The sequence below is a fragment of the Dendrobates tinctorius genome, unplaced genomic scaffold (genome assembly GCF_039654945.1).
Source record: "Dendrobates tinctorius isolate UK_male_01 unplaced genomic scaffold, ASM3965494v1 ptg000021l, whole genome shotgun sequence".
NCBI classification, from domain to species: Eukaryota; Metazoa; Chordata; class Amphibia; order Anura; family Dendrobatidae; genus Dendrobates; species Dendrobates tinctorius.
In genome coordinates this window covers 26,819,370-26,963,548 of record NW_027361689.1, presented here as the reverse complement: position 1 = coordinate 26,963,548, position 144,179 = coordinate 26,819,370, and the positions used below count along the sequence as shown (strand labels likewise).

Below are 144,179 nucleotides of genomic sequence, written 5' to 3'. Positions count from 1 at the left end.
AGGGTTCCATTCAGTGGGACGAAGCTTCCTGCTGGTGTAGGAGATCACTCTTTCTTTGCCATTCTGTACCTGTGACAGAACTACTCCCAGTCCCACGTTGCTGGCATCAGTATACAACACAAATGGTTGGTCATAATCTGGGTAGGCCAGAACTTCATCTCCTGTGAGAGCCATCTTCAGTCGAGTGAAGGACCTCTCCAGTTCCTCATTCCATTCAAATGCAGGACTCTTCTTTCTGGCTTTCTTGGGCTGACCCACCAGAAGATTTTGCATAGGGGTGTGTTATGAATGAGTCACCGTAGGAGGCACAAACAGAAATACTAGCTAAGTCCAGAAAACCAGAGAAGTTGGCAGCTATCGGATTGCAGACCCCTGAACCTAACAACAACAACTAGCAGTAGCCGTGGGGGGTTCCTACGGTGCCCTAGACCCCTCGATCACAGCCGGAGAACTACATAGCCTAAAGACAGAAAGGGAAATCTAAACTGCCCCAGAGCAGACCCCAAAGCAATAGGCAGCCCCCAACATATAATGACGGTGAAGCAAGATGAAAAAACACTCACACAGATAGAAAGATAGGCTGAGCAAATGATGGGGCCCAAGCTAACTAAATAGGACAGGACAGGAAAGCTGCTGTCTGCAATCCGCCAAAACCCTCTCAAAAACAAGAGCCAACAGACTGATAGGGAAAAAAGCCCTGAAGACGCTAGGCTTCAAAAAGACTATATCAGTACTCAGGTATTTTCTGAAGACAGAGAAAAAAGGAATTCAGCTCACACAGCAGGGAAAGGCAGAAATCCAGAAAAACAAGGCAAAACAAAACCAAAACACAAATGCATAAAGAAGAGCAGAAAACTTAGCTTTTGAGAAGCAGGAATCAGACTGGTCTCCAAGAATCCCTCAGAGAAATCACCCGCAAGGCAGAAAGGCGTCGGCTGCCTTATATCCAGTCAGCAATTTCAGTCACCCAGTCATCATCATTCTGTTCAGGTGCTTTGAAATCAGCCTCACTACCTTCCTTCACCAGAAGAGGGAGTTCATCAGACCTCAATGGTGAAGGGGAAAATGAACTCACAACAGTACCTCCCCCTTGAGGAGGGGTCACCGAACCCTCATCCATGCCACCAGGGCGATCAGGGTGAGCCCGATGAAAGGCACGCACCAATCTTTTGGCATGAATATCAGAGGCAGAGACCCAAGAATTATCCTCCTGACCATAACCCTTCCACTTAACCAAATACTGGAGTCTCCGTCTAGCCAGACGGGAATCCAGTATCTTCTCTACCTCATATTCCATGTTACCTTCAATTAATACAGGGTCCGGAGGTGCCACCCCAGGAACAACTGGTTCAACAAACCTCTTCAACAAGGACTTATGAAACACATTATGAATTTTAAATGTGACAGGAAGAGCCAAACGAAAAGAGACCGGATTAATAATCTCCAAAATCTTGTAAGGTCCAATAAATCTAGGCTTAAACTTAGGAGAAGCCACCTTCATAGCGATAGTTTTTGATGATAACTAAACCATATCACCAACCTTAAACTGGGGACCAATGGTCCTATGTCGGTTGGAAAACCGCTGGGCCTTTTCCTGGGGGAGAGATAACTTATCCACCACTTGGTCCCAGATCTGGTGCATTCTCTCCACCACAGTGTCAACACCTGGGCAGGCAGAAGGCTCCACCAGCCCTGAAGAAAATCGAGGATGAAACCCAAAGTTACAAAAAAAATGTGACATCAAAGTGGCAGAACTAGCTCTATTATTTAAAGCAAATTCGGCCAAGGGCAAAAATGAAACCCAATCATCCTGATCAGCAGAAATAAAACATCTCAAATACGACTCCAAGGTCTGGTTTGTTCTCTCCGTCTGCCCATTGGTCTGAGGGTGAAAAGCAGAGGAGAAGGACAACTGAATTCCCAGCTTGGAACAGAAAGTCCTCCAAAATCTAGACACAAACTGAACTCCTCTGTCAGATGCAATGTTCTCAGGAATCCCGTGCAAGCGAACCACCTGTTGCAAAAACAGGGGCACCAACTCAGAGGAAGATGGCAACTTAGGGAGTGGTACAAGATGAACCATCGTAGAGAACCTATCACAAATAACCCAAATAACAGTCATTCTCTGAGAGACAGGCATATCAGAGATGAAATCCATTGAAATATGGGTCCATGGCCTCCTGGGGACCGGCAAAGGCATCAACAACGCACTAGAGTGAGAACAAGGTTTAGACCGGGAGCAAGTCCCACAGGACTGCACAAAATTCCTGACATCACAAGACAAGGCGGGCCACCAAAAAGACCGACTCACCAGATCTCTAGTACCAAAAATACCTGGATGACCAGCCAAAGCAGAGCAATGAACTTCAGATATCACTCTCTTCTTCCACTGGTCAGGAACATACAACTTTCCACTGGGACAACGCTCAGGTTTGTCCTCCTGGAACTCTTCCAGAGCACGTCTCAAATCGGGCGAGATGGCAGAAAGAACTACCCCTTTGCCTAAGATGGTAGCAGGCTTGGTCACCATAGGAGAATCAGCAAAGAAGCTCCTAGAGAGGGCGTCTGCCTTGACATTCTTAGTGCCAGGAAGAAAAGAGACCACAAAATCAAAACGTGTAAAAAACAAGGCCCACCTAGCCTGTCTAGGGTTCAAGCGTTTGGCCGACTCCAGGTAAATCAAATTCTTGTGGTCAGTGAGGACCACGACTTGGTGTTTAGCTCCCTCCAACCAATGTCTCCACTCCTCAAATGCCCATTTCATGGCTAACAGTTCCCGATTCCCCACATCATAGTTACGTTCAGATGGAGAGAACTTTCGGGAAAAGAAAGCACAGGGATTCATTTTAGATGTTACAGGATCCTTTTGAGACAAAACAGCTCCTGCACCAATCTCAGAAGCGTCCACCTCTACCTGGAACGGGAGTGAGACATCAGGTTGCCGCAAAACCGGGGCAGAAGTGAATCTTCGCTTCAGCTCCTGAAAGGAAGAAACAGCCTCCTGAGACCAATTCAACACATCAGCATCCTTCTTAGTCAGATCAGTCAATGGCTTGGCAATACTAGAAAATTTTGCTATAAATTTCCGATAAAAATTAGCAAAACCCAAAAACTTCTGGAGGGCCTTCAAAGAAGTGGGCTGAACCCAATCATAAATGGCCTGTACCTTGGCCGGGTCCATTTCAATAGTTGACGGAGACAAAATAAATCCCAAAAATGAAATCCTGTGTACCCCAAAAAGGCATTTCGATCCTTTGACGTACAGGGAATTCTCCCTCAAGATCTGGAACACAGTCCGAACATGTTCCACATGAGAATCCCAATCCTTGGAGAAGATCAAAATATCATCCAGATAGATAATCAAAAACGTATCCACAAAGTCTAGGAAAATGTCGTTCATGAAGCAATGGAAGACAGAAGGGGCATTAGTGAGCCCAAAAGGCATCACCAGGTACTCAAAATGTCCCTCCGGAGTATTAAACGCCGTCTTCCATTCATCCCCATGCTTAATGCGAATAAGATTATACGCCCCCCTGAGGTCAAGCTTGGTAAACCAGCAAGCACCTTTAACTCTGGAGAATAGATCCGAAATCAGGGGTAACGGATACTGATATTTAATAGTAATTTTGTTGAGGGCACGATAATCAATACAAGGCCTTAATGAACCATCCTTTTTGGCCACGAAAAAAAACCCGGCACCTAAGGGTGAAGAGGATGGTCTAATATGACCCTTCTTAATATAGGATCGCATAGCCTCGTGCTCGGGTACAGATAAATTGAAGAGCCGAACCTTGGGAAATTTACACCCCGGGCTCAGTTCAATTGCACAGTCATAACTCCTATGAGGAGGCAAAGACGCAGACTCATTCTCACTAAATACATCATAAAAGTCCGCCAAATAGTCAGGAACATCATGTGACTGAGGAGAGGTGGAAAAAACCGGAGCCTCACTAAGGGCACACCGACAACCCCAACTCACCACAGACACAGATTTCCAATCCAAAACTGGATTATGAATTTGCAACCAGGGAAAACCCAGAACAATGGTATCATGCAAATTATGCAACACCAAAAATCTGCAATTTTCTTGATGGTCTGGGGCGACTCGCATTACCACCTGGGTCCAAAACTGAGGTTTATTTTTCGCCAAAGGAGTAGCATCAATCCCCCTCAAAGGGATAGGCGTCCGCAGAGGTGTCATCAGAAATCCACAACGTTTAGCAAAATCCAAGTCCATTAGGTTCAGGGCTGCTCCCGAATCCACAAAAGCCTTGGCGGAAAATGTGGACAGGGAGCAGATCAGAGTAATTGCCAGAAAAAACTTAGGTTGAACACCACCCACAGAAAACGTGTGTGCAAAACGTTTCTCTCGTTTAGGACAGACAGAAATAATATGCGAGGCATCTCCACAAAATAAACACAGCTTATTACGCCTTCTGAACTCCTGACGTTGCTCCCTGGACAAAACTCTATCACATTGCATAGGTTCAGACACTTGTTCAACAGGTGGCAACACCTCTTGTGCAGTCCTGCGTTCACGTAAACGCCCATCAATCTGAATGGCTAATGACATAGAATCGTCAAGACCAGAGGGAACAGGAAATCCCACCATAGTATATTTTACGGCTTCTGACAAACCCTTCCGAAAGAGAGCTGCCAAGGCATTATCATTCCAGGTAGTAAGGACCGCCCACTTTCGGAATTTTTGACAGTACAATTCTGCAGAATCTCGACCCTGGCTCAATGCCAACAGGGTCTTTTCAGCCTGATCAATAGCATTAGGTTCATCATACAACAACCCCAAGGCTTGAAAAAATGCATTCACATTAGTCAGAATAGAATCATCTGGTTTCAAAGAAAACGCCCAATCCTGGGGCTCGCCACGCAGCAAAGAGATGACAATTTTAACCTGCTGCCCGGAGCTCCCTGACGAGTTAGGCTTCAAGGCAAAAAATAATTTACAATTATATTTGAAATTCAAAAATTTAGACCGATCCCCAAAACACATCAGGAGTATGGAGCTTTGGTTCAGCAGCATGTGAATGAGCAAGGTAGGTGGAAATTCCCAGCACTTCCGCAGCAAGCTGCTCCACACGATCAGACAATTGCTTTATCTCCAATGAGAGAAAAAAAAATTCCCCCTACGGCCTCAGAGATATAGAGGAAAAAATATGCACACTTTTTTTTTTTTTTACAATTCTTTCCTGCTATAGAGTACCCTAGGATCTGCGGTATGGCAGGTGATTGTGTTATGAATGAGTCACCGTAGGAGGCAAAAACAGAAATACTAGCTAAGTCCAGAAAACCAGAGAAGTTGGCAGCTATCGGATTGCAGACCCCTGAACCTAACAACAACAACTAGCAGTAGCCGTGGGGGGTTCCTACGGTGCCCTAGACCCCTCGATCACAGCCGGAGAACTACATAGCCTAAAGACAGAAAGGGAAATCTAAACTGCCCCAGAGCAGACCCCAAAGCAATAGGCAGCCCCCAACATATAATGACGGTGAAGCAAGATGAAAAAACACTCACACAGATAGAAAGATAGGCTGAGCAAATGATGGGGCCCAAGCTAACTAAGTAGGACAGGACAGGAAAGCTGCTGTCTGCAATCCGCCAAAACCCTCTCAAAAACAAGAGCCAACAGACTGATAGGGAAAAAAGCCCTGAAGACGCTAGGCTTCAAAAAGACTATATCAGTACTCAAGTATTTTCTGAAGACAGAGAAAAAAGGAATTCAGCTCACCCAGCAGGGAAAGGCAGAAATCCAGAAAAACAAGGCAAAACAAAACCAAAACACAAATGCAAAAAGAAGAGCAGAAAACTTAGCTTTTGAGGAGCAGGAATCAGACTGGTCTCCAAGAATCCCTCAGAGAAATCACCCGCAAGGCAGAAGGGCGTCGGCTGCCTTATATCCAGTCAGCAATTTCAGTCACCCAGTCATCATCATTCTGCTCAGGTGCTTTGAAATCAGCCTCACTACCTTCCTTCACCAGAAGAGGGAGTTCATCAGACCTCAATGGTGAAGGGGAAAATGAACTCACAACAGTACCTCCCCCTTGAGGAGGGGTCACCGAACCCTCATCCACGCCACCAGGGCGATCAGGGTAAGCCCGATGAAAGGCACGCACCAATCTTTTGGCATCAGACCTCAATGGTGAAGGGGAAAATAAACTCACAACAGGGGTGGCTATCTCAGTGAAGCCTTTGATGAACCTTCGGTAGTAGCCTACCAACCCGAGGAATTGACGTACCTCATGCAGGTTGCTGGGCTTCTGCCAGTCCCGGATGACAGTGACTTTGTCAGGATCCGGTGCCACACCTTCTGCACTCACTACATGACTGAGGTACTGTACCTTGGGCTTCAGGAGGTGGCATTTGGATGGCTTCACTTTCAGGCCAAAGTTGGACAAGGCTTCAAATACCTCAGCCAGGTGCTTCAGATGGTCTTCATAAGTCTTGGAGAAAACAATGACATCGTCAAGGTATAACATGACTATCTCGAAGTTCTTGTGTCCAAGACAGCACTCCATTAACCGTTGAAATGTCTCAGGGGCAGTGCAGAGCCCGAATGGCATGTAGTTGAACTTGCAGAGACCCATTGGGGTGGTAAATGCTGTTTTCTCCTTGTCTGCCTCTGCCACGGGAACCTGCCTATACCCACTAGTGAGACCTAAGGTGGAAAAATAGTTAGCAGTTTTAAGTGCGGCTAATGACTCCTCAATTCAGGGTAATGGGTAGGCATCCTTATGTGTAATGCTGTTAATTTTTCTGTAATCAACACACATTCTCATGGTACCATCTTTCTTTTTCACAAAGATTATTGGGGCTGCCCAGGGGCTACAACTGTCTCTGATCACCCCAGCTTCCCTCATTTCCCGCAACATACTTTTAGTACATTGGTACTGTGTTGGGAGTATAGGCCGGTACCTTTCTTTAATGGGTGGATGATCTCCAGTGGGGATATGGTGCTGAACCCCTTTTGCCTTCCCAAAGTATAGAGGGTGTTTACTGAATACCCGCTCATGCTCCTGAGTCACTCGGTAAACCCCACTTGGTATGAAGGGGTGGAGTCAGTTCCCACCTGCATCTGCTGACACCACTCCTCCAGCTGCTTTACAGAGCCATTGTCCTCCACCTGGTCGGATGAGACCAAGGGCTCTGCTACCCGTATTGCATTGTTACTGACAGTAAGCAGCTTAGCAATTATGGCATACCGAGGTATTGTGGCCTCTTCTTCCCCACAATTCAAGAGACGTACAGGTACTCTCCCTTTGCGAACATCAACTACCCCTCTGGCTGTCAGGACAGTGGGCCGGCTATCAGAGTACACTGGCTCTACCAAAGCTTGGTAATCTTTTCCTCTGAGACCTATGGCTGCCCGACACCAAATCAACATTTCACATCTGGTGGGTATCGCAATGGGGAAAGAATCACTCACTCTGACACTGCCAATTTCTCCGCCAGACAGTTCTACCTGCAGTCTTTGCATTAGGGCCTTGATCTCCTTCTGCAGGACTCATTGTTCACTGGAACCAGCAGTCTCGGCTACCTGTTGCAACAAAACAATAACCTCGGCAAGACAATTTTCAATCACATTAGTACCTAGGGTCATCATTGGGTTACATTCTCATCGATCAATGTCTACAACTATCAGACCTTATGACTTTAACTCTACTCGCCCCACTTTAATAGTAATCTCTTTACATCCTACTTGCGGCAAGGACTGACCATTGCTGGCAACTACTGTCAGTTTAGAGTCAGCCCGATACCGCTTGTAAAGGATATATGGCATAGTTGTCACCTGAGAGCCAGTGTCCAGCAAAGCGTTCATGGGGATGCCGTCAATCACCACTGGGAGCACCGGTCGCCCTCCAACATACTTGGCTCGCCAGATCTTTGAGCCTTGTGGTCCTACTCCTGGGGGTTGGCCCTTTGCCCCAGGGGTTGCTCGTTTAAATAACAGAATCTTGCAATGTGGCCTGCCTTGCAGCAGCGACGACAGATGGGACGTCCGTCCAGGTCATAGCGATCGTTGTCTCTCCCTCGGCGTGACGGGATCCTCTTCTTCCATAGCCATGAGACATCCTCTGGACTGGAGGCCAGCTGGATCTTCTCCTTTGAGGACACCTGCAAGGACTGCATGGTTTTGGCAAGTGCAGCCATATTTTTGGTCAACTCCTAGAACTGAAGATGCAGTTTGGCAAATGGGTCTTTGTCCAGAGTCTGTGCATCAGCCTCCACAGGGCTGAGAGAGGAAGATGCTGCTTCTTGATGGTATGTGATCGCTGGGTGCCTAGGGGGCACTGTGCGGCTGACAGTTGGTTCATGCAGCACCAGAATAGCCCTGTCCTTGAAGTCTGCAAAGTCTAGGTCAGGGTTTTGTAGGGCTATGATGCGCAGCTGTGCTCTGTGGGTACTGGATAGGAGTCCCTCAATAAATTGCTCCTTTAGCAGTCTGTCTCCATCTTTCACACTGTCTGGGTCAATCTGCTTTATGGCTCACAGCGCCTCCTGCAGGTTAAGAGCATAGTCCCGTATACTGTCCTGCACTCTGTGCTTACACCCAAAGAATCTCATCTTTTTTTCAGCTGCAGGGCGGGTGTCAAAGGTGCTTTTTAGCTTGGCAAGAATCTTTTTAACAGTCTCTTTATCACTGTCCTGCCAGGCTTTTACTTCCCTCTGTGCTGCACCAGTTAGCTGCCCAATAAGGATGTTCAATTTTTGGTTTTCAGACAGAGGATAAACCTCAAACAAACTGCACAGTCTCTCTTTGAATTCACTCAGGGTATGTGACTCACCTGAGTACTGCGGTAGCCAGGCCGCTCCCAGTATATAGGGCATGGACAGCGGCATTATGGGGACTGCTGCGTTGGGCGCTGATTCTTGTGGTGCTGTGGAGGCAGCGCTGGCTGCTGGATGCAGCGGCGCTATGGGAGCCGCAGCTGCGCTGGGCCCTGCAGCTTATGGCGCTGTGGGGTCTGCAGTGGCAACCGCCGCTGCGTCTGCTCTTGCTTCAGACATTCTCTTCCCCCCTAGTTAACGTTGGCCAGGCCCTGGGTTGCGCTGACTTACCGGTTACTGCTCCACCAGCTGGACGATCGGGGGACGCCGGGGTTGCAGGCCTCGGCTTCTCACTTCTCGCTCGCTGGCCTCTTCCCGCGCTGCGCTTCACTTTCTCGCGCTCTTCGGCTGGCTCCACCCACGACGGCCTGCCCCTTTGGTTTCCCGTGTGCGCCAAGCAGCAGGGTAATGGTGGCGATGGCGCGAACAGTCTGTGGCACACAACACAGTCTCTGGCACACAGGACCCGGGGACACCGGACTCCATTTATCCTGTTTGTGACGCCAAAATGGGTCGCCCTCCCAGGGCTGTGGGGTACTTGGTACCAGGCCGGTCTCTCACAGGGGAATGTCACAGCAGCGGTGACCCGGTCCGTGGCCCTGGGCGCCCATGTAAAAGGGGTTAAGTGATGGAATAAAGTTTATGAGTGAATGATTCGTGACGCCACCTGTGGTGTTCGGCAATGAAAATGTTAAGCCAACGCTGCAGACAGATCCTCTGGAAAAGATGGTGTGGTGCAGCAATGATGTTGTAGCCCTCCACAGGTAAGGCAGTAGTCCCAGGGCAGTGCAGATGAAGAGATAGGTGTTGAGGAAGAGGGTGCAGTGTCTGGCACAGGGATGAAACAGTGCTGACGGGGTTGCAGGAAGAAGGCAAGGACACCACAGGGTGCAGTTTCTTTACCTTTACTTTGCTTGGCAAATGCAGTCCAGGGTCCAGATTACAAATGGCACAGGAGCTGGCTAGCCTGGAAGTAACTTAGGAATCTCTCTATGCAGATGGGTTGTGTAGTCTCCATCCTAGCGCTTATTTTTAGGTACTTGCAGTACTGTGTTACACTGAAGTTCCACTGGCTTATTCTATTTAGAACTCCCTCGTATGGCAGACAGCTGTAGCCTTCCTCTTCTGGCTCACTCGTCGCTATTGTGCTTCCAAGTCTTATGTGGGAATAGAGCATTTACAGCTTCCTATTCCTCCGGTTTCTGTTGCAGGACCATCAGTGTCCGTACAGCCTTGGAGACCGGGCTCCAGATCATGCGCTATAGCTGGGAATGAGCCTGAACTCCCTGCTCAATCTCCCAGCTCTTCTCCTCCACGTCCACACACGAACTCCTAATTCCCTCTTCCTGGCCCCCAGAGAGTAGCTCTTCCCCCAGCTTTGGTTCAGAGCTCCCTCTGCTGACCTGGAATGGAAACTGTGTTGTGTGTTGTGGTTAACTGCTAGAGAGATCCTTTATTGCTTCCAAGCATGACATCACACTCCCTAGGAGAAAGGAAATGCCACTGTGGCGACCATACTCCTGGGGGCGCCACACTCATGCTTATGATGGTTTCATCTGTGCTTACCAGCCGTGTGCATTCCTCAAAACACTGATGGACTTTACAGAGGTCTTTCAGCTTTGACCATTGCACACCCGACAATTCCATATCTTCCCTCAAACTGCCTGCCCGTGTATCCTCCCACAAATGCATTACAGCCTGCCTCTGCTCGCACAGCCTCTCAACCATGTGCAGGGTGGAGTTCCACCTTGTGGCAATGTCTATGATTAGGCGATGCTTGGGGAGGTGGAGCAATCGCTGCAGCTTCTGCATACGAGTGGAGTGGACGTTTGAGCGACGGATGTGCGAGCACAGTCTTCGCACCTTATCGAGCAGGGATGTTGACTCCGGATAATTATTAAGGAAGCACTGCACCAACAGGTTCAATGTGTGTGCCAGGCAAGGTATGTGTGTGAGTTTTGCACGGGCTATGGCTGCCACAAAATTACGGCCGTTATCACTGACTACCTTTCCTGGCTCAAGATGTAGACTGCCCAACCATGACTCAGTTTGTCGCTGCAAGTAGTCGGCCAGTACCTCCGCGGTGTGTCTGTTGTCGCCCAAAGACATAATCTTTAACACAGCCTGCTGACGCTTACCACTAGCTGTTCGATAGTGGGACACCTCATGTGCAAGCCTGCCAGCTGCGGATGGAGTGCTCGTGCGACTGCGCTCTGTGGACGAGCTTTCGCTTATGGAGGAGGAGGGTCGAAAGCCTACAGCCAACTGTTTCCTATACTGTGGGCTAGGCAGCACTGTTCCACCGCCACTGTCCCCTGTGGAGCCTGCATCCACCACATTAACCCAGTGCGCAGTGATGGACACGTAATGGCCCTGGCCATGCCTACTAGACCGTGCATCTGTTGTGAGGTGCACCTTTCCACTCACTGATTGCTTGAGTGCATGGACAATGTGGTCTTTCACATGCAGGTGGAGGGCTGGGATGGCTTTTCAAGAAAAGAAGTGCCGACTGGGTAGGTCACAGCGTGGGACTGCGTAGGCCATGAGCTCGCGGAAAGCTTCACTTTCAACCAAACGGTAGGGCATCATCTCTAATGAGATTAGTTTGGCAATGTAGGCATTCAAACACAGTGTACGTGGATGAGAGGATGAGTACTTTCTTGTCCTACTCAGAGTTTCTGGTAGGGTGAGCTTACAGGCCTTCTTGGACAAGAGGATGACGCAGACTCAACACTTCCTGCCTTAGCAGCTATTGTGATTTTGCCAGAACTAGCCGATGCACCACCACCATCAGTGCCAGCTGCGCCCCCCTGCCCACGTCCGCGGCCTCTTCCACCATACTTAATCAAGCTTGGGAAAATGTACCAAAAATACCAGCAGAGAGATGGTACTGTATGAGGAACGTCCAGCTGTGTAATGTGCATTAAAAAAATTAAATCTACGAATATATTTTGCTAGTCATAGATGCTCTCCCAGTATGTATTTGACCGTAATCCAACAAGCAGATATCCGGAACTGTATCAGAAGTGTACAGCTGTATATGTTTTTTGCGTAACTAGCAATCTCCGTATATGTATTTACGGAGTGTCACACACACACGCTGACTCTGTATAGATGTGACTGTAATGCGAATGGCAGACATACAATACTGTTTGAGAATCGGACAGCTCTATACGGTGTCTGTATGGAAAATTGTCAATCTCCGTCTATTTTTATACGGAGTGACACACGCTGTCTCTGTCTAGTTTTGACCGTAATCAAACAGCAGATATATGAAAGTGTTTGAAAAGCGGTCAGCTCTATAAGGTGTTGGTCTGAAAAAATGGAAAATCTCCTCGGTTTGTTTTTCCAGAGTCCCACACAGATAGCTTGTACTTGTCCGTGATACCAGCCGGTACATGGTAGTGTGTGAGGAGCGTACACCGCTATACGGTGTCTGTATGGAAAATTGTCAATCTCCATCTATTTTTATACGGAGTGACACACGCTGTCTCTGTATAGTTTTGACCGTGATCAAACAGCAGATATACGAAACTGTTTGAAAAGGGGACAGCTCTATAAGGTGTAGGTCTGGAAAAATGGAATATCTCCTCGGTTTGTTTTTCCAGAGTCCCACACAGATAGCTTGGATTTGTCCATGATACCAGCCGGTACACGGTAGTGTGTGAGGAGCGTACACCGCTATACGGTGTGTGTGAAAAACGAACGCTCAGTAACTCACCAGAACAAAATAATAAAAGTTGGAGTGCTTTGAAAAAGCAGTTTGAACAGCAGTGTGCACACAGCAATGCAGCTATCAGGTAGCCTTAAAAGGCAGCCTAATCACCACCAGCGCTGCTGCACACAACAAAAATCCTCCCCTTTCACTGCACACTAACTGTACAGTGAAAAGCGCTATCAGCAGAAGCAATTTTTTTTTCTTCTTCCCTGCTTAATGCTCTCCCTTATTCAGAATCAGCAGCAGCACCTCTCCCTATTCTAAGATCGGCAGAAGTAAGATGGCGGTTGGCGGTCACGGCCTTTTATAGCCACTGTGATGCCACACATAGCCAGCCAATCACTTCAATGCCCTTCTTTAAGATGGTGGTGGCCGCTGCGCATGTCATCGCGTTGCCCACAGTATGCGTCCTCCATCATTGGCTGATAAAAGGCGCCGGAAGCATTATTTGAAACGCGACTTTGGCGCTCGGCGACCTCATGGCCGACCTCACGCTATGGTCGGGTTTTGATCGGCGAAACCTGACTTTAGCTAAAGTCGACGACTTTTGAATTTGACCGACCAGTTTCGCTCAACTCTAGTTGTGACATCATGACTTCATTTCTAGCGAAGACTGTCAGAGCGGCAGTGCTGGTGTGGCAGGAGAAGATTCCAAGGGTGGGCATGTCTTCTTTATCTCCTTCTCCAGTACGGTTTCCCCCTGTCACTGGAGAACCTCTTTAACCAAAAATTTAGATTTTACTATGTCACCACTTCTTCACATTTTAAATGTGTTTTCAGGATTTTAAAAGAAAAGTGAGTTACCAAAAAAACAAACAAAACAATATAATACTCTCCCATTCAATTTCCAGGGTCAACACTCAGGTGGTGCTTACCAGTCCCTTTATAATTCAGCATGTGTAATGTGCATAGTAGCTCCTGACTCTCCCCTTAGAGTTGATATTGGGGGAGGTAAGAATCCGGTATGTCTAATTTTGCACTGCTAATCCTTTTGCTCTCCACAAGATAAGCCACCGCCAAATATGTCTGACAGCAGCTCTGTAAGGAGATGGACATACTGCCCACGTTCCCCATTGTGTATTGGTGCAGTTTTTAAATGTGTATTCTATATAGTGACGGGTGTAGTAATAGTGTTGTGCAGTAGGGAGGGTTACAGTTAATGTTTGGGACTAGCCCAGAGTGGGAGGGGATAATGTGAAGGGACAGAGACAATTTCCTATCAGGATGTTAGATAGGGCCGGAAGAATTGGACAATAAGCAGTGCCACATGACGAGGGTGTCACGAAGAGAGGAGACTGATACAGGGTAAAGAGGAAGGAAAACTGACAGAAAGACAGAGTGATCAAACAGAGATGGGTCCTGAGAGAGGAGGCAGCTGCAGACCTGGAAGGGGGAGACCGAGCAGGACGGGGACCACGGCGATGAGTACGCTGGCGTCTATGCAGGGGGAGAGGGACCGTACGCAGAGACGCCAGCACTACAACCTGCAGGGGCACACGCCCAGCCAGGACCCACACCTTCCTTTAATTTTTTCAGGGTGGAACAAACAAGTGCCTCACCCATGGATACTGCCCCACACCACATTATAGCTTTCTCCTAGGAGTGGTCCTGTGTATGGGAGAGTCAGAAGAGACCTTTTCCAGCTGAACGATTGACTGGCTTTTCCTGAAAAGCATATTGAGGCTTAAAGCCGGCCATAAACATACGATAGCTGATAGTCAAGCACTCATTATCCCGTCAGCTATCTCTCCGATCTTCCACATACACATGAACATTCAGCTCTCCTGTTTTCAAAGGGAATAGAGGAGAAAGCTGCTGCCAAATTGTTCTGGCAACAGCTCATCTTTTGAATAACTAAAGAGTCAGGTGCTAAAATACAAACATCCTGACCCTTATCTCCCCCTGGGGATAGTCAGGAGGCCCACATACACGTTGGCTGTTGGCCAACCCTCTCAATATCAGTGGCTTTGGCCACTTTTCTCTAATGTGTACTGGCCTCTATGAGACTGGTAAGGACCACGGAAGTGATGTTGTTAGGTTTGTTGAGGATTGAGCAAGTGAGTATTGGTTATTTTTTTATTTTGTCATTATAACTTTTATGTTACGCAATTTATTTTTTTAAACCCTGCACAATTACTTTAAGGCCTCGTGCAGACCACCGTATCGGTCTGAGTGCAATCCAACAAAACATCTAATTGGACTAGGGCCAATGTAATTCCATGGGGCCATGTGTATATCCGATTTGTTTCCTCGGACAGACTGTCAGAGGAAAGAATCTCAGCATGCACAATTAGCTTCCGATATTCAGATTGTGCTCGGCCATGCAAATCCATGGAAAACGTCAGACTGGATGACATCTGAGTGTGGTCACATTTTCACTAATTGACACAATAGAGAAGATTGAGATTTTTGTTTCCATCTTATCCTCCGAGAAAGTCAGATAACACTCTGATCAAACTCTGATTAAACTCTGATCAGGGTGTGAATAGCATAATTGGCCCGATTCTCTCGGATGAGTGACTACACCATTGGTTTGACCCTAGCTTAAGGAGGATCTGTCACCAGATCTTGCAATATGCCAAAAGACCAGAAGTCCAATATGCAAGTTTTCAATAATAGCTCACTAGGGGGTCCATGGCCTACTTAGTGGTCTCCACGTGGGAATGTATTTTCATAGGTAAATGGTGTACAAGTGATTTAAACCATATATCCTTCCAAGAAAATTCTTCAGAGATATTTACTGTGTGGGGCACTCGAGCACCTCCGAGGTTAAATGGGACCGCACACCTAGCTACATGACTACTTTAACCTTAGTGGATATAATCAGGGAGATCTTTACTTTAAGAGCACATAGGGAGGCACAATGAATGACCCTGACCTGCTACTTCTGAGTGCCTCGTTAGTGAAAAATAAACTGGAATTATAAAAGACACACGGTGAGGAATGACTTCCTGTTCGGAAGGTTGACTCAAACGCATGCTGTCAAACACTTATGCCAAGTGGTAATAAATTAGATCAATTTATTTCACTGACTTTACTGCTTATTCCTTCATCTGCCTTAAAGCAAAAATGCAGCACAGGCCCTGATTTAATGACAGCAAACTTCCAGTTTTATAAAACATCAAAGCATATTTTACAAGGGTAAAAAAAAAAAGTATAACCTTAGTTTGGTCCATCTCTACTCACAGACTTCCTCCTCTCACATACATTTCAAATTAATTCATAGTTTGGAGACTTTGATGGATTTATTTTAAAAAAAGAAGAAAAAAAAATGGTTATTGCTGTTAGCATTAAGGTCTACCGGGCCGTTTAGACTTTTGTTTTCTTGTGATATGTGCAGCGCTAATTAAACCTCTGAAACAGATGTTATAGATATAGGTTAAGGTTAATGTCAGAGCTGCAATTAAAACACCAAGCTTAATGACTTATATACCAACACAAGGGATTAAAGAGAATCTGTCAGCAGGACTTCATCCCCCCAAACTCTTTTTATGTGCTTGTAGTTCTTTCACAGACAACTCCAGCAATACCTTGGCCGACCCATTCCTCTGTTACTGAGAAATCAGTGTTTGAATTGATATAGAAATGAGGCTGAAGAGCTATTTGTAGATCTGAAGCTTCGGTCACTCCAGCTCTATTCCTCACCCAGGACCGCCTCCTTCTATTTGGCTGACAGCCTCAGTGCTACGTGACTTCAAACAAAGGAGCTGTCAGGCAGTAGAAAAGGAAATTGTCCATTTCCATCCGTAGGTAATATAAAAAAAGCTATTTTATTGAAAAAATGGTAAAACAGATGGAGATATAAAACACTCATGCATTTCTCTTAATCATAGCAGCTCTAGTCCCTGCCTTGCACTGCCTCCTCCTGCTTGGCTGACAGCCTCAGTGCTGCGTGACTTCAAACAAAGGAGCTGTCAGACAAGAAGCAGGAGGCAGTACTGGGCGAGGAATAGAGCTGGAGTGACAGAGGCTTCAGATCTCCGTGTCATTTCTACATCAATTCAAATGCTGATTTCTCAGCAATGGAGGAATAGACTGGCCATGTAAAGGTATTGCTTGACTTGTCTTTGAAAACTCTACATGCACATATAAATAGTATTGGATGTGAAATTATGTTGAAAGATTCCCTTTAAACAAGATTTCAGTATTAGTATTTACAGAGCGCCCCCTTGGTAGATGTGGGACTTAATTTCTATATGGATTGAAAAGGTATTGGGACTAATTCACATTACTGGTGTCCACCAGCTGGATCTAGTACTGGTGGTGAAAGCTGGAGGTGCCCACATGTTCTCTGGTATTGCAGTGCAACCTCATTTGCCTCAATAAAATTTGCAGTCCACATAATGTATGTGGCTATGTTTCCGGAATAATGAAGCCATGTTGATTTATTTGTGTAACCCCTTATAAAACCTTCAAAATCGAAATTTGCCACACAGTTTAGTATACATTAAGGGAGTCCAATGCATTTTGTATACACAGACAATAATGGCTTGTCATAAAAACATTTAATTAATTTTTCACCAGTTTCCCCTCTGCAGTTTCTTTCTCTAATTGTTGTCTCAGAGGAGATAAGCTGCTCGTATATGATATCTCTTATACACACTACACATAGACACGAAGGGTTCCTGACAAAGGTGTAGCTAGGGGTTTGGTTCAGGGGGGCAAAACTATTTAGTAGGTCCCTAACCAGATAACTCTGATTACTACTATGGTGGCGCACCCTAATAGTGGATGTAGGAGAACCTAAGTAGATTCCAAAGACCAACACTGATATTACCGCCATATGGTGACCATATGGTAGTCCTGCAGAGCATGTAAGAGATTACAGTACAGTTACAGATAGTTACTTACAGTTGACCTTCTTTGTGATGGAGTCATTCATTTTTCCTATTTTTTTTCCATCTGGCCCAAATTGACATGACAACTTCTCCAGCCACAACTCTTCTACAGAGATTACAACAAAGACACATTTGACTTCTCACATTTGAACCACCTTCCCCATCTATCTCCATCCTGCACAAACTCGTTATCCTGCTGATACCCCAATGCTGAGCCGCTGTATCCCTACTACTGCACCTGATGTGTGGTACTGGGACGCCCTCACACCCAGGGCTGTGGGGTACTCGGTACCGGGCCCAATGAGCTTCAATGGGAGATGTCACGGCAGCTGTAACCCGGCCCGTGGCCCTGGTTGCCCATTGTAAAAGGGGTTGTTTCAGTGTGCTTATAGTGATGAAAGTTTATAAGTGATTCGTGACGCCACCTGTGGTGTTCGGCAATGAAGATGTAAGCCGACGCTGCAGACAGATCCTCTGGGACAGATGCTGTGGTGCAGCAGTGATGTTATAGCCCTCCACAGGCAGGGCTGGAGTCCCAGGGCAGTGTAGGTGAAGTGACACGTAGATGGTGTAGTGTCAGGCGCAGAGGTGGCAGCTGTGCTACGGAGGATGGCGCAGGGAATAAGTGGAGGACACCAGGTATGTAGTTCCAAAGCTTTACTCACATTCTGCCTCCGTGCCGTGTCCTCCGGGTCAGGGACTCAGTCAACTTCCAGGCCAGATGGAATACTCCTTTCCAACACTCCGCTAACATGTGCCTTTCTGAACGTCTCCTCTTATAGCACCTTTAAATGAAGTACTCCTAGTACTGAGTTACACTGGAGTTCCTCCTGTCCGATGTTCCTATGAACTCTACTTGTACGGCAAACAGCTGTAGCCTGCTTCGGGGACTCCTTGCTACTAAGTCCCGGCTCCCTATCCAGTTGCTGTTGTGCCCCCAAGTCTTGTGTGGGAATAAAGTGGTCACTACTTCTATTCCTCCGGTGTCTGCTGCAGGACCATTAGTATCCATACAACCTCGGGGACCGGGCCCCGGCCTTGCGCTTGGAACTTCTAGGAAGGGTTCTCTTCTAACCCACGTCCTCTGTTCCCTTTTTCTCCTCACGTTCCATACTAATCTTTCTTTCTATGGAAAATCAGGCTTTCAGTCTATGTTGCTCTCTCTCTCTTCCTTTCCCGTGCCAGCAGACCCAGGTCACTGGGATCTGCTGCAGCACTTCCATCCATCTATCCCTCTCTCCGGGGATCTTCTTCTCTCTCCAACTCCCTAACGAACTGACCTCTAATCCTAAACTCTTCCCGCTTCTTGTAATGTAAACTAATTCCACCCACCTTCCAGCACGTTTCGTGTTCCAAGCAGGGAGCACCAATTGGTGCTTTGCTACACTACTTTGTGGTGTGGGGTGCAGGTGTTGGAGTGTGGTCAGGTGTCTCCACCTTACCTGGATGGTGGGGCACCACACCTCAGGAGGAGGTGCAGTACCTCTGTGGCGACTGAGCCTCAGGGGCGCCACAGTACAAAAACAATGCTCTACTTACTGCTCTACATAATAATGCCCATCACTGTTCCCCTTACATAGTAATAATGCCTCCTTTCTGCCCGCTAGATGGTAAAACAAACCTCTAGAATATATTAAAGGGAATCTGTCACCCCATTTTTGGCCTATAAGCTGCAGCCACCGCCATCAGGGGATTATCTACAGCATTCTGTAATGCTGTAGATAAGCCCCCGATGTAACCTGAAAGATAAGAAAAACAAGTTAGATTATACTCACAGGAGGGCGGGTGCGGTGGGTGTCGCGGTCCAGTCCGGCGCCTCCCATCTTCTAGAGAGGACTTCGTCCTTCTTAGTCCTGCGCAGGCGTACTTATCTACCCTGTTGAGGGCAGAGTAAAGTACTGCAGTGTGCAGGTGCCAGGAAAGATCAGAGAGGTTCAGGGCCTGCGCCCTGCAGTACTCTGCTCTTCCCTCAACAGGGCAGAGCAGTGCACCTACGCCGGAGCCGCGACGGGAAGCAAAGAAGAGGACGTTATCTCTAGAAGATGGGAGGCGCCGGACCAGACCACGACACCCATTGGACCGGACCTGGGACCGCCCCCGGGTGAGCATAATCTAACTCGTTTTTCTTATCTTTCAGGTAACAGCGAGGGCTTATCTACAGCATTGCAAAATGCTGTAGATAAGCCCCTGATGGCGGTGGCCACATCTTATAGGTCAAAAATGGGGTGACAGATTCCCTTTAATGCTCTGTGCAAGTGCTCTAGAAAAACTCTAGGAAACAGTGCTCACATTTTACCCTTAGAATGTAATAATGTTCTTTGTGTGCCCCTTTGACAGTCACAATACCCTGATTGCCCCTATAACAATAAGTGCCCACTTAACATTTAATAATATCCTGAGTCTCCCCCCTGTACAGCTCCCCTATACACAGTATGATGCTCCCCTGTACACAATATAATGCCTACCACAGTGAATAATGTCCCCTTAGTAGCAACCACCCAGTATACTGGCCCCTAAGTAGCACCCAAACTGTTTGATGGTCCTATATGATGGCCCCCAAACTGAATAATGACTCCACTGTATGATTGTCCCCACACTGTATCATGCCCTTATACAGTACATTTGCCCCCCATTAGCTCCCACACTGTATGATGGCCCTCACAGTAGTCCTCACAGTGTACGATGACTTCCATAGTAGTTACCACACTGTATTACGGCCCCCTACATTGCCCCCACTCTGTATCGTGGCCTCCTTAGTTGCCCCCACACTCTATGATGGCTCCTTTAGCAGCCCCCACACTCTATGATGGTACGCTCTGTAGCCCCGACCAGACATGATGGCCTCCCATTAATAGCCCTGACTATTTATGATGGCCTCCTCCTAGTGATCTCACTATTTATGTGGCCTCCTTAGTAGCCACCATGATGTATGGGCGCCCCCTTAGTAGCCACCACTATTTTTTGCAGGGTTCCTTAGTAGTCCCCACTATAGTAGCAGACAGCAGCAGGTTTTGGGCAGAGAGAGGCAGTGACGTCATTACGCAGGGACTCACGTACTCTGCGTGTTGCAGTGCGATTACATCATTGCGTCACTCTGCTCTGGACCTTCCGTTCAGTCCTAAAGCGACCTGTGGCCTAAAAAATAGAGATCGGCATTGCAGGGTGTTCCGGTAGGCCCCTGCACCCTTTACCTTCCCCAAGTAGATATGCTACTGTTTCCTGCTCCCCGTCTCTATCTACCACCTGCTCATGAACAGCAGCAGATAGTATACAGTGTCATTGAGCAGTGTAGATGTGCATCCAACTTTGATGTGAGATATACAATAACTAGAAAGCAGTAGCTTAGGTCTGTACATGTCTGTGCCTCTTTCTGAAAAGTTGTTCCATTAGAGGAGAATGCATCCGTAAAGCACAAATAAATACTTAGCAATCCAGTACTCAGGAAAAACTCATATATTAAAATATATTTGTATCATTTGAAGTGAATGGTAAGCCATGTAAAAAATTGCAATGGCTTTGTTTGATACCCTATAAAAAAAGTTTAAATAATTAAGACTCAAATGTACCATACAATCAGGCCTAAAATTCAGCATCTTATCCTACAATAAACAAGTTCTCAAATAGATGTAAAAAAGCATTAAAAATATGGCTGCTGTAATGCAAAAAGGAGGGAAAAGCGCAAAAAAAATGTAGCTGTCGAACAAATGTTGTGGTCATTAATCAGCTGCTCGGCTGCAAATTTGGGTCAAGAAATCTTCTTCCTATGCCAGGACTGAATGATTATTCATTCTCAAAATTAACAATTTACTGGTAAAATTAGTCTTCTGTGAAGACTTTCTCATTACTGAGATAGGCAATGGTAATTGGTTCTCATAAAGTTCTATGGAAAATTGTAACTGTTAGGAAAATATGTGCATCTGCCTCTAGCTCCTCCTCCCTCCATAGAATCTTGAAGGCACCAGCTGCCATGTCTTAGTAATGTGAAAATCTGTCTTCATTGATTTTACCTATGAATTGAGAGTGAGAGTGTCACAATGGTGTAGGGACTATGGGCGCTAACCAGGTTCCTAGAACTAGGGGCACCCTAGTCTTTCTCTGTCTCCCGGATTACTCCTAAAATGAAGACACCGGGTTCATGTGCCTTGCTACGCTCCTATATCAATCGTTATCCGTCCCCTACCCCACCCAGGGTAGTGGGAAGCAGCAGTGTAAAGGAACACACTAACCAAACAAACAAGGAAAGACAGACAGGGATAAAGAAAATACCAACCATACAAATTACACTCACCAAACAACAGATTGGGACACCGGAGAGGTAAAGAAAGGAGAAACTAAATAGGAGAAGATATGGATGTGCACACAGACAAACTCAAAGCAACAATCTCTTGAACAGCTCTCCAAACGCCTACTCCAGCCACGAACTACACTTCCAACTCCAGTCTCAACTGAACAGTTTAACCCTTGCACCATTGGCAAGAAAAAAGCCTGCACTGTTTAATAAGATGGTGAAGTACTTCTAACCAGTGCAGGAGGGCATGAAACCAGATACCACAGTCTTCTGGCCCCTCTCTGTTGAGGTATCCCCGTGACAGAAAGATCAGTTCAGGAGGTAAAAGAAGCAGATCTCTCTGATAAGATAAATTACAAAGTGTCTTATATTTATGTGGTTGGTTAATTTATGAAATAAATATTAAAATTACAGTTACACTTTACAGGTTACATAATATATCTCTCTGCATTATAAGTGACTGCAGTTGTTTTATGTAAGCTGTTTTATCTGGCTTCTTGACATGCTTGTTACGAAATACATAACATTACACTGAGTCTCCTGCTCAGACTAGTCAGAGCCGTCCTGTGTCACTGATCAATGAACCCTTACCTGTCCTTTATACCATTTTAGTAATAGCATGAAAACCTCTCCACCGGTGTATGTAATCAGATTGCAATCTACCCGACCCTAAAAAAAATCAAGCAGCCCCCTATGTGAGACAGCTATAATCTGCCTATTATGTTAAGTCCGTCTTCTGGCTAAAATTCAGCTCAGTGCCCTAGGGCACCAAGAAAACAATAAACTCACACAAGATACTTTCTAAGGGATTAAAGTTCTTCCAAGTCACTAAAACTTCAAAACAGATAAGACTTGCAAAATCACCAAAAGTTTAGCGCTTTTCCGAGGATCTGTCAAATTGACAAGACTCCTTAAAGGTTTCCATACTGCTTAGATAGTAGTCAGTTCAAAGGTGTCTTTCCCTTACTGGCTATTTTACGTGTCCAAGTGTTAGGACGAGTGTAGACCACCACTGTATATTCTCTCATCCGAGACAATATGGTCAATTATGATAATCACACTGTAGGTAAGAGCAGGTTTGCAGGATGCAGTGACGAGACACGAGACTAAGTGTTGTTTTGGAAAATAATGTTTATGAACTGGAGCCGCAAGGGCTATACTGAGCAACCAAAAAGGGGTAAAACTAATGGTCCTCGCAGGGACTTAACAACAATAATAACACCTTTCTTTAACGAGAATGTGACTGACCCAGCAAGGCCAGCTATTATGGGGCCACAAAACGGCCCACTACAGGTCCTTATTTCCTAAAGTCAACTTATCCTTCCTGACGTCCCTCAGTGTCGCTGGTGTGGCTGCTTTGATGTCGCTGATGTGGCTGCTTTGACGTCGCAGCCGCTGGGCACAGCTGTTGAGGAACTGTCGTAGTCTTCAGGTGTCCAGCACCCTGGAGAAGTTGGGGCACAACAGGCCATAAGGGAGTCTTTCGTTGCGGTAACCCCCTGTAGCCACAGCAGGGTCCCATTCATTAGTGAGTCCACGGGAACTCCAGTCCCCCCAAGCAGGGTAGTGACGTAGTCTGGAAGAGTGGCAGCTGGTGGGCCACACACACGGACTGGGCCTGTGCAAAGAGTCTCTCCGTAGGCGAGGAGCAGGCCCCAACTGACAACTGTACCGGGGTAATGGCAGACCTGGGCGGTGATGCACAGGCCGCAACTGCGGACTGTAGTGGGGCGGCAGCGGGCAGGCCGCCACTGCGGACAGGATTGAAGTGGCCAAGCCGCAATGGGCTGGAGCACAGCGGTAGCGGCTGCGGACGACCGTGGGCAGGTCGTGTCCCCGACTTGGCGGGGGGTGACAGTCTCTGGTCGGTAAGTTCGGTACATCCTCTCTGACGGGCACTGAGAATCTCCTCTCTGCTGCCATTCTCCCCTCTGGTCACCGTCGGCCGCTCTAGCTTTCTCACAGTCCCACAGCCTCCTGTTCAGTGTCTGACATGCCACCAACTGTCTCCCCTGCGCGCCCCCTGCTCCTTTTATACTCACCCCTCCCCTTGCTGCCCAGTCACGCTCAGTCATCTGCTCTCCTCCTTTGTTCCCCGGGTACTGTTTCCCTAGGAACCCAAATGGTGGTTCCCTTGGTTCTGGTCCAGACAACCTATGGGGGTCCTCCTCCCTACAACACTCTGATCAAACTCTGATCACAGTTGGATCAGAGTGTGATCATAGTTTAATCCAATTGTCTTGGATGAGGAGAAAAAAATGTCTCCATCTTCTCTTGTCTGTCAGATGGTGAAAATCAGACTGAACTCAGATGACTTCATGTTTCCCATACATTCACTGACTTACACGGTTGACTGTGATCCGAATATTGAATCCAACTTGGGAATATGGAATTTTGTTTCATCTGACAGGTTCGGTCGGAAGAAAAAATCTGACATGTGTACAGCCCCATAACATTGGTCAAGTATAATCCGATGTTCTGTCTGAAGGCACTTGGACCGAAAATTTTCTCTTCTTCACCTGCCCTTAATGTGTTTGGTAATGGTGTCCATGAGTAAAGAAATATGTTATACACTGGAAGGGGGACCAAATGTTATACGCCTGAGGCCACGGACCATATCTCATAAGTCAGGGGCAATCAACCGGAGGTTATACATGTGGGCCAGAGGGCCAGAGGTTATACATCGGGAACAATGGGTCTGAATGAAAACCCTAAATTCAATGATTAAGATGTGTGCCCCAATCCTTTTGTCTGTGTAGTCTATATATCAAACCTGCTCTATGACATGCTATCTGCAGATCATATCGCATGCTTAATGCGGTAGGATCTCTTTATGGATGTGAAAGACATAATAAAGGATATGACATAATTTTAATTTCCTTTCAAGCAGCCAAATTCAAGAAATGATTTAACAGTAAGGTGTTTACTGAAGCGTCGTGTTATCCTTTTATTTCATATGAAGAATGCCTTGATATCCCTAAGTCAAGAATCCTCCTTATTTTACCTTTATCTCATATAATCCATGATATTAAATCCATGAATGTTTGGCTCCGCAGCCGACCTCATACTATAGTTCTTTAATATAATGTTACGAGTTCCCATCTGATCCACCCATCTGAAGTTCTTCAAAGCTTCTTCCAGACTATATAAATGTATACAGCTTATTTTATGAACCTCCAGTAGACCACACACTGCCGATGAGTCCTGGAAATAAACCTGCTTTTATGACCGGATTATCTGAGGACTCTTCTCCCTGCTTCAACCTGTAAGAACTCGAGGAAAGAATTTGCATTAATCATTCAGAAACCCGTAAAAATTACACTTAATGATGTGCTGCAAGGTCTAGTGATGTTACCCATCTCCGAAAGCCTTGATAGAGAGAAGACAACTGTTTGCATTATCCACACCAGTCGCCTTGATTCTCCAAGCCAAAGTCATAAATCATGCCTTATACATTACCCACTCCTTGTATAATTTAGGATTTTGCAGCCCTGTAAGAATTCTGGCTCCAAGGGGATGTGTTGACTTTTACACAATCCCAACTTTTACAAATGGACTGGACAACTAGTATAAACATGGAGGCGCTCATAATGACACTTGTCTGGAAGCTGCCGCAGACCGGTCTTGCCCGTGATAACAGATGGCCATCAAGTATACAAATTTGCCTTCATGTTACATTTTTTTTTTTTATTTCAAACATTTAGCTGCCATTAATTACCGAATGAAGTCCCTCCAAGCCCCGGTAAAGATCTAATATTTGATTTGACAAAAGCCGCTACTGCTGTACGGTCATTTTCTCTGCTATTAAAAGATGTTTCCATCTTTTCTGTAAAGAAAATTGAATTTAAAGCAAAGGTGAGGTGGTGATAGTCCGGCATGGCCTCAGAGCAATAATTAGACTCTCAGGGGACTTTTGTACAATTGCCATCACAGATTATTTCTTTGTAAAACACCTAATATTTTCCCAGGACCGGTCCAACAGAATATAGAGCATTGTTTAGTAAACTGGGGCTTTCTCGGGTTCTTCTGATTTTGTAATTTGGGTTTTCTTCCTTCAGACACCTTGAATTCTTTGTCTCTTTATTAAATACTTTCCTCATTGTTTTATTCCTTCACGTTTCTCTAAGTTTGTACTTATTTGTCCACCCTTCCCTCTCCGCTAAATTTGCGAATGACTTAGGTTTCTCATGATTTCGCAAGGTCTCATAGCATAGACAACGCCCAACAGAGTAATGGCGTTTTTCTTTTTGTTTAAGTTGATCATCATGGAATAACATGATAACATGAATCCTAAGAAAGGTAAAGAAGGACAAAGAGCAAGCTTATTTTGATGCCTTAGAAAATTAATAAAAAAAAAATAAAACAGTAGTACAATTATATATCAAAAAGGGAAGCACAAATCACAAATTTAATTATCACCCTTTTTGGTCTTAGAGATAAGCAGAAAAGGAAAAATTCAAATTCACCTGTTCACGCAAATTTTCCCAGAAATGTAATTGTCACGCAACGTGTATAGGAAAGGCTAAGTGCAACATGAAGGGATAGTGGAAAGGGAATCAATCACTAGGGAAGGAGGGAGTGGAGAACCCTAGACAGATCTAACTTTACCCTGTTATGAATGAGTCACCGAGGAGGAAAAACAAAAACAAGCTAAGCCCCAGAAAACCAGGGAGGTTGGTAACTAAGCGGATTGCAGACCCCTGATCCTATCCACACAACTAGCAGTAGCCATGGAGCGTACCTACAATGATCCTAGACGCCTCGTCACAGCCGGAGAACTAAATAAGCCTAAAGCAAGAAAAGGGGAAATCTAAACTGCCCCAGACCAGACCCCAAAGCAATAGACAGCCCCCAAACATGTATTGTCGGTGAGACAAGATGAAAACACAAACACAGATAGAAAGATAAGCTGAGCAAACGATGGGGCCCACACTAACTAGAAAGGACAGGAATGGAAAGATGCTGTCTGCAATCACGCACAAAACCCTGCCAAAAAATGTCCAACACTTTCTGATAACAAAAACCCTGAAGTCGCTAGACTTCAATTCCTTATATCAGCACTCTGGTATATTCTGAAGACAGAGCAAAAAGAGACCAATCTGATCAGGGACAAAAAGCAAACTGGCATAAACAGAGACATAAGAATGGAAATTCTGCACAGCCCCAGCAGGGGCTGGCTGACCACAAAAACTGAGTAAACCAAACCAAATCTCATGTGAAAAAATAGCAGAGCACACTTAGCTTGAGAAGGCAGGAACAGAACTGGAAACCAGAACCTCAGGGCAGGAAAAAATCACCAGCCCAAAATTAGGGAGTCGGCTGTCTTAAATCAAGTCTGAGACTCCTGATGTCCAATCACAGTCCTCCTCCTCAGGTGGCAGGTCTCTGCCATTTAGATCAGCTTCATTACCTGCTGTCACCACCAGAGGGAGCCCGGATGGAGAACTCACGACTCCTCTGTCAACACAGCCAGCTCCACCACCCTCACCAGAAGCCAGAGGTAAACCAGAAAATGAGTTCACAACATTACCCTGTCTGTCCTATCATCCCTATATAGGTTCCTTACCTATCGCTGAGCAGGATCCTAATTCCTGCCTGACCCTGGCGATAAGCCCTGCACCTGGAAGGACAGGACAAGCACGAGTAAATCCCCGCTACTACTAAAGACAGATGGGATACACAAACAAAGGGGAACACAGCTTAAGTAGACTGAGAGAGAAACACGGACATCCTCCAGCAACACCAAAAAGGAAGATAGCCAACTGCTATAGCTCCAAGCTGCAACACGGAACTGGAAATAGAAATATCAACCGCCTTCCAGCAGCAAGCTAGGAGTTATACAGTTGTGCTCAAAAGTTTACAAACCCCGGCAGAATTTTTGCTTTCTTCGTCTTTTTTCAGAGAATGTGAATCAAACACCAAACCTTTTTCTCCGCTCATGGTTAGTGGTTGGGTGAAGCCATTTATTGTCAAGCTACTGTGTTTTCTCTTTTTAAATCAAAATGACAGCCAAAAACATCCAAATGACCCTGATCAGAAGGTCACATACCCTAGTGATTTTGGCCTGAGAACATGCACAGAAGTTGACACAAATGGGTGTGAATGGCTACTAAAGGTAACATCCTCACCTGTGACCTATTTGCTTGTAATCAGTGTGTGCATAAAAGCTGAGTGAGATTCTGGAATACACACAGACTCTTGCATCTTTCATTCACCAACTGATGTTTCTGAATTGTGAGTCATGGGTAAAGCAAAAGAATTGTCAATGGATCTAAGGGAAAAGTAGTTGAACTGTATAAAACAGGAAAGGGATACAAAAAGATATCCAAGGAAATGATAATGCCAGTCTGCAGCATTCAAACTGTGATTAACAAATGGAAAATCAGGGGCTCTGTAAAAACAAAACCACGGTCAGGTAGACCAACAAAAATTTCATCCACAACTGCCAGGAAAATTGTTTGTGAATGAAAAAAAATACCCCCACAAATAACATCAGCTGAAATACAGGACTCTTTGAGAACTAGCAGTGTGGCTGTTTTAAGATGCACAAAAAGAGGCACTTGAAGAAAAATGGGCTGCATTGTCGAGCCGCCAGAAAAAAGCCATTACTGCACAAATGCCACAAAGTATCTCACCTACAATATGCAAAACAGCACAGAGACAAACCTCAAAATTTCTGGAACAAGGTAATTTGGAGTGATGTGACCAAAATTGAACCTTTTGGCCCAACCATAAACGTTACATTTGGAGAGTGGTCAACATGGCCTATGATGAAAGGAACACCAATCTTACTGTAAAGCACGGTGGTGGATTGCTGATGTTTTGGGGATGCGTGAGCTACAAAAGCACAGGAAACTTGGTCAAGGTTGAAGGAAACATTAATGCAGCATGCTATCAGCAAATACTGGAGGCAAATTTGCAATCATCAGCCCGGAAGCTGTGCATGGGACGTACTTGGACATTCTAACATGACAAAAATCCATAACACAAGTCCAAGTCAACCTGTCATTGGCTACAGCAAAGCAAAGTGAAGGTTTTGGAGTGGCCATCTCAGTCTCCTGACCTCAATATCATTGAGCCACTCTGGGGAGATCTCAAGCCCGCAGATCATGCTAGACAGCCCAGGAATTTACAGGAACTGGAGGCTTTTTACCAAGAAGAGTGGACAGTTTTACCATCTGAGAACCTAATCCACAACAACCACAAAAGACTTCAAGCTGTCATTGATGTTAGAGGGGGCAATACATGGTATCAAGAAATGATTCTGATTGTTTGCCAGTACCCTTTTTCTATCATGTGTGCTATTGTCAGTTCTTTTATTATTAACATTGTTTTTAATTATCACTTTCTCATTTTACCCTATTTTAGGAGTGCTAGTTTTTCTATATGGTCATCCCTGCTTTGCCCATCTTGAAGTATGTTGACCATCTGCTCAACGAGGACTCATCATTTTTGCTGTTGTCTTAAATATTATTATGTTCTGACATTTTATAATATTTCACTATATAATATTTGTATGATGTATACTTTGATATAGGATGAGATTTTCTATCCACTTTTTTGAACAAGAGTATTTATTATTATTGTGGAGTTCCAGCATTATTCGAATAGTATATATCAATATTGCTACAGTTAGTTGGTAATGACATAGTAATTATTACTGTGGATTATCTTAAGTCCTTTGGTGTGTTTGATCACGACCACACATTCGATGATGTTGATACTTATGTTTGGTATTGTTTTCTACCAATTATTCCAGCTATTTTGGATAAGTACCCACTTCTTTGGCTACATTTCACTACCATCTATGTCCTGCGCACATGCGTGCCATGTAATCCCTTTGTCGGCTATCTGCGTCTCCTGGGTGACTGACATCAGGTCACATGTCATGTGCTCTGGCGCCACCCCCCTCTTTGACGCGGATGCCAACTGACAGGAGGATTGTCATGACTGCGCATGCGTCGTCTCAGGTTTAGATGATGATGTTCCTCTTACAGCTATTGAGCCCCCATCATGCTGGCTGGCTCCTGCACTCCCAGTGAGTAAGAGCAGTGTGAAGTTTACTCCCAGCACGGCCCGGGATGTTGCGGTGATGTCGGCTGGCGCTGGTGTTACTCTGGCAATGGATGGACACTTCTGGGTCATCACTGATTGGCTCTGGCCCCTTTTTAAACACAGCATCACTGTTTGTGGCATGCCCCCTGATGAAGGCTTTGCCGAAACGCACGTTGTGGAGATGCGTGTTTTGCTGGGTACCCCCCTGCCTCCTTACATGGTGACTATCTAAGGTATGCCTACTTGATATTACCGTACACATATGTGTTGATTCATTTGTTGTGATATTGCTATTTATCAATCAGTCTGCATATGTCTTAAGATAGACTATAATTCTATATTGTGCATGATTGACTAATAGACTATTATCCAGCTGTCTATCTAAAGTATGCTAATCTGAAAATTATTGGGTGCATGTGTGTCTATTAATCTATTGTGATCTTACTATGTTGCATACTTTTTAAGATATACTATAACCATGTATCGTGCACGATAGACTATTATATTACCGAAGGTTTTATTTTTGGGGGGGGGCATCATGGCCTAAATAATATTAAAGTTGTTTATGGCAACTATGAATTTATATAATATTTGAAGGACTGTCATTGCAGCACAGTCGCGTCCCATGTTTGTAACTGCACATAAGCACTGTGGCCTTTCCATTTTTGTTAACCTGTTCTATGAAATTTATAATAAAGCATTTCTAAATTTTCATATAACTTTGGGTTGAGTGATTGTTTTTTTCTTGTGCTTTCATCCCTACAATATTAACGATCGACCCAGGATTTTGTTCGCGATAAGTGTACCACAATGAATGATAGGATTTAGCAATATTAATGAGATAATGGTACCACTATCTTTGTTGAGTTGTTTTTTCAGGTTTTTTGCCAAGGTGAGTGGACAGCTTTACCTTCTGAGAAAATAAAGAACCTCATCCACAACTATCACAAAAGACTTCAAGCTGTCATTGATATTAGAGGGGGCAAAACAAAGTATCAAAAAATTAGGTATGTGTCCTTTTGATCAGGGTCATTTGGATGTTTTGGGTTGTCATTTTGATTTAAAAAGAGAAAACACAGTAGTTTGACAATAAATGGCTTCACCCAACCACTAACAATGGGTGGAGAAAAAGGTTTCTCATATTCTCATATTCTCATATTCTCTGAAAAAAGGCCAAGAAATCAAAAATTCTGCCAGTGTAAACTTTTTAGCACAACTGTGTATGTATATATATATATATATATATATATATATATATCTACACACACACATGTATATAAATATATATATACTAGATGTGGGCCCGATGCTATCGCATCGGGAGGGAAGTAACATCACGATGGGGGCAGTTTTGTAGCGCTGAGGGTGGTGGCCCACCCACTTTCGCTCAGTCACATCCGGTGGCCCACCCACTTTCGTGCAGTCACATCCGGCAGGAAAGATGGTGTTTTGCGGCCTGTGCTGGAGATGGTGTGCGGCGCCACCAGAGGATGGCCACACCCAATCTCCAGCACAGGCCTTAAGCCGTGGTCTTTCCTGCCGGCTGTGACTGCACGGAGGTGGGTGGGTGGGTAGCGGCAGGATCTGGGGCGTGTAGTCTGGCGGTGGGTCGTGGCGGGGTCCGGCGGCGGCATCCCTGTCATTACTCCCCCCTCATTACACACTCTCGTTACACCCCTCTCACAGCCGGCAGGAAAGACGGTGTTTTGCGGCCTGTGCTGGAGATGGTGTGCGGCGCCACCAGAGGGTGGCCGCACCCAATCTCCAGCACAGGCCTCAAGCCGCGGTCTTTCTTGCCGGCTGTGACTGCACGGTGACTGCACGGTGGCATCCCTCTCATTACACCCCCTCATTACACCTTCTCATTATACCCCCTTCATTCCACCCTTCTTGTTATACCCCCTCTTTACACCCCTTTCACAGCCTCATGATCGCAGCGGCGGCCTGGATCCGAGCGGCGGCTGGGATCCAAGCAGCAGCCGGGATCCCAGCGGTGGTCAGGATCGCAGCAGCGTTCGGGATTGCAGCGGCAGCCTGGATCCGAGTGGCAGCTGGGATCCCAGCGGCGGTTGGGATCGCAGCAGTGGCCTGGATCCGAGCGGCAGCTGGGATCCCAGCGGCGGTCAGGATCGCAGCAGCGTCCTGGATCTGAGTGGCAGCACTAGGGTGTTCCAAAATGGTGGTCGGTGTACTTCTGGTTCGGCGCGGTGGATTGTGGGATACAGGGACATCCAGATGGAAGTGGATGAAAGACAATTTAAGGCAATCTAATATATAAAGCTCAAAGTGTGTATGTATGTATGTATGTATGTATGTATGTGTGTATGTATGTATGTATGTATGTGTGTATGTCCGGGATAGGCATCCGCACCGTCTCAGCTACAGCCACAAAATTTAGCACAGTCACACGTCTGGACCCCGAGAGCGTCCTAAGCTATGTTGTGAGGCAAAATTTTAGCCCCGCACGTTCCAATTCACCAAACAATTTTGCCCCTATCTACATACTGGGGAAAAAGTGTGTGCGCGTCAAGCCCCGCCCCTCACTATGATGTCATAATGCCCCTATCTACATACTGGGGAAACAGTGTGTGCGTATCAAGCCCCGCCCCTCATTATGATGTCACAATGGCTGCCATGACGACGCTGATGTCATCATAGGTTGCAAGCCCCGCCGCTCATTAAGATGTCATAATGGTTGACTATGGGATGGAGGATGTGTGATGGGTATATGGGCACTGGACTATGGGATGGAGGATATGTATGATGGGTATATGGGCACGGGCCTATGGGATAGTGGATATGTATGACGGGTATATGGGCACGGGACTATGGGATGGAGGATGTGTGATGGGTATCTGGCCACGGGACTATGGGATGGAGGATATGTATGATGGCTATATGGGCATTGAACTATGAGATGAAGGATGTGTGATGGGTATATGGGCACTCGACTATGGGATGGCGAATATGTATGATGGGTATATGGGCATGGGACTATGGGATGGAGAATATGTATGATGGGTATATGGGCATGGGACAATGGGATGGAGGATGTGTGATGGGTATATGGGCACTCGACTATGGGATGGCGAATATGTATGATGGGTATATGGGCATGGGACTATGGGATGGAGAATATGTATGATGGGTATATGGGCATGGGACAATGGGATGGAGGATGTGTGATGGGTATATGGGCATGGGACTATGAGATGGAGGATATGTATGATGGGTATATGGGCATGGGACTATGGGATGGAGGATGTGTGATGGGTATATGGGCATGGGACTATGGGATGGAGGATATGTATGATGGGTATATGGGCACGGGCCTATGGGATGGTGGATATGTATGATGGGTATATGGGCATGGGACTATGGGATGGAGGATATGTATGATGGGTATATGGGCACGGGCCTATGGGATGGTGGATATGTATGATGGGTATATGGGCACGGGACTATGGGATGGAGGATAATTATAATTTGTTATAACTATCAAGTATCAAGCCCCGCCCCTCATTATGATGTCACAATGGTTGCCATGGCGACTCTGATGTCATCATAGGTTGCAAGCCCCGCCGCTCATCATGTTGTCATAATGGTTGACTATGGGATGGAGGATGTGTGATAGGTATATGGGCACTGGACTGTGGGATGGAGGATATGTATGACGGGTATATGGGCACGGGCCTATGGGATGGTGGATATGTGATGGGAATATGGGCACTGGACTATGGGATGGAGGATATGTATGATGGGTATATGGGCACGGGATTATGGGATGGAGGATGTGTGATGGGTATATGGGCACTGGACTATGGGATGGAGGATATGTATGATGGTATATGGGCATGGGACTATGAGATGAAGGATGTGTGATGGGTATATGGGCACTGGACTATGGGATGGATGATGTGTGATGGGTATATGGGCACTCGACTATGGGATGGAGGATATGTATGATGGGTATATGGGCATGGGCCTATGGGATCGTGGATATGTATGATGGGTATATGGGCACGGGACTATGGGATGGAGGATAATTATAATTTGCTATAACTAACCACAGTTAGTTACTATGCCCGGGCAGCGCCGGGCTCTTCAGCTAGTTATATATATAGATGTGTGAGTACGTATATATGTGTATAGATATACAGTCATATGTAAAAGTTTGGGCACCCCTATTAATGTTAACCTTTTTTCTTTATAACAATTTTGGTTTTTGCAACAGGTATTTCAGTTTCATATATCTAATAACTGATGGACTCAGTTATATTTCTGGATTCAAATGAGGTTTATTGTACTAACAGAAAATGTGCAATCTGCATTTAAACAAAATTTGACGGGTGCAAAAGTATGGGCACCCTTATCATTTTCTTGATTTGAACACTCCTAACTACTTTTTACTGACTTCCTGAAGCACTAAATCGGTTTTGTAACCTCATTGAGCTTTGAACTTCATAGCCAGGTGTATCAAATCATGAGAAAAGGTATTTAAAGTGGCCACTTGCAAGTAGTTCTCCTATTTGATTCTCCTATGAAGAGTGGCATCATGGGCTCCTCAAAACAACTCTCAAATGATCTGAAAACAAAGATTATTCAACATAGCTTTTCAGGGGAAGGATACAAAAAGTTGTCTCAGAGATTTAACCAGTCAGTTTCCACTGTGAGGAACATAGTAAGGAAATGGAAGAACACAGGTACAGTTCTTGTTAGGCCCAGAAGTGGCAGGCCAAGAAAAATATCAGAAAGGCAGAGAAGAAGAATGGTGAGAACAGTCAAGGACAATCCACAGACCACCTCCAAAGACCTGCAGCATCATCTTGCTGCAGATGGTGTCACTGTGCATCGGTCAACAATACAGCGCATGCATAACGCCTTTTTGTATGACCAAACAACTCAATCTTTGTTTCATCAGTTCACAGGACCTTCTTCCAAAATGTAACTGGCTTGTCCAAATGTGCTTTTGCATACCTCAGGCGACTGTTTGTGGCGTGCTTGCAGAAACGGCTTCTTTCGCATCACTCTCCCATACAGCTTCTCCTTGTGCAAAGTGCGCTGTATTGTTGACCGATGCACAGTGACACCATCTGCAGCAAGATGATGCTGCAGGTCTTTGGAGGTGGTCTGTGGATTGTCCTTGACTGTTCTCACCATTCTTCTTCTCTGCCTTTCTGATATTTTTCTTGGCCTGCCACTTCTGGGCTTAACAAGAACTGTACCTGTGTTCTTCCATTTCCTTACTATGTTCCTCACAGTGGAAACTGACAGGTTAAATCTCTGAGACAACTTTTTGTATCCTTCCCCTGAAAAGCTATGTTGAATAATCTTTGTTTTCAGATCATTTGAGAGTTGTTTTGAGGATCCCATGATGCCACTCTTCATAGGAGAATCAAATAGGAGAACTACTTGCAAGTGGCCACTTTAAATACCTTTTCTCATGATTTGATACACCTGGCTATGAAGTTCAAAGCTCAATGAGGTTACAAAACCAATTTAGTGCTTCAGGAAGTCAGTAAAAAGTAGTTAGGAGTGTTCAAATCAAGAAAATGATAAGGGTGCCCATACTTTTGCACCCGTCAAATTTTGTTTAAATGCAGATTGCACATTTTCTGTTAGTACAATAAACCTCATTTGAATCCAGAAATATAACTGAGTCCATCAGTTATTAGATATATGAAACTGAAATACCTGTTGCAAAAACCAAAATTGTTATAAAGAAAAAAGGTTAACATTAATAGGGGTGCCCAAACTTTTACATATGACTGTATATATGTGTGTGTATATACTATGTACTGTATATATACATATATGTCTTTATAGAAACCTATAAGCGATGTATTATAATTCATCTGTAATAAGTTGTATTATACATATCTATTATCCCAGAACATGGCATAAAATGTTGTGGTGTAGTAACCACTGTGTCCACTAGGGGGCGCTGTGTGGAGGTCCCAGGAGAAGGGATGAATGGCAGAGTGTTGAGTGGCCGTTATGTATCTCAAAGTGGGTGGCTTTGAGATGGAGACTTGTGTATGTGTGATCAGCAAGGACATTGCTGAGGTGCTGTGTTAATATGTGAGGGAGAAGTCTCCAGGTAACTAGAGAGTTGAGGGAGCCTGGTTACCTACAAACCCACCCAGGGGGTGTGTTTAAAGCACGGTTGTAAAGAGTGTGAAAATGCCTGAAGGACCTGTGATGAGGTCAGAGTCATGTGACCCAGTGGGCGTGGCTATGAACGATACAATGTGGCCAGGGTGAGTCACATGTGGTAAATGCAGGGACCTGGTTGGTCCAGAGCGGAAGGTCCCGTGAGGAGGATTGTCTCCTGGCTAACAGCCGGTGTGTGGCTGTGTGTAATGGCTGCCAGAGCCTGAAAGTTCCCTGGAGGGATATGGTCGTCTGCAGCATGAGTGACGGAACCATGTGGAGACCCTGACGTGGGTGAGATAAATGAGGCTAAGAGCCTGTATGCTGGACATTGAGCAACCTGTGTGAACACTGGGTTTACAGTGTGAAGCTATAATGGACGCTCTGCTGTTTATGTGAAGTTTTGTTGATTGCTTCTATCGGTTTATGCTGCATAATAAACTGCATGGATTGCTATGTTTGATGGAAAACCCGGGCCGGATGTGTTTTGTTTGCTGCCAAGCGAGAATTCCCCAAGTAAATGACAGCGCTACCTCACAATGTCTACATGCATTACGTATGGAAGCTTTGTGCTGTTTTGCTAAACCAATTTATGACGTTACAGCGCTGAGCTGACAATTAATTTTGCTACTTGATCTTGACAATGATGATGGAATGAATATCCATGAATGGGAAATGTATAGCATTATGTATCAATGGGATGCAAAGGCCATTCGGAATTCATATATTGGTACTGTCTGCTTTTATTACGTTTGATAGTCAATTTTTTTTAATGGATTTCTAGCATGATTCAACACCTGTCAACATCAGTGCACAGAAGAGGGAGAAGCTTCCGGATTGTTTTATTTCATATACAGTATGTGAGATGTAACCACAGATTTCCAGATGCAATCAAAATTATTCATAAATCCACCATTGCAAATTAGGTTTATTAGGAAACTATACAAACTATGCAAACTTTCTGCTGTTTGCAATAAACCACTCGTACAAGAACCATGTAAATAGCTCAGCACAACCAAAAGAACAAGTGGTTTCTCCAAAGTCTACACAATATGTCACTTTTACTAACGCCTGCAGTCTCTGAATTATTCACCCCTTTCAGGACACACATCTTTTAGTACTCAGTAATGCATGTCTGGATGTTATGACCTGCTTCAATTCTGATACATAGCCAGACACTGGCTTCCAGCTGCATTATTGAGGAATATTAGCCAATGAACTCCAGTTCACTAATATACCTGGTTTTGCGCGCTGCAGCTGCCACTTTCAAATTTTTCATCAAATAAGGTATTGGATTCAAGTCAAGCAACTACAGAATCTTCCTGAACTTCTACTGAAAACGTGGTATTATTGTCCTGTTGGAAAGTTCAGTGATGATGAAAGTGTGATGTTTGCTCCTTAGAATTGTTTGATACTTGATTTAGCTGCTTGCATCTTACATACTGCAGGTTTCAAGTGCTAGAGAAAGCAGAGCAGCTCCAGAGACTACACGCCGCCACCATGCTTCACTGTAAGCATCAGTGAGGCACCGCCATGCTTCACTGTAGGCATCGCTGAGGCATCATCATACTTCACTGTAGACATTGCTGAAGCACCGCCATGCTTTACTGAAGGTAACACCAAGCCACTGCCATGCTTCACTGTATGTATACAAGACAATGATCTCTTCTCTTAAGTTTTTGGACCATTCTCTATACAACACAAGAATATTAATGACCTAGAGACCACTACCTGTTAGGGTCGGCGGAACGCACCAATTATAAATAATAGTAGGTGCGTTCGCCGCCCGGGGTCCACCGTGCGGTAGGTGACAAGACCGCTGCTGAACAATGGCAGATGCACCTAGTAGGTGCGGTGTTGTGAGTTCATTTTCCCCTTCACCACTGAGGCCCGATGAACTCCTTTTCTGGTAAAGAAAGGTAGTGAGCCTGATTATCAAGCACCTGAGCCTAATGATGATGACTGGCTGAGTGGAGTTACTGACTGGATATAAGGCCGCCGACGCCCTTCTGCCCTGCGGGTGATTTCTCTGAGGGATTCTTGGAGACCAGTCTGAATTCCTGCTCTTCTAAAGCTAAGTTTTCTGCTCTACTTTTTGCATTTGTGCTTTTACTTTGTTTTGCTTTGTTTTTCTGGATTTCTGCCATTCCCTGCTGGGGTGAGCTGAATTCCTTTAGCTCTGTCTTCAGAAAATACCTGAGTGCTGATATAGTTTTTTGAAGCCTAGCTGCTTCAGGGTCTTTTTCCATATCAGCCTGTTGGCTTATGTCTTTGATAGGGTTTTGGCAGATTGCAGACAGCAACCTTCCTTTCCTGTCCTGTTTAGTTAGCTTGGGCCCCATCGTTTGCTCAGTCTATCTTTCTATCTGTGTGAGTGTTTTTTCATCTTGCTTCACCGTCATTATATGTTGGGGGTTGTCTTTTACTTTGGGGTCTGCTCTGGGGCAGTTTAGATTTCCTTTTCTGTCTTTAGGCTATTTAGCTCTCCGGCTGTGATCAAGGGGTCTAGGGCACCGTAGGAAACCCCCACGGCTACTGCTAGTTGTGTTGATAGGTTCAGGGGTCTGCAATCTGATAGTTGCCAACTTCTCTGGTTTTCTGGACGTAGCTTCTATTTTTGTGTCTGCCTCCTACGGTGACTCTTTCATAACAGTGCGGTACTGCGCTCGGGTTAACGTCACCCGAACGCTAAGGGCGGCTCCGTACAAACACAGAGTCGCTTGGCGAACACTAAAGCAAAGGCGCGGGCCCTGTTAGCGTCACAGAGGCCTGCGTGTGGTGTCGCAGCCGCGAACACCAATAGCTGCTGTTACTACAGCGCAGCGGCAGAGAAAGCCGCAAGCGTTGGCGCCGAGGACCGGGCGCCGACGGACGCTAGTGTAGGCGTGGAGCAAGTGGCGTGTAGCTTGCCACAACCCTGGAGCTGACTATACACACTCGGTCACCACTCGTAATATCAGAGGGTAGGGGTTTCATAATGAGTCAGACACCAGTCCATGCATCCATCACCATACACACACAGAATAATATGCTACACTAGCGCATGGCCGAGCCGCCATGCGGGGCTTTTATAGCCATGCGCTTCCGGGACCTTCCAATACTTTGGGAAGGACCAATCAGATCCGACACAGGACCTGCACATGTGACCCCTGCTCTCCACTGAGAGGGCACGTTGCAGGCATGCCCAGTAGCACGGCACGAGGACTTAGCCTCTTTAGCGGTTCCCTGCAAAGCAGATTGCGCTACCATTGCTGCACCGGAGGTGGCAGCAACATCCAGGCTCACAGAACGAGTCTGAGGAGAATGCCTGGCTCGCTGTGATTGCTGAGCAGGAATCCGAACGGTCGGAGGAGAAAGGGAGACCGCAGGATGTCTGGCTCTGGATTCCCGCTGTGCAGTGCCAGGAATCCGACACATAACATTACCCACCCTCCTAGGGCCCCCCTCTGAGCCTCATTGCACTCAAAGGCCGCGATCAGGAGCGGTGCATGAATGTTTTCCACCGGCTCCCAGGTCCGATCCTCGGGACCATGACCCTTTCAGTCCACCAAATAAAATTTTTTGCCACGGACAAACCTGCGCCCCACGATGGCGTTAACCTCAAACTCGTCAGACGATAAGTCTGATGACCCGGCAGATGACTCAGAAAACTGGATCATGTGAACTGGTTTGAGGAGGGACACATGGAACACGTCCGAAATGGCCAAATGTGGAGGAAGAGCCAGGCGGTAGACCACCGAGCTAAGTCGCTCGAGGACCTTGAATGGTCCAATGTATGGCGGTGCGAACTTGGGAGACTCGACCCGCAGTTTAATATTTCTGGTACAGAGCCATACCATGTCGCCAGGGGAGAAGCTTGGCGCGGGCCGCCGATGCGTGTCGGCGGACGCCCTCATCCTTTCTTTAGATGCCCGGATAGCATCCTGAGTGCGATCCCAAATGTCCCGGGCCTCCACTGCCCAGTCTGCCACCCTGGAGTCAGTGGAGGACACTGGCATCGGGACAGGGACGCGTGGATGTTGACCATAGTTTAGGAGAAAGGGCGTCTGACCAGTGGAATCAGCCACCGCATTGTTTAGGGCAAATTCAGCCCAAGGTAGCAAGGATGCCCAGTCATCCTGCCTGGCAGAGACAAAATGCTGTAAATAGGTGACCAAGGTCTGATTGGCTCTCTCGACCAAGCCATTCGTCTCGGGATGATAGGCGGAGGATAGATTTAGCTCGATGCTAAGTAAACTGCAGAGCTCCCTCCAAAACCGAGACGCAAACTGAGGACCTCGGTCACTCACGATTTTATCTGGCATGCCATGTAAACGGAATACGTGCTTAATGAACAAGGTGGCCAGACCTCGAGCGGAAGGCAGGCGTGCGAGTGGCACCAGATGCACCATTTTGGAAAAATGGTCGGTGACCACCCAGATGACCGTACTGCCACCAGACTTGGGCAGGCCAACTATGAAATCCATGCCAACCATCTCCCATGGTCTATCCGCCACTGGCAGGGGAAACAACAACCCCACCGGCCTCTGTCTAGAGGGTCTGTTCCGAGCACACGAGAAGCATGCTTGCACGTATTCCTTGACATCTCGAGCCATATGTGGCCACCAATATGACCTTGCCAGGAGTTCGGTGGTCCGTTTATTGCCAAAATGGCCACCCACCCTGGAGGCATGTGCCCAGGCGAGGACCTCCGGCCATAGCTGAGGAGGCACCAAGGTCTTGCCCGGTGGTTCTGACTCGAGAGCGACTGGAGCCACAGTCGTAAAACTCTCCGGCGGGAGAATTAACCGAGGCTCAGCTTCTCCTTCTTCCGCTGAGACCACCGAGCGTGAGAGAGCATCCGTACGGACGTTCTTCTCTCTAGAGAGGTTGTGCAGGGTGAAGCGGAATCGGGAAAAGAAGAGCGACCACCTGGCCTGACGGGAATTCAGGCGTTGGGCTGCCTGTAGGTAGACCAGGTTTTTATGGTCTGTATATACCTGAAAGGGGAACCGGGCTCCTTCCAGGAGATGTCTCCACTCGGAAAAAGCCAACTTCATGGCTAGCAGCTCCCTGTCGCCGATGGAGTAATTTTTCTCCGCCGGTGAGAAGGTCTTGGAATAGAAGAAGCAGGGATGCTTTCGACCTTGAGCATCCTTTTGATAAAGGACTGCTCCTGCACCGACGGAAGAAGCGTCTACCTCAAGGATAAACGGCTCATCCACATCGGGATGATGTAATATGGGGGCGCCAGTAAAATGCGATTTTATAGCCGAGAAGGCTTTGGAGACCTGTTCCGACCAAGCATTGGGGTTAGCTCCTTTCTTGGTGAGAGCAACCAAAGGAGCCACCAGTGTGGAAAAGTGTGGTATGAACTGGCGGTAGTAATTCACGAACCCCAAAAAGCGCTGCACCGCTTTGAGGGAATGGGGTTCTTGCCAGTCCATTACCGCTTGTAGTTTGGCAGGATCCATGGTCAGCCCCTGGGCCAAGATGATATAGCCCAGGAACGGCAAGGACTCCTGCTCAAACTGGCACTTCTCCAGCTTGGCGAATAGCGAGTTCGCCCGCAGACGGTCGAAGACCCTGCAGACGTCTCTCCGGTGGGTGGTCAAATCTGGCGAAAAGATGAGTATGTCATCCAGATAGACCACCACCGAGGTAGAGAGCCAGTCGCGGAAGACGTCGTTGACAAAATCTTGGAAGACAGCTGGCGCATTACAAAGGCCAAAGGGCATAACCAGGTATTCGTAATGGTCATCCCTGGTATTAAAAGTTGTCTTCCATTCGTCTCCTTCGCGAATGCGGATCAGGTTGTATGCCCCCCGCAGATCTAATTTAGTAAAGATCCGGGCCCCCCGCAACCTGTCAAATAACTCCGCGATCAACGGTAGGGGGTATTTGTTTTTAACCGTGATAGCATTGAGACCTCTGTAGTCAATGCAGGGACATAACTCTCCATTCTTCTTCTGTACGAAGAAGAACCCTGCACCAGCCGGTGACACAGATTTCCTGATAAAACCCCTAGCCAGGTTCTCCCAGATATATTGAGACATAGCCTCCGTCTCAGGGAATGATAATGGATAAACACAGCCTCGGGGAGGCTCTGTACCTGGCAGGAGATCGATCGGGCAATCATAGGAATGGTGTGGCGGGAGCGTCTCCGCAGACTTCTTAGAGAAGACATCCGCGTACTGGTGGTAGGACCTGGGGAGCGCGGAGAGATCCGCAGGCACTTCAGTGGAAGCCACCTGAACACTGCCCCTCAGACACCTTCCCTCACAGTCCTTGCCCCAGCCCAGTATCCTCCCCGAAACCCAGTCAACATGTGGGGAGTGGCAACGAAGCCAGGGAACTCCGAGGAGCACCTGATCGATGCCATTGGGCATGATAAGCAGGGACAGAGTCTCCTGATGTGAGGGTGAAATGGAGAGTCCGAGTGGGACTGTCTGATGGGTCACCTGTGACGATAACGGTGCCCCATTTACCACCCTAATGGACAGAGGTTGCAAGAGTAACACCAGAGGGATAGCGTGACTCTGGGCAAAAGTTGAGGACATAAAGTTCCCCTCGGCCCCGGAATCCAGGGTGACCTCTGCCTCCCAGGTGGAGGACCCACTATCTAAAGTACCCCGAAACACCGGTTTGGGTGAAAAGGGTCCCATTTTGGATTGACCACCACCTACGACCACTGGACGTGGTCGTCTTTTCGGTCGCTGAGGACATGTGCCAGCCGAATGGCCAAACTGTCAGCACTGATAACAGCGCACAGAGCTTCACATCGGACGCGGCTTAGTGCCAGTGCGAGACACCTCCATAGGCTCAGAGGAAGAGAGCTCTTGTGCGGGGTCCTCCAGCGGCACGGTAAAGGTGGGGGCCAAATTAACCCTACATCTGGATTACGCTCGTTCCAACCCACGCTCCGTGTAACGGAGATCAATGCGGGTGGAAACGGCGATCAATTCCTCCAGAATTGTGGGAATCTCCCTAGTGGCTAGAACATCCTTGACGTGCTCAGCCAGGCCTCTCCAAAACACCGGGACTAAGACTTTGTCCGGCCACTCTAATTCGGAAGCCAGTGTCCGAAACCGGACAGCATAATGGCTAACCGAGAGTGAGCCTTGTGTTAGGGATAACAATTGGAGAGCCGTATCATGTGTGACCCGTGGTCCCAAGAAGACTTGCTTCAGAGCCGCGAGGAACTGAGCAGGTCCCTGAACCACGGGATCATCACGTTCCCACAATGGCGTGACCCACTGTAATGCCCGGCCAGACAACAAGGAGACAATAAACCCCACCTTAGCCCGCTCTGTAGGAAACCGTGCAGCCAGCAACTCCAGCTGAATGGAGCACTGGCTAACGAATCCCCTACAGGTGGCGCTGTCACCCAAAAACTTATCGGGGAGCGGCGAGGGCAAAAGTGTGGGCGCACGTGAGACAGCCACAGCTGAGTTGGTGCTCTCAATAGCCGCCAACCTGCTCTCCAGCTGCCGAATGTAGCGCTGCAGCTGCTGCACGTCTGCCATTGCCAGCCAGACCCTGGCGCTAGTGTAATGTTAGGGTCGGCGGAACGCACCAAATACAAATAATAGTAGGTGCGTTCGCCGCCCGGGGTCCACCGTGCGGTAGGTGACAAGACCGCTGCTGAACAATGGCAGATGCACCTAGTAGGTGCGGTACTGCGCTCGGGTTAACGTCACCCGAACGCTAAGGGCGGCTCCGTACAAACACAGAGTCGCTTGGCGAGCACTAAAGCAAAGGCGCGGGCCCTGTTAGCGTCACAGAGGCCTGCGTGTGGCGTCGCAGCCGCGAACACCAATAGCTGCTGTTACTACAGCGCAGCGGCAGAGAAAGCCGCAAGCGTCGGCGCCGAGGACCGGGCGCCGATGGACGCTAGTGTAGGCGTGGATCAAGTGGCGTGTAGCTTGCCACAACCCTGGAGCTTCCTATACACACTCGGTCACCTCTCGTAATATCAGAGGGTAGGGGTTTCATAATGAGTCAGACACCAGTCCATGCATCCATCACCATACACACACAGAATAATATGCTACACTAGCGCATGGCCGAGCCGCCATGCGGGGCTTTTATAGCCATGCGCTTCCGGGACCTTCCAATTGGGAAGGACCAATCAGATCCGACACAGGACCTGCACATGTGACCCCTGCTCTCCACTGAGAGGGAACGTTGCGGGCATGCCCAGTAGCACGGCACGAGGACTTAGCCTCTTTAGCGGTTCCCTGCAAAGCAGATTGCGCTACCATTGCTGCACCGGAGGTGGCAGCAACATCCAGGCTCACAGAACGAGTCTGAGGAGAATGCCTGGTTCGCCGTGATTGCTGAGCAGGAGTCCGAGCGGTCGGAGAGAAAGGGAGACCGCAGGATGTCTGGCTCTGGATTCCCGCTGTGCAGTGCCAGGAAGCCGACGCCTAACACTACCAATGAGGAATGGGCTTATATTTATCAGGAACGCTACCAGAAGCTGGGGTCTATCTATGCATAATGTTTGCAATAGGTCATAACAGCCAGAGGAGCTCTAATAAGTACTAAAGACACTTGTCATGAAGGAGATGAAAAATTCTGTAAAAGTGGCATCTTCTGATGAATTTGGATAAACCACTTGGGATAATAGCGGTGTTTAGATTGTTCTTATTTTAATTGTACATTTTACTAATAAACCTAATTTCCATTGGGGATGGAGCAAATTGAGACAGATATTTTTCTTACCTGCCACTTTTTAAAGAAAATATTAGAAACGCCTATTGCAATCCCATTAGATATCCTAGGAACACAATTCATCTATAGTATTTTCTTTTCCAATCTGCATAAAAATATAGCACTAAATTAGTACATAACTTGCAGATTGGTGGGCATTCCCACTAATCCCTAAAATGTAGCTGTCAATGCCCCATCAGGATGGAGAGATGGGCAAGAATGTTCACCAGTGCTCCATTCAATGTGCATTTCCCACTTGACTATCTCCAGCAATCCCATAAATCAGTGGTGCCCATGTGTGGCCATATCTCCATTCAGATGAAGCATTTCTCCTTCCTGGGATCAGTGGTCCGACCCCCACCAATCCTAAACATTTAACCTATCCTGTGGATAGGTTATAACTTCTAAAGTTTGGAATAAGACTGTGTATTTAAAGGCACAGTACATAGACAGAGTCCACTGAGCAAACGGTCAGTGATCACCCCCAGGCCCTTGTACATAGATAGACGGGACCAACACAGCTTTTCTCTTCCTCTGGTCACAGCAGTCCAGGCAACTAATAGTCGTGGAATGCAGCTGTTCTCCAACACGGAAAAATAACTTTATTTAAACAATGAAGAAGGAAGGACAAAAAGACAATTTCAACACTGGCTTCCTGCTCTCTCCCTGACACTTGCTGCGGCCGTACCCACAACGACCGTAGCAGCCGAAGTTCGCAGTAATCCAATTTCTGGCATCTGGGCGCCTGAGACCCCTTCAGTGAAGGCCCTTCCAAAGTCTCGGAGCCTGTGTTGTAATCATTCTGTCAGTATGAGTCTTTGATCCGAGGCAGCATATCTCTCCCATCCGGGAGTCTGGCAGTGCCCCTTCAGTAGCACACATCTGTTCTGGCCAGCGTACCCAGGCTTTCTGACCGGGAAGTAGCAGCTTCCTCTCCCTCGATGCTGCAAGTCCAGCCCCCTTAATTAACTAATTCTGTCCCTAACTATATACAGGCAATAAAGGGGAACATAACAATAACATGTAGAGCTCATACTACAGTTTTACACAAACAGTGCAATTAATACAAAAACACATACATTACATCACGGTACATAAAGTGCACAGGGGGTCACACAAAAGGAGAGGAGGGCACAACTGAGGGGACCTGCCACCCCCTTACAACTGCACAATTAATCAGTGGCTAAGTTCCTTCCAGACTAGGAAACTGCCAAGAGTATCTATTGTCTTTTCACCAATCTTCTATGGAGTAGATGGAGAATTTAGAGTATCACACAGCTCAGTTCATCCCCCATGAAATTTGTGGTTTGCACGCTACCATTAGGCAAAATAATCCATAGACATGGCACACTACGGTTATGCTGATGATACCCAACTATATCTCACTTTTAAGGAGGAACTGTCACTTGCCACTAGTATGCAATATTTTTCTTGATGTAAATGCAGCAGTTCTCCTGAAACCAGCGTAATTATTCTTTATTTCCTACTCCTTTCCATCTCTTAGATACAGCCCACAGAGAAGAAATGAAGACCACACCTAGTTAGCTAGAAAGACTTGATTAATATACAAGAATGGGGGCCATATTCCAGGAGTGTAGAGAGGCAGGAACAAATGCAAAAATGCCCAGGATTCTGAAAAACTGTGGCATGTATCCCATTTAAAAAAATTACATATTTTTGGCAAGTGTCAGATTTTCTTTAAGTCAAAGCCAATGACCGGTCTCCCGCTATGGAGGAAGTTCTCTTGGTCAGCATGTGTAGAAATCGCAGGAACGTAGGATGTCGCCATGGACAGGAGACAGATCAAGAGTTAACAGGATTTTATTAACTCCAAATACACTCCACGCAGGGAGTAACAGGGAACAGAAGGGTATGATAGGACAAAGGACAGGAAAGGGAGTTTGGAACGAGGTAGGAAAGGGACAAATGATAGTTCAGAAAGAAAAGGGGAAAACTTATCAAACTGTAGTCTACTGGTGTGCAGTGTATCAGGGTTCCAACAGTGGCACCAGCAACAGCGGCACCTGAGGTTCAGATGAAGTATGTAGCAGTCGGGGGTCCAACGATGGCACCGACAACAGCGAGACAGATGACGTCCCAACGAAGTCTCTGGGACGTGGTTAGATTTCCTGATCCTAACGGTGACTGACACGGTACTGAGTCTAACGTGAGGTACTGTCGGAACAAGCTCTTGCTCCGCTGTGTGTGCAAGTCCTTGTACAATAGGTCCTGGCCTAGCCAGAAGTTCCTCGCGGCGTTCTACCAATGGCACGGTTTGTGGCATGGGCCCTGAGTCACCTCCAGGTTAGGAGAGACGGGAACCTGTCACTTGGTCGCCTATCGGCGATCAATTTTTCTGCAGGGGGTCTTTAGGGACAGCCTGTGCAAATGAGAAGCACTGCCTTTTCATTGGTCACAGCGCCTGTCCTGCCAATCAGCTTTCCCGCACAAGCTCTGCCCTTTTAGCGCGCAGCTCTGTATAGTCCCGCCTCGTCTTCCCCAGTCACCTGACCCGATTCCTCCAGCACTCTCGATCTTCCCCCATGCAACATGGGTGACAGCCCTGGCAGTTCCGGAACCGGCGTGTAAAAGGTAACCCTGCTCTGGTACTCTTCCTTACACATGCACACTGTCAGGGTGCTCCTCTATTTCCAGCTCCAGCCGGTAGTCACATGAGAAGATAGTCAGCATTTGATCTTAAGTATATGGAGCACCCCCAGGGCTGTGGGACTACTCGGTACAGGGCCGGTGTCTTAAAGGGATGTGTCGCGGTGGCAGCGACCCGGTCTGTGGCCCTGGGTGTCCATGTAAAATAGGTGGAATGAAGCTGAATAAAGTTTATAGGTAGATAGTTCGTGACGCCACCTGTGGTATCTGGTCAGAAGGGGGACCAGTGCTGCAGTGTAGATCCTCTGGGACAGATGGTATGATGCAGCAGAGTTAGTAAAGCTCTCCACAGGCAGAGCTGTAGTCCCAAGGCAGTAGTAGTAGATGTTAAGGTAGATGATGTAGTGTTTAGACACAGAGCTGTAGCAGTGATGAAGGGGTTGCAGGGAGAATTCAAAGAACACGACAGAGTGCAGTTTCTTTTACCTTTTACTGTGCTTTGTAGGTACAGTCCAGGATTCAGATCACAGATGGTACAGGAGTTGGTCGGCCTGGAAGCAACTTGGGAATCTCTCTATGCAGATGGGTTGTGTAGTCTCCTTTCTAGCATTAATCTGAAGTACTTGTAGTTATAAATTACAAACAAGTTCCTCTTGTTTGCTTTTACTTAGAACTCCACTCGCATGGCAGGCAGCAGTAGCACTCTCTATCTGGCTCACACACGTTGCTGCTGTATCGCCGAGTCTCAGTTGGGAACAGAGCATTTACAGCCTCTTGTTCCTCCGGTTTCTGCTGTGGGACCTTTAGTATCCACACAGCCTTGGATGCCAGGTCCGGTCAATGCGCTTCAGCTTAGCGGTAAGCTTGACTCCAGCTCTGGTTCCTAGCTCGTCTCCACACGTCCACACTCTTCCCTCTCTCTGCACCAACTAACTAACTTCCTTCCTCCTGACCACAGAGAGCAGCTCCTCAGCAGTTAGGTTCAGAGCTCCCCCTGCTGGCCTTGAGTAGGAACTGTGCTGTGTGCTGGAATTACCTGATAGAGAGACCCTTTCATTGCTTCCAAGCATGACATCACACTCCCTAGGAGGGAGGTAATGCCACTGTGGTGACTGTACTCCTGGAGGTGCCACATATACAAATCGCCCACTTGCGCTTATGTGACTACCTGCTCGAACTGGAAATAGAGGGGAATCCTGACAGTATTTGCCTATCTGCAGACATATAGTCACAGGGAGAGACCTGTCACTCAAGGGGTGGGGGCGGGAAGAAGCAGCTTTTAAAGTATGTTTTTCTCTGAAATGCTGCAGTATTAACGAATAAAACATACATAATGAAATCATAAAGCCAGCGCCAGATACTTGCTGCCCGTTGATAGTACCGAATATATCAGATGTCAGGTTCCCTTTAAGGGATTGATTTTACTTGTAAAAAATCTGATTTTTCTTGTTTATTGCAAGACATGACACATTAGGAACTTTCAGGGATCAGGGGACTAGATATGATATTTTGATATCTAAAGGTGATTTTTTTATTATTCTATGGGTACAATGTCTTCAGCTGTATCATGTATTAATCTGCTATTTTTAACCATCTCCACCACATGCAATAATGAGGGAGGCAGCAGAGGCTAACAGGTCACAGTGAAGTTTACTGTCAATGGGCTTTTTCTGAATTGAAAGGAACATCTTGCAAAAGACTTGAGTGCACCTCGGATGCTGCTGCTTTCTTCTGACACTTCATAATTTAGGGCATGGGGTTTCCTGTTCCTTGCAAACTACATATGTTGGATCAAGTGTTCTGCTTTGATGCCGACTTCACAGCGATTATGTTCAGTGTCACAAAGCGGATCGCTGATTGGAAATTATTGGTAAACCAGTGTGGATACCTATATGTAATATATACAGTGGGTACGAAAAGTATTCAGACCTCTTTACATTTTTCACTCTTTGTTTCATTGCAGCCATTTGGTATATTCAAAAAAGTTCATTTTTTCTCATTAATGTACACTCTCCATCCCCATCTTGACTGAAAAAAAAAACAGAAATGTAGAAATTTTTGCATATTTATTAAAATAGAAAGACTGAAAGGTCACATGGCCATAAGTATTCAGACCCTTTGCTCAGTATTGAGTAGAAGCACCTTTTGAGCTAGTACAGCCATGAGTCTTCTTGGGAATGATGCAACAAGTTTTTCACATCTGAATTTGGGGATCCTCTGCCATTCTTCCTTGCAAATCCTCTCCAGTTCCGTCAGGTTGGATGATGAACATTGGTGGACAGCCATTTTCAGGTCTCTCCTGAGATGCTCAATTGGGTTTAGGTCAGGGCACTGGCTGGGCCAGTCAGGAATGGTCACAGAGTTGTCCTGAAGCCACTCCTTTGTTATTTTAGCTGTGTGCTTAGGGTCATTGTCTTGTTGGAAGGTGAACCTGCTACCAAGTCTGAGGTCCAGAGCACTCTGGAAGAGGTTTTCATCCAGGATATCTCTGTATTTGGTTGCATTCATGTTTCCTTCAATGGCAACCAGTCATCCTGTCCCTGGAGCTGAAAAACACCCCCAATAGCATGATGCTGCCACCAGCATGTTTCACTGTTGGGATTGTATTAGGCAGGTGATGAGCAGTGCTTGGTTTTCTCCACACATACCACTTAGAATTATCACTAAAAAGGTCTATCTTTGTCTCGTCAGACCAGAGAATCTTATTTCTCATAGTCTGGGAGTCCTTCATGTGTTCTTAGCAAACTCTATGCGGGCTTTGATATGTCTGACACTGAGGAGAGGCTTCCGTTGGGTCACTCTGCCATAAAAGCCCGACTGATGGAGGGCTGCAGTGATAGTTGACTTTGTGGAACTTTCTCCCTACTGCATCTGTGGAGCTCAGCCACAGTGATCTTAGGGTTCTTCTTTACCTCTCTCACCACGGCCCTTCTCCCATGATTGCTGTTTGGCTAGACAACTAGGTCTAGGAAGACTTCTGGTTGTCCCAAACTTCTTCTATTTAAGGATTATGGAGGCCACTGTGCTCTTAGGAACCTTGAGTACTGCAGATATTCTTTTGTAACCTTGGCCAGTTCTATGCCTTGCCACTATTCTGTCTCTGAGCTCCTTGACCAGTTCCTTTGACCTCATGATTCTCATTTGATCTGACATGCACTGTGAGGTCTTATATAGACAGTTGCATGCCTTTACAAATCAAGTCCTATCAGTTTAATTAAACACAGCTGGACTCCAATGAAGGAGTAGATCCAACGAGGATCACAAGGAAATGGACAGCATGTGACTTAAATATGAGTGTCTGAGCAAAGGGTCTAAAATGTACTTATGACAGTGATATTTCAGTTTTTCTTTCTTAATAAATTAGCAAAAAATTCTACATTTCTGTTTTTTTTTCAGTCAAGATGGGGTGCGGAGTGTACATTAATGAGAAAAAAATGAACTATTTTGAATTTACCAAATGGCTGCAATAAAACAGAGAGTGAAAAATTTAAAGGGGTCTGAATACTTTCCGTACCAGTAATATATATATTATTAATTTTGGACATGCTCTGATAAATACCATTTTTCTACACCCGATCTTCTAAAATATGCAGTATATAAGGGGCTGCATCTAGGTTATAGCAGGGTAATTTAGGGCTTCTGAGTATTGTCGCCATAATTGCAACTGTTAGGGTGCTAGCCTCCGCAACTAGGCAGTGTCAGACTTTTCCGGTACAGATTTGGGGTTAAACAGCACCTTTTCTAATCCATTCAGCATTATCGTAGTACTGTATCAATCCTATAGCCACAGTAATATACACCAGCTGTGTGGAGTTTTATGTAGTGTGTTTTTTCATGTCTTGTGAGTCCATGGTTTAATGCATATCTCATAAAATTGTTAATTTTTATAGGGGGTTTCAAATGTTAGCTTAGCATTTTTGGACCCCTGAGTCTCTATTCTATGTTTTTTCAAAAAACAACCATCAACAGGACCCTACGAGTTGTGTAATGCAAACCTAAACATCTAGGCTATGTTCCCACAATGAGGTCCGGGGAAGTGAGTTTTTGATGTTGCAGGTAAACTGGGTTACTTGCAGTTTTTCATTGTGTGTTTGTGTTTTTTTTTATCATGTTTCGAAGCTGTGTTTTTTGTCTCTTTTTGGTATGTCATGCTTTAAATAAAGCTGCTTTTCTTCTGTACTTCCTGGAATTTGACTTTGACAACTTTTTCGTACAGTAATGTGCAGCTAACAAGCGTTTTTATTGTGTTTCCGCTGCAGAAATGCAGTAAAATCACAGTGCGTGACATGCTGCAGATATCAAACACGCACCGCAGGTCAATTTATGCAAGAAAAAAGCACAGTGGACATGAGATTTCTATAAATACCATCCACTTTGCTGGAACTGTAAGATGCTGCATTTTTGACAGAGCAAAAATGCACAGCATCAAAAACTCACCAAAAACTCATCATGGCAACGTAGCTTAAAGAGTAGTGTATTTATTGTAGAGGAAAATTAAAATACATAAAGACATCTCCAGAGAGGGTACATATCATCCTTACATTGAACCTATTTGATTAATTGATTAGTTATAGCTGGGGAAGTGAGAAACTAATTATACCTGAGAAAAAAGTGAGAGAGTTGACACTTGAAGTTACATTGAAGTAGCGACATACTGCCATGAACATGTAATTACAGTAGAGATCTACTCTGGGAACCAGCCACCAAGACTAAGATTTATTTACGCAGAGGCAGAGAGGTACATTTCTGAGACTAGAGCTTCCTATGTTAAAAGCACTCGTTCCCAGACTGTTTGGAGCCAATGGTCAGTGATTTATATTGGGGCTTGCATCCATCCAGTATTTATGGGAGATATTCTCTCAGATCACCGTAGTGCCATTCTAATCCCTCCAACTTAATTCCAATGGATGATGCTATCCATGCCATGTTTAATCTCTATAGGAAAGTAAAATCGCGATAGGAAACCTGACAATATCTACTGCCTGAGACCTCCAGGGGTGAAGATATCCTGAAAGTTAGGGATCTGATAAAATTTTAACAGACCTAGCATATCCCAAAACGAGCCTCTATATGAGCTCACAAAAAGGGAGGTACTGTATGTGGTTGCAATCCTCATCTAATATAAAGCAGAATTTAGTTTTTTTTGTATTCTGACAGTCCTGGAAGCTACAGCTTGCTGTGGGTTATGTCCATTTTCCTAAGGAGTACCTCTTTTGCCAAGTTATTAGCCAATTCCATGACACAGATTTAGTCATTTTCTCCTTTTATCCCTTGTATACCATGCAATTATATATACCGTATTGTTTTGTTAGGAGTTACCAAATATGTATAGCTTTTTTTTCACAGTGTTTCACAGTTCAATGAAGGTCACCACCATTCAAAATTAACTTTTTTCTAAATGGGAAAATGGTAGGGCCATGTACAAGGGATAGCGGGTACACAGTCTTATGAACGTTTCCTTTACAACTCAAAGCATTTTACACACTTTCCTTCTTTTCTCTATATTCAGCTTTCCTTTTTTACTTTCTCTACTTGTCAAGTTGGGACTATAGGGTAGCAAGGATTATGGGCTCTAGTTTAGTCCCTCAAGCTCAAGGGACCCTAGCTGTCCCCAATATTACCCCTGATGGTGGGGTTGCCTGGGTCTCTTACCAAACTATTCTCCTGCACTGAACAAATATGATCCCCTCCCCCACCCAGGGAAAAAGGAGAAGTGAAAGGGTTGACACAAAAAAGACAGAAAGAGAAGAACAGAAGCTCAGTCACACAGAACTCACACAGGGATAAACACTAGTGAACAAGAGTAAGAAGCTTTGAGGATCTGGCCTTGGACGAAAGGCTATCGGACCAATAAGGTCTTTATAAGGTCTATTCTATGAAATAAAAAAAACTTCAAAAATGTCTACAACTGACTGGGGTTTTCCAATATCCGTGTGAATTTGGCAGAGACAGCTTTATTTATTTTTTTTTTTACTGCCAGGACACTCATGCATTACAGTATATGGGGTTTTTTATGTCAGTACTTTTTTGCTGATTACTGATTGAAAAAATTTTTTAAAAAAAGTAAACTTTTTCTTCTTTGGTCTAATTTGCATAGCAAACTTTCCCATTAAAGTGAATGGGTCAGTGAAGCAAAAGACAGTACATGGAATCCCATTCTAGTGATATAACTTTCTCATGGAGAAGCTCGAGAAACCGGTTTTTTTTTATGTATACAAGAAAAACGTATGATACATGGATGACAACAATAAACAGCATTTTTTAAAAAGCACTGCTGCAGTTTTTGACACAGGTTTTAAGCAAAAAAAAAGGAATTGGAACTTCAAGAAAAGGACTTAAGTTTCTTCTTTCTGCTCTATCCACTTCTGTGTTTAGCTGAAATTGTCTTTATAGAAAAAGTGAAACGAGGTTAAGACTGTGCGCATGGCGTCTTTTTCAAGTGGATTCCGGCTGGAACCTGCCTGAAAAAATGCTAAGAAAATGCTACAAATGGTATGTGCACACTGAGTCCTTTTTCTGAGTTTTTGAAGTCGAAACCGGCTATGAGCATTCAGAGTTTTTTGAGAAAATTGTAGAGCTAAAACTAAATGCAAACTCTCCAAATTTCAAGACTCCTTAAAAAGTTTGAGTTTCCTCTGACTGGCTATGTGCACCTCATGTATTTTTCTGGCGTATTCTACTCTGATTTAGCCTGTAAAAGCACTACAAAACTATAGTGAAAAATGGACATAACATACAGCAAAATAAAAATGACATTACTGCGCACATGTTCCGGCTTCTGACGCTTCCTTTAACCACTTTAGGGTTCAGAAATCCTTGAGCTATTGTAGAAATCACAGGTATGCGGGATGCAGTGACTAGCAGGAGGCAGAGCATGAGTTAAAGGGTTTATTACAGGGGTTACTCCATGCAGGGAGAGAAAGAGTTATGAGGTAGAGTGTGATGAAGAACGCAGGACTTAGTGCTCCAATGTTGAATAGCAAGGCCTTTTGGTATGATAATGAGATAAGGCCAAAACAAAACTTCAAAGCTTGAACAACACTGCCCTTCACCTCTCCAAACAAACCTATTTCAACACCCTCATCACCTCACTGTCCAATAACCCGAAACGTCTCTTTGACACTTTTCATTCTCTACTCAATCCAAGAGTACAGGCCCCAACCACGGAGCTCCGAGCTGACGATCTGGCCAATTACTTCAAAGAAAAAATTGACCAGATTCGACAGGAAATTATCTCCCAATCACCTCATACCATGCACTGTCCTCCCTCCCCCACTGCATCTAGCTCACTCTCTGATTTTGAACCAGTCACAGAAGAAGAAGTAAGCAGGCTCCTTGCATCTTCTCGCCCAACCACTTGCACCAGTGACCCATTTCCGTCACATCTCCAGTCCCTTTCCCCTGCTGTCACCCCTCACCTAACTAAAATATTTAACCTCTCTCTCTCTTCTGGTATCTTTCCCTCCTCATTTAAGCATGCCATCATACATCCACTACTTAAAAAACCATCCCTCGACCAAAACTGTGCCGCTAACTATAGACCTGTCTCTAATCTTCCCTTCATCTCTAAACTCCTGGAACGCCTGGTCCACTCCCGTCTTATCCGCTATCTCTCAGAAAACTCTGTTCTCGACCCTCTCCAATCCGGTTTCCGCTCTTTACACTCCACTGAAACTGCCCTCACTAAAGTCTCTTATGATCTGCTAACAGCTAAATCAAATTGTCATTACTCCATGCTAATTCTCTTGGATCTCTCTGCAGCATTCGACACTGTGGATCATCAGCTCCTCCTCACTATGCTCCGTTCCATTGGCCTCAAGGACACCGTTCTCTCCTGGTTCTCCTCCTATCTCTCTGACCGCTCCTTTACTGTATCTTTTGCCGGTTCCTCCTCCTCTCACCTTCCCCTTACTGTTGGGGTCCCCCAAGGATCGGTTCTAGGCCCCCTCCTCTTCTCCTTGTACACTGCCCCTATTGGTCAAACAATCAGTAGATTTGGTTTCCAGTACCATCTCTATGCTGATGACACCCAATTATACGCTTCTTCTCCTGACATCACGCCAGCCTTTCTAGAAAACACCGGCGATTGTCTAAACGCTGTGTCTAATATCATGTCCTCACTATATCTGAAACTGTACCTGTCAAAGACTGAACTCCTGGTGTTTCCTCCCTCTACTAATGTACCTATACCCGACATTGCTATTTCTGTGGGTGGTTCCACTATTACTCCCCAGCAACAGGCCCGCTGTCTTGGGGTTATACTTGATTCCGAGCTTTCCTTTGCCCCCCACATTCGATCACTGGCTCGCTCTTGTCATCTGCACCTCAAAAACATTTCTAGAATTTGACCTTTTCTTACTTTTGAGTCTGCAAAAACTCTTACTATTTCTATTATTCATTCTCGTCTCGACTATTGTAACTCTCTTCTAATCGGTCTCCCTCTTACCAAACTCTCCCCTCTCCAATCTGTCTTGAATGCTGCAGCCAGGATCATATTCCTCACCAATCGTTACACCGATGCCTCTACCTTGTGCCAGTCATTACACTGGCTACCCATCCACTCCAGAATTCAGTATAAACTTATTACCCTCACCCACAAAGCCCTCCATGGCTCAGCACCACCCTACATCTCCTCCCTTGTTTCAGTATACCACCCTACCCGCACCCTCCGTTCTGCTGATGACCTGAGATTAGCATCCTCAATAGTCAGAACCTCCCACTCCCGTCTCCAAGACTTTACACGTGCCGCGCCAATTCTTTGGAATGCTCTTCCCAGGTCAATACGTTTAGTCCCCAATCCCCACAATTTTAAGCGTGCCCTGAAAACGCATTTATTCAGACTGGCCTATCGCCTCAACACATTAACCTAATCTATCCCTGTGTGGCACAGCCAAAAGTTTTACCATAACCAGATTTCCCGCATCATGTTCCCACATGCTTTATGCATCCATTTGTGTCTGTACTGTTACACACTTAACATTATGGCTGGTCCATACAATCAGGGCAACGGTTACCACCCACCTTTCGTGTCTACCTCTTTCCTCATAGACTGTAAGCTTGCGAGCAGGGCCCTCTTTCCTCTTGGTATTTGTTATAATCTACTGTATGTGATTATTGTTATGCTGTAATGTCTATTGTCTGTACAAATCCCCTCTGAAATGTAAAATGCTGCGGAATATGTCGGCGCTATAAAAATAAAATTTATTATTATTATTATTGAGTAGGAGCCACGCCAGGATGGGGCAGGAAGGTGCCTGGGGGCTTCAATTAGAATATACCTGTCAGCTGGACACAGAAATACACATCCATTGTCTTTCCCAGCCGCTCCGACTCCATTCTAGGATCATGGATGATGAGCACACCTTTCGAGTTATAAAAATATCCGCGTGACCCTGAGGAAATCACGCATCTCGCAGTGCGACTCCTGAGTCGGTGAGGGCTCTGGGACCTGAGTAATAGAGATTGGCCCTCCACAGCGACCCAATGGGGCCATGTTTGCTCTCCACACGACAGGCAAAACAAACCGCGTTCACTGGTACCTCTCGTGTCCTGATCCGATCATCCTGGAGGAAGTTACCCCCTTTCTTAGATATTGGGAATAAGTTCTGCAGGGAGCTAAAGGGTGGAGATTATTAGCCCACCCTCTGACACAGGGGGGAGGAACCCAGCATACTTAAGAACTGGGAGCACATGGCAGACAGTCACACTGTTATATTTTACTCTGACTGCAAGTCCACTGTAATTCCATTGTATAGCTTACTGTATATTTCTGTAATTATCTAGTGCGCCCTTAAGGCAATTAAACCATAAAATTAATCTTGGGCTGATGCTTTTACTCTGATTACGAATCTTAGAATACCCAGCGGGTAACAGGACATCCTCTCCTGCAGCCATTTGCTCTAGGTGCAGTTCCCTTACTGACCTGAGAGACAAAGGGGGCGCCGGTGAGCTGTGCCTGTGTAGTTACGTCACATTGGTAACGTGGGAGGAACCGGTCTTTCCTCCACAGAGAGTAAACTGAGTAATGTTTAAAGGTAAACTTATCAGTTTGATGGTTTCCGGGCAGGGGAAGCTTGAAATCCCACGGTGGCGCCACAAGTGACGCTTGAAGTCTCTGGCCTGATCCTGAAGAAAGTCAAGGCACTGTCTCTTGACGGCGTATCCTGGCTCTCCTAGGCATTCCCAGAGCAACGAACGTGGTGTGACGTAGTCTGTGGCACCGCTGGAGTGTCACTCAGTTCAGTGGCGGAGGCGGGGGTGAAGCAACCTGGCTCTGTATGATTTACTGGGTCAGTATTAGGCCGCGTGCCCACGGCAGTCAGCGGAGCGGTGCGGGATGGATTCTCAGTCACCGGAGTCAACGGACACGCAGGAACAAGTTGCTCACAGTCAGTGTATGTATGGGCTGGGAGTTGCAGTGCGGGCCTGAATTATCACATAGCTCTACGGAGAAGGAATCAACCTTCTCCTGCTGGGTGCTCTGTCTTCCCTCCAAGTGTACTGCTTTCCCGCGTACTGTCTCTTTTATCTCTGTCACGCCCCCTACAGTTGGGTGCAAAGGTCTGTCCGGGTCAGAAAGCTTTCCCACCGGCAACAATGGGGACAGCCCCAATAGTTCCGGTACCGACGCAAGAGAGGTACCATCGGCCCGGTCCATCTTCCTACACTATCAAAGAAGTAACAATTTCAGTTTTCTAGCTGGGAAGCGGCCCTGGTCTATACTTACAGTATGGAGCAAATGATGTCCATGGCAAGCTTTGAGAGCCACAAGAGCCTCAGGAAAGTAATAGCCAGGGATTTGCTAAAGTGCATCTGCCTGGGAAAACTCGGTGCCTAAAAGACATTTTGTGCACATAGTTTCAGCTCTGAAAAATCAGCAAAAAGTCTTCATGTGCACATAGACTCTCCGAAGTTTTGGAGAAGTTTTGCATTTTTGAGGAGGATTTGGAGAGTTTCTGATCAGTTTCTACTAAGGCTAGGTGCACACATCATCTTTAATCTGACAGCAAAGTCACCAGAGTTTTTTGCCTATATCTTTTACAGCAAGCCCTAATAGAAAATGAGCCGGAAGTTGGTAGAAAAGAGGGATTATCATCAGAAGCTGGGTAACATCTACGAAGTCACGAACTTTCGTGTACTTGGACATAATAAGCAGCTACATATTTGTTCTGCGGTTCCTCGACATCTTGGAAGTTAATTGTCCATTCATGAATTGTTGGAATGCAATGATAACTGCAATGTGTGCATGTCTCAGTAATTACCATCACGTGGAAAGTGCTATTTATATGATCCCCCCTGTAATAAGATTGATTTACATAATTGGTTTAATGAGGGTTGAACCTTTTGGGGAAAAGGTTGTGACCCCAGTTAGTGGGGACATTGACAAGTCCTGACCTTTGGAGACCTGCGGTGAATATTTAAACATGTTGTGGATGTTTTATGTTCCAGGGGACTTTGTGATGATGAAGCAAGAAATATTTAAGGAAAAAAAAAAACAATCACGGAAGATCGAAATAGGAGGCAAAAGAGGCCAAAGTCAAATCTCACATGGAATAGACTCCAAACCAGTCTTGGAGGAAGAGGCTAGAACCGAGATAAAGCTGCAATGTGGAAAGTTATCTAAGGCTATATTCCCATCAAGAGTTTTTGACGATTTTTTTTTTTACGCTGCGTATTTTTGAAAAAATGTAAGTAACCTATTTTACTTAATGGGTGCAGAAAATCGGCAACATCAAAAGCTCACCAAACGCTCATCGTGGGAATGTAGCCTTAGGCCACGTTCACACATTCAATATTTGGTCAGTATTTTACATCATTCTTTGTAAGACAAAGCCAGGAGTGCAACAGTCAGAGGAAAAGTAAATAGAAACATGTCACCAATTCTATATTTTTCACCCACTCCTACTTAATGTGTGAATGTGACCTTAAAGTGAATGTGTCATCAGAAAGTAACCTACTGTTTAAATCAGGTCTTTGCGTCAAAGTTATTTTTTAAAATATTTTTTTTTTTTTTTTATTTCATATCACAATCTATTACAAAATAAAAAATCTTGCAATTTTCACACTGGCCAATGGGGCAGATTCATACTTCCTGTTACATCGGAATAAATTTTCAGAAGTCTCATTATCAGCAGTGGCATGATTACAATGACAAGTAACTCTTCTACATAAAGCTGATTGGACACGATCCAGCAATCACAGTAGGAGATTTCACAGCTGACCGTGTTCCACATGTCTTCACAAGACCCTATTCACACACATTAGATGCTTCAATACACAAGATATCATCAGAGTCAGTTTATTGCTGCTGATGTAAATTTGAATTTTTTAAAACCGCAGGAAGTAAAGAGTGCAGAATAGCCCTAGGGACCAGTATGAAAATTGCAATAATTTTATTTTTAATGCAGATTATGATATGGGAAAAGAAAACAATAACAAACAAAAATCCGATCAAAAACTTGATTTAAGCAATATATCATTTTCTGATGACACCTTTAATTTAAAGGGGTTGTTATAATACAGATTATGAAAATGTGTTATCCTTAAAGCTATTAACCCCTTAACGACCGCCGATAACGGCAGTAGTTAAGGGTACTTAAACCACAGCGCCGCTGTGGAAAAAGTGTAAAGCGCCCTCCAGAGTCGGATTTTCAGCCAAGACCCCAGAGAACATGATTCGGGTTGGATTTTACTGACTCCGCCTTTGTGATCGCCGTTATTAACCGTATAACGGCGACCGCAAAAAAAGCCGCAATTTTGCATTTACTTTCTCTCTACCCTATCCGCTCCAGTAACTCCCGGTAGTCCTCGGGCCCTCCTGCATTCTCCAGTGGGCGCCGCCATCTTTGTCCGGGAAGAAAATGGTGGGCGCATGCGTAGTGCGCCCGCCGAATCTGCCGGCCGGCAGATTCCATTCATTCAATCCACATTTTGATCACTGTGAATAACCCAATCACGGTGATCAAAATAAAAAAAAGTAAATAACCCCCCCCTTTATCACCCCCTTAGTTAGGGAAATATAATGAAATAAAGAAAATTTTTCCGTTAGGGTTAGAGTTACAAATAGGGTTAGGGTTAGAATTAGGTTTGGAATTAGGGTTAGTATTGGAATTAGGGTTAGCGTTAGAATTAGGGTTAGGGTTGGAATTAGGGTTAGGATTAGGGTTAGGGTTGGGATTAGTATTAGGATTAGGGTTAGGGATTAGAATTAGGGTTAGGGTTGGGATTAGGCTAGGGTTGGGATTAGGGTTAGAGGTGTGTTGGGGTTAGGGTTGGAGCTAGAATTGAGGGATTTCCACTATTTAGTCACATCAGGGGGTCTCCAAACATGACATGGCGCCACCATTGATTTTAGCCAATTTTGCGTTCAAAAGGTCAAATGGTGCTCCCTCCCTTCCGAGCCCAAACGTGTGTCCAAACAGTGGCTTACCCCAACTTATGGGGCATCAGCATACTCAGGACAAATTGCACACCAACTTTGAGGGTCTAATTTCTCCTTTTACCCTTGGAAAAATAAAAAAATTGGGGGCTAAAAAATCACTTTTGTGGAAAAAAAATATTTTTTTATTTTTATGGCTCTGCATTATAAACTTCTGTGAAGCACTTGGGGGTTCAAAGTGCCCACCACACATCTAGATATGCTCCTTCGGGTGTCTAGTTTCCAAAATGGATTCACTTGTGGGGGGTTTCTACTGTTTAGGCACATCAGGGGCTCTGCAAATGCAACATGACGCCCGCAGAACATTCCATCAAAGTCTGCATTCCAAAATGGCGCTCCTTCCCTTCCGAGTTCTCTCATGCGCCCAAACAGTGGTCCCCCCACATATGGGGTATCAGCATACTCAGGACAAATTTCACAACAACTTTTGTGTCCAATTTTCTTCTTTTACCCTTGGGAAAATAAAAAATAGTGGGCTAAAAAAATCATTTTTGAGGAAAAAAAATCATTTTTTATTTTCACGGCTCTGCGTTATTAACTTCTGTGAAGCACTTGGGGGTTCAAAGTGCTCACCACACATCTAGATAAGCTACTTGGGGGGTTTAGTTTCCAAAATGGGGTCACTTGTGGTGGATTTCTTCTGTTTAGGCACATCAGGGGCTCTCCAAACGCAACATGGAGTCCGATCTCAATTCCAGACAATTCTGCATTGAAAAACTCAAATGGCACTCCTTCCCTTCTGAGCCCTGCCGTGCGCCCAAACAGTGGTTTACCCCCACATATGGGGTATCTGCGTATTCAGAAGAAATTGCACAACAAATTTTGCTGTTCATTTTACATTTGTGAAAATAAAAAAATTGTTTCTGAATTAAAATGTTTGTAAAAATAAGTTAAATGTTAATTTTTTCCATCCACATTGCTTCAGTTCCTGTGAAGCACATAAATGGTTAATAAACTTCTTGAATATGGTTTTGAGCACCTTGAGGGGTGAAGTTTTTAGAATGGTGTCACTTTGGGGTATTTTCTGTCATACTGACCTCTCAAAGTGACTTCAAATGTGAATGGTCCCTAAAAAAAATGGTTTTGTAAATTTTGTTGTAAAAATGAGAAATCGGTGGTCAACTTTTAACCCTTAGAACTTCCTGACAAAAAAGAATTTTGGTTCAAAAATTGTGCTGATGTAAAGTTGACATGTGGAAAATGTTATTTATTAAGTATTTTTTGTGACATACAGTATCTCTCTGACTTAAGGGCATAAAAATTAAAAGTTTGAAAATTGCAAAATTTTAAAAATTTTCGCCATATTTCCATTTCTTTCATAAGTAAGCGCAAGTTATATCGAAGAAATGTTACCACTAACATGAATTAAAATATGTCACGAAAAAACATTCTCAGAATCAGCTGGATCCGTTAAAGCGTTCCAGAGTTATAACCTCATAAAGTGACAGTGGTCAGAATTGTAAAAATTGGCCTGGTCATTAATCTGCAAATTGGCTCTGTCACTAAGGGGTTAAAGTGGATTTTATCGAATGGAGAGAGGCTTTCCTTACCCATTGATATCAATGGGTCCAATATAATTATTTTCAGCCATTGGGGAAATTGTGAAGTTTGTAACTGCTTCTCCTGATCAACATTAACAGTTAGTTTTCAGGGGACTGGTCAGCACGTGAGTGTGGATCCAAAATTAAAGATTCATTGAAATCCACGGGTTCATAATCAACATAATACCAACATTCTGCACTGATTAATTGACACACTGTGTAGAAAAAAAACCCCATTGGATCTCTTTTCAACCAAAATGGTTATGATCAACTGGGTGTGGGTAAATCTGATAAGTACTAATCACACTATGTTAAGTCTGAGTTGAGATTCCAATAAATATTAAATGAAAGAACCTGCCAATTTCCCAATAGTCCCTCAGATATATGGCATCACTTGCGGAGGTGGCACTGGTCTCCGCTCACTCATTCTTTACTTACACTTTGCAATGACAGTGCGCTCTGTTGCTGGCTCATCACTTCTGGTCAGAGTGAGCAAGAGAGTGCATTGTCACTATGCACTGAGAAGAATAGTGCATGGTGATAAAATCCTTATGAGGATACGTCAGAATTATCTACCAACACATGTTCAGTAGAGCAGATACTAGCCCAGCCCCTGAATGAACGTCACTGTTGATACTTCATTTCAGGGATGGGACAGAGGGTTTGTCAGTGACCGCAGCCTCTGTCCCCAATGACGCAACATTTGTGTATATGTAAGGCGACCTGGGTGGTAGTCGTGGCCACTGTCTTTTCTGTTCCCACACCCTGACACCTCACGGATAAAACAACAAGTCCTTTCTCCTGTGTGTGTGATGTGTGCAGCATTGTGCTCACTTTAGTTGCTGGAGACCCCTCGGTCTCTGTCACTCCAGCTTCAGGTTTCCAGGTTCCATTAAACACTGCAGAGTCACAGTCCTTTTCTAACAGTTCAACTTTACTAATAACATGAGCACACAACATTTTTGCAGCACAATTCACATAAAGCCTAATTTCCTGAACTTTCCCTGCCCTCCAGGCAGATTCCATTTCCTCTGTATACTCTCCTTCTATTCTACTGGCAATCCCTGCCGTCTCCGTGGACAATCTGTGTCCCATCCATTCTTCTCTTTTACCTGCCATCCGGGCAGCCTCTTTGGAAAATCCGTGTACCATCTGTACCTTCCTTGTCACCAGCTCCCTGTCAGCTCCTCGTCCGGTTCCATTAGGGAAAGGTTCCAGGAACGCCATCTCAGCTGTTCCCGCCCTGGTCTTAGACCATGGATCCTTCCTGGGGATAATTCCGTTGAGCTGTTGCCCATTTACACTATTCTCTAGCCTGGGGCCCCTTACTGCCATTAACAGACTTATCCCCATGGATTGCAACTGTTTACTGCATGTGTCCTACCTTTGGGCAGCCTGCCCAGTCTTCTGCCTCTAATCAGGAAGTGCCTTTTCCTATATCTTCCTGCTCTGTGCTCCTCCCATCTACTTAACCCCTATGCTGCCTATACAGTACTAACTCTTACATCTATTCTATCTCTATGGTTCCCCCTTGTAATCTAATCCCCTATACTATATCCTAATCTATCCCTAAGATAAAAACACAATACTTTACATTATAATACATGACAACAACACGAGGTGCTACATGTAACAGTGTCCAGGAGAGAAAAGGCACAAGAGGGTCTCCGCCACCTCCTTACATATACAGCATGAGCTGGGGATTCTCAAGTGAAGAGTCACCAAAAAGGAGGTAGTACAAAAAGTAAATAAATAAAACAGTTAGATAGTATAATTAGGGAATAATAGAGAATTTTTACAGGTTCTGAGTGGATCCTCTTCAACATCCATTTCAAAAACTGCTTCAAAAATTTTTGGAAAACTGTAATCTAATTCTAATTAATTTCTATGGGAAATCCACTTTACTGTCCTAGGGCTTGCACGCACATTTTTTTTTCAGGCAGATTTCGATGTGGAAAATCAGAAAACGCTCAAAAGAATGAACACATGCATTTCTATGTAAAAAAACAAGTTAGATTATACTCACCCGGGGGTCCGATCCGTTCCGATGGGGGTCGCGGTCCGGTGCCTCCCATCTTCTAGTGATGACGTCCTCCTTCTTACTTCTGCCGCGGCTCCTGTGCAGGCGTACTTTATCTGCCCTGTTGAGGGCAGAGTAAAGTACTGCAGTGCGCAGGCGTCGGGAGAGGTCAGAGAGGTCCAGTACCTGCGCACTGCAGTACTCTGCTCTGCCCTCAACAGGGCAGATAAAGTACGCCTGCGCAGGAGTCGCGGCAGAAGTAAGAAGGAGGACATCATCACTAGAAGATGGGAGGCACCGGACCGCGACCCCCATCGGACCGGATCGGACCCCCGGGTGAGTATAACCTGACTTGTTTTTCTTCTCTTTCAGGTTACATCGGGGGCTTATCTACAGCATTACAGAATGCTGTAGATTAGTCCCTGATGGCGGTGGCCGCATGTCATAGGCCAAAAATGAGGTGACAGATTCCCTTTAAACAATCCAAAAAAAGAGCTAGCAGCCAGAAAAGCGTCTTCTGCTTGAAAACTCTAATGGATTTGCCGGAGTTTAAAAGATATCTTGTGCCCATGCCCCGAGAGGTTTTTTTTTAGCAGTTTTTATAGCAGAATCTGAACAAGTTTTTGAGAAGTTATGAGCGCTTGACATGGATTTGGAGATACTAATCACTGAGTATTTTTATTTATTTTTTTTTTTTTATTTTAGAAGGGACCTTTCAGGTAACCAGGCAATGATATCCCTGTAAAATCTGGAGTCCCGGTACGGCCAGCTGGCCAAGTATTCCAATAACATTTTTCATTTTAATTCCCAAATAACATTGCCCTGTACAGTTTCATTGTCACTTCTTAGAATAATAGACTGTTGTGTAGTCACATACAAGTCCCGGTCCCCGTTACTTTCCGATATCACTTCTGCATACTTCTGGCTTGAGTTCTATTTCGCCCTAATAACTGCATTCATTTCCCCGGGATTGAGTGTATTAGAAGATGTAATGGGCATTTACTCCTCGGCGCTGATTTATTTGGAGAGTATTTCTATGCCTGACATAATTCTGGTGTTTCTTCAATAACCGTTGTAAACCGCAGGACATAATTACGCCATTACTGTTGTCTGAAGTCATTTCCCAGTTCAGTTTGTTTGGAGAAGAATCGCTGATTTTCTTATTTGATGGTTTAGAAATAACTTAGAATTTTCGCAGGTTGTTATAAATTATTTCGAGGCAATGACATTCATTATCTTAGTGGGATGTATAGAAAAAAAAAATAAGTAAGACGAGTACTAAAGAGCCAGCCGCAGTCCACAGAGGAGCACAGGTTGTAGATTGTAAGCTCTTACGGGCAGGGTCGTCATTGTCTTTGCATTAATTATTGCATTATCGTTAACTTAGTTATGACTGTTGTATTTGAACTGTTGAATTGTAAAAGGCTGCGGAATATGTCGGCGCTATATGAATAAAGATTATCATTATTGTATATTTCCATTACCATAGGAGGAATGACGAGTGAGTGGGGGAAGGGAAGTGACAACGGCTGTCAGCACAGATCTGGAACAAGGAGCAGGTCAGTGTTAGTCCATCCATCCTTTGGGCTGACAAATATCACATATCACTTTATAGAGACCAGTATATGGATCTGACTCATTTTCCTAAATGACTGGTGTGAATTTCATAAAACAAATCATATGCTGGGTTTTATTTTCCTCAAATATTAGGCTAGTTTCACATTTACGGACGGAGGAGCTGCGCAGGGCTGTGGACTTCCTCCGTGAAGCTCCGCCTCCTGCCGCGCCTCCTCCGGTCAGCTCCGCCTATGGCCGCATACTTCTGCATGCGGCCTGCGTACCTATTTTTAACATTGGGTATGCAGGTCGTGCGGATGTATGCGGATGCCTCCGCATGCGTCGTTTTGACGATGCGGCGAACAAAACAAATTCCAACGTGTTGCGTTCTGTGCAGGTCGCCGCACCATCAAAATGACGCGTGCAGAGGCATCTGCATACAGTGGCACAGTCTGCGTACCCAATGCTAAAAATAGCAATAGAAACAACACGGCACTCAAAATAATAAGTCTCTGATAGGTGCACAAGTAGGGCATCCAGCCCATTTGTAGAAATAGTAATGAACTTGGCACTCAATATTTGTTGAAAAAGAAGATTCAATTTTTATTGGCATCCAGGTGAAGTTTAATTCTAAACGTTTTCGGTCCAACATAAGACCTTCATCAGAGAATCTCTTTGAGATTACTGGCTGCTGTATTTCATGAGTATGGGTTAAATAGCGCTAAAGGTAAGGCCACTAGTTGTCGCTATTGATTCGCGCTGGGATGATGCCTCCTCTAGTATGCGGTCTGAGTCGCTGGGTTAAACAGCGCTAGGAGTATGGCGATAATCACCGCTATGGGGTTGCGTTGAAATGGTGTCCCTTATGGCGTGCAGTCAGTACCGCTGTATGTGGAGGAGGTCATGACCGCACGCCATAAGGGTCACCATTTCAGCACAACCCCATAGTGACGATTGAATCTTCTTTTTCAACAAATATTGAGTGCCAAGTTCATTACTATTTCTACAATGCTAAAGATAGGGTACGCAGGCTGCATGCGGCCGTAGGCGGAGCTGACCAGAGGAGGCGTGGCAGGGCGGAGCCTCACGGAGGAAGTCCGCAGCCTGCCGCAGCTCCTCCGTCTGCAAATGTGAAACCAGACTTACTGAAAACATTTTTAGAGGTCATAATTGTTTGTCTTACTGTATCTCATAATATGTTTGTGTTTCTTGTAAACCATAGCAAGACAGCCGACAGCACAGCAGGGATATTAAGGATGCACGCTCCAAGTTCATGGATCCAAATGAACGAAAAGCACCATAAAAGAAGAAAGGAAGAGCAGCATCCAATCCGGGTGAAAAAAATGACCAAAATTTTATTCTGCCATCATCACATACGTTTCGGACATTTTGTGGCCCTTGAAAAAGGCCACAATATGGCCGAAATGTTCTTTGTGTTTCTTGGAGTGATACTGATTCCACCTATAAATGGCCGTCAGATTGTGCTCACCAGAACTGTCACTCAAGGAGAAGTGTCCACCCTGCCAGAAACCAAAAAGTAAAGAGACTGTAAGGAGACTGAAAAGTTGCAAGCTGCTCAAGAAACAACCTAAGGATGCCCCTTTAAAAGTGTTATGCATACTTTTCCCTAAAATATATGTTGTCTGTCTGTTGTCTACACACCTAAGGACCTAGGGTAGCAACAACTTGGAGAAACAAGACAAAATACACATAACTATCTATTACTGTCAAGGAGAAGGAAAAAATGTTGGAAATCATACCATAAAAGTCAATGTACTGGCGGGAGAGCACATTTTCCTGTAATCTCACAGACATGGTCTTTTCTAGAAATACATATGTTTGAGTGCAAATAAGGTATAAAATGCTTAACGTCTCAGACGGTGCGCTCGACAGATATCATGTTTCTATCATGAAAACTGTACCGTACGAGCATGAAACGAGAAATTGTTGTTCTTCAGATATTTTAACTCTTAAAAAATGCAATTTTGATTTGGGTTTTGGCACGCGCGTCGGGTTTCCAGGGAAACGGGTCTCCTGCATTTTTTATCTGCTTATTTTAAAGCATTCATTAGATTTAACATTTAAAAAGGCATTGATTAAAATATGACATTTTTTTTCAACACAATAGAATCCATTCTGCTCTAATGTCTTATTATGCTGAAAAGCTAAACTGGTTGATGGCCAATTTTGCTAAGTGAGAGCGATTCAGCTGACGAACCCGATGCATACTGTTCTTTTCTACCATGCAGCAAGGCTTTTATATGAGCATGAAATAGAGGAAAATACTTTTCACCTCCACACACTGAGTGTTTACCGGGAGTGAAATGTTGTTTTATTTCATACTTTCCATTTCAAAAAATGCATTTTCAAAAAACAAAAACAGAAAAGTCAGCAATTTGTGTGTTTTTGTCGAACTGCTCTATCGTACAAAAGCACAAGGTGAGTAATGAAAACCCCAAATATGCACCTCCCGCAATAAAGACGTTCTCAAGCTGCTCATAGAATGAAATTACTGAAATTAAAGCCAAATCAGGGTTATCCGTCATCACTCTTTATTCAGACACTAGTATATAACTCTCAGATGAGAGATCTGAAAAGCAGAGTACATGGATGTCTCACAATACTGAGTGGATATCCAATGGGGCCTACATTAAAAACAAAACCTACAGGAACCTCCGACATGTTGTGACATCAATGATCACTGTCGTTTTAATAAACCTTGACTAAATCAACAAATCAACAGTACAAATGAAAGCGAATATAAGAAATTGTTTATTGTGACTTATCGGAGAAACATGCTTCTCTCTCAGCTTATGAGCCACCTAAACTAATCATTTTCTCAGAAAAAGGATCAGTAATGTAATTTTTGTACACAGTGACTGCACCAGCAGAATAGTGAGTGCAGCTCTGGAGTATAATACAGGATGTAACTCAGGATCAGTAATGTAATGTAGGTACACAGTGACTGCACCAGCAGAATAGTGAGTGCAGCTCTGGAGTATAATACAGGATGTAACTCAGGATCAGTAATGTAATGTATGTACACAGTGACTGCACCAGCAGAATAGTGAGTGCAGCTCTGGGGTATAATACAGGATGTAACTCAGGATCAGTAATGTAATGTATGCACACAGTGACTGCACCAGCAGAATAGTGACTGCAGCTCTGGGGTATAATACAGGATGTAACTCAGGATCAGTAATGTAATGTATGTACACAGTGACTGCACCAGCAGAATAGTGAGTGCAGCTCTGGGGTATAATACAGGATGTAACTCAGGATCAGTAATGTAATGTATGTACACAGTGACCGCACCAGCAGAATAGTGAGTGCAGCTCTGGGGTATAATACAGGATGTAACTCAGGATCAGTAATGTAATGTATGCACACAGTGACTGCACCAGCAGAATAGCGAGTGCAGCTCTGGGGTATAACACAGGATGTAACTCGGGATTAGAGTTGAGCGACTTTTGGTTTTTTAGGATCGAGTTTCATTTCGTGAAACCCGACTTTTCCAAAAGTCGGGTCGAGCAAGATCGGCCGATTATAGGGAAAAGTCGGGGTCGTCCCGAAACACGAAACCCAATGTAAGTCAATGGGGAATAAAAGTCGGCAGTGGGAGGAGGACAGGAAACACACCAACAGTGCCCATTTGAATGCCAAAAGCATCAATTCTTCTTACTTAAGCTTGTCAACCTTAATTAACTTCATAATACAAGTTACGCACTGAAAAATGGGGGTTATTTGGCTAAAGTTGTGAGGGGGTAGGGCTAGCTCCAGGTTTTCATGTGCCCTGGGCGAAAGAGCACCCCTTTAACACATACCACAACTCATCATGCTCCGATACGGCAGAGAAATAGCGGTATAGTACAATGAAAAATACTTCACTTTTTACATCTCATGACGAGGCCCATCTATTTCTCCATACAGAATCATTGGTCCCATATAATGTTTGAAACAGTATATGATGAGCTCCACATAATGCTACAGTATATGTTGGTCCCCATGGATGAAGCTCCACTGTCTTATGGGCCCAAATAATGCTCCAAACATAATGGGCCCCATTTCTAATGCTCTAGTGTATAATGGGCCCTGTAAATGCTGCTCCAGTGTCTGATGTCCACCTTTGGAATGTTCCAGTGTATGGTGGGCCCCATCTATCATTCTCCAGAGTATAGTGCTCCCCAAAAATTGCTGTCCCAACATTGAAAACAATCAAATAAGTCTCCTCGCTAGGGAATCCCTGTACTAGTCTGGACTCCTCGTCGTCCCCATCTTCCATCTCACTGCACAGTATTTCAACCTTGCAAGTGCTGTGATCCTGAGCAAGCAGGGGGGGCCCACTCGTTGGCGACGGCACTGGCACAGGGCCCCTGATAGTACGGTGGTGTGTCTGATGGCGGGTGGGCCGAACCTGCACTTTCATCTGCAGCTTCCTCTTTGTCACCGTGTAAGATGGAACTGTATATGGGAAGGGTAACCTGAGTTTCATCAGGGTCAGATTCAGGCCGTGTAGCGTGCGAGGGGAATGTAGTGGTCTGGGTCAATGTACCAGCAGATTCATCGAGCAGTGGCTGGGCATCAGTGCACTTGTGTCGCCCCCAGGAGTACGGTCGCCACAGTGGCATTACCTTCCTCCTAGGGAGTGTGATGTCATGCTTGGGAGCAACGAAGGATCTCTCTAGCAGGTTAACTGATTGGGCGGCGTTATTCCCACGAGTCATGACCCTCCAAACAGCGTTCATGAAGGCAAAGTGTTTGTTTTACGTGGGCAGTATGGTTGCAAAGCTGAACCTTAATGGAATGTCCAGAAGGCCACCACCAGGAGTGGAGCCTATGGTTAAATTTGACTCCACCTGGGAAACCTCAACCATGCCAGCTACAGAAAAGATGCACACATTGCAAGCTTAATTCCGTTAACGAACGAGACTCCGTCATGCCCCGCGGTCCGAGTCCGGCTTACTAGAGGGACACGTGAGGCTCTGGCACATGAGATTGGCCAATAACTGGTGTGTCATGCCCTTACATGTCCGTGGCTGCATGTGCGCTACACTGAAAAGGCCAGCGTTTGTCGCTTACAGGTGCAGATAACCGCTGAACAACGTTAGTGATGGGGATCACTGATTACAATTATTACCCGCGAACGATGATTTCCCAGTAAGTGCAGGTCAACCGCAGTTCCGTAATTAGGCCTAACCGTCATTCCTGAAAAAATGAAAAACTTACGTGTGCAAACCACAGATGTTGTAGCTTGCTTAACAGCTCGCCAGCCGTTCTCACGCCCAGTATGGATTACACGTGATTGCACAAAGGTGAGAAAGGGTACCGTATCCCCGGATAACATGTATGGATAGCGTACACATTCAAAATATATGTCTATACATCAGGAGGCAGGCTCAGACGGTGTTAGGCCCAGTATTGCTTGCACGTGATTGCACAAAGGTGAGAAAGGGTACCGTATCCCCGGATAACATGTATGGATAGCGTACACATTCAAAATATATGTCTATACATCAGGAGGCAGGCTCAGACGGTGTTAGGCCCAGTATGGCTTGCACGTGATTGCACAAAGGTGAGAAAGGGTACCGTATCCCCGGATAACATGTATGGATAGCGTACACATTCAAAATATATGTCTATACATCAGGAGGCAGGCTCAGACAGTGTTAGGCCCAGTATGGCTTGCACGTGATTGCACAAAGGTGAGAAAGGGTACCGTATCCCCGGATAACATGTATGGATAGCGTACACATTCAAAATATATGTCTATACATCAGGAGGCAGGCTCAGACAGTGTTAGGCCCAGTATGGCTTGCACGTGATTGCACAAAGGTGAGAAAGGGTACCGTATCCCCGGATAAAATGTATGGATAGCGTACACATTCAAAATATATAAATACCAGGAGAAAACACAGAGCATGCAATAAAAATTGCAACAAATTTTATTCAAGTAAAGTACTACAAAAGACATGTATATAATAGTATGCATTTATGGACAAAAAACAGACAGTATCCACCCACAGTGCCCCACACCTCCATGTTGATGGAAAATAATCCCGGACTATGTCCCCGGGGAATACTTCAACCCCACAAGCAATGTTAATACATAGTGCCCAGGCACAGTGGCCTAAATGTAATTACAATAAAGTGAACATCACTCAAGGGCATAAGTGTGAGAAAATAAACCGCAGTGTAAAATAGCGGTCTAAACATGGGGAAATGAAGTCCCAGGGGCACTTACCGGGAGTGGAGGCAAAGGGGAACCAGGCTGTACCATCCCCGACGCTCGTTTCGCGGCGTCTCAGGCCGCTTTCTCAAGAGGGATATAGTAAAAAAGTCGATTCAGGACCTTAAAATAACCCCTAACCCCGGTCATGTGACCTAAACTGACCAATAGAAAAAGCGCCAACAGCGCATGCGCCCCAATCATTGCAAGAACACAAGGTCTAATTAGGACCTTGCAGAAAAGCCCCCAGCCTTAATCATGTGATCCCAAACTGGCAAATAGTAAAGGCACTACCGGCGCATGCGCTCCAGTCCCCGAAAGTCCCGCAGTACACCACAGGCATCATGTGTCACTGCACACAAACCGGAAGGACCCGGATGTGCGCACCGCACATAAAGATGCCGAGCGCAGAGCAGGGCCACGGAGCACTAGGAGCGATGCGCACGGCCAATTACCATAGAACCGATGCCAGAGATAGATGGAGTCAATGGGGCAAAAAAGCGTACATGCGAAAAAATATTTATTCTGACCGCTAATTATAAATGGCATGGAAATGTACCAATATTTCCAGCGGTACATATGTAACAACATCAAAACATGACAGTCAATATATACATCAGAATGTAATCAATAACAAATAACGCGGCATGAAAAAATAGTGGATGCATAATACAAAAATAAAGATAAAGTTAGAATTGCATTTATCAGTAACAACAAGAAGCATCCAATATTATAATAGATAAACACTGTTGGCGCTTGAAGATGAATAGTCCAATTGTGTAGACGGTCACATCACAAATCCACGGACAGGGGAAATACTGTATACTAAAGATGAATAAATGTGAAAAAAGAGAATAAAGTTAAAAACAAGATTAAAAACAAGAATAAAAGCAAAAAGGAACTGCCACGGAATCAATGGGGGATATGGAATTTGCGAGCAACAAGGGGAAGAGGAAGGAATCTACCACGATGCTAGACAGGGCAAATATCAGTGCAATGGGCAAACAGGGGGGGGGGGGGAGAAAAAAAAGGGGAAGACAGTTTTATATACTGCAGATGTTATAAAAAAGGGACGAAACTAAGGTGTTCATTAAGTCCCTTTGGAGTCATGGTGTCTAATTCCACAATCCACCTCGTTTCCATTTGTGCAAGTATTCTCTTGTTGTCTCTGCCCCTGATGCCCATATGCAATACATCAATCCCCCTCACCGGTGTTAGGCCCAGTATGGCTTGCACGTGATTGCACAAAGGTGAGAAAGGGTACCGTATCCCCGGATAACATGTATGGATAGCGTACACATTCAAAATATATGTCTATACATCAGGAGGCAGGCTCAGACGGTGTTAGGCCCAGTATGGATTGCACGTGATTGCACAAAGGTGAGAAAGGGTACCGTATCCCCGGATAACATGTATGGATAGCGTACACATTCAAAATATATGTCTATACATCAGGAGGCAGGCTCAGACGGTGTCAGGCACAGTATGGATTTGACGGCCCAGACTACACAGCGAAGGAGCAGGGAGAGGTAAAGATTGCAAATGCTGGGGCCCTGCCCAAGCAAGGGGGGCCCACTCGTGGGCGTAGGTACTGGCACTGGGCCCCTCATAGTACGGCGGTGTGTCTGACGGCGGGTGTGCACCACCACCGTCAGAGACACTTGATTGCACTATGAGGGACCCTGTGCCAGTGCCCGCTCCCAAGAGTCGGCCTACCCACCTGTCCAGGGCAACGGCACTCGCACGGTGTCGTGCGCTAGGTGGTGACCCCGGCCATGGGGGGGGAGGCAGCACAGTTAGGGAGTTTTAGAAAGTGGCATATGTTGATGTTGGACATTCAGCTGATGCAAAAGGCGAAATAGGTCAAGTCCCAGGTAGAGGTGGACCAAAGCAAGCCATTTTTCTGTCACCCTATGTGTCATCAGGGGAAGGTGGGACAAAATCCTTGGAAACCCATGCATGGTTCATTTTAATGAAGGTTAGATCATCCACATTTTGGGTTGACAGACGGGTCCTTTTTTCTGTCAGGATTGATCCAGCTGCACTGAAGACTCTTTCCGATAGCACACTTGCAGCTGGGCAAGCAGGCTCCTGTAAGGCATATTGTGCCAATTCAGGCCAGGTGTCCAGTTTAGCGGCCCAATAGTCAAAAGGGAATGACCTGTGTGGGAGAACATCGATATGGGAGGAAAAGTAGTTTGTAACCATAGTTGACAACTGCTGTCTCCTGTCACTTTCCATCAATGCAGTATTACCAGTTGTGTGAGCGGTCCGTGAAAAATCAGTCCACAACATTGTCATGAAACCCCTGTCTCCAACGCCACTTCTGCTGTGTGCACCATGAACACCTCTGCCAAGCTGCCCCCGGCCCGTACGGCTCGTGTGAGAACCATCACCGCTGCTGTGTGCTGGGAATGCCTCAAGCAACTGATTTACCAGAGTTGCTTGTTTATTAGCCAATATTACGTCAAGGTTCTCCTGTGGCATGATGTTTTGTAATTTGCCTTTATAGCGTGGATCCAGGATGCTGGCCAACCAGTAGTCGTCATCGTTCATCATTTTGGCAATGCGGGGGTCCCTTTTTAGGATCTGCAAGGCATAATCTGACATGTGGGCCAATGTTCCCGGTGTCAATGATGCACTGCGAGTGCTGGTTGGAGGAGCACATTCTGGCAAATCCACATCCCTCCAGTCACGCACAAACCCTGTACCAGACCTTGCCACGCCAACATTTTCACTTGCCCCACGAAATGCATCCTCCTCCCCTAAGTAATCATCCCCATCATCATCCTCCTCGTCCTCTACTTCCTCCACCTCGTCGAGGAGAGGTCCCTGAGCAGACAATGACTGAATGTCATCAAGGATTCCCTCCTCCTCTTCCTCCTCATCAACATTGGCTGCAGACGCCTGCACCTTAAGGTGCGTCAAAGTTTGCATGAGCAGATGCATAAGTTGGATGCTCATGCTTAGGATGGCGTCGTCTGCGCTTACCAGCCGTGTGCATTCCTCAAAACACTGAAGGACTTTACAGAGGTCTTTCAGCTTCGACCACTGCACACCTGTCAACTCCATGTCTGCTCTCAAAGTGCCTGGCCGTGTATCCTCCCACAAATGCATTATGGCCTGCCTCTGCTCGCACAGCCGCTCCACCATGTGCAGGGTGGAGTTCCACCTTGTTGCAATGTTGATAATGAGGCGGTGGTTGGGAAGGTGGAGCAATCGCTGCAGCTTCTGCATACGAACGGAGTGTACAGGCGACCGGCGGATGTGCGCGCACAGTCTTCGCACCTTATGGAGCAGGGCTGTTAACTCCGGATAATTTTTGAGGAAGCACTGCACCACCAGGTTCAAGGTGTGAGCCAAGCAAGGTATGTGGCTGAGTTTTGAAAGGGCTATGGCTGCCACAAAATTACGGCCGTTATCACTAACTACCTTGCCTGCCTCAAGATGTACACTGCCCAGCCATGACTCAGTTTGTCCCTTCAAGTACTCGGCCAGCACCTCGGCGGTGTGTCTGTCGCCCAAACACATCATCTGCAACACAACCTGCTGATGCTTTCCACTAGCTGCTCGATAGGGGGACACCTCGTGTGCAACAGTGGCAGCTGCAGATGGAGTGCTCATACGACTGCGCTCTGTGGACGAGCTTTCGCTTCTGGAGGAAGAGGAGGAGGGTCGAACGCCTACAGCCAACTGTTTCCTATACCGTGGGCTAGGCAGCACTGTCCCACCACCGCTGTCCCCTGTGGACCCTGCATCCACCACATTAACCCAGTGCGCAGTGATGGACACGTAACGGCCCTGGCCATGCCGACTGGACCATGCATCAGTTGTGAGGTGCACCTTTCCACTCACTGACTGCTTGAGTGCATGGACAATGCGGTCTTTTACATGATGGTGGAGGGCTGGGATGGCTTTGCGAGAGAAGAAGTGGCGACTGGGTAGGTCATAGCGTGGTACTGCATAGGCCATGAGTTCGCGGAAAGCTGCGCTTTCCACCAACCGAAAGGGAATCATCTCAAACGAGATTGGTTTGGCAATGTGGGCGTTCAAACCCAGTGTACGCGGATGAGAGACTGAGTACTTTCTTGACCTACTCATAGTGTCTGGGAGGGTGAGCTGGACTTGAGAGCTGCATATGGTGGAAGTAGCGGTGGACAGGGCGGACTGAGAGAGGGTTGATGATGGTGATGGAGTTGGTGTTCTTTCTGATGGCCTAGATTCAGTATTTCGTTGATATAACAGTGGGATTCCCTGACTGCTGTGGCCTTGCAATGACACCTCAACATTTGCTGCTGTGCTAACCGGTGGGCTTACAGTGGGGGAAACAATGTAGCGTTGCTGACTACCTTCTTTGTGATCAGTTGCACATGTGGCACTTGAGGTTTGGTGTTGTGTCCACGCTTGCAAGTGCATGCTGGTTAAATGTCTAAGCATGCAACTGGTATTCAAATTTTTCAGATTTTTCCCTCGGCTAAAGGTCTTTGCGCACTTCTTACAGATAACCTTGGCCTGATCATGAGGATTTTGTTCAAAAAAGTGCCACACTGCACTCTTCCTACTTTGGCAGACATTTTTCGGCCTAGCACGTTGTGATCTTTTGACCCTCTGGACAAGCTGTCCAGCAACTCTTTTGATTTTTGGAACCTGTCTTTGGAGTGCTCCGGGCCTGCCAGATAACAGCTGTTGCGATGTCGATGTCTGCTGTGGATGCTCCTCATCTGAGCTATTGGAAGCAGCACCCTCTTCCCCCAATGGATGCCAATCTGGGTCAACAACTGGGTCATCCATCACCTCCTCTTCAATGTCATGTGCACCTTCCTCTGTGTCACCGTGTATGGTGGTATAGTGTGCGGGAAGGGGCACCTGAGTCTCATCAGGGTCAGAATCTGGCTCTGTACACTGCGAGGACAATGTAGTGCTCTGAGTGAATGTACCAGCAGAATCATCTATCAGCGGCTGTGCATCAGTGCACTCCATGTCAGATTCATCTTGGCCTGGGTAATTCACCATTTCACTTGATAATCCAGGCATGGTATGTGAAAACAGCTCCATGAAGTAATCAGTAGTATGGCCTGCGTCATCCTTCAATCTTGGTTGGGGTGAAGGACACAAGGAAAGGTGTGGTTCATGAACATGAGCCTCCAATGACGACTCAGTGCTTTTACTTTTTACAACTTCAGAAGAGGAGGCGATAGAGCTGGAGGCTGAGTCAGCAATGTAAGACAAAACTTTTTCCTGATGCTCTGGCTTTAAAAGCGGTTTGCCAACTCCTAGAAAACTAAGCCTTCGAAGCCTTATGGAGCTAGACGATGACGCAGGCTCAACACCTCCTGCATTCGGTCCTATTTTGCTCTTGCCACTACCATCAGATCCACCACCAACACCATCATTACCAGCTGCCAACCCCCGCCCAATTCCACGGCCTCTTCCACCAGCCTTCCTCATTTTTTGTAGAAATGTGGACAAAATCCAACAAACTATATAGTAATGTAAAACAAGGTACAAGGTGTCTATAGGACAGGGGAGATTTTGAATTTCTGCACACACTAGTGGACACTTTTGGATTGTGTGAGGCCCACTGAATATCAGAGCGCTATGTCACAGGCTCGATGGCACAGGTGTGAAAAAAGTGACTACAGGATCACAGAGATTTTGAATTTCTGCACACACTTGTGGACACTGGACACTTTTGGATTGTGTGAGGCCCACTGAATATCAGAGCGCTATGTCACAGGCTCGATGGCACAGGTGTGAAAAAAGTGACTACAGGATCACAGAGATTTTAAATTTCTGCACTCACTTGTGGACACTGGACACTTATGGATTGTGTGAGGCCCACTGAATATCAGAGTGCTATGTCACAGGCTCGATGGCACAGGTGTGAAAAAAGTGACTACAGGATAAGGGAGATTTTGAATTTCTGCACACACTAGTGGACACTGCACACTTTTGGATTGTGTGAGGCCCACTGAATATCAGAGCGCTATGTCACAGGCTCGATGGCACAGGTGTGAAAAAAGTGACTACAGGATCACAGAGATTTTGAATTTCTGCACACACTTGTGGACACTGGATACTTATGGATTGTGTGAGGCCCACTGAATATCAGAGCGCTATGTCACAGGCTCGATGGCACAGGTGTGAAAAAAGTGACTACAGGATAAGGGAGATTTTGAATTTCTGCACACACTAGTGGACACTGGACACTTTTGGATTGTGTGAGGCCCACTGAATATCAGAGCGCTATGTCACAGGCTCGATGGCACAGGTGTGAAAAAAGTGACTACAGGATAAGGGAGATTTTGAATTTCTGCACACACTAGTGGACACTGGACACTTTTGGATTGTGTGAGGCCCACTGAATATCACAGCGCTATGTGACAGGCTCGATGGCACAGGTGTGAAAAAAGTGACTACAGGATAAGGGAGATTTTGAATTTCTGCACACACTAGTGGACACTGGACACTTATGGATTGTGTGAGGCCCACTGAATATCAGAGGCGCTATGTCACAGGCTCGATGGCACTGGTGTGAAAAAAGTGACTACAGGATCACAGAGATTTTGAATTTCTGCACACACTTGTGGACACTGGACACTTATGGATTGTGTGAGACCCACTGAATATCAGAGCGCTATGTCACAGGCTCGATGGCATAGGTGTGAAAAAAGTGACTACAGGATAAGGGAGATTTTGAATTTCTGCACACACTAGTGGACACTGGACACTTTTGGATTGTGTGAGGCCCACTGAATATCAGAGCGCTATGTCACAGGCTCGATGGCACAGGTGTGAAAAAAGTGACTACAGGATCACAGAGATTTTGAATTTCTGCACACACTTGTGGACACTGGACAATTATGGATTGTGTGAGGCCCACTGAATATCAGAGCGCTATGTCACAGGCTCGATGGCATAGGTGTGAAAAAAGTGACTACAGGATAAGGGAGATTTTGAATTTCTGCACACACTAGTGGACACTGGACACTTTTGGATTGTGTGAGGCCCACTGAATATCAGAGCGCTATGTCACAGGCTCGATGGCACAGGTGTGAAAAAAGTGACTACAGGATCACAGAGATTTTGAATTTCTGCACACACTTGTGGACACTGGACACTTTTGGATTGTGTGAGGCCCACTGAATATCAGAGCGCTATGTCACAGGCTCGATGGCACAGGTGTGAAAAAAGTGACTACAGGATCACAGAGATTTTGAATTTCTGCACACGCTTGTGGACACTGGACACTTATGAATTGTGTGAGGCCCACTGAATATCAGAGCGCTATGTCACAGGCTCAATGGCACAGGTGTGAAAAAAGTGACTACAGGATCACAGAGATTTTGAATTTCTGCACACACTTGTGGACACTGGACACTTATGGATTGTGTGAGGCCCACTGAATATCAGAGCGCTATGTCACAGGCTCGATGGCACAGGTGTGAAAAAAGTGACTACAGGATCACAGAGATTTTGAATTTCTGCACACACTTGTGGACACTGGACACTTATGGATTGTGTGAGGCCCACTGAATATCAGAGCGCTATGTCACAGGCAGAAATTGGCTAGTGTATCACAAACTACAAGGTGTATGTAGAATTGGGCAGAATAGGAATCTCCCTAGAGTGTAGGTCTGTAAGAACGGAACAAGTCCTCCACTTATCCTTCCACAGTGACACACAGATAGCTTCACTGTGGCCGTTATAACAGCCGTTACACGGTACTGAGAGGAGCGTGCACGTACACGGCTGTCGGTGTACGTAAAATTGTCAAGCTCCGTGTTTTTTAAGTATATGGACTGACACACGCTGTCTCTCTATAGTTTTGAATGTGATCAAATAGCAAATATATTTAACTGTTTGAAAGCTAGACAAAACTAGTAGGTGCAGGTCTGTAAGAACGGAACATGTCCTCGACTTATTCTCACAGAGTGACACACAGATAGCTTCACTGTGGCCGTGATAACAGCTGTTACACAGTACTGAGAGGAGCGTGCACGTACACGGCTGTCCGGTGTACGTAAAATTGTCAAGCTCCGTGTTTTTTAAGTATACGGACTGACACACGCTGTCTCTCTATAGTTTTGAATGTGATCAAACAGCAAATATATTTAACTGTTTGAAAGCTAGACAAAACTAGTAGGTGCAGGTCTGTAAGAACGGAACATGTCCTCGACTTATTCTCACAGAGTGACACACAGATAGCTTCACTGTGGCTGTGATAACAGCCGTTACACGGTACTGTGTGAGGAGCGTACACCGCTGTATGGTGTGAAAAAATGCACGCTCAGTACCTCAGCAGGACAAAAAAAAAAAATTGGGATTGCTTTTAAAAAAGCAGTTTGCGGAGCAGTGGGTAAACAGCAATGCAGCTGTCAGGAAGCCTTAGAAGGCAGCCAAACAACCAACACCGCTGATCCACCACAATATAGCCTCCCCTTGCACTGCACACACAGTGACTGGTGTGTTGTACAGGCAAAATCGCTAGCAGCAGAAGCAGTTTTTTTTTCTTCTTCCCTGCCTAACACTCTCCCTACAGAATCAGCAGCAGCAACCTCTCCCTATGCTAAGATCGGCAGAAGTAAGATGGCGGTCGGCGTGCACGCCCTTTTATAACCCCTGTGACGCCCACCAAAGCAAGCCAATCACTTGCATGCCCTTCTGAAAGATGGTGGTGACCCCTGCCTATGTCATCACGTTGCCCACAGTGTCCGTGGATCCTGATTGGCTGAAAAAGAGCGCAAAACAAACTTTTGAAACGCGACTTTGGCGCGTAAGTCGCCGACCTTGTGGCCGACCTCATCCTAGGGTCAGGTTTCGTTTCATGAAACCCGACTTTGCCAAAAGTCGGGGACTTTTGAAATTTTTCGACCCGTTTTGCTCAACTCTACTCAGGATCAGTAATGTAATGTATGTACACAGTGACTGCACCAGCAGAATAGTGAGTGCAGCTCTGGAATATAATACAGGATGTAACTCAGGATCAGTAATGTAATGTATGTACACAGTTACCGCACCAGCAGAATAGTGAGTCCAGCTCTGGGGTATAATACAGGATGTAAATCAGGATTAGTAATGTAATGTATGTACACAGTGACTGCACCAGCAGAATAGTGAGTGCAGCTCTGGAGTATAATACAGGATGTAACTCAGGATCAGTAATGTAATGTATGTACACAGTTACCGCACCAGCAGAATAGTGAGTGCAGCTCTGGGGTATAATACAGGATGTAAATCAGGATTAGTAATGTAATGTATGTACACAGTGACTGCACCAGCAGAATAGTGAGTGCAGCTCTGGAGTATAATACAGGATGTAACTCAGGATCAGTAATGTAATGTATGTACACAGTTACCGCACCAGCAGAATAGTGAGTGCAGCTCTGGGGTATAATACAGGATGTAACTCAGGATCAGTAATGTAATGTATGTACACAGTGACTGCACCAGCAGAATAGTGAGTGCAGCTCTGGAGTATAATACAGGATGTAAGTCAGGATCAGTAATGTAATGTATGTACACAGTGACTGCACCAGCAGAATAGTGAGTGCAGCTCTGGGGTATAATGCAGGATGTAACTCAGGATCAGTAATGTAATGTATGTACACAGTGACTGCACCAGCAGAATAGTGAGTGCAGCTCTGGAGCATAATACAGGATGTAACTCAGGATCAGTAATGTAATGTATGTACACAATGACCGCACCAGCAGAATAGTGAGTGCAGCTCTGGGGTATAATACAGGATGTAACTCAGGATCAGTAATGTAATGTATGTACATAGTGAGTGCAGCTCTGGAGTATAATACAGGATGTAACTCAGGATCAGTAATGTAATGTATGTACACAGTGACTGCACCAGCAGAATAGTGAGTGCAGCTCTGGAGCATAATACAGGATGTAACTCAGGATCAGTAATGTAATATATGTACACAATGACCGCACCAGCAGAATAGTGAGTGCAGCTCTGGAGCACAATACAGGATGTAACTCAGGATCAGTAATGTAATGTATGTACACAGTGTCTGCACCAGCAGAATAGTGAGTGCAGCTCTGGAGCATAATACAGGATGTAACTCAGGATCAGTAATGTAATGTATGTACACAATGACCGCAACAGCAGAATAGTGAGTGCAGCTCTGGGGTATAATACAGGATGTAACTCAGGATCAGTAATGTAATGTATGTACATAGTGAGTGCAGCTCTGGAGTATAATACAGGATGTAACTCAGGATCAGTAATGTAATGTATGTACACAGTGACTGCACCAGCAGAATAGTGAGTGCAGCTCTGGAGCATAATACAGGATGTAACTCAGGATCAGTAATGTAATGTATGTACATAGTGAGTGCAGCTCTGGAGTATAATACAGGATGTAACTCAGGATCAGTAATGTAATGTATGTACACAGTGACTGCACCAGCAGAATAGTGAGTGCAGCTCTGGAGCATTATACAGGATGTAACTCAGGATCAGTAATGTAATGTATTTACACAGTTACCGCACCAGCAGAATAGTGAGTAACTTCGTCTATACTACAAGCGGCTAACTAATGTTAGTTCTGGCCGTCTGCACACTAGAATCTTTTTTTTAATATACTGTATATTCAATAAAAGACATATCCAATGATAGACATTTGCTTTTTCGAGCGCGGGATCCATCATTTCTGATTCCATGTTCCTGCCTGGGCCTGGGCAGTTCCGTGCGCTGGGTGTGGACCCATAGGTTTTCCTCTGAACAAGGCAAGTAATGAGCAAAGATGGATGAAATTGCATGGAGCATTTCCTTACATCTCTCAGGAATAAAGTAATCCCAACTAAGCTAAGCCGGGTTACAGCTTAACATGGAAAAAGCAACCAGGAGACCATCTCTACACTGAGGGGACAACTCCTGGGTCGCAGCACAACTGGTTTCCCAACCGAGGATTGCACAGAAGAGTTGTACCAGGATTACCCTCGCTGTGGTGCCCACCGTCTGGTTTTCCAGCAGACTGCTCTGAAATACACAAATTGCCACAGAGGATCCTCTGAATGGGTGAGCTGATATTTTTCTTTTCTCTTTTGCAATAATGTATTATGTGTCCTTTGCAAACCAGGAACGTATTACCTGTTACAGTTTGCATTCCTGACCTTGGATACCTTTTTTTTATCTATTTTGAAGGCATGCACTTTTTTTGGGGGGGAGAGGGAGGAATTGACAAGGGTTTGATCTAATTTATATTTCCTTACTCCTGTAGTTAATGAATGGCTTTATACTTTCTGGTTTGAGCTCCTGCCTACCATCCATCTTGGATTAGGACTGTTGCCGCAAGGTTCTGACATGCAACTTTGTATAAGTTATCATTATTAATTCCTGAGGTCAGCGCAAAAAACATTGAGTCTACTGAGGCATCATGTGATCCGCAAATCAAATCAGACATCCAGCTGAACATTCCTCCAGCCTGAAATCATTTCCGAATTGCAGACTTTTTTTTTCCTTCATGAATTTGCTACATCATGTGAACGATCTATAAAGGCAAGAAGGAGAAAAGCTTTCGCTGCCAAGATCCAATAAGTTTCCATGGAGAAATAATCACTGTCTAATTGAATCAACATGCAATGTTTTCTGTGCTTCCATAGAGTGTCTATGCATTTGTCTTCGGTTATTGTAAGGATGTAGAGGCTTTAGTAGAAGTTACTTTTTTCCACTGGATTTTGGTGGATTCTTTTACTTGTCCTACACATTTTTTACATTTGTTACTCTTAAGATCTTGTTTTCATATTCTTGCCTAGAGACATATAGAAAAACGAGAATCCTGTGAGTCTTTAGTCCAAGTGGTGGCTCAAGTCATCCAAGCCACCCATCTTGAAGACAATACCACCCATGGTAAAGAAAAAGACTTGGTGGCCATTCCTCCAGCTCATCTCTATAGAACAGAACTCTTTCATCAGTTCCTCTTTTCTTCATATTAAGGTTTTGGGAGATTTTAGATGTTTTCCAAAAAGGTTAAAAAAATTTTTTCAAAGTTTCCAAAACTTTTGAAAAAGGGGGCACCAAACTTTAATTAACTGGTGGAATAAAATGAATATAATTTTTGGGAACACAGATGTGTTCGCTTAGTCAAAGCTTGGAATTTTATACCATTAGGTGCATATTTTTTTACTTTTGATTCTTTGATGTCACTTTCAGGAATCTTCATACTTTGGAAAATCCTTTTTTTCTAGGTCAAGTGGTTTTATGTCATAATTCAACAGGGAAAACATATTACATACGGTGCATGCGACAATGCTATAAATTATATGCAAGTTGAATTTCCATCCAATTGCTTGTAATAGAAACAAGTTGCAGTTTCCAAATTTGCATTATGGTGAAAAAAAAATGATAATTTATACGCACAGAAAGATGATTGTTTTAACAATTGTGTACACGTGGACATACAGTCTACCTAAACAGGCCATTAAACTACCTTCATTTGACGGATGTGATCATGGTGTCTAAATGCAGCTTAAGCAGAATGCATGAGTGAAAAAATAGGGTGAGGTTAGACAACGTAAGACATGTGTTAGACCCTTTTTACAAAGTGTCAGCTGAATGAACATTTTTAGGGACACAATATCCCGATCAATATCCTAATTAATAATTAACTACAAGAATTATTATGCAAAAATAGCACGAAATATAAAAAAAAATCTAATGTTTGAGCACAATAAGTATGAAAGCTCTAGCCCCATTGCAAATCTGCATCTGCATGGTGGGACAGTTTCCAGTTTGATCATATCTGCATCTACTCTAAAGAATTGCTAAGAACTAGAAAAATTGATCAAATTGAGGTAGATCAAGTTCAAGTCGAATTTCTTGAAATTCGTGGTTCCACGCGAATCTGAACTTTTTGAGATTCAATTCGTAGTTTGCAAAAAAATAAAAAATTGCCTGGCACCATATGCCACACTACTAAAGCATCAGAGCAAGGGCTAACGTCATTTTGCGTGGCCACGATGGCCTTCCCATAATGTCAATATAGCGGATTATCATACCTTGTACGGCAGCTTTGTTATCCTTCTCCAAAGTCACTGGGTAAGTACTTCTCTCCTGTAGAGTGTAAGTTGTTATGGTCAGCGGAACCTTCTCTCATTCTCCTGTGTAGTGTAAACTCTTATGATCCACTAGGTCCTCTCTCTCTGTTCTGTAGAGTGTACACTTTTATGGTCAGCGGCATCCTCTCTCTCCTGTAGAGTGTAAGCTCTTATGGTCAGCGGCATCCTCTCTCTCTATTCTGTAGAGTGTAAGCTCTTATGGTCAGCGGCGTCCTCTATCTCTTTCCTGTAGAGTGTAAGCTCTTATGGTCAGCGGCATCCTCTCTCTCTATTCTGTAGAGTGTAAGCTCTTATGGTCAGCGGCGTCCTCTATCTCTTTCCTGTAGAGTGTAAGCTCTTATGGTCAGCGGCATCCTCTCTCTCTATTCTGTAGAGTGTAAGCTCTTATGATCAGCGGGGTCCTCTATCTCTATTCTGTAGAGTGTAAGCTCTTATGGTCAGCGGGGTCCGCTATCTCTATTCTGTAGAGTGTAAGCTCTTATGATCAGCGGGATCCTCTATCTCTATTCTATAGAGTGTAAGCTCTTATGGTCAGCGGGGTCCTCTTCTCTATTCTATAGAGTGTAAGCTCTTATGGTCAGCGGCATCCTCTATCTCTTCCCTGTAGAGTGTAAGCTCTTATGGTCAGCGGAGTCCTCTGTCTCTTGTAGAGATTAAGCTGTTATGGTCAGGAGATTTCTTTGTCTCTCTCTCTTTTAGAGTTCAAGCTCCAATGATCAGTGGAGTTATCTTAGTCTCTCTCTAATGTAGTATGTGAGCTGTTCTGGTCAGCCGTGTTCTCTCTCTCTCCTATTTAGTATAAGCGTTTATGGTAAGTGGAGTTTTCTTTCTTTCTCTTCTCTTTACCACGTGTATTTTACCAGCAATTACAAGTTTTCCAGTATTGAAATTTACGCAAATTAATTCACCATAATTCAAATATTTGAGAAAACTTCTCCAAGTCGGTAAATTCTAATTTCAAAAGATTCGCTCATCTCTACTAAGGACTGATAAATTCTTTCATTAATAAATGAATAAAACTGAAAAAAGAAAAAAGAAAGCTGCACGCAAAAGAAAAAAGTAATATAAAAAAGTTTTTTGAAAGGTCCAAAAGAAATAATCTGATCGCAAGTTATGCTACTGCTGGAACCTCATGCTATCTGATGAGGATGATGTCAAGTCTTTAATTCCTCTGCCGTGTCATCAGAAATAAAAATGAAGTATTACATAGTGTCCAACTGGATGGCCATATTATCCACTAACACGATGGATCCTCCAGAGAAAAAAAAAAGAGGATGAATCTGATAGTGGCGGCTTACTCCGTTCTTCCACATTCGTGTAGTTGGGATGGATAGTTGTTGGCTGAACGAGCATTCAACTGACAGTTAAAGTGTATGGACAGCTTTATATTTTAGGACCGTTCACTTCTACTGACTCAGAATTTCCCAGCAGACAAAATGAGAATTTTTGGGGATAAGTTGCCGAATATGTAAAAATGTGAACATTTGGCGTCAACCATGAATGACCATGAACCTTTTTGAGATATTTTTGAATTTGTGTTTAATTTTCCAAATTAACGTATTAACACAATCAGTTATTTACCATCCTCGCGTTCTTCTAAACGACCCTCGCAGTAATAGATTTTGTTATTATACCCAGAGAAATATTGTGTAATCCATGTTGGCAAAATTAAATTAAATAAATTTAAATGTTAATTTGAGTTTTTTTTTTTTTTTTTCAAAGTTGTACTTGTCAAGTAAAAGAAAAATTGATTTAGTAAACTGGCACGGCTGACTCCTAATTATCGTATTGATTGGAGCAGATGGGATGGCATGTGCGAATCTACATAAAACATGACAGCTTGTTAGAATAACAGATCTGTTCTCGGAGTTGCTGGATAGAGCGGTGTCTTGAGAAGTACGGTCTGCAGCAGAACTCGGCTGACGTGTGCACATATAAACACATTGCATAAGAAGGCACGGTCGGCCCCAAATAATCGCTGGATGCCATCTTGTCAGCACAGATATCATTGTGAGATAGCAGAAGATGAGCAGATCATTCCTGATAACACCATCAGTACACAAGTCATATTGCTCCTAATTGTGGATTCTGCTTATCTGTAGACCTAACAGTTGGACAAACCAGGGGATTTACTATATTTGTAGTTAAAAAAAAAGAAAAATGGCAAGGTTAAGGTTCATTTTGTCAGGAATGGCAGATGATGCTAAGGTCCACCCTCCATTTATACAAAAAAATGTTCATGTGAAGCTTTAATTGGATCATAGATTGTATTATTTTCTACTCACGCGTAGAGATGAGCAGGTCAATTCACGGAGGGTTGAGTAAGGGTCGAATTTCCTGAAATTCGTGGTTTGACGTGAATGCAAACATTTTGAGATTTGATTCATGGTTAGCAAGAAAAAGAGAACCTTGGCCGCCACAATTTTCCACAATAATGATGCATTAGAGAGTAGGAAAACATCATTTTGCATTGCGGTGCATAATGCCCTGCAGCTGTGACATCTACAGTAGTGGATTACAATACCTTGTACAGTGGTGGTCAGTACCTGGGACATCACAGATCAGAGGTTGCAAGCAAATCACTATTTGTATGACAGGGATACTCTCTCTTTAGCCTGTAGAGTGAAAGCTCTTCTGGTAAGCTGGGTGTTCTCTCTCTCTCCTGTAGAGTGTAAGTTCTTATGGTCAGTGGGGTCCTCTCTCTCCTGTAGAGTGTAAGCTCTTATGACCAGCTTGGTCCTCTCTCCCCTGCAGAGTGTAAGCTCTTATGGTCAGTGAGGTCCTCTCTCTCTTCTGTAGAGTGTAAGCTCTTATGGTCAGTGGGGTCCTCTCTCTCCTGTAGAGTGTAAGCTCTTATGACCAGCTTGGTCCTCTCTCCCCTGCAGAGTGTAAGCTCTTATGGTCAGTGAGGTCCTCTCTCTCTTCTGTAGAGTGTAAGCTCTTATGGTCAGTGGGGTCCTCTCTCTCCTGTAGAGTGTAAGCTCTTATGACCAGCTTGGTCCTCTCTCCCCTGCAGAGTGTAAGCTCTTATGGTCAGTGAGGTCCTCTCTCGCTTCTGTAGAGTGTAAGCTCTTATGGTCAGTGGGGTCCTCTCTCTCCTGTAGAGTGTAAGCTCTTATGACCAGCTTGGTCCTCTCTCCCCTGCAGAGTGTAAGCTCTTATGGTCAGTGAGGTCCTCTCTCTCTTCTGTAGAGTGTAAGCTCTTATGGTCAGTGGGGTCCTCTCTCTCCTGTAGAGTGTAAGCTCTTATGACCAGCTTGGTCCTCTCTCCCCTGCAGAGTGTAAGCTCTTATGGTCAGTGAGGTCCTCTCTATCCTGTAGAGTGTAAGTGTAAAACGACTAAGGTTCGTTGGATGCAGTGAAGAGCCGGAGGCTGAGAAGGGGATAACAAGATTTACTGAACAGGCAATTAATAAGTAATATGCCACGCAGGGAGGCAAGAATAGTATGACAGCGGCGGGGATTGCACGCAAACACAATGCTCAAGAATAAGATATACAAAAACAAGGTAATTTATCACTTGTAGTTCTCGCAGGGGAAAGGCTGGAAAATCTCCTGACGGCGACGCAAATCGTGGACAAAGTCTCTAGTTCTGCTAGAGAGGAATGATAAGCACTGTCTCCCAAGGGTGCTGATGGATCTGGTCCTGCTTGGTTTGAATGCGCTGGAACGTGGAAACAGTCCTTGTGGGGATTCCTTAGGAATGGCGCCGAACACGAGCCGTTGGCACGCTCACAGTCCGCGGTAGCAGTTGGTCCTTTGGAGAAGTCTCTAGGCTGCTTATCCGTTACCACATACAGGACAGGGCTGTCCAGAAGAACAGGGTCAGACGATAACTCAAATAGCGTCAAAGTCAATCTTATAGTCAGCACGCTGAGGGATGAGCGGCGTGGATTTGTCAGCCGGAGCAGCGGAGAGGGAGTCAACCTTCTGTCGCTTTCCCGCAAAGTCTGGCCCGCTCCCACGCTCAGTCCTTCTTATATAGCCCGCACCCCCTGCTGTCCAGCGGGAAGGTCCTTCCCTCCCAGAAGAAGCCTCCACCGGCCACAGTGGTGACAGTCCCAATAGTTCCGGCCTTAAAGGGCACCAGAAACCGCTAACTCTGCCTCGGCTCATCTTCTTACACCAGCTCTTATGGTCAGCGGTGTCACCTCTCTCTCTGTTGTATAGAGTGTAGGCTCTTATGGTCAGAGGGTATTCATTCTACATGTATAGTGTAAGCTCTACTCCTGTAGAGTGTAGGCTCTTATGGTCACCGGAGTCTTCTCTCTCCCTTTCATATAGAATGTAAGCTCTTATGGTCAGTGGGGTCCTCTCTCGCCACTCCCCCATGTGTATTTTATAAGCAATTCAGGCTTTCCAGTATTGAAAGCAGTGCAAATATATTCACCACAAATGAAACTTTTTGGAAAACTTTGGAAATTCGAATTTCAAAAGCCCAAAGTATCTCTTTTTCACGAGGCATATAAAAATAAGATCAAATAGGTTCTTGAATAATCCCAGAAAAAAATGTACTCTTATGGCAACTAATTGGCTTCAAGATCAGCTCTAAATCACCTTTAAGTTTGCTGTTGGGCCAAAGAGAAGAACCTTTATCTTAGACATTGTTGTTCTCCATTCTGGAATCATTCCCAAAAAGAACATTGCCGATCCCCAATGCAAACGACTTCTGATAATTATCCTTTTCTGTATGATGTAGAATTTTTCTTTTTTTTTAGCAGCCGACAGGTAAATGATGTATGTAATAATGTAACATCTGGGGAAATATTTTATCTGTCTTAAACAAGACAAATATTTTCTTTGCACTTGACATTCCTATTATTTTGAAAAATAACACATTTGATTTCCATTGATTTGTGTAATTATGTAAGTCGTCTTTCATTGTATAATTGTAAAACTGAACAAAAACAACTAATTCATAGATCTGCTCTATTATGGTTGAACAAGCATTTAATGCTCTACCATGCAGTACTTTTACAGTATATGTGAAAATATATATATATATATATATATATGCATAATGTAATCTCATAAGTATATACTCAACTGTATATGTGTGAATGTGCGTGTATAGCATGTATATATATTACTCAAATTGAAATTGCAACACTAAAAAAGAAAAGTTAGGGATTGATGTAAATCACAGGATGATAGACATGTTAATCATCTGCAAATAATGAAAAAATGGAGACAACATTTTCAAAACATTTTGATTTAGTTAGTACAGAGTATGAGCCCCATGTGCAGAAATCTCCGCACTTACAGCCTTGGCGCCTATCAATGAGATTATGAATGGTTGTAGGAGGAATGTTCTGCCTTACTAAATGCACTTGAGCAAATCATCAAGATCCGCTGCTGGCAGCTCCTTTACAATTGCCGACCAATGACGTCTCAGATGTGTTCCATGGGAGACAAGTCCGGGGAAGCTGCAGCCCATGGGAACATTTATAAGCCATTCAGGCATCTCATAGTAGTATAAGCAACATGAGCAACATGCAATCTTAATGAATCGGGGCCTTTATTTTTCTTCTACTTCTCCTTCTTGTTCTTCCATTTTTCAATTTGTCCATGTCTTTCTTCTCCTCTCATTCTCGTTCTTTGTCCTTATTCTTCTAGTTCTCACTCAAAGCGTTTTCTTGATTCTTTTGCTGTTATCAATCTTTGCCATTCTCTTTGTCCATCAGCTCTATCTTTTTTGGCTTTTACTTTTATCTCTGAATTTTTGATGCTTCTTTTTTTCTCCTTTCCTTTTTCTTTTGGTTCTTACTCCTAACCCTCTCTTGCTTCCCGTTACAATATTTTGCCTATCTCATTTTCCTTCTCCAGTTAAGAGTTTATTCTTTTTCTTTGCTTCCTTTTTTTTTACTTTCTAATTAAATTTTACCCTGACAATATTATAATTTTATGCATATGTTTAAAACTTTTAAACTCATCATTTGTCTAACGGGCTGGGTGGTGGAACCCCTGTGCCAAAGCCCAAGGAAGACCTAGAGGGGAGTGACTAGTAGCCTCACCCAATCTGACCACGGACACGCAGCAGCTAAAGACACCACTGTCCGTGGAGAGACAAGGGAGGTGATTCACTCTAGGACTGACCTTGGGTAGGTGGCGGCTGACCCCCTAGAGGTTGATAGCTGGAATGGCCCAGGGGAATGTCCAACAGATGCAGAGAGGAAGAGATGATGAAAGGAACTGCAGGTACAAACAGGACAGTCTGACAAAGAGATGAGAACTAGTGGGTGCAGCTGGCTCTGCTGCCGTCAAGGTGAGCACTGGCAGGTGCAGCTGACTTTGCTGCCATCGAGGTGAGCACTGGTGGGTGCAGCAGACTTGGATACAAGTACAGGGCCCTGAGAACTGACAAGTGTGTTAGGAACAAACTGACAACATTTCACAGGCACCTCCATATTGGAGGAGGTGGTTTAAATAGAAAGAGACCTCCAGCATTTGGCTAAGGACACTTTAGAGGAATACCCACGGCCACTTTAAGAGAGAGGAAGTTTGCGCATGCGCCCACTCTAAGTACAGTGTCTGGAGACCTTCTAGGAGTGCGTGCACTCTGGGCAGTAGACCCGGAAGGAAGGGGCAGGACGGGAGCCTTGGCGATGAGTAAGCTGATGTCTCTGCAGGGAGAGAATGACTGCAGGCAGAGATGTGGGCACTACAATTTGCCTTTCTAAAAGTCTCTTTTATATTTTTGTCTTGTGGTATTCGGTGCTGTTTTTTGTAATACATTTTTTAGAATGGCATCTGTGGTTCAAAAATTTTATGCCAAATATCAAATCATTTTTATTTTTGTCTTTAACCATTTTTTTTTAAATTTTAACACTGAAAGTGTCATGTTCCTCTAAAATATTGTGAACTTTTGTGCGAAAATGTATAGCGTGCGTGAACCATTCCGGGAAAAATTTAATAAATTTTGTGACTTTTTAAAAAGTTGCAATTGAAAAATTGGCCAAAAACATCTGGAATCCCCAAACCTTGTCCAAAATACTGAACATAAAAAAAACAGTTGAACACATATAGAAAAAACTTTAAAAAAGTGCAAATTGAAAAAAGAAAATGAAAAATAACAAAAGCAAAAAAATAGACAAAAGAGGCACATATGTAGTCATGAATCGGGTCCCCTTGACTGAGTTGTTTATCTTCCTTTTCTCAGTGAGTCGGGTCACAATGTCCTTGCCATTTCTGAAGTATAATACTGTAGTACATTACCCCCGGTGACTTCAGTGTGATGAATCCATAGCTCATGCTTTATTTCTATTGTTCACAAGATGGACTGAAAAATCACATGCCATTTTTGGTTTATGACCATGAACATGGCATCTGAGTTGTAAAACAATCTGAACCATATAGTACATCATGTTCGAGTTATGTCAAAAGTCATTGGTGTAAGCAGCTATTGCTATGGAAGATCGGCCATGATGAATCTTGGATTGTGCAACAGTCTTTGTGTATAGAAATAAAAAAAACACAAATGCAAAAAGCTTTCGTCCCCAAAACAGTTTAATGAATGTCATATATGAAGATGGCTCACACCTCAACCCATCAAAGCCCATGAACATAATACATCAATATTCTAGATTCAAGTCATCTAAATTATATCATTTCATACAACCATCCAAGAACCTCCGCAAAACGTGACTTGACCCCTCCACAATTAACGTAAATTTATGTTCTTTGGGAGTTTTTTTTTTTGCAAAACATTTTTCTTTTAAGATTTATAATCTCATTAACAGGCATTGTGCTCACTAAGACTGAGATAAACCATGTGTATTTATTCAACCAATCTCTTATTAATGAGCGGCAGAGATTAGCTCCAAAGCTTGGTTTCATTATTGATCATTATGTAGTGGAGATTTTTTAGGCGGGAAGAGAAGATGGACCTAAATAGAGGGATGATAGATCGATGAGACTTTTTCATCAAGTGACATGTTGGAGAGTTAAAGCTATTATTATTGTTTTGTGGCATCACATCATTTTGGAAAACCATATGAATCCTGTTTCTCCCAAAATGTCTTCTGTTTGGATCTTCAAGCTTCCTAATCAATAGTATCTTCAGGACAGTATGACATCTGACTTGCTCTGGCCATCCTTGCTCTTCCATTAACTCATCTAACTTTTTATCAGTGAATTGGATTTTTACTTACAGGGTGGTCTGAAATTAACACTGAATTAATCCTAAATGTCTACGTAATGTAATAATCTAATTGCTTCTGTAATATACTTTAATTAAAAATTCTCAATTGTTCCTTCACTACTCTACCTAAATGCTTTATTATTTTTTACCTTCTTCATGTTTGATGAGGCTTAATTTGAGAATCTTTAGACTTTAATTCTGGAAAACAGAATAAGAAATTTTTATTAGTAAAAAATGTGCAAATCAGTAAAAAAAATTGTTATTTTAATCAACAAACTTTTTATTAATAAACATCTGAATGAGAGAGAGGATCCAGCTGATGGACCATAAGAGCTTACACTCTACAGAAGAGAGAAAGGACCCCGCTGACCATAAGAGCTTACACTCTACAGGAGAGAGCACCCCACTGACCATAAGAGTTTACACTCTACAGAAGAGAGAAAGGACCCCGCTGACCATAAGAGCTTACACTCTACAGGAGAGAGGACCCCACTGACCATAAGAGCTTACACTCTACAGGAGAGAGAGAGGACCCCACTGACCATAAGAGCTTACACTCTACAGGAGAGAGAAAGGACCCCGCTGACTATAAGAGCTTACACTCTACAGGAGAGAGGCCCCCTCTGACCATAAGAGCTTACACTCTACAGGAGAGAGAGAGGATCCCACTGACCATAAGAGCTTACACTCTACAGGAGAGAGAGAGGACCCCACTGACCATAAGACCTTACCAGTGGGATAACTAGAGTCCGAAGGGCCTTGGTGCAAAATCTGATGGGCCCCGATGCACAATGTGGAGCTGGGCCCCCACCTGCATATTGGTCAGAGGTATGGGACCTAGTAGTATTCTAGATCCTATAATAATAACTTCCCCTGCCCTGGCCCATTTCTTTAATTACATACCTTGTCCTGGCTCCCTTTCTATAATGCACCCCACTTTGGCCCCTTACTGAAATAATGTTCCCAGTCCTGCCCATATCTGCAATAATGTACCCTGTCCTGTCCCCTATCCTGTAATTAAGTCCTCCATCCTGGATCTCTTCCTGGTATAATGTCCCCTGTCCTGTCACCCTTTCTGTAATAATGTCCACCGGCCTGGGACCCTTCCTGGTATAATATCCCCTGTTCTTGCCCCTTTCTGTAACAATGTCCCCCAGCCTGGCCCATTTCTGTTAAAATGTCCTCCATCCTGGGCCCCTTTCAGTAATGATATCCAAAAAGAAGGAGGTAAACCAGCTTCCAAAAAATTCCAAAATTTAGTAGTTCACAGATAAAAACAGGATGAGACAGGATATAGTTCACATGGTCAAGTGTAGCAGCTTATGCATTTCAAACACGCTAGCAATGAGAAAGAACACCTAGAGTGTTTGAAACGCATAAGCTGCTACACTTGACCATGTGAACTATGTCCTGTCTCATCCTGTTTTTATCTGTGAACTAATAAATTTTGGAATTTTTTGGAAGCTGGTTTTCCCCCTTTTTTGGGGGGACTTGTTGCACATGAAGCTACATGGATTCCGTGCTTCCTCACACCACATGCTGCAGCAGATGAGCTGGTTTTTTCCTTCTTTTCATTTTTCTGTAATAATATACCTATTCCTGGCCCTCTTTCTGTTATAATGTACCCCATCCTGGCCCCTTTTTTAAACAATGTCCCCCGTGTTGAATTCTTTCTGTGATAATGCCCCCCTTCCTGGCTTCCATACTATCATAATGTCCCCCCCATCCTGAGCCCCTTCCTGGTATAATGGTCCTTGTACTGGTCTCCATCCTACAATTACAGTCATGGCCAAAAGTATTGACACCCCTGCAATTCTGTCAGATAATATTCAGTTTCTTCCTGAAAATGATTGCAAACACAAATTCTTTGGTATTATTATCTTCATTTAATTTGTCTTAAATGAAAAAACACAAAAGAGAATGAAGCAAAAAGCAAAACATTGATCATTTCACACAAAACTCCAAAAATGGGCCAGACAAAAGTATTGGCACCCTCAGCCTAATACTTGGTTGCACAACCTTTAGCCAAAATAACTGCAACCAACCGCTTCCGGTAACCATCAATGAGTTTCTTACAATGCTCTGCTGGAATTTTAGACCATTCTTCTTTGTCAAACTGCTCCAGGTCCCTGATATTTGAAGGGTGCCTTCTCCAAACTGCCATTTTTAGATCTCTCCACAAGTGTTCTATGGGATTCAGGTCTGGACTCATTGCTGGCCACCTTAGAAGTCTCCAGTGCTTTCTCTCAAACCATTTTCTAGTGCTTTTTGAAGTGTGTTTTGGGTTATTGTCCTGCTGGAAGACCCATGACCTCTGAGGTAGACCCAGCTTTCTCACACTGGGCCCTATATTATGCTGCAAAATTTGTTGGTAGTCTTCTGACTTCATAATGCCAAGCACACGGTCAAGCAGTCCAGTGCCAGAGGCAACAAAGCAACCCCAAAACATCAGGGAACCTCCGCCATGTTTGACTGTAGGGACCGTGTACTTTTCTTTGAATGCCTCTTTTTTCTCCTGTAAACTCTATGTTGATGCTTTTGCCCTAAAAGCTCTACTTTTGTCTCATCTGACCAGAGAACATTCTTCCAAAATGTTTTAGGCTTTTTCAGGTAAGTTTTGGCAAACTCCAGCCTGGCTTTTTTATGTCTCGGGGTAAGAAGTGGAGTCTTCCTGGGTCTCCTACCATACAGTCCCTTTTCATTCAGATGCCGACGGATAGTACGGGTTGACACCGTTGTACCCTCGGACTGCAGGGCAGCTTGAACTTGTTTGGATGTTAGTGGAGGTTCTTTATCCAACATCCGCACAATCTTGCATTGAAATCTCTTGTCAATTTTTCTTTTCCGGCCACATCTAGAGAGGTTAGCCACAGTGCCATGGGCTTTAAACTTTTTGATGACACTGCGCACGGTAGACACAGGAACATTCAGGTCTTTGGAGATGGACTTGTAGCCTTGAGATTGCTCATGCTTCCTCACAATTTGGTTTCTCAAGTCCTCAGACTTCTTTGGTCTTCTTTCTTTTCTCCGTGCTCAATGTGGTACACACAAGGACACAGGACAGAGGTTGAGTCAACTTTAATCCATGTCAACTGGCTGCAAGTGTGATTTAGTTATTGCCAACACCTGTTAGGTGCCACAGGTAAGTTATAGGTGCTGTTAATTACACAAATTAGAGAAGCATCACATGATTTTTCGAACAGTGCCAATACTTTTGTCCACCCTCTTTGTTATATTTGGTGTGGAATTATATCCAATTTGGCTTTAGGACAATTCTTTTTGTGTTTTTTCATTTAAGACAAATTAAATGAAGATAATAATACCAAAGAATTTGTGTTTGCAATCATTTTCAGGAAGAAACTGAGTATTATCTGACAGAATTGCAGGGGTGTCAATACTTTTGGCCATGACTGTATGTCCCCCATCCTGGGGCCCTTCCTGGTATAATGTCCCCCATCCTGACTTTTTCTTGTAATAATTGCCCTTATCCTGGGCTCCTTTCTGTAATAATGTACCACGTCCTGGCCCCTGCTTTGTAATAATGTACACTCTTCTGGTCCATTTCTGAAATAAGGTCCACCCTCCTGGCCCCTTTCTGTAATAATGTAAACCCGTTCTGATCCCTATCCTGTAGTAATGTATCCTATCCTGGGGCCCCTCTTGCTATAATGTCCTCCATTCTGTGTTCCTTCCTGTTATAATGTCCCCTGTCCTGGGCCTCTTTTGGTTATAATGGCCCCCATCCTGGGCCCCTTTCAGTCATAACGTTCCCCATGCTAGGGCCCTTCCTGGCATAATGCCCCCTGTCCTGTGCCCCTTACTCTCCTACTGTAATATTGGCCCCATGCTAGCCCCTTCCTTTAAGAATATTCCTCATCCCAGTATAATTTCCTCCCTCCCTGGTATAATTTTCCCCATTCTGATATAATGTCCCTTATCCTGGGCCCCATCCTGCTATAATATCTTTCATCCTGGGCCCCTTTCTTGTATAATATCCCCTATCCTAGGCCCCTCCCTGGAATAATGTTTGTTTTACTTCCTTTTTCCCCACACATAAAGAAGATTCATCTTACCTTCCTCTGTTCCCATGACATGTGGTGTTCTCTTCTATAGGCTGCAGCTGGCTTCAGCATGTAAGCACATGACGTCACCAATATGGGTACGCTGACGTCAGCTACCAGCCTCTGATTGGTCGTATTGCAGTGCAGGGAGCAGGTGGGTCTCTGCTCCGCAATACACTCAAGCTTGGACACACATCCAGCTGAAACAGACACTGGTGTCGATGGGCCCCCCTCCCTCATGGGCCCGATCGTTAAGCCTCTGAAACTTACACTCTACAGGTGAGAGACATCCAGTGACTATGAAAGTGGAAAATATCTATGCCGTACAAACTGTGCTCCACTGGGAACCCCTGATCTGTGACCACCACTGTACAAGGTTTGATAATCTACTAGATGTCCCAGTTAGCCCACTCTGATGTTTCAATAGTGTCCGAAATGGTGCTGGGCAAGTTGTTGTTTATTTGTGAACCGCGAATTGCATCTGAAAGTGTTTGAATTTGTGAGAAAATAAGAATTTCAGGAAATTCGCATCAAATTTGATCCTTCACAGATTAATCCACTCATCTCTAGATATCAGAGTAATTATTACAGTTTATAAGTCATTTGTGTAGGACATTTTTTGTATAAAAAAATACTTTAATTATACAACTGAATAAAGCAAGTAATTCATATCTGTAGCTTAATCGGATCATTTATCAAAGTAAGGGAGCAAAATGGTGTTCGTAGTGGTTGTTTCATTTCTACCCTGTGCGGTTGCAGACGCTGGGTAGGTACGTCTGCTCGATCTTGGGGGAATGAATGCAGGTCGCTGCTGGGTAGCACTGGCTGTAGTGAGGTGGTCAAACTAAGGAAATCCTGATATCATCTCTGCTTCTAGACAGCTTCAAGGTCACTTTGCTGAAAGTATATGCGTAGAAGTTGGACAGATGAGAGAGGGAAGTGCCAAAAATCAGAACACAGAAGCATAGCTGGGCAGATCAGAAGTTAGGGGTCACAGAAAGCTGGAGCTGGGGTCAGGACCAGAACAGAGCCATAAAGAGGAAAAATAGCTGAGGGCAATGCTGCATTAAACTATCACTATGGCAGAGGAGGAAGGGTAGGGGTTGTGTTGTAATTAGAGGAATTGGAGAGCATTTTCAAAAGCAAACAACCAGGAAGACGTCCACGGATACAGGCTTGGGCTGAGAAAGTGGCAAACGACTCTTAAAAGCAACATGTCACCAGGTCAACCAGGTCACCAGTTCAACAGTGTCCATTTTTTGTTCTTATTTTATTCTCCTTTTTTAATCTGCCATACGGTTCCACATGTATGGCCTTTTTGTTTAGTGCTAACTTTTAGGGTCTTTTCCAAAGAGGTGTGGCTCACAGGTTAATTATGCAGAGCAGCCTAAAGACACTCCCCTGGGGATCCTGTGGGCCACGCCCCATTGTAAAGATCATAAAAATTAGGCCACATACAAAGACTCAGAACTCTGCAACTATATACTGAATTGAAAAAAACTGCCCACTCGGGGGAAGAGCAGGAGTAGAATAAGACCAAAAACTGGACACTTTTGATCTGGTGATAGGTCCTCTTTAAAGCCTATTTTCAATGCCAATCATTCCCTAATAATATTTTAATTCCATACTAGAAGTACTTGCAATGATTCCAGGCAGGATAGTAGAGGAAAAGTGCATTGACAAACCTAAGAAAAGATGCTACAATATTCTTACTTTCTGCGGAATACGTGTCAGAGGACAGAAGCCTTAAAATTTTCTTTCACAAAGCATTTGGTATGGATGCGACCTACAAACACTTCCCTATAAAAGCTCGGTCAGCGCTATATATCATACCAAAAATAATCCAGTCATTGTTTGTGGGACATATAAGTCTTAACCCCCCCCACCCCTCCGGTCAGACTTAGATATTTCACATTGTGCAGCTAAATTTAATATACCAGTGGGAGACATACGAGGAAAGCATTAATTATATCCTTTTTACACAATATTGTTTCAGTGCGTCCTTGAATTGTATTAATATACCTGAAGGTTTTCTAATGGGCAGAGAATAATAGTAATAATGATATGTTTTCAAGGAACGACCTCCCCCACTTTGCTGGCGATAAGTCACCACAATATTTACGGTAACAATAACACTTATCTTATTTTTAGTCTTCCTGAGGAATTTCCTAGATGTGACTGTATTTCTTAAAGACACCTGTCAGTGTGAGATACCATGTGCTACCACCACGGAGGTAGTGTGTTTATACCATGCTTATGTTTTATTTCATTTTTGTGCAATCGTGAGCTTTTTATAGATATTTACACTGCTCAAAAAAAATAAAGGAAAAACTTAAATAACACAATGTATCTCCAAGTCAATCCCACTTCTGTGAAATCAACCTGTCCTGTTATGAAGCAACGCTGATTGTGATTCAATTTCTCCTGCTGTTGTGCCAATGGAGCTGACAACAGGTGGAAATTATAGGCAATTAGCAAGACAACCCTTACAGAGGAATGGTTCTGAGATTGGTGACCACAGACCATTTCTCTGTTCTCAACCTTTTTCGCTGTTGTTTTGGTCACTTTTGCATAATGTCATTGCTTTTACCCCCTAGAGGTACAGTAGCATGTCTACTATACAATCAACAGAAGTTGCTCAGGTAGGGCAGCTCATCCATGATAGCACATCAATGCGAGCTGAGGCAAGAAGGGTTACTGAGTCTGTCACCACAGTGTCCAGAGCAGGAGAAAGGCCATTACACCAGGAGACATGGAGGGCAGCAACCCAGCAGCATGACAGCTACCTCCTCCTTTGTGCAAGAAAGAACAGGAGAAACAGGGCCAGAGCCATGAAAAATTACCTCCAGCAGGCCCTAACATCCATGTATCTGCTCAAACTGTCAGAAACAGACTCCATGAGGGTGGAATGTGAGTACTACGTCCACAAGTGGGTGCTTGCACTTACTTTTCAACATCATACAGGGCGATTGACATGTGCCAAACAACACCAAGATTGACAGATTCGACATTGGCACCCTGTGCTTTTCATGGATGAAAGCAGGTTCACAATGAGCACATCTGGCAGATATGACAGAGTCTGGAGATGCTGTGGAGAACGTTCTGCTGTCTGCAACATCCTCCAGCATGGTTGGCAGTGGGTAAGTAATGGTGTGGGGAGGCAATTCTTTGGAGGGCCGCACAGCCCTCCACGTTCTAGCCAAGGGTGCCCTGACTGCCATTAGATACCAGGATGATATCCCCAGACCCATTGTGAAACCATATGCAGGTGTACTGGGGCCTGTGTTCCTTCTGATGCATGACAATGCTAGGCGTCATGTGGCTGAAGTGTGTCAGCAGTTTCTGTATGATGAAGGCATTGAAGCTATCGACTGGCTCGCCCATTTCCCAAACCTGAATCCAATCAAACATATCTGGGACATCATGTCTTGTTCCATGCACCAGCGCCAAGTTGCACCACAGACTGTTCAGGAGTTGACCGATGCTTTAATTCAGGTCTGGGAGGAGATCCCTCAGAAGAACATCCACCACCTCATCAGGACCATGCCCAGGCATTGTAGGGAGATCATACAGGCATGTGGAGGCCACACACAATACTCAGCATCTTTTCCTTGTCATGAGACATTTCCACTGAATTTGGATCAGCCTGTAATTTGATTTTGCCACTTTGATTTTGAGTATCATTCCAAATCCAGACCTCCATGGGTACAATTTTTATTGACATTGATCATTTTTATGTTTCATTGTTTTCAATGCAGTCCACTATGCAATAAATAAAGATTTGCAACTAGAATATTTCATTCAGTGATATCTAGGATGTGGTAATTTAGTGTTTCCTTTATTTTTTGAGCAGTGTATATTTTTACTTATACTGTATATATGGTATATATATATATATATATATATATATATAGTTTATTTATATCTGATATAAAGAGGTTGCATAAGATAATTGTTTCAGGGAACAGTCCAGATCTACTCCATGAATTGCATCTTGAATTGCCATTTCCAAGTACATACATGTAGTGCTACACTGCAGTCCATGACCCATGATCCACGGACATGAGTTGTGCTTTTTGAGTTAAAGAAAAAAGCAAGGCCTTTTCTAAAAAGTTTGACAAATAATTTACAGTAGTAATGTAAGGGGGGGGGCTAAAGTTTTGAATAGGAGACATGTTGCAAATTTTTTGTATGATGACTTGATCCAGTAGTCTAAGGGCAATGCCATATTATATACTATTGTTATTGAGATATCTTCAAACCTAGGTTTACTTTTGAAGAGGTGAAGAGAAGTTACCATCACCAATTCAAAGGTTCTTATAGAATAGTTGGAAATCTGACCACTGGAACCCTCATTGATCTGTGGCGCGAGGAACTTTTGTCTTTACTCCATTCATTCTCTATGGGTCTGCCAGAAAAAGGTTAGCACAGTGCTTGGCAGTCCAACAGAGAAGGAATGGAGCAGCGGTCAGACATACATACTACTGCTCCATTTTCATAGTGCATCTTTGTGCCCATCGGTCAACAATCATTACACTAATAGAATCATACACGGGTCCATATTGGCACTACACATGTACAACTGACTTTACAACAGAAGAAGGGCAAACAATTTTCCCGGGAATGTAGGGGATTGAAGTAGAGTATCCCTTTAATGCCACCTCCCCTTTAAGAGTTCTAATATTAATATATTGTAAATGTTGTACAGATATGATTATTCTCCGATATTGCTACACTATTGTGTATTACCACCGTCTCCATTGGTACTGCCACATTATATGTGTTACCATGTTGTACATATTGTAATTGATTGTATTGCATTGTGTTTGCATATTGATGTATAAGTTTAAGGTAAGCCAGTGCATCCTTTGGGTTCAATAGTGGAGGGCACTAATAGTATAGAGTTCATAGATATGGGTAAGCGTAGTTCTGTTGTGGGCCACTAGATGGTGGTATACTAGTGGGCCTTGTTAGGTATAGCTCATAGGAAATTCACCTAGGTGTTAGCTGTAGGAGGAGCTGCTATGGGTTAAGTAAATGTAGGCTAGAGGAATAAGTCAGAAGGGCGAGCACGCCCAACAAGTCCACAAGGGCTCTAAGCCCAGGACACCATAGCATCTATGCAGCGTTGTTTTCTAGAAGAAAAGCATGGGCACAGCTGTATAAGACCGGAGCACCCGGGGAAATTGCAGTTTATGACAGCAGCAGGAAAGGAGAGGAATATGTGGTCCAAAAGTTGTGCAGGGTGCAGAGTGTTCACCATGTGGCAGATCTTTAATAGGGCTGAAGCTTGCAAATCCAGGGCGAAGCGGATGAACGGGTTCCCCTATGTCTTGAGGTCCTACAGGAGTGATGCTGCGGTACCGCCTAGGGTGCTACTACCCCGTAATGTGCGTGAGGATACAGAAAGCAAGAAAGGGAAAGTAAAGGAGGAATGCTGTGTGGACTGTAATGTAACTGAGGTGTCCGGGATAGTTTAAGAGAAAAGTAAAATCATTGATTTGGCATCTGAACCGGTATCTGTGCCCATTATTTCAACCCTAAGCACTGAAACCAAGTGTACAGGAGCTGGATCGCACCGCAGTGGAATCACTGTCCATGGACCAGCACCCCAAACTGGTACGCCGGTAGAAGTTGAAAGTTTTCCTGTGGGAGGAGGCCAGGACACCAAGGCCCTGGTGTCCTTGGCTACAACTACCGTCCTGGCCGCCTCTTACAGGAACAATCTGAGAATTTCCTCTCAATGAAAGATTGTTCATTAACCAATGACCATATGTCCACAATTTTCAATTTTCTTTTCAGAGGTTGATGGTCTGCCCATGGCCAACTAAAGCAGACAAATGTGCATGTCCAGAAAAATGGAACTCACCATTGAGACAGATGCCCCCATGATGGACACAAACTATGTCAGATAAACGTGTTGACTAAAAAGAGGTCCAATTGATTTTTATGGGAAAATTGACATAAATTGTGAGAAGCTCCTCAAGTGTGAGCTTTACAGAAAGCTTGATTGCTCAGCTGACAGCTTTCACTCCTGATCCCCCCAAAAAACAGGTACGCAGATGTTCTAATGATGGATGGGAATAAGCCGCTGCAGCAGACAGAGTATTTGGTCACAATAACGCTTCAAACTCCTTCCTGCACCATGTCTGAATTTACGATGTTGATATCTTTTTGCTGAAAAGTAGATATTTCTGTAAATAGAGAATTCTACAAAACACAGGAAACCAAGAGATAATGAAATACAGCTCTTACAGCCCAGAGAACATGACAAAAGTCATAAAAAATAGTCAATACCTTTCCTACAGCAGAGGCATTCACAATACCAGGGGTTCTCGGAGGAAATCGTAAATGTATAAATCAGTTATCTAAAAAGTCTATTTATTTTCTGTATTGAGTAAGATTCTTATCTTTATTGTCTGGGTCTAATCTCATTTTCTGGCAATGTCATGAATTGTGCAATGCTGTTCACTGATTTAGGTCAATATATGTTAGAAATTATATGCGCTCTTACATTTATTATAAGCGTATTGACAGTCTGTGAGATATGCTCACATGGTTTTTAAACCACTACAATTATAAGATGATGTGAAACCCAGAGAGAAAGCCCCAGCACTGTCATATTTTTTAATGGGCCCAGATTTTGGGTCTGGGTTTTAGGTGTAGCTACGAGAGATAGGTGGGACTGGCTGCTCCCATGTCTCCAATTTAAGCCCCTGTCACACATAACGATGTCCCAGCGATCCCACCAACAATCCGACATGACGGGATCGCTGGGACATCGTTAGGCTGATCGCTGGTGAGCTGTCACATAGACAGCCCCAGCGATCAGGACCAGTGTCGCTGGTTTCTAATGTAAACGTCGGGTATCCAGGAGCCGCGGCTCCTGGATACCCGCTGTTTACCTTGGAAACAGGCGTACACGCTGGTTTCCAAGGTAAACATCGGGTATCTAGGAGCCGCGCGACTCCTGGATACCCGCTGTTTACCTTGGAAACCAGCGTGTACGCTGGTTTCCAAGGTAAACAGCGGGTATCCAGGAGCCACGTCTCCAGGATACCAGATGTTTACATTAGAAACCAGTGTCCAGCGTCGCTGATCGCTGGTCTCTCACTGCCACACGCAGCGATGCGTGCTGGCCAGCGGGAGACCAGCAATCAAAAAACGGCCCAGACCGCTCGAGCACGATCAGCGATAACCGGCAGGGGGCGTTACAAAATCAGCAATCTCACTAGCGAGATCGCTGTGTGTGACGGGACCCTTAGGCCTGGCAGCTGATATAAAAGGGCTGATTAACTGCTCCATAGTGGTCTGCGAGGAGAGGTGGAAACACCTCTTGGACTTGGTCTGTGTATGGAAGTTGAAAGACCTTGTTTTTGTGGCTCAGTCTCTACCAGGGAAAGTGAAGGACTGACATCTAAGTTGGTGAGCCCATGCAGTGTATTAATATTACTGTTTATTTTCTGTTTTCTTTTTCTACCCAGAAGAGGTTGTTTTTTTACATCACCTGAAAGTTTTATGGAAATAATAAACTTCAGGTGTTTAGGACTTGACCGCATTGCCTGCCTGTGTGAATGCTACTGACTACCAAAGAGCTGGATATATACAGTACAGCTGTAACATATCCAAGTGATTTCCAGTTCCTGCCAACTCCATCTCATAAATATTTCCCGGATCCGCACATTCATTAACCAAGAATCTGAAAAAACACTAGTGCATGCCCTCATCATCTTCCGCCTTGACTACTGCAACCTCCAGCTTTGTGGCCTCCCCTCTAACACTCTCACACCCCTCCAATCTATCCTAAACTCCGCTGCCCAGCTACTCCACCTATCCCTCTGCTATTCCCCAGCCTCTCTTCTCTGTCAATCCCTTCACTGGCTCCCCGTTACCCAGAGACTCCATTTCAAAACCGTAACTGGGTGGCCCTCCCTGGGCTGTGGGGTACTCGGTATCGGGCCGGTCTCTCAGAGGGGAATGTCACAGCAGCAGTGACCCGGCCTGTGGCCCTGGGCACCCATGTAGAAGGGATGAAGTGATGGAATAAAGTTTATGAGTGAATGATTCGTGACGCCACCTGTGGTGCTCGGCAATGAAGGTGTTAAGCCGACGCTGCAGAGAGATCCTCTGGAACAGATGGTGTGGTGCAGCAATGATGGTGTAGCCCTCCACAGGCAGGGCTGTAGTCCCAGGGCAGAGTAGATGAAGAGGGAAGGTGTTGAGGAAGAGGGTGTAGTGTTTGGCACAGAGATGTAGCAGTGCTGGAGAGTTTGCAGGAAGAAGGCAAGGACACAACAGAGTGCAGTTTCTTTACCTTTACTTTGCTTGGCAAATGCAGTCCAGGGTCCAGATTACAGATGGCACAGGAGCTGGCTAGCCTGGAAGCAACTTAGGAATGTCTCTAGGCAGAAGGGTTGTGTAGTCTCCTTCCTAGCGCTTAGTTTTAGGTACTTGCAGTACTGTGTTACACTGAAGTTCCACTTGATTATCCTCTTTAGAACTCCCTCGTATGGCAGACAGCTGTAGCCTTCTTCTTCTGGCTCACACGTCGCTGTTGTGCCTCCAAATCTTATGTGGGAATAGAGCATTTACAGCTTCCTATTCCTCCGGTTTCTGTTGCAGGAACATCAGTATCCATGCAACCTTGGATACCGGGCTCCAGATCATGCGCTATAGCTGGGAATGAGCCTGAACTCTCTGCTCAATCTCCCAGCTCTACTCCTCACGTCCACACACGTTGCCCTCCTCACACAAACTCCCTAAATTTCCCCTTCCTGGCCCCCAGAGAGCAGCTCTTCCCCCAGTTTTTGGGTTCAGAGCTCCCTCTGCTGGCCTGGAGTGGGAACTGTGTTGTGTGTTGTTATTAACTGCCAGAGAGATCTTTTATTGATTCCAAGCATGACATCCCACTCCCTAGGAGGAAGGCAATGCCATTGTGGCGACCATACTCCTGGGGGCGCGACATTCCCCCCTAGTGCAATTCAGTACTCCCGGACTGAAGAAAAACATGTAAAATATATAAACAAATGAACAATTGTAACTGTAACAAGATTGCAAAAAAATGAAAAATTACAAAAACCAAAGCTCAAAAATAGTCCTGATGACGATTAGTCCAAGCGTCAATGTCCATGGTGCAATTCCTGAGCAAATTGGTAAACTATTTACAAGTAGAGTTTTGACCACACATAGTCCTGTGGTCCAACTATCCATTGAAACAAGAGAAAATATGCAAAAAGTCTTACAGAGTCTCTGTAGGCACATAAACTTAAACATTTGCATATTTACATTTTACCATTTGTATAAATTATTTAGATACAAAACCTTAGGGGTGGTATACCTTGGGTACTATGGACAGACCTACATAGCACTGGTGTGGGTAAACTGGGTAGTAACCGTCTGCGAACTCTTAGACTCACCATGGGCATGACAGATTCACCACTGGTAGGGCAAAGGTTCTCTGGCTCCACTGCTGGTGTTACATCCACTGCCTGGACTTCCTGATTTTCAGAGTTCTCTTGAGTCTCTGCTACTTCAGTTGAAGTAAGCTGGGGAAAGATTAGGACAGGAACTACGATGGCTTGATTCACTCTTGTCCAGTTTGCAGGAAATTCTCCAAGTACAGTGCTGACCTTTTCTTCTTCATCTTCTTCTTCCTCTATGGGTTGAAGGTTGTTTTGTTCTTCCATCCTTTCCTTTAGCTGGTCAGGGCACAGATTAAGATGATCTCTCGACACTGCTGATGAGGTTTCTCCTCCATCCTTACTGATAAAGCACACTTTGGTGTTGTCGAAGTTTGATGGTAAGACGGTGAAGGGTTCAGCTTCCCATTGGTCATCCAATTTATGCATCCTTCTTTTTCTTTTTAGGACTTGTTCTCCTGGTGACAAGGGAACAGCAGGTGCATGTTGATTGTAGTTCTTCCCTTGTTTTTGTATTGCTTGAGCTAGACTCTTTTCTACACACTCTTGTACTCTTCGGTACAGTTGCTGCCGTTCTGTATCCCAGTCAGCATCTGGTGATGTTACTTCAGGTGTCAGGACTCCCATATCCAAATCAATAGGCAGCTTGCCAGGCCTCGCTCTCATTAGCTAGGCTGGAGTGCAGTTGGTGGTATTCACAGGTATGTGATTGTAGAGGTCTACCAGATCTGGCAACTTCTCTGGCCACAGATTCCTCTCTTCCAAAGGCAAGGTCTTCAGTAGATCGATCACCACCTGATTCATCTTTTCACACACGCCATTGGTCTGTGGATGGTACGGTGTTGTCCTGATCTTCTTGCAACCGTACAAATTACAGAATTCCTGGAACACTTCTGCCTCAAAAGCTGGACCTTGATCTGTAAGCACTCGCTCGGGATATCCATGTGGTCAACAAAAGTGCTGTTGGAATGCTCTGGATGCTGTCCTGGCTGTTTGATCCTTGACGGGCACGACTGCCAAGAATCTCGAGTAGTGGTCAACGATGGTAAGAGCATAAATGTAGCCTGAACGGCTTCGAACCAGCTTCACATGGTCCAGGGCGACCAACTCAAGGGGTTGCTTGGTTATTATTGGCTGCAAAGGAGCTCGCTGGCTGTTACGGTCTTTCCTGCGCAGGTTGCATTGACCACACTCCCGGCACCAATTTTCAATGGCCTTCCTCATACCAGCCCAGTAGAATCTCTCCCGGAGCAAGGCCTCCAACTTCTTCCATCTGAAGTGTCCAGCTCCATTGTGGTATGCTTCCAAGATCATTGATGCCTACCTCTTTGGGACTATCACCTGCCAGACCAGCTCATGAGTGCGGGCATTGATACTCCTCCGGCACAGCTTTCCCTCATAGATGAACTGCCTGCCTCTTTCCTTCCACAACTGCTGGGTTTCTTCAGGAGCATCTGGACCTGGGAGTGAGTCAGCTTGTGACAGTAGCTCCTTTACCAGGCGGACTGCGGGGTCGCTATCCTGCGTTTCTGCCCAGTCAAGATGAGGCAATGAATTTAGGGTGGCCTCTTTCATGATAGACCATCTGTTTCTCACTCCTTGGGCACGTTGGGCTGCAATTGGCCGGTGGAAGGCAGGTAACTCTATTTCTTCGAGTGCCTCAGGGTCTTCTCCTGCATCTGGCAGATTAGGCATTCTGGACAGCGCATAAGCTTTGGCATTCTTGTGCCCTGCTCGGTACTTGATGGTGAATTCGTAGTTAGACAGCCGGGCCATCCATCGCTGCTCCAGTGCACCTAGTTTGGCAGTTTCCAAGTGAGTCAATGGGTTGTTGTCCGTGAAGATGGTAAACTTGGCTGAAGCTAGGTAATGCTTGAATAGTTCAGTCACAGCCCAGACTATGGCGAGGAACTCCAGTTTGAAGGAACTGTAGTTGTCAGGGTTCCATTCAGTGGGACGAAGCTTCCTGCTGGCGTAGGAGATCACTTTTTCTTTACCATTCTGTACCTGTGACAGTACTGCTCCCAGTCCCATGCTGCTGTCATCAGTGTACAAAACAAATGGTTGGTCATAATCTGGGTAGGCCAGAACTTCATCTCCTGTTAGAGCCATCTTCAGACAAGTGAAGGACCTCTCCAGTTCCTCATTCCATTCAAATGTAGGACTCTACTTTCTGGCTTTCTTGGGCTGGCCCACCAGAAGATTTTGCATAGGTGTGGCTATCTCAGTGAAGCCTTTGATGAACCTTCGGTAGTAGCCTATTAACCCGAGGAATTGACGTACCTCATGGAGGTTGCTGGGCTTCTGCCAGTCCCGGATGACGGTGACTTTGTCAGGATCTGGTGCCACACCTTCTGCACTCACTACATGACTGAGGTACTGTACCTTGGGTTTCAGAAGGTGGCATTTGGATGGTTTCACTTTCAGGCCAAAGTTGGACAGGGCTTAAAAAACCTCAGCCAGGTGCTTCAGATGGTCTTCATAAGTCTTGGAGAAAATAATAACATCATCAAGGTATAACAGAACTGTCTCGAAGTTCTTGTGTCCAAGACAGCACTCCATTAGCCTTTGAAATGTCCCTGGGGCGGTGCAGAGCCCGACCGGCATGTAGTTGAACTCGCAGAGACCCATTGGTGTGGTAAACACTGTTTTCTCCTTGTCTGCCTCTGTCACGGGAACCTGCCAATACCCACTAGTGAGATCTAAGGTGGAAAAATAGTTAGCAGTTTTAAGTGCAACTAATGACTCTTCAATTCTGGGTAATGGGTAGGCATCCTTATGTGTAATGCTGTTAATTTTTCTGTAATCAACACACATTCTCATGGTACCATCTTTCTTTTTCACAAAGACTATTGGGGCTGCCCAGGGGCTACAACTGTCTCTGATCACCCCAGCTTCCTTCATTTCCCGCAACATACTTTTGGCACATTGGTATTGTGTGGAGGGTATAGGCCGGTACCTTTCTTTAATGGGTGGATGATCTCCAGTGGGGATATGGTGTTGAACCCCTTTTGCCTTCCCAAAGTCTAGAGGGTGTTTACTAAATACCCACTCATACTCCTGAGTCTCTCAGTAAACCCCACTCTTTTGGTATGAAGGGGTGGAGTCAGTTTCCACCTGCAGCTGCTGACACCACTCCTCCAGCTGCTTTACAGAGCCATTGTCCTCCACCTGGTCGGATGAGACCAAGGGCTCTGCTGCCTGTATTGCGTTGTTACTGACAGTAAGCAGCTTAGCAACTGTGGCATACTGAGGTATTGTGGCCTCCTCCTCCCCACAATTCAAGAAGCGTACAAGTACTCTCCCTTTGCGGACATCGACTACCCCTCTGGCTGTCAGGACAGTGGGTCGGCTATCAGAGTACACTGGCTCTACCAATGCTTGGTAATCTTTCCCTCTGAGGCCTATGGCTGCCCGACACCAAATTAACATTTCACATCTGGAGGGTATCGCAATGGTGAAAGGATCACTCACTCTGACGCTGACAATTTCTCCGCCAGAGAGTTCTACCTGCTGTCTTTGCATCAGGGCCTTGATCTCCTTCTGCAGGACTCATTGTTCACTGGAACCAGCAGTCTCAGCCACCTGTTGCAACAACACAATAACCTTGGCAAGACAAATTTCAATTACATTAGTACCAAGGGTCATCATTAGGTTACATTCTCATCGATCAATGTCTACAACTATCAGACCTTGAGATTTTAACTCTACTCGCCCCACTTTAATAGTTATCTCTTTACATCCTACTTGCGACAAAGACTGACCATTGCTGGCAACTACTGTGAGTTCATCACTTGGGCCGCGAGTAAGTTCAGAGTCAGCCCAATACCGCTTGTAAAGGATATATGGCATAGTTGTCACCTGAGAGCCCGTGTCCAGCAAAGCGTTCATAAGGATGCCGTCAATCACCACTGGGAGGACCGGTCGCCCTCCAACATACTTGGCTCACCAGTTCTTTGGGCCTTGTGGTCCTACTCCTGGGGGATGTGTTATGATTGAGTCACCGTAGGAGGCAAAAACAGAAATGCTAGCTAAGTCCAGAAAACCAGAGAGGTTGGCAGCTATCGGATTGCAGACCCCTGAACCTATCACCACAACTAGCAGTAGCCGTGGGGGGTTCCTACGATGCTCTAGACCCCTCGATCACAGCCGGAGGACTAAATAGCCTAAAGACAGAAAGGGAAATCTAAACTGCCCCAGAGCAGACCCCAAAGCAAAAGGCAGCCCTCCACATATAATGACGATGAAGCAAGAAGAAAGAACACAACACAGACAGAAAGATAGACTGAGCAAAGATGGGGCCCAAGCTAACTAGATAGGAAAGGACAGGAAGGCTGCTGTCTGCAATCCGTGAAAATCCTTATGAAAATAAGAGACAACAGACTGACAGTGAAAAAGGCCCTGAAGACGCTAGGCTTCAAAAAGACTATGTCAGTACTCAGGAATATTCTGAAGACAGAGCAACCGGCAAAAGGAGATTCAGCTCACCGCAGCAGGGAATGGCAGAATCCAGAAAAGCAAGGCAAACAAAAACAAAACACAAATGCTAAAAGGCAAAGCAGAAAACTTAGCTTTAGAGGAGCAGGAATCAGACTGGTTTCCTAGAAGTCCACAGAGAAATCACCCGCAGGGCAGAAGGGCGTTGGCAGCCTTATATCCAGTCCGTGACTCCACTCAGCCAGTCATCATCATTAGGCTCAGGTGCCTGATAATCAGGCTCATTACCTTCCTTTACCAGAATAGGGAGTTTACCAGACCAGGGCAATCAGGGTGAGCCCGATGAAAGGCACGCACCAATCTTTTGGCATGAATATCAGAGGCAGAGACCCAGGAATTATCCTCCTGACCATAACCCTTCCACTTAACCAAATACTGGAGTCTCCGTCTAGCCAGACGGGAATCCAGTATTTTCTCTACCTCATATTCCATGTTACCTTCAACCAATACAGGGTCCGGAGGTGCCACCCCAGGAACAACTGGTTCAACAAACCTCTTCAACAAGGACTTATGGAACACATTATGGATTTTAAATGTGACAGGAAGAGCCAAACAAAAAGAGACTGGATTAATAATCTCCAAAATCTTGTAAGGTCCAATAAATCTAGGCTTAAACTTAGGAGAAGCCACCTTCATAGCAATATTTTTTGATGATAACCACACCATATCACCAATCTTAAACTGGGGACCAATGGTCCTATGTCGGTTGGAAAACCGCTGGGCCTTTTCCTGGGAGAGAGATAACTTATCCACCACTTGGTCCCAGATCTGGTGCATTCTCTCCACCACAGTGTCAACACCTGGGCAGGCAGAAGGCTCCACCTGCCCTGAAGAAAATCAAGGATGAAACCCAAAGTTACAAAAAAAAGGTGACATCAAAGTGGCAGAACTAGCTCTATTATTTAAAACAAATTCGGCCAAGGGCAAAAATGAAACCCAATCATCCTGATCAGCGAAAATAAAACATCTCAAATACGACTCCAAGGTCTGGTTTGTTCTCTCTGTCTGCCCATTGGTCTGAGGGTGAAAAGCAGAGGAGAAGGACAACTGAATTCCCAGCTTGGAACAGAAAGTCCTCCAAAATCTAGACACAAACTGAACTCCTCTGTCAGATACAATGTTCTCAGTAATCCCGTGTAAGCGAACCACCTGTTGCAAAAAGAGGGGCACCAACTCAGAGGAAGATGGCAACTTAGGGAGTGGTACAAGATGAACCATCTTAGAGAACCTATCACAAATCACCCAAATAACAGTCATTCTTTGAGAGACCGGCATATCAGAGATGAAATCCATTGAAATATGGGTCCATGGCCTCCTGGGGACCGGCAAAGGCATCAACAACCCACTAGAGCGCGAACAAGATTTAGACCGGGAGCAAGTCCCACAGGACTGCACAAAATTCCTGACATCATGAGACAAGGTGGGCCACCAAAAAGAGCGACTCACCAGATCTCTAGTACCAAAAATACCTGGATGACCAGCCAATGCAGAGCAATGAACTTCAGACATCACTCTCTTCTTCCACTGGTCAGGAACATACAACTTTCCACTGGGACAACGCTCAGGTTTGTCCTCCTGGAACTCTTGCAGAGCAAGTCTCAAATCGGGCGAGATGGCAGAAAGAACTACCCCTTCGCCTAAGATGGTAGCAGGCTTGGTCACCACAGGTGAATCAGCAAAGAAGCTCCTAGAGAGGGCGTCTGCCTTGACATTCTTAGTTCCAGGAAGAAAAGAGACCACAAAATCAAAACGTGTAAAAAACAAGGCCCACCTAGCCTGTCTAGGGTTCAAGCGTTTAGCCGACTCTAGGTAAATCAAATTCTTGTGGTCAGTGAGGACCACAACTTGATGTTTAGCTCCCTCCAACCAATGTCTCCACTCCTCAAATGCCCATTTCATGGCCAACAGTTCCCGATTCCCCACATCATAGTTACGTTCAGATGGAGAGAACTTTCGGGAAAAGAAAGCACAGGGATTCATTTTAGATGTTACAGGATCCTTTTGGGACAAAACAGCTCCTGCACCAATCTCAGAAGCATCCACCTCTACCTGGAACGGGAGTGAGACATCAGGTTGCCGCAAAACCGGGGCGGAGGTAAATCTTCGCTTCAGCTCCTGAAAGGAAGCAACAGCCTCCGGAGACCAATTCAACACATCAGCACCCTTCTTAGTCAGATCAGTCAATGGCTTGGCAATACTAGAAAATTGTGCTATAAATTTCCGATAAAAATTAGCAAAACCCAAAAACTTCTGGAGCGCCTTCAAAGAAGTGGGCTGACCCCAATCATAAATGGCCTGTACCTTGGCCGGGTCCATTTCAATAGTTAATGGAGACAAAATAAATCCCAAAAATGAAATCCTCTGTACTTCAAAAAGGCATTTCGATCCTTTGACATACAGGGAATTCTCCCTCAAGATCCGGAACACAGTCCGAATATGTTCCACATGAGAATCCCAGTCCTTGGAGAAGATCAAAATATCATCCAGATAGATAATCAAAAATTTATCGACAAAGTCTCGGAAAATATCGTTCATGAAGCACTGGAAGACAGAAGGTGCATTAGTGAGCCCAAAAGGCATCACCAGGTACTCAAAATGTCCCTCCGGAGTATTAAACGCCGTCTTCCATTCATCCCCCTGCTTAATGCGGATAAGATTATACGCCCCCCTGAGGTCAAGCTTGGTAAACCAATAAGCACTTCTAACTCTAGAGAATAGATCCGAAATCAGGGGTAACGGATACTGATATTTAATAGTAATTTTGTTGAGGGCACGATAATCAATACAAGGCCTTAAAGAACCATCCTTTTTGGCCACAAAAAAAAAAACCGGCACCTAAGGGTGAAGAGGATGGTCTAATATGACCCTTCTCCAACGCCTCCTTAATATAGGACCGCATAGCCTCGTGCTCGGGTACAGATAAATTGAAGAGCCGACCCTTGGGAAATTTACACCCCGGGCTCAGTTCAATTGCACAGTCATAACTCCTATGAGGAGGCAAGGAAGCAGACTCATTCTCACTAAATACATCATAAAAGTCCGCCAAATAGTCAGGAACATCATGCGACTGAGGAGAGGTGGAAAAAACCGGAGCCTCACTAAAGGCACACCGACAACCCCAACTCACCACAGACACAGATTTCCAATCCAAAACTGGATTATGAATTTGCAACCAGGGAAACCCCAGAACAACGGCATCATGCAGACCATGTAACACCAAAAATCTGCAATTTTCTTGATGGTCTGGGGCGACCCGCATGACCACCTGGGTCCAAAACTGAGGTTTATTTTTCGCCAAAGGAGTAGCATCAATCCCCCTCAAAGGGATAGGCGTCTGCAGAGGTGTCATCGGAAATCCACAACGTTTAGCAAAATCCAAGTCCATTAGGTTTAGCGCTGCTCCCGAATCCACAAAAGCCTTTGCGGAAAATGTGGACAGGGAGCAGATAAGAGTAATTGAATGAAGAAACTTAGGTTGAACACCACCAACAGAAAACGTGTGTGAAAAGCGTTTCTCTCGTTTAGGACAAACAGAAATAATATGCGAGGCATCTCCACAGTAAAAACACAGCTTATTACGCCTTCTGAACTCCTGACGTTGCGCCTTAGACAAAACTCTATCACATTGCATAGGTTCAGACGTCTGTTCAACCGGTGGCAACACCTCCCGTGCAATCCTGCGTTCACGTAAACGCCGATCAACCTGAATGGCTAATGACATAGAATCGTCCAGACCAGAGGGAACAGGAAATCCCACCATAGTATCTTTTACGGCTTCTGACAAACCCTTCCGAAAGAGAGCAGCCAAGGCATTATCATTCCAGGTAGTAAGGACCGCCCACTTTCGGAACTTTTGACAGTACAACTCTGCAGAATCTCAACCCTGGTTTAATGCCAACAGGGTCTTTTCAGCCTGATCAATAGCATTAGGTTCGTCATACAACAACCCCAAGGCTTGAAAGAATGCGTTCACATTAGTCAGAATAGGATCATCTGGTTTCAAAGAAAACGCCCAATCCTGGGGATCGCCACGCAGCAAAGAGATGACAATTTTAACCTGCTGCGCGAAGCTCCCTGACGAGTTAGGCTTCAAGGCAAAAAATAATTTACAATTATTTTTGAAACTCAAAAATTTAGATCGATCCCCAAAAAATACATCAGGTGTAGGAATCTTTGGTTCAGCAGCATGTGAATGAGCAAGGTAGGAGGAAATTCCCCGCACTTCCGCAGCGAGCTGCTCCACATGATCAGACAATTGCTTTATCTCCATTGAGAGAAAAAAAAAAAAATTCCCCCTACGGCCTCAGAGATATAGCCTGATTATCAAACACCTGAGGCTGATGATGATGACTGGCTGAGTGGAGTTACTGACTGGATATAAGGCTGCCGACGCCCTTCTGCCCTGCGGGTGATTTCTCTGTGGGATCCTTGGAGACCAGTCTGAATTCCTGCTCCTCTAAAGCTAAGTTTGCTGCTCGGCCTTTTGCTTTGGTGCTTTGACTTTGTTTTGCTTTGTTTTTCTGGATTTCTGCTATTCCCTGCTGGGGTGTGCTGAATTCATTTAGCTCTGTCTTCTGAAAATACCTGAGTGCTGATTTAGTTTTTGAAGCCTAGCTGCTTCAGGGCCTTTTTCATATCAGCTTGTTGGCTTATGTCTTTGATAGGGTTTTGGCAGATTGCAGACAGCAGCCTTCCTGTCCTTTCCTGTCTTGGTAGTTTTGGGCCCGTCTTTGCTCAGTCTATCTTTCTGTCTGTGTTAGTATTTTCATCTTACTTCACCGTCATTATATGTTGGGGGCTGCCTTTTGCTTTGGGGTCTGCTCTCGGGCAGTTTAGATTCCCCCTTTCTTTCTTTAGGCCTATGTAATTCTCCGGCTGTGATCGAGGGGTCTAGGGCATCGTAGGAACCCCCCACGGCTACTGCTAGTTGTGTTGATAGGTTCAGAGGTCTGCAATCTGATAGTTGCCAACTTCTCTGGTTTTCTGGACTTAGCTTGTATTTCTGCTTTTGCCTCCTACGGTGACTCATTCATAACAGTGTAGTGTTTGGCACAGAGATGTAGCAGTGCTGGAGAGTTTGCAGGAAGAAGGCAAGGACACAGCAGAGTGCAGTTTCTTTACCTTTACTTTGCTTGGTAAATGCAGTCCAGGGTCCAGATTACAGATGGCACAGGAGCTGGCTAGCCTGGAAGCAACTTAGGAATGTCTCTAGGCAGATGGGTTGTGTAGTCTCCTCCTTCCTAGCGCTTAGTTTTAGGTACTTGCAGTACTATGTTACACTGAAGTTCCACTTGCTTCTCCTCTTTAGAACTCCCTCGTATGGCAGACAGCTGTAGCCTTCTTCTTCTGGCTCACACGTCGCTGTTGTGCCTCCGAGTCTTATGTGGGAATAAAGCATTTACAGCTTCCTATTCCTCCGGTTTCTGTTGCAGGAACATCAGTATCCATACAACCTTGGATACCGGGCTCCAGATCATGTGCTATAGCTGGGAATGAGCCTGAACTCTCTGCTCAATCTCCCAGCTCTACTCCTCACGTCCACACACGTTGCCCTCCTCATACGAACTCCCTAAATTTCCCCTTCCTGGCCCCCAGAGAGCAGCTCTTCCCCCAGTTTTGGGGTTCAGAGCTCCCTCTGCTGGCCTGGAGTGGGAACTGTGTTGTGTTGTGATTAACTGCCAGAGAGATCCTTTATTGCTTCCAAGCATGACATCACACTCCCTAGGAGGAAGGCAATGCCATTGTGGCGACCATACTCCTGGGGGCGCCACATAACCATGGCATACAAAGACAAAGAGATCCACAATCTGTCTCCTCCACACGTCTGCGACCTAGTCTCCCAGTACTTACCTGCACACAACCTCCGATCCTCACAAGGTCTCCTTCTCTACTCCCCTCTTATCTCCTCTTCTCACAATCACATACAAGATTTCTTCCATGCAACCACCTACTCTGGAACTCTCTACTCCAACATATCAGACTCTTGCCTACCGTGGAAACCTTCAAAAGGAACCTGAAGACCTACCTCTTCTGACAAGCGTACAAACTGCAGTCTGCAGTAACTCTCATTCCACCATACCGCTGCATGACCAGCTCTACCCTCATCTACTGTATCCTCACTCATCCCTTGTAGACTGTGAGCCTTTGCAGGCAGGGTCTATTCTCCTCTTGTACCTATCGGTGACTCGTTTTGTTCAAAATTATTGTACTAGTTTTTTATTATGTATACCCCTTTCCACATGTATAGCGCTATGGAATAAATGGCGCTTTAATAAAAATAATAATGTCCTATAGTGTCTAACCACAGTTGGTGTAATCCTGCTAAATCACCGCATTAGCTTTGAACTTCCTTTGCAACTCAGCTCTACTATACTGGTTCCTCACTGCAGAATCTTCCCTGCACCTTTAGGCTATGGGCCCACGAAGTGTTTTAAAACGCACACTAAAAACCAGACTCCTTCCCAGAAATCGCGCATTTTTTTCCGCGCGATTTCACCGCGATTTTACCCCGATTTTTGCCGCGATTTTCTCAAGCACTTTCCAAGCGATTTGAAGCATCGCTTGGAAAGTGATTGACAGGTTGGTCACACTCGTCAAACATAGTGTTTGACAAGTGTGACCAGGGTTTTACTATTGAGGCCACCTATGCGGCATCAATAGTAAAAGATAGAATGTTAAAATGCTAAAAAAAATAAAAAATCGTGGTATATTTACCTTCCGACGTCCCGCGCTGCCATCCCGTGCCACAACGTTCCCAGTAATGCCTTGCGAGACCTGTGATGACGTTGGTCTCGCGTTACTATAGCAATCTCGTGAGACCGCTAGAGTCACGCGAGACTACGTCATCACAGGACCTTGCCACAAGGCATTACTGGGAACGCTGCGGCCCAGGATGGCAGCGCGGGACGTCGGAAGGTAAATATACCCCGATTTTTTATTTTTTATTCTTTTTTTTACAGGGGTATGGTACCCAGGGCCTGGAGGACAGTCTCCTCTCCTCCACACCGTGGGTACCAACCGCACATGAGACGCTTAACTTCCCGCATGGTGGGCATAGCCACATGCGGGAAGTAAGCGATTCTCATGCATTCCTATGGGTGCGGAATTGCGGCAATTCTTTGCGATTCCGCACAAAAGAATGAGCATGCTGCGATTTTTTCCGTGATGCGATTCCGCCACGGAAAAAAGCGCAGCATTAGCACAGCATGTGCGGAATGCCATAGGAATGCATGGGGGGCATTTTGTACACGATTTTTAAACGTTTTCGCTGCGTTTTCGCACCGAAAATCGCGGCAAAAACACTTAAAAATCGCATCGTGGGCACATAGCCTTATGGTGCTTTTTGATTCTTTACTGTGGGTGACAGAATACCAATGTTTCAACTTCTCCCCTGTGTTAATTAGTGTTGCAACACTGAAGGGATAGTTGAAGGAAGGGAGAGAGGACTGTGTTGCGATATCGTGATTATAACTCGGGAGAAGTCAGAAAGTAGGTATTCTCTTGCCCACAGTACAGAATCATTTTCCATATACTCTGTGTCACACACATGGATCGTGGATCCACTGTGCCACGAGCCGGGTCTACCCAGGAGGGCATGGCTAAGCTGCTATCTGTTCTTCACTAGAGGTCCTGATGGTGAAGTTAGGCTTGCGCTCCAGGTAGCCACCAGGTACCACTCCTGGGTAGTTCCCAGTACTGCAGAAGCTGCCCCCTAGGATCATGATTGCAGTCACAGTCTCAGAGTCACTGGCCGGATTGGTTTTAGTACAGACAGTGCAGACTATGGAATACAAGACAGGATGGACACTGGTACTGGTTCAGGTATCGCAGGAGTGGCTGCAGGTTCAGGTACTGCCAGAGTGGTTTGAGGTTCAGACAACACAGGTTTCAGGAGCAGATTGTGGTTCAGACAACATGGGTTTCAGGAACAGGTTTTGGTTCAGATACGATGGGAGACCTGGCAACTGACTCGTTGCACAAGACTAACTAAATCAAGGTGGTTGCTCCAGCACCTCACTACTGTGGAGGGTTCCATTTATACCTTGATGCCTCCCAGCTATTGGCTAGGGGCATTTCCAAAGTGGACAAGCTGCTCCTTTAAGAATCGGGGAGCACGTGCACTCCCGCATTAGGGGCGCCGCTGGGACAACTGTGTGACATGAGCAGGCCCAGAGAGACAGAAAGCCACGGCATATAACGGGGACACCGCCGTGCAGCCAGGGTGATGAGTATGTTGGCACCGTTGCTGGGATGAGGGAGTGGGACCATGTAATGACGTTGGCATAGGCATTTCATTCTCCAAATTATCTTAATCTGTTGCACCAATGCCATCTCATTTGGAATACTGTGTCCAGTTCTGGGCACCACATTTTAAAAAAGACATTGAAAAACTGGAGCAAGTTCAGAGAAGAGCAACCAGGATGGTGAGCAGACTGCAAATATGTCCTACGAGGTACGGTTAAAGGATCTAGGAGTGTTTAGCTTGCAAAAAAGAAAGCTAAGAGGAGACTTAATAGAGGTCTACAAATATCTGAAGGGCTGTCACAGTGTAAAGGGATCATAATTATTCTCATTTTCACATGGAAACACGAGAAGCAATGGGATGAAACTGAAAGGGAGAAGATACAGATTAGATATTAGAAAAAACGTTTTGACAGTGAGGGTGATCAATGAGTGGAACAGGCTGCCATGAGAGGCGATGAGTTCTCCTTCAATGGAAGTCTTCAAACAGAGGCTGGACAGACATCTGTCTGAGATGGTTTGGTGAATCCTGCATTGAGCAGGGGGTTGGACACTATCATTTTATGTTTCTTTGATCTGTCTGTGTGGTATTAGGGTATGTTTCCACAGGGAATAATGCCTGCGCTTTGGACGCCAAAAGCACCGCCCCCTGTTGTACGCGTGGTGATTGCGGATGTGTTCATTGAACTTATCCGGAATCATCGCATCGTATTCATAGACTGGGTTATTTATCTTGCGGAGACGGAGCATCTTCGCAAGATAAATAGACATGCTGCAGTCTATAAAGATGCGCCACATGTCCGGTTACGCAGGGTCACCAGATGCGGCCGGGCACACATAGTCGAGATGGAATTTCATAAAATCCCTTCCACCGTGCTGTAACATCTGAATGCTGCGGATTGGACGCTGCAGCAGTATGCAGTGTCCAATCCACAGCAAATACTGAAGTATTCTGGCCCGTTTAAACATACCCTAACAATTCACCTTCCAGACTGGATGTCTGAAGATCCATTGCTCCAGCTGAAACGTAACATTGGCATGGAACCCGACAGAACCCATTGTAGTCAATAATGGCCCATCTCTTATGACAGAACTGGACAACAGAGTTAAAGAGAACCTGTCAACATGATTTAGCTCTATAAAGAGATTGCCATAATAATGCTCTTATACAGATTAAATTAACACCTCTAATGAAGAAATCTGCATTATGGTTGTTCTTTAATTTACATTTGAAGTTTTTGGGTGATTAGCTTTAGGTGCATAGGGGCAGGACTTTGGTTGGGGTCTTCATCTCCTGCCACGGCTTCTCTGCCTGCCTCTGGTGTCTGTGCGACAGGTAAATGCTTTGAGTGACTGACCACCTGTTTGAAATTTTGCACCAGCTGCATACTTGCTGTGGATGGCGCATGCGTAGATTGATCTCTCGGTGGTCTTCTTTAAAATGCGCTGGTGGCGGTGTTTGTGCAGAATGAGATCTCTGCTTAAAGAATCACTCTCATCAAAGTTTGTATCCTCTTAATATATTGCAATAATCATATTATACAGCACTGTGTACTTACAATTGCTCATTTTGCCCTTCTACTCAGCTGATTTTTCTCTTTTCTCTACTGTATGTAGAGACAGGAAGTCTCTTGTCCCTGAAGAAATCATTGCTCTCTTCAACTCCTGATCCAACTGCTCTGCCCTGCCCTGTGTGGATTCCCCACGTCCAACATTGTATGGGGGATATTACTCTTCCGGAGACCAGCGTCTCCGCGAGAGAATTTAACACAGCGGCGGTCTGGAAAGATGCGCTGCATGTCCGTCTGCGTGGGTGAGCCGCGGGCATCTCTGGACACATGGTGGGCATGGGATTTATTGAAATCCCATCCACTATGCTGTAACATCTGGCTGCTGCGTGTTGGCTGCTGCACAAGTACGCAGCGTCCAACCCGCAGCGATTACTGACTGTGTGCACCTACCCTAAGATACTTAAGGGCTAAATTAACAACAAGAGAGTAAGTGCTTCCGAAATAGTACAGCCCAGGCAGATCCATTAATCGATATCTATTGTTTTCCTAGCTCAAAGACCCATAATAATAATAATCTTTATTTTTATATAGCGCTAACATATTCCGCAGCGCTTTACAGTTTGCACACAATATCATCACTGTCCCTGATGGGGCTCACAATCTAAATTCCCTATCAGTATGTCTTTGGAATGTGGGATGAAACTGGAGAACCCGGAAGAAACCCACGAAAACACGGGGAGAACATACAAACTCCTTGCAGATGTTGTCCTTGGTGGGATCAATATTTTCTAAATGTTCGTGCCTTTTACAAGGATCTATCTTTAGATTTCTATGACATATGGATCTTAGATACAGTATATGCCTTGATACGATAGTTGGATTCTACCGTCTTCTCTTTATATATTATATTTCAGAGTTACAGACACCTAGTCTTATTTGCCTGACATCAAAATATGTACCGAGGAAAAATCACAGATGGAAATTCTCTATATTGTCTTACAATATGTTGATGCTTGTGAGAAGATTAAAGTTTAAGCCCCCTACTACTGTACATTTCATTTTACACTTTAAATTTACAAGAAAAAGTTTTGAAAATGCTGATTTGTCTTTTGATTTTGAAATATTTTAGATATTATTTATTATTATTTCCAGGTTTATAAAACCATTCAAAATTCAAGCACCCATGTAACCTTACAGATTAAGGTGGATAGATGTGCAGAAAATCAAGGACAAGCATCGTAAGAGCGCTCATTCTCATTCCCAATTATGTGCCCATGTAAAGATGCTAACGATCTTGTATTTTACTCTTCTGTCTTGGCATCAGTGCAAGGTGTCAATTCCTTCTCCTATGGGCCACACTGAGTTTATCCAGGATTCCAGGAAATTTTTTTGACATTCACCCAAAGGCCTTTTAACCCCTTCACTACCAAGGGTGGTTTGCACGTTAACTACCGGGCCAATTTTTACAATTCTGACCACTGTCCCTTTATGAGGTAATAACTCTGAAACGCTTCCATGGATCCCGGTAATTCTGACACCGTTTTCTCGTGGCATATTGTACTTCATGTTAGTGGTAAAATTTCATTCATATAACTTGCGTTTATTTGTGAGAAAAATGGAAATTTGGCGAAAATTTTGAAAATTCCACAATTTTCCAACTTTGAATTTTTATGCCCTTAAATCACAGAGATATGGCACACAAAAAAGTTAATAAGTAACATTTGCCACATGTTTACTTTACATCAGCACAATTTTGGAACCAAAATTTTTATTTGTTAGTAAGATATAAGGGTTAAAAGTTGACCAGCGATCTCTCATTTTTGCAACACCATTTTATTTTTACGGCCCACATCACATTTGAAGCCACTTTGAGGGGTCTATATGATAGAAAATACCCAAAAGTGACACCATTCTAAAAACTGCACCCCTTAAGGTGCTTAAAACCACATTCAAGGAATTTATTAACCCTTCAGGTGCGTCACAGGAATTTTTTGAATATTTAAAAAAAATTAACATTTAACTTTTTTTCACAAAAAAAATTACTTCAGGTTCAATTTTTTTTATTTTACCAAGGGTAACAGGAGAAATTGGACTGCAAAAATCATTGTGCAATTTGTCCTGAGCACGCTGATACCTGATATGTGGGGGGAAACCACTGTTTCGGCGCATGGCAGAGCTCAGAAGGGAAGGGGCGCCGTTTGACTTTTTCCATGCAAAATTGGCTGGAATTCTGATCGGACGCCATGTCGCGTTTGGAGAGCCCCTGATGTACCTAAACAGTGGAAACCCCCCACAAGTGACCCCATTTTTGAAACTAGACCCCCTAAGGAACTTATCTAGATATGTGGTGAGAACTTTGAACCCACAAGGGCTTCACAGAAGTTTATAATGTACAGCGGTACAATTAAAAAATCATATTTTTTCCACAAAATGATCTTTTCACCCCCAATTTTTATTTTCCCAAGGGTAACAGGACCCTAAAAGTTATTGTGCAATTTGTCCTGAATACGCTGATACCCCATATGTGGGTGTAAATGACTATTTGGGCACATGGCAGAGCTCGGAAGGCAAGCAGCGCCATTTGACTTTTTTGGCTGGAATTGAGATCGGACACCATGTCGCGTTTGGAAAGCCCCTGATGTACCAAAACAGTGGAAACCCCCCACAAATTACACCATTTTGGAAACTAGACCCCCCAAGGAACTTATCTAGATGTGTGGTGAGAACTTTGAACCCCCAAGTGCTTCACAGAAGTTTATAACGCCCAGGTGTGAAAATAACAAAAACAATTTTTTCCACAAAAATGATATTTTTGCCCAAAATTTTTATTTTCCTAAGGGCAACAGGAGAAATAGGACCCCAAAAGTTGTTTTGCAAATTGTCCTGAGTAGGCTGATACCCCATATGAGGGGGTAAAACACTGTTTGGGTGCATGGCAGAGCTTGGAAGGGAAGGAGCACCATTTGACTTTTTCAACGCAGAATTGGCTGGAATTGAGATCAGACGCCATGTTGCATTTGGAGAGCACCTGATGTGCGCAAATAGTGGAAACCTCCAATTCTAACCCTAACCCTAGCCCTAACCCTAGCCCTAACGGGAAAATGGAAATAAATACATTTTTTTTAATTTTATTATTTTTCCCTAACTAAGGGGGTGATAACGGGGGCTTTGATTTACTATTTATGGCGGTTTTTATGTTTTTATGTAGGTTTGGCAGCTGTCGCACGCTAAAAGACGCTTTTTATTGTAAAAATAGTTTTTGCATCACCACATATTGAGAGCTATAATTTTTCCATATTTTGACCCACCGAGTCATGTGAGGTCTTATTTTTTGCGGGACGAGTTGATGCTTTTATTGGTATCATGTTCGGGCACGTGACATTTTTTGATCGCTTTTTATTTCGTTTTTTGGGACGCAAAATGAACAAAAACCAGCGTTTCATGAATTTCTTTTGGGTGGTGCGTTTACGCCGTTCTGGGTGCGGTAAAATTTATAAGGCGGTTTTATTCTTCGGGTCAGTACGGTTACAGCGATACCTCATTTAGGTCGTTTTTTTATGTTTTGGCGCTTTTATGCAATGAAAACAATTTTATATAAAAAATAATTATTTTTGCATCACTTTATTCTGAGAGCTATAACTTTTTTATTTTTTCGCTGATGATGCTATATGGTGGCTCGTTTTTTGCGGGACAAGATGACGTTTTCAGCGGTACCATGGATATTTATATGCGTCTTTTTGATCGCGCGTTATTGCACTTTTTGTTCGGCGGTATGATAATAAATCATTATTTTTTGCTTTTTTTTATTTTTATTTTTTAAGGGGTTCGCTTAAGGGGTTAACTATTGGGACAGTTTTATAGGGCGGGTCGTTACGGACGCGGCGATACCAAATATGTGTACTTTTATTGTTTTGGTTTTTTTTATTTCCAAAAAATGAATTTATTGGGGAATATTTTTTTTTTTTTTTAATTTATTTAGCGATTTTTTTAAAATTATTTTTACACTTTTTTTAATTTTTTTTTTTACTTTATTACAATGTCCCAGGGGGGACATAACTGTCCTGTGACAGATCGCTGATCTGTCACATCACAGATCGCTGTGACAGATCAGCGATCTGTCACAGGCAGTGTGCAGGTTTCCTCCTTGCCTGCGCTTTGCAGGCACTGAGGAAGCCAGCTTCCTGCAGGCCCCCGGAGGTCCTCGTCGCCATATTGGATCCGGGGACCTGCAGGAAAGGAGCCCCCTGCAGCAGCGCTGCACATTGCGCTGCCGTGAGGGGCTCAGGGAAGCACGGAGGGAGCCCCCTCCCTGCCGATGCTTCCTTTTAACCCCCGGTACTCCGCGATCGTGTTTGATCGCGGTGTGCAAGGGGTTAACGTGTCGGGGGCGGTCCGTGACCGCCCCTGACACATTGTGCCGGGTGTCAGCTATGATAATTAGCTGACACTCGGCCGCGATCAGCGGCGCTCACCACGTGGGCGCCGCTGATCGCGATGACGTAATATTACGTCCATGGCAATTAGGTCCATGGTCACATGGACGGAATATTACGTCAATTGTAGGTAAGGGGTTAATATCAGCTCCCGCAGAGACCAGATGCTTGGGTAATAAGAATAAGTATCATTGTCTACAGATGCCTCATTTTTGTCTGGAGTTTGTTACTTCTTAACATGACTTAACTCCACAAGCTGTCTATCATCTCTTCTTCTACTCCTAACTTACATGCTTCAAACAGCACTATTTCCAAGATCAATCCAGTTTACTATGTGCTGTCCATCTTTCCTTATAGCAAGCAAGTTACCACTGGAGAAGCAGGAAGCTCATCTGCATATTTCCGGTGCATTCTGGGAAGAGGAGAAGAGTCGCCTTAAGCTGATCGATCGCTGGGACTTGCCGGGTCTCGCTGTTTGAGGACATCGCAAAACCAGGGATTGGAGAAGCAGGAATCTCATCTGCATATTTCTGGTGCATTCTGGGAAGAGGATAAGAGTCGCCTTAAGCTGATCGATCGCAGGGACTTGCCGGGTCTCGCTGTTTGAGGACATCGCAAAACCAGGGATTGGAGAAGTAGGAAGCTCATCTGTATATTTCCGGTGCATTCTGGGAAGAGGAGAAGAGTCGCCTTAAGCTGATCGATCGCTGGGACTTGCCGGGTCTCGCTGTTTGAGGACATCGCAAAACCAGGGATTGGAGAAGCAGGAAGCTCATCTGCATATTTCCGGTGCATTCTGGGAAGAGGAGAAGAGTCACTTTAAGCTGATCGATCACTGGGACTTGCCGGGTCTCAATGTTTGAGTACATCGCAAAACCAGGGATTGGAGAAGCAGGAAGCTCATCTGCATATTTCCGGTGCATTCTGGGAAGAGGAGAAGAGTCGCCTTAAGCTGATCGATTGCTGGGACTTGCCGAGTCTCGCTGTTTGAGGACATCACAAAACCGCGCGCCGTCATAGACTGCAATAGCAATATGGAAGAGAAGAAAATCCACATGGTCAGCTGCAACACATGCTACATGTTTACGGATCTTCCGGCCCAAAAACTCAACTTTACCTTTCAGAAGTGCAAACTTGTTGCCCTCTTAGAGGAAAAGGTGCAGGGACTGGAAGAAAGAATAGCAACATTTAAGGTAATTAAAGAACATGAGGACTTCTTGGATGAAGCAGAAGCAACCATTCAGGATACGGAAAGTGAGAAAAGCTTCAGAGCACATACAGAGGCTGAAAGGTGGAGCCATGTGACGAAAAGAAGCAAACGGATCAAGTGGTCATCACCACCCACACAGCTTAGTAACCAATATGAAGCCCTCATGCTGGAGAACGAAAATGGCACAGCTCAGGATGATACCGTATCTACAAGAGAGGACACACTATCAACAAAAGAAGTTACTGTGTCAACAAAGGCGGAAACAAATGACACTCAAAAACACTCACGAGCAACAAGCAGTGGGTCCGGAAAGAAAAGAAGAGTGGTAGTTATGGGCGACTCACTACTAAGAGGCATGGAGGCAACTATCTGCAGGCCGGACATAACCGCACGAGAAGTATGCTGCCTCCCAGGAGCAAAAATCAAGGATGTGGCCAACAGGATACCAACTATCCTCAAATCCAAGGATGACTACCCTTTCCTACTGATACATGTAGGCACAAACGACACGGCAAGAAATGACCTACCAACTATCTGTGAAGACTTTGAAATTCTGGGGAAGAAAATAAAGGAACGTAAAGTACAGGTTGTTTTCTCATCAATCCTCCCAGTCGATGGTCATGGCATCAAAAGATGGAATAGGATACTAGAGGTGAACAACTGGCTACGACGGTGGTGCAGGCAGCAAGGATTTGGATTCTTGGACCATGGCGTGAATTACCTCTACGATGGACTTCTCACAAGAGATGGGATACACCTCACAAAACCTGGGAAACACACATTCGCAAGAAGATTTGCCACACTCATCAGGAGGGCTTTAAACTAGAAGAAGAGGGGATGGGAGGAAAAACAGCAGACAAGAACATGCAGCAGAAGGATAAACTATCAAAGATACTAGATGTGGTACAGAGGACCCAAGACAGGGTACTCAGAAGGAAGCTAAGAAAAAGGAAGCAAAACTTTTTTCCTGCATGCTGAACAACGCAAGGAGCCTGACCAATAAGATTGAAGATCTGGAGTTGGTAATGTATGAGGAAAAATACTACATAGTAGGAATAACTGAGCCATGGTTAGACGACAGCTATGACTGGGCGGCTAACTTGCAAGGATATGATTTGTTTAGGAGGGATCATAAAAAAAGGAAAGGGGGTGGAGTCTGTCTATACATTAAGTCCACTTTAAAGCCCACACTAAGAGAAGATATACAAGAGGGAAACAAAGAGGTGGAGTCTCTATGGGTGGAGATACAAGGAGAGAAAAGTAATAAAATCCTCATAGGGGTTTGTTATAAGCCACCAAATATAACAGAAACCACTGAAAATATATTATTGAAACAAATAGACAAAGCAGCAAATCACAATGAGGTGATTATTATGGGGGACTTCAACTACCCCGACATAGACTGGGAAACTGAAATCTGCGTATCTCAGAAAGGAAACCAATTTCTGTCAGTGACCAAGGATAATTATCTGTCACAACTTGTGCAGGGCCCAACTAGAGGGACAGCCCTTCTGGACTTAATTTTAAGCAACAGGCCAGATAGAATAACAGAACTACGAGTCGATGGGCACTTAGGGAACAGTGACCACAATATAATACAATTCCACTTGTCCTTTAGTAAGGTGCCCTGGAAGGGGGTTACAAAAATGCTGAATTTTAGGAGAGCAAAGTTTGATCAGCTTAGAGAGGACCTTCGCCGAATTGATTGGGACAATGTCCTCAAAAATAGGAGCACAGAAAATAAATGGGAAATATTTAAATCAGTTTTACACCCCCACTGCGAGCTAGCCATACCATACAGAAATAAAAGGGCTAGGAACAGGAGAACACCAATGTGGCTAAATAAGGATGTAAAAAGGGCAATAAATAACAAGAACAAGGCATTTAAGAAGCTAAAACAAGAAGGCTATGAAGAAGCATTAAAAAGTTAAAGAGAAAAAAATAAAATGTGTATAAAACAAATACATTTAGCAAAAGTGGAAACTGAGAGACTCATTGCTAAGGAAAGTAAAACAAACCCCAAACTATTCTTTAATTATATAAACAGTAAAATGATTAAAATTGATGGTGTTGGCCCTTTAAAGAACAATTAGGGTGAAATCATAGAGAGCGATGTGGGAAAAGCAAATGTTTTAAATACTTTTTTCTCTACAGTGTTCACACAGGAAAAGGATTTGTCAGGGGAAATGCAGAGTGATAATGTAAACTCCCCATTAAGTATTACCTGCCTAACCCAGGAAGAAGTGCAGAACCGCCTTAGTAAGATTAAAATTGACTAATCACCAGGCCCTGATGGCATTCACCTTCGGGTATTAAGGGAGTTAAGTAATGTGATAGTCAGGCCTCTATTCCTTATATTTAAAGACTCTATAGAAACAGGGTCTGTTCCTTTTGATTGGCGGCAAGCAAATGTGGTACCAATATCCAAAAAGGGGTGTAAAAGGGAACCTGGAAACTATAGGCCGGTAAGCTTAACATCTGTTGTGGGTAAAATTTTTGAAGGGTTTCTAAGGGATACCATTATGGAATATCTCAATGTTAATAAATGTTTAACTCCATATCAACATGGATTTATGAAGGATCGCTCCTGTCAAACTAACCTGATCATCTTCTATGAGGATGTAAGCTCTCAAATGGACCAAGGAGAATCATTGGATGTCATTTATCTCGACTTCGCTAAAGCATTTGACACTGTCCCACATAAAAGATTGGTAAGATGAGAAAGCTTGGGCTAGGGGAAAATGTGTGAAGATGGGTAGGTAGCTGGCTTAGTGATACAAAACAAAGAGTGGTTATTAATGGTGCACACTCAGATTGGGCCAGGGTTTCTAGTGAGGTACCACAGGGTTCTGTATTGGGCCCCCTACTATTTAATATATTTATTATTGATCTAGTGGATGGCTTACACAGTAAAATATCAGTATTTGCAGATGATACAAAACTATGTAAGGTAGTTAACACAAAGGAGGACAGTTTGCAACTACAGACAGATTTGAGTAAATTGGAGAATTGGGCTGAAAAATGGCAAATGAGGTTTAACACAGATAAGTGTAAGGTTATGCACATGGGAAGGAGAAACAGATGCTACAATTACTTACTAAATGGGAAACTGCTGGGGAAATCAGACATGGAAAAAGACAGGCATCTTAGTCAATAAGAAGCTAAATTGGAGTGCCCAGTGTCAGGCAGCTGCCACCAAAGCAAATAGGGTCATGGGATGCATTAGAAGAGGTCTGGGGACACGAGATGAAAACATAATTCTCCCTCTATACAAATCACTCGTCAGACCACACTTGGAGTATTGTGTGCAATTTTGGACACCGGTGCTCAAGAAAGACATTACTGAACTTGAAAGGGTTCAAAGGCGGGCTACTAAAATGATAAATGGAGTTGGTTCACTACAATACCCAGAAAGGTTATCAAAATTAGGTCTATTTACTCTAGAAAAGAGAAGACTTAGGGGAGACCTAATATATATGTACAAGTATATCAGAGGGCAATACAGAGATCTCTCCAATGAACTGTTTGTACCAAGGACTGTGACAAGAACAAGGGGGCATTCTCTTCGTTTGGAGGAAAGACAATTTCTGCACCAGCATAGAAGAGGGTTCTTCATGGTAAGAGCAGTGAGGCTCTGGAATTCTCTTCCTGAGGAAGTGGTGATGGCCAACTCACTGAATGAATTTAAGAAAGGAATGGATGCTTTTCTTGTAACAGTATAGAAGGTTACGAATAACATAATATTATACGTAGATGGTTGACCCAGCTTAGGGGAAGGAATTTTTTTCCCCATGGAGAAAATTGGCTTCTACTCTGTGGGTTTTTTGCCTTCCCCAGGATCAACAATGCAGAACAGCTGCACTAAAATAGGCTGAACTAGATGGACATAAGGTCTTCCTTCAGCCTTCAAAACTATGTTACTATGTTACCATGTCCACTCCACTATTCTCAGTCTTTTTGCACCTGACCTCTGCAATCAAGGTAACACATCTATTCACTGGTATAATCTTTAATCATAATTTTTCCTCCATTTCACTCACCCCCCTATATGATCTATCCATCACAATAAATGACATCACATTTTCCCTTGTATCACAAGACTTTTTGTCTTGGCGCAACCCTTGACTCTGCCTTGTCCTTCAAATTACACATCCAAGTCCTTACCTCCTCATGCCTCTCCAACTCAAAAAATTTCGAGAATTCGTCCTTTCCTTAACCATGAATCTACTAAAATGTTAGTGCATGCTCTCATGTTTTCTCACCTCGACTACAGCAATACTAATCTATGTGGCCTCCGTGCTAACACTCTCCCTCCTCTCTGGTCCTTAACTCTGGTGCCAGATTAATCCACCTCTCTCCTCACTAATCCTTCACCTCTGTAAATCTCTTTGTTTGCTTCCAATTCCCCAACAAATCCAGATGTCACAGGGTCCTTCTCCGATATCACACAATCCACCACACAAAGCATAAGATAGTCCAGAACCCGAATACAGTTCAGTAAAAGGATAAAGCCCTGGGAAGTTGAGAGTTCAACAATCTAGCAGACAGAGGATAACATAGTCCATATACTCTTCTTTCTCTCTGAAGTGCTGTGTTCACATCATAGTTCCACACACGATCTGAGATTGTGTCTCACCACACAGTAAAGGTACTGTCACACTTAGCGATGTACCAGCGATCCCGACCAGCGATATGACGTGGTCAGGATCGCTGGTGCATCGCTAAGTGGTCGCTAGTGAGCTGCCACACAGGCAGATCTCACTAGCGACATCGCTGGGGACGGGGGTCGCTACTTACCTGTCACACCAGGCGATCCTGCGTGCTCCAGCCCGGCTCCACGCGTCGCTCGTCGTCACAGCAGGAAGCACCGCAGGAAGCTGACGACGAGAAGCGGTCCTGGACGTTCTCGCGCGATCAGCGATAACCAGCGGGGAGCCAGTCGTAGGTAAGTATCAGACACAGCGATATCGCTAGCAATATCGCTATAACGTCACAAGTTATAGCGATATTGCTAGCGATATCTCTTAGTGTGACATGCCCTTAATTTTAAAAGTCCCCCTCCTCATTCACAGGTCGGGGTAAAGGTCCCAAGGGCTCATTGTTTCAACAAGCTAGGTCAATATATCATTAGCATATTAGCAAACAATACAGTACTGTGGGGGATGATATCAGATGGCAACAACAGCCATTCATCCATTAGCAAATAACAACTCATCCTACAAGAGAACACCATGAAAATCAGCAAAATATTAATAAAAGCAAAATGATACCCACATACCATCTCACACCGTCACACCAGATCAAACTACTAGCACTGACCTACAAGACCGTCCATAATTTGCATCTTCCATATATCTCCAAATTAATCTGATACCTACCTACACATAATCTCCAATCCTCACAAGAACTTCTTTCTTCCACTCTCTTATGTTTCTCACTGTATCACTGTGTCAATATTTTTCTTGAGTATCTCCCATTCTCTCGAAACCTGCCCCCCAAAATGTCTGATTATCCACCACACTTGGAACTTTCAGATGTAACCTGAAAACTCCTCTCTACAGGAAAATCTAAAGCTTGCAATAACCCGTCTGCCACCTCACTACTACCGTAGCTGCTGTAACTCGCGACCTACCATCTAGTCCCCCTTACCCTGTAGATTCTAAGCCCGTGAGGGCAGGGACCTCTCTCCCTCTCTACCAGTCAGTAACTTTCACCTCAGATGAACTGGTTACACTGGAGGAGCAATATAGTGATGCAGTAAAAATGGTGTAAATTTCCCTGCTCAGAACAATTTGCAGGATTAAGAGCTAAAAGAAAATTATTAGCCCGGTTTTGGTATGAGTTGCAGGCTGCAGCATAATGGACAATCCCTTCGGCACAATCTCTCCCTAAGTGCTGATATCAGCAGTATTACTATAATAATAATAATCTTTATATAGCGCTAACATATTCCGCAGCGCTTTACAGTTTTGCCCACATCATCATCGCTGTCCCCGATGAGGCTCACAATCTAAACTCCCTATCAGTATGTCTTTGGAATGTGGGAGGAAACCGGAGAACCTGGAGGAAACTCATGCAAACACAGGGAAAACATACAAACTCCTTGTCCTTGGTGGGATATGAACCCAGAACCCCAGCGCTAACCACTGAGCCACCGTGCTGCCCTTGTAATTACTATATAATTAGCCATAAGAAGGGCTGCTGTTGTACTTGAAAGAAATGTACATGTAGTTGATTCCCTGCCTATATGCAGCTACAATTCTGTCCCTCTCTCACCAGCTCCTCTCTTTGCTCTGCTTGTCTCCGGGGTGCATTATGACGAGCATAGTGTCACGGGTCTTATATAGACCTGATGATGCTATGCCGGCAGCCAATCACAGTAATGCCACAACCAAGATGGCTACGGCATTACAGTGACTGACAGGCAATCCCCACATGTTCGTTGGCTGTCTAAAAAGTGCCAAACATGCGGAGCGGGGACTGGAACTACACTCAAGCATTAAAAATATACTTGCCAAGTTATGAGCATCTTGAGCACACTAATGTTCGAGCGAGTCACGAGTAGTGACAAGCACGCTCGCTCATCACTAATAACCAATGTTAAATAATAACATGAAGGGAGAGGTTCTTGTAGCTACCAGATCTGGCACCGTATTACTTAAATTCTCAGCCGTAAACCCCAGCTTGAGGGCTCCACACTACCACTGTACAAGGTAGATTAACCAAGCCTGAAGCCACCAACCAAACCCCATCCAGAGCTCAAACCAGGTGCCAAATTGAACTGTACGCAATTTGATTTTGAAACATACATATAATGGCACGGGCTGTACAAGGTCTTTGTGTTTAACTCAAGCACCTTCTTGATTTTGGCATCTCTGTTATAGAGTGATAACCTTCTCCCTCTAGGACCCAATAGTTACCTCCAATTTCTGCTGCTAAACACACACCTGGGCTGAAGGTTTAAATACATTAAATTGCTGCAGAATGGCGCAGGTATTAGCTCCTATGGGCCTCAGTCTTGTTGGAGGTTCTAGCAGTTGGATAGTGTCTTTCCCTGAGGAACCTTGTAGGATTCTTGGTGTGGTGTCTCGGATGTATTCTCAAGCTAAGCGCTTCCCACATCCGTTTTCTCTCTGTCTTTAATTTTAGTGGGGACTGATTTGCGCACACCCGCCCCCTCCCTATGTAGTGCCTATCACTAGGGTCAGGCAGGGATTGGGTTCCTGCTCAGCGATACATGCAGAACCTCTATAGGGATGTTTAGGGCAGACAGGGTGATTTTAGATCTACCTAGGGGTCTCCACTCCCCCTTCCCTAGTGTTTGGGCTCCCCCTCCCTGTTCCCATTGTTGTGCACTTACTTATCCTTCACCCAGCATTACAGATAATTCCCCCATCACCAATTGTTTAACCAACCCCAAGGACTCCGTCCCTCTGTCCCAACATTCCCATCGTGAGGATTTTTTGGAACTATAATCGGTAACAATGTTTTGAACTTTTGACTTTCAAGCTCCATATCTCACCATCTACTACTGCTTCAAACATGAGACTACCATCATTTTATAGACCACCAGCTTCATCTTCAACCCAATCGAACACTTGTGAGTAGAACTGAAGAAAAAGCTGTCTAAATACCCAAATGAGTGGACCAGTATGCACCTACTTTAGGAACACGTAGAAAAGACCTTGAATCAGATTTTGGTTGAGACATGTTTAAATCTGATCTAGAGCATGCCCAGAAGGATCCAGGCTGTGGCTAAAAGCCAAAGGTGGATTTAGAAAATAGTTAAAATTAAAATTTAGATTTTTAGGAGCAAAACAGTAACTATGCAGTGACATGACGAGAATCTGAACTAATCATATCCAAAATAGTTGCAGGTCAAATTTATGTATGAGATATCCAAGATGATTGTCTATAAAATGATGGTAGCCTTACGATCAAAGTGTAGTGGATGATCAGATATGGAACCTGAAGGTGGAAAGTTCCAAACATTGTTATCCTTTTGCTCATCAGTGTAGGTAAATGCTGCCCTCTCTTAATACAAGCTGCAGGAGGATTTTTTTTTTCCAGGTTTCTAGGTTATAATTATTTAAATGTCCAGATATTTTTAGAATCTTGTGCTGATATTTTACTTTAGTTAAAGTAAGCCCAAGGTTCATTTTGATCATGTTCCTCCGCCAACCTCGCAGTGCCCTCTTTCAGGTAGGTTCTCGCAATAGCACTTTATTTGTATAACGGCAAACTCATGTCTCCTGCTTCAAATAATACTGCTAGGAACCTGGCACATGTTTTATAACCATTTTAATCCAAGGATCCTGTAAATATACATTATGTTGAGTGACTTGGATATTTAATACCTGCCATGTCTTAAACACTCACACAGTTGGAATGACAAAGCATTAAACTCCCTAATTGGGGAAGCATAACTTGCAGAAAAGGCTTGAGCTTTCCCATACTTATCCATTTCCCATAGCTTGGATGTGAGGCACTGTGCTCCGGCGCTGTACCAGGCAGTGCCCTGTGCTAGACTCATCTGATTAATGTTTGTTGAGAACATAAAAGCTGCCTGGGATGGATTCTTACATTCCTAAGGAAAAGACAAGATGTAACAGGCTATCACACTTATAGTGGAGCTAGCGGACAGCTGACACAACAAGAGGCGTAATTAAAGGAGAAAGGAAAAGCAAACCATAGCCACTTTATAAATGCATTACTATTTTGTGTATTAATTGAAAATTCAGAAGAACTGCCTATATTTTATATGCAGGACATTTCAGCAGGCTGCAGGCATTCAATGGTCTTCTAATGCCAATACAGTTGCATATATCTGCCATAGACTGGCACGTTGGCAAATACATTGAGAAGTTTTCACATTGTACTTACAGACAGTACATTACAAGATTGGGTTGACAGTGTACGATAGAGGCATATAAGTATATATAAGAGTTAAAGGGTTGTGACAGGGTCGCTGGCATGGTATATGAGGAGAGATAGCTGTCACTGTGCATAATGGCGTCAGTGATGTGAAACCAAAATATTTTCCTCCAGCACACAATGTGTTAAGAGGGTTAAATTAAAGTTGAAGACATAGGTTAGTGGGTGTGAAGATGTCCACCATATTTTCACCTGCACAGCCGACACCGGCATGTGCTAACAAGACCTGTGTGATGTCAGTCATGTGATCAGTCACGTAGTCTGGGTTGTAAAAAGCTGGACTTGGGAGACAGCTCCAGGAGGAGCTGAGGACTTTATGCGTCACCTGCGGGTGAATCCTGCAGTGAAAGGACTCTCAGACTTTATCTTTATTTTGTTTTGCCATTAGGCCAGAAAGGCCAAGTTTAATTTATCCAACCCTGCTACGATTTATCTGTGCTTTAATAAACCAGCAGGTGACTTACCTCAAGAGGCTTTCCTGAGTTTACCTTTGCAAGCAGCCAAATGAGTCAACTCCTCACACATGGCGTTTTGAATGTGGGCAGCGTTCCAGGAACACGCATAGAGGCTGTGGACAACTGCATGTTTTGGATAAAATCCGCCATCCAGTATGAGATGTCCAGCAGCATGAAAAAGCTTGTGAAGCATCTGGTCCAGGTCCAACAGCAACACCAGCTCGCCAGTCAACTGCAGCATATGGTGCAACAGGAGACTAATAAATTGTTAATAAAGCAGCTTCAACAACAACATGTTACGGCGGCGGAACACGCTTAAAAAAATATAAATAAACGTGTTCGCCGCCCGGGGTCCACCGTGCGGCAGGTGATATAACCGCTGCTAATGGAGGCAGAACACTATGGCGGTAATGTGCACGGGGTTAACTGCACCCAAAGTGCACAGAAGCGAGCTCTGTTATGCTCACAGAGCTGCAGACAAAAGAATATAGTAATACGCTAAGTCTGTTCGGGGACACAGACTAACAGCGAAACTGTCACGGTATAAATAGTCACAGAAGTAGCTTTAAGCAACAGGACTACTCCCTCTAGACCTACCGTAAAATCAGACAGGAGGCGTCGCAACTGCAGACGCGGAAAAACTGCAACCGCAGCGCGGTGTGAACGGAGCCACAAAGGAGGCACCGCAATCTTGCTGGCACAATGCAGGACGCTAGCTGCTGAGAACGTATAGCTGGAGCGCGCTGACACTAGCGCTGCTACTGGCGGCTGCCCAATCACTCACACAGTTGTAATATCAGAGGGAAGGGGTTTCATAATAAGTCAGCCACCAGTCCAAGCATCCATCACCATACATACAGCAGCAGTATGAAAATACTAGCGCATGGCATAGCGGCCATGAACACTTTTTATAGCGTACGGGACCTGCCAGAAATCTCCAGAGCCCTGAGCTAAGCCAATGGAATCAGGAGCAGGACCTGAGCACCTGACTCCTGAACTCCAATGGGAGCTCATTCCAGGAGCATGCTCAGAAGCTGGCTGAAAGGACTTAGCCTCTGGAGACAAATGTGAGGATCTGGATCTCTGCATAAGTATGGCAGGACACAGATTCCTAACACAACAGCAGTGACATCAGCAGGAGGCTAATGCAGCAAATGAAGCTCCTCACAGAGGCGGTTCGTGGGAGGCCGGCGGTCTCCTCCCCAACTTCAGGTGATGACTCACATGTCGAGAAACGGTAAGATGAGCCATGCAAAAAAGTACCCAGGGGATGATGTGGAAGCCTTTCTGCCTTTTTTAAGAGGGTGGCTGAATTGGAGAAACTTCTGCCATAGCAATGGGCGGAGGTGCTGGTGGCATTTTTGTCAGGAGAACCTCAAAAGGCGTATTATGACTTAGCCCTCCAGGAAGCCAAAGAATACGCCAAATTAACAACTGAAATCTTGGCACACCTAGGAGTAATGATGTCCATTAGATCTCAGCGAGTTCACCACTGGGTGTATGCTGGCAACAAACCCCCTTGCTCACAAATGTTTGACTTGTTGCAGCTGGTCCAAAAGAGGTTGCAGCCAGAGACTTCCACTCCTGCCCAGATGGTAGAGCGGGTGGTGATGGACAGATTCATCCACTCCCTTCCCAGGCCAATACAGACTTGGGTTGCCCAGAATGACCCTCGGAATGCATATGACCTGTTTAGCCTGGTTGAGAGATACCAGAATGTCGAGCAATCCCTCAGGAAACCAGACATCACCACTTCCCTGTATTCCCTGTACTAGAATACCCAAAGGGGGGTGGGATAACAAAGGGGGGTGGCTAGACACACAAATGAGGGGCGTCACAATCCCACTACGGGATGTCCTAAGACTATTATTAAGGACGTGGTCTGTTGGCGATGTCACAATCCTGGACATGTAGCCGCTTGGTGTCATATGTCCCCTGATCAATGGACTGTAGCCTAGGCAGGTGCTGCTTCTGTTATGCATATCCGGCCTGCAGTGTGGACTGTCAACCAGACGAGGGGCCTCAGGCGTGTACCGTGTCCACCAATGGGTTAATGGTTCTTGGACTTTTGTACTTTAGCAGTCTAGTGACCCTATTCAGTGCTACACTGTCCCACCAGTTGATCACTAATAAATTTGTGGGCATCCACTGCATACACAGAGATGCCAAGGACAACCCTGTAGCCAGAGTGACCATGGGAACAAACTGTGGTACCAAGTACCATGAGGTTGGTGTAGTAAAAAATGTAAAATCCTGTATTCTGGCGTGTGATTTTTCTCTGGGAACTTGTGTCAAAAGTGGGCTGTACAGAGAGTAAGGGACAAATCCCATGTCGCTCAGGAAGAGGCACCGTCAAAAGTAAAGATGGAGGAGTTTCCCCTATGTGTTCTCGCTGGAGAGGATGATGAGATGTGACAGAAGATCCCATCTTCCCTGAGTTAGAATTACTCCGAAGAAAATTTTAGGACTGCTAAACTTAGAGATCTTACATTGAAGGGGGCATTTGATAATGTTACCGTATGTAATGGGGTTGTTCAAGAGCCAGGGGCTAACACTAGGTTCTTTCACTTTGCAATCAATGGTGAATTGTTCTATTGGGTGACCAAACTGAGGGGAGGTGAGATAGTGGAGCAGCTGTTAGTTCTGGGACCCTACCCACAGAGGGTTTTAGACATGGCCCATTTGCATGTATAGGGGGGACATCTGGGGTGAAGAACATTCAGGAGAGAGTAATGTGGACGATCCATTGGCCAGGATGTTACCGAGAGATCCCAAATTATTGTAGCTCCTACACCACCTGTCAGATAACCGCTCCTAATTCTCACTTCCAAAGCCCCTTAGTCCCATTGCCTGTGATAGAGGTCCCCTTTGAGAGGATTGCGATGGATCGAGTAGGTCCCCTAGTTAAATCTGCACGGGACCATCAGTACATCCCAGTGGTCATGGACTATGCAACCTGTTACTTTGAAGCGGTGTCACTAAGAAACTCCTCTGCTAAGAGTATCGCCCGGGAGCTTGTCCATATCTTTGCTAGGACGTGCCTGCCAAAGGAGATTTTGATGTACCAGTGTGAGGGAGATACAGGGCGGTTGTCGTGGCTGATAGCATTTCCGTTAGCTTGCCCTGGCCTCCCATTACATACACATACTGTCCATAGCTCTGCATACTTGTGGCTTCTTCATCTACACTGTCAGGGCCCTCTGTAGGTCTCTGGAGGCTTCCTCGGTCCAGTTTTTCACAAAATGAGCCACAGTCCAAATCAACTTGCAAACAAACAACTTTACTAATCCTTGTACACAGCATATCCATATTCGCTCCAGCATCAGCATCATATTTCACATCAAGCAACTCTACTTCTGTCCCTGTCATTTTTTCTGTGTCACTAAGCTCGCTTCCGGGACGAACCATACCTTTCATGTCTCCAGCATCCTCTCTATGTAGGCTTACTCCATTTGAGGATTTCCTCATCCACTTTGCCCCAGTCCTGAGGGCATCAGCTCACGCAATAAGCTGCCACATGTTGGGTGACCTGCCCATACTGCTTAGTTTTCCTTAGCAACTGCAGTTCCCACTGAGCTGCGCTGCTAGCACTGCTGAAGCTGCTTCTTCTGACAATGATGTCCTGGCCACAAATACCAGATGGGTAGGCCTTACGCTTGCTAACGTTGTGCAGCACGGTGTTTCCCAGGCCTAGTTAGCCCATGTGAGTTGAACGGGCGCCCTGGTCCCAGCTGAGATAGATCGGGAGGTCTTTCTTGCCTTATCCACCGTGCCCCTCCTATCTTAACTATATACACTATGTGCATTCCTATCTAACACTACGTAGACTAAACTGCCCCCATCTAGTGGCCAAACTATGGATCTACACCGTCCCTAGACAACTATGATCAGACAGAAGTATATTACAACTCATTAGCACTATATACATAGCAGCATTACAAGACAAGACATATAATACATGTCACAAGAATATATACACTAATATGTACAGCACTAATACTTAACCGGGGCATGCTTGGGAAACACAACAGTCCTTGTAACCCACTTACACCACGGAACCCCCTATATGAGCAAAGTGATGAGAGAGCTGTGTAGAGTCATCCAGATCACCCTGATGAGAGAGCTGTGTAGAGTCCTCCAGATCACCCTGATGAGAGAGCTGTGTAGAGTCCTCCAGATCACCCAGCTGCGAACCTCAGTTTACCATCTGCAAATCGATGGCCTGGTGTAGCGCTTCAATAAGGTCCTGAAGGCCATGCTCAAGAAGGTCATTGAGAAGGATGGTTGAGACTGGGACTATCTACTTTCATTTCTGCTTTTTTTCATCAGAGAAGTCCCACAAGCCTCCACTGGCTGCTACCGGTTCGAGCTCCTTTACAGTCGAGATCCGTGAGGGCTCCTTGACATTGCCAAGGAAACCTGGCAAGCCGAGGTCACACCACACCAAAGTGTCATTAAGCATGTTGCCCAGTTTCATGAGAGGATAGTGCACGTGATGCCTCGTTTAGTTGCAAATCAGGCAAGCAGTCTGAGCCCCAAATCATGCAGCAGTCACTTCTGCTTTTTGATGACTCTGCTGGCTGCAGTTACTTGGTACCTTCCTCCTCGCTTTGCCCCACAAGTGGAAGAGATTGAGTGCACTGATTCCCAACCACTTGTTCTGTTTGAGGATGCATACGTGGGAGGGGTAACGGACCACCGTAGCATATGATGACGAAACACAGGTGCCAACTGCTGCAGCTTTCTGCTGCGTGTAGACCAGCAAGAAGGGCAGAAGTGAGGACTGGGTGGAACATCATGTGGGGGGTTATTATTACTATTATTTATTTTTAGAGCACCATTGATTCCATGGTGCTGTACCTGAGGTGGGTTACATAAAAACATAAGTAGAAATTACAATGGGCAATGAACAAACTAATAATGACAGACAGGTACAGAGAGGAGAGGACCATACCCTTGCAGTCTTACATTCTACAGGATAAAGTGGCAGAAGACAGCAGATGCAGGAGCTCTGGTCTTGGTGAGGTGGCAGCGGGGTCGTTGCAGGCTGTAAGCTGTTCTGAAGACATGGGTTTTCAAGTTCTGCATGTAGGTGATAATCAGACATGTTAGACCACAGAATTTTACAGGTTGGGGATACTCGGAAGAAGTCTTGCAGGTGATTGGATGAGGAACGTGATTGTGGAGGAGATAAGGAAGCCTTGGGAGGACCATAAATTACATGGTGGGAGATATCGCGAGATTAGTTTAGAGATATATGGGTGAGACAGATTATAGATGGCTTTGCAGGTCAGTGTGCGTAGCTTAAAGTGGATACATTGTGGAATTGGGAGATAATGAGGGAATTTGCAGAGGCGAGAAACGGAGGAGTAGCAAGGACAGAAGTGGATTAGTGAGGCAGCAGAGTTAAGGACAGACTGGATCCACTGCCATCCATACACTTGTCACTAGAGTATGTTCGGAAAATGCAGAGGCAGAGGAAGTCGCCAACGCAGCTGGGGCACCGGCACCACCTCAGAAGGGAGGGTTAGCATGTCCAAGATGTGGAAAACCTTCCTTAGCACGCCACAACATCTAATATCACCATTAGAGTTGAGCGATACCGTCCGATACTTCAAAGTATCGTATCGGATGGTATCGGCCGATCTTTAAAAAAAGTATCGGTATCGCCGATTCCGATACCGGAAGTCCCATTCAAGTCTATGGGACTTCCGGTATCGGAATAAGAAAAACCCTTTCCTGCCCTTGTACAGCCTCTCTGGGGTCTGTACGGGCCTTTCGGGGGGCTGTGCCGGCCTGCCAGGGGGTCTGTGCAGGCTCCGGTGGTCTGTGCCGGCCTGCCGGTGGTCTGTGCAGGCTCCGGGGGGCTGTGCCGGCCTGCCGGGGGGCTGTGCCGGCCTGCCGGGGGGCTGTGCCGGCCTGCCGGGGGGCTGTGCAGGCTCCGGGGGGCTGTGCCGGCCTGCCGGGGGGCTGTGCCGGCCTGCCGGGGGGCTGTGCCGGCCTGCCGGGGGGCTGTGCAGGCTCCGGGGGTCTGTGCAGGCATCGTCCGATGGGACTACAAGTCCCATCGGGCGATGCCTGCTACCATGACAGTGATTGACACATTAGCCAATGATGGGACAGTAGTAGTCCCATCATCCGGCTAATGTGTTAAATGTAAAAAAAAAAAAAAAATATTACATGCTACATACATACAACATGCATACTACATACATGCTACATTCATACTACATACTACATACTACATACATGCTACATTCATACTACATGCAACATACATACTACATATATACTACATGCATGCTACATACATACTGCATGCTACATACATACCACATATATACTACATACATACTACATGCATGCTACATGCTACATACATAACACATATATACTACATGCATGCTACATACATACTACATGCTACATACTACATATATACTACATGCATGCTACATACTACATGCTACATACATACTACATATATACTACATGCATTCTACATACATACTGCATGCTACATGCATGCTACATACATACTACATACATACTACATACATACCACATATATACTACATACATACAATACATTCATACAATACATACATAGACATACAGTACATATAACATAGAGTAACATACTTACCAATACTTGTCACATTGTTCCCCGAAGCCATTGTCTTTCCGGAATAAATATTAACATAACAAACCACAAAAATACTCACCCACGATCCGAAGTAGTCCCATCGGACGATGCTTGCACAGACCCCCGGACATCAGCACAGCCCCCCGGCAGGCCGGCACAGCCCCCCGGCAGGCCGGTACAGACCCCCACAGGGTGCACAGACCACCGGCAGGCCGGCACAGCCCCCCGGCAGGCCGGCAGAGACCCCGGGCAGTCCACACAGCCCCCAGGCAGGCCGGCACAGCCCCCCGGCAGGCCGGCAGAGACCCCCGGAAGGCCCGAAATGACGGCGCATCATGATGCGCACACACCGCGCATCATGATGACGTCAGGCCGTCAATCAACTGAACTTCCGATTCCGATGCCGAATTCCGATATTGAAAAAATATCGGAAGTCGGTATCGGAATTCCGATACAGCAAGTATCGGCCGATACCCGATACTTGCGGTATCGGAATGCTCAACACTAATCACCATCTGATACGTTCTGTATTAACAGGAGGCAGTGTTTAATTTATGCCTGTGTATCAACTCACAATGGATTAATTAGACACTAAAAACCACAACTGACCCGCCAGTTCTTGTACAGAGATATACCAGGTACAGAGGTAGCCCTAATCAAAGAACTATTAAATAGCAACTCGGACCTAAACTTCATGAAAACACTTGTGTTAAGCTAGACAAACTACAGCCAGAAAACAGAATCCAAACACCCAGAGAAAAGGTGTGTCTCCTGTTGCTCAGAAGAAAGAGTAGCTGACCACAAAACACAAGCTGAAGCTCAAGGAAACATATCCATGAGCATGACAGTTTCAACAACATGGTGGAAGAGTATATGTCCACATGTCTCCACGAACTGAAAGATGGGTCTGGCCCATTTAACTTCTGGGTCTCCAAATTGGACACAAGGCCTGAGTTTGCCATTTAGGCCTTGGAGGTGCTCACCTGCCCAGCAGCAAATGCACTGTCAGAACGTATGTTTAGCACAGTGGGAGGTATGATCAGAGAAAGGTGCATGTGCCTGTCTACAGCCAACGTGGGCAAGCTCACATTCATTACAATGAACCAGGCGTGGATACCACAGAACTTGGTCATACCTTTGGTTGAATAAAGAAGTATACCAGCTGCACCCAGCCATTGTTAGAATCCACTGCAGTTTGTTTATTCTATCTTCTATTCGCAATGATTTGAGAAATAAGACAAAAAAAATACAGGGGCATTTGCAAACCCACACATGCTGTTTTGCAGAGAACCCATACAGAGGCTTTTTTCAGAGTATTCACAGTTGCAGAGTAAAAAAATTTGTTTTTACACACAGCACTACCACAGACATGGGTGCAGAGTATAACTGTTTCTTTTAAGCCCACAACTCATACCAACACAGTGGCAGAGTATAGAAAAGGCCCGGCCACAACTCGTACAGAATCATTGGTAGAGTATAATTATTTTTTAGGCACACTACTCGTACAGACACAGCAGTAAAGTATAATTATTTTTTTAGGCACGGTCACTACTTGTACAGATACAGTGACAGAGTGTAAT

The 144,179-nt window shown here is 44.9% G+C and overlaps 1 long non-coding RNA gene across 1 annotated transcript; it reads left to right on the top strand.

The window, feature by feature from the left end:
• The first annotated feature begins 36,067 nt into the window (after positions 1-36,067).
• LOC141083728 (uncharacterized) lies at positions 36,068-67,880 on the top strand. The gene is made up of 3 exons (XR_012230807.1): positions 36,068-36,188; positions 65,684-65,753; positions 66,974-67,880. It is a non-coding gene; the product is annotated as an uncharacterized lncRNA (long non-coding RNA).
• The last annotated feature ends 76,299 nt before the right edge of the window (positions 67,881-144,179 follow it).